This window comes from Dipodomys spectabilis, unplaced genomic scaffold, assembly GCF_019054845.1.
Source record: "Dipodomys spectabilis isolate Male_0828 unplaced genomic scaffold, ASM1905484v1 ptg000043l, whole genome shotgun sequence".
NCBI lineage: Eukaryota > Metazoa > Chordata > Mammalia > Rodentia > Heteromyidae > Dipodomys > Dipodomys spectabilis.
In genome coordinates, this window is record NW_024870720.1 from 6931108 (window position 1) to 7047417 (window position 116310).

General features: G+C 40.7%; 2 protein-coding genes across 5 annotated transcripts; one reads left to right on the forward strand and one right to left on the reverse strand.

The window, feature by feature from the left end:
• The first annotated feature begins 6712 nt into the window (after positions 1-6712).
• On the forward strand, positions 6713-68451 carry Fam114a1 (family with sequence similarity 114 member A1). Its single transcript, XM_042678179.1, has 14 exons — positions 6713-6781; positions 14713-15072; positions 24864-24951; positions 33955-34053; positions 34168-34280; positions 36350-36484; positions 40170-40322; positions 46717-46840; positions 52829-52920; positions 57900-58061; positions 58929-59068; positions 61636-61708; positions 64628-64681; positions 67542-68451. Exons 2-14 carry the CDS (start codon positions 14722-14724, stop codon positions 67662-67664), a joined length of 1707 nt encoding a protein of 568 aa, XP_042534113.1. The 5' UTR covers positions 6713-6781; positions 14713-14721; the 3' UTR covers positions 67665-68451.
• Tmem156 (transmembrane protein 156) lies at positions 26555-115058 on the reverse strand. Of its 4 annotated transcripts, none has more exons than XM_042678181.1 (7): positions 114907-115058; positions 103913-104179; positions 100644-100904; positions 98770-98889; positions 95811-95894; positions 83237-83339; positions 81608-82077 (listed from the first exon to the last, which is right to left on the reverse strand). In XM_042678181.1, coding segments are annotated over exons 1-7 (924 nt in total). In that variant the 5' UTR covers positions 114995-115058; the 3' UTR covers positions 81608-82076. The 4 variants fall into 4 exon arrangements, with proteins under 4 accessions (XP_042534116.1, XP_042534115.1, XP_042534114.1 ...); XM_042678180.1 differs by having other exon boundaries at positions 83237-83342; XM_042678182.1 differs by lacking the exons at positions 81608-82077; positions 83237-83339 and adding an exon at positions 26555-26607.
• Between the last annotated feature and the right edge of the window lie 1252 nt (positions 115059-116310).

The window sequence follows — 116310 nt, forward strand, 5'->3', positions numbered from 1 at the left end:
TGACTGAATGAGCTGCTTTTTAAAAAAGCAAGCTTAGATCCATTTTTTTTAAACCAACCTCCAAGGGAAGTTTAACCCCTGATCCACACTTAGCCACACCTGACTCCTCATATCCTCATTGGCATTTAATATTATCAGGTTTTTATTTTATTATTTTTATTATTATTTGTTGGTCATGGGGCCTGAACTCTGGGCCTGAGCGCTGTCCCTCAGCTCTTCAACTCAAGGCTAGCACTCTACCACTTGAGCTACAGCGCCACTTCTGGTTTTCTGGTGGTTTTATTGGTGATAAGAGTTTCATGGACTTTCCTGCCCAGACTGGCTTTGAACCTTGATCCTCAGATCTCAGCCTCCTGAGTAGCTAGGATTACAGGCGTGAGCCACCGGCACCCGGCTTGTTATTTTATTTTTTGTGCTGGTTTGGGGGGCTTGAATTGAAACAACTGAGATGTATGGAGCAGGCCCTGGAAAGAACATGAGCTGAATAATCATTCTGTAATTAATCTCATTGGCTGGCATGATCCTGTCTTCACAACTTGGCCAATGATGTTGGAACTATGAGTAAGACGTTTCAGGAGGAAGGGGAAGAACCGTATCTTCCTCTTCATCCTTACTCACTAAACGTAACAGGAAGCCTTCTCTGGCTTGGGGAGGTTCAGCCAGAAGAGATGAGTAAAAATGACACAGCTAGAAAACAGATTCAAGAGACATGCTGAAGAGAAATGAGCCAGCTGTGGCTGGGAGGAAACTTCAGACAATTCTCAACTAAAGTCTTATGAAAATTCACCCACTCACAAATAAACACTCATCCATATCTCTACTGATGTGGCCACTTGACATGTGTTTTGTTAGGGTGTGGCATAATAATGCTGGCATCTGGAAACAAGGACATTCCTCTTGTTGAGACTGTCACAATGCTGAAAGAAGTCTTTATGGGGAAGACAAACCCCACAAAAATCAGCTAATAGGGAAGTCATATTTTAAACTGAAGGAGAACAAAGAGACAGGCAGTACTGAGCTAAATTATCCACCTGGCCTAACTGTGGCATTGGACAAGTTAGTTAACCACACGGAGCTCTATCCACCCATTGACAGACGAGGCTTCATTTTACATCAGGAAAATACATCAGAAGAATACTTTCAGATCCTTCTAAAAAAACTCCGCCTCCTTGTACTTCTCTTTGTCCTTTTGGATGCATGAACTCTATGTTGAGAGTCTCTCATCACTCAGTCTTAATTCGCTTTGGGCTATCTGTCCTACCTCTGCATTGTTTTCCTCCTCTAATACAGTATTTTCAATCTGCATATCATCCTGCAATTTCTCCCATCTTCAACAAAAATAATCTTTCTCCCCTCCTCCCCACCCCTGCACCAGCCCATAGCCTCCTGCTCTTAGGTTCTTTTCACCAAAGCTCTTTGGGAAGATTGTTTCACGCGCTGCTTCTGATCGTTTTCCATCTTTTTCTCTTAAACCCACTTCAATCAGGTTTCCTTCCTTCCTTCCCCACTGCTCAAGAGAAACGGCTCTTCAAGGCAGATAACACTCCACAATGCCAATTTTCATCTCATTCCCATTTTTGGCAGCATTTTTACACAGATTTCATAATAATTTCTTACTTGATTTCCCCTTACATCCTTGCCTCTTGCCCTGAGTTTCCTGCAAACTCCTTGGCATTTGTTCCCAGTCTCCTTCTGGGTCTTCTTCATCTCCCACATCAAATATTCAAGACTCAGTCTTCACTTCTTCTCTTCTTTAACTCCACGCATTTACAACCTGGCCCATGACATCCAAACCCTCTGCTTACTCATGGGACCCCAGTTACCATCTCCAGCCAGACTTCCTTCAACTCCAGATTTCTGCATCCAGCTGCTAGCTAAACACCTGCTAATTCTCTGTTCTTGAAAACTAGCCACTTAGATCCTCAACTCAGACTCCATCCTTCCTCATCTCAACCCGTGCAGTTCAGGGCCCAAACCCTTGAAGTATCAAGAATTTCTTTCTCTTTTGTTCAAAGCTGACATCTAATCCATGAACAAATTGGGTTGGGTTTTCTTTGAAATAGATCCTTAAAAAACACACCTCTCATCCTCTCTGCCATATCCATATTGCTCAAAGACAACAGGATCTCACATGCACAACTGGTCTCCCTGCTCCACACTTCCTCCACCCACGGAACCCCAACTCAAAAAGATTCAAACACCAAATCACAGTACGCTACAACTCAAAAGCTGCGAGGATTCCCTTCTCTCTTATGAAAAGACCCCATCTCAAATTCTGTGACCCTCCTTGACTGCATCTTCTTCTCTCCCCATCCTCCCTCTCTGCCAGCCTCACCGGCTACCAGCCCTTTCTGTAAGTGTTCTAGCTCTACTCCCGCCTTCCTCTCCCTCAGATGGTCCCCGGATGACATTGTTGTTCAACTTTAACTTAAAGCCTGGATGTTGTACCTCAGCTTTTTTGCTCAAGGCTAGTACTCTATCAATTGAGCCACAGCGCCACTTCCAGAGTTTTGTGATGATTAATTAGAGATAAGAGTGTCAAGGAGTTTCCTGTCTGGCTTTGAACTGTGAGCCTCAGATCTCAGCATCCTGAGTAGGCAGGATTCTAGGTGTGAACTTTTGGTGCTGGGCTACTGCTCCTCTCTTGCATCTTCAAGTCTACATTGAAATGCAACTCTGTCATCAAAGCCTTCCACAACAAGAGTTTCACTTACTCTCCCAGTCTAGGCTCTAGCAATACCAAATCCTTCTTCGTTTTCAGCCTGATTTGGTATCAAGCTAGAATCGGCTTCGTTCCTCAATACTGTATTTCCAGCTCTTAAAGCATTACTTGGTACATAGTACATGCTTTTCAATGTGTGTTTCATGAACAACTGAATCACACTGAAGAATAACAGGACAAGGTCTAATAAAGGCAACCCAGTCCTCCCTGGCTAGCCTGGGATATGAGAAAATACAAAGATGCCATTGTAGCATTAACTGTAAACGTGTGAATACTTAACACATTAGACACACGTCAAGTAGGAAATGGATCAGTTGTGACCTACATGGAATTTTGAAGACATTGACATGAACACATAGAGCTACATATATGAACAAACATGATACTATGTACACATGAGCAATTCTCAAAAGCAAAACGTTTGAAAAGCAATTGAATGCTATCAATGAAATTTTAAACCACTGTGAAACAACTCTATACATTTACAGGTGAGGGTATATGAAGTGAACATTCAGAAATATAAGAGGAAAGAATATAGATACCCCTCAGGATAAAGATAAAAGGAACAGACATTTGTAACCTGTGGGGGGGGGGGCATGTGTGGGCACCCACATGCCATCCTGGAGCTTGAATTCAGGGCCTGGGTGTTGTCACTAAGCTTTTTACTTTTTGCTCAAGGCTAGTTCCAATACCAGTTGAGCTCCACTTCTGGCTTTTTTTTTTCCCTCCTAGTGATTAAATGAAGGGTCTCACAGACTTTTCTGCCCAGTATGGCTTCAAATTGCTATCATCAGATCTCAGCCTCCTGAGTAGCTAGGATTACAGGTATGAGTTAAAAAGTCCTATGCTGGGTACCAGTGGTACAGGCCTGTAATCCTCACTACTCGGGAAGTTGAGATCTGAAGATTGTGGTTCGAAGCCAGCCTGGGCAGGAAAGTCTATGAGACTCTTATCTCCAATTAATCACCAAAATAGGCTGGAAGTAGAGCTGTGACTCAAGTGGCAAAGTACTAGCTTTGAGAAAAAAGCTCAAGGACAGCACCCAGTCCCTGATTTCAAGCCCAGGGCCAGCACAAAGAAAAAAAGAACTAGATTCTAAATAAATATGGCAGAGCTAAAAATCTGCTAAATCTGAGAATTATCATTATATTCTATATCATTTTTACACATCACTTTTTCATGTTATCTTCTACTTTTCTGTCTACTTTACACAATTAAAACATATTTTTCTTTCTACTGTGGCTTGAACACAGGGCTCCATGCTCTCAGCTTGCTTGCTCACAGCCTACACTGGAACTGTGCCTCTAGTACAGTATTTTTGCTAGTTAATTGGCATCTCTCAGACTTCTCTATCTAAGATGGCTTTGAACTACAAGTGTCTGATCTCAACTTTCTGAGGAGCTAGGATTAGGCATGAACCACCAGATCTCCTCTTGATTTATATATATTTTTTAATTGTAAAAAAAAGTAACACAGCTGGGGGAGGGGAGGGAAATGAGTGTAAGTAGTTACATTTTAAGTAAAAGAGTATAAATTGGGGCTGGGAAGGTGGCTCAGTGGTAGAGTGTTGCCTTGCATGCATGAGGCCCTGGGTTCGATTCCTCAGCACCACATAAGCAAAAAAAGCTGGAAGTGGTGCTTTGGCTTAAGTGGTAGAGCGCTAGCCTTGAGCTGAAGAGCTCAGGGACAGCACCCAGGCCCAGAGTTCAGGCTCCATGACCGACAAAAAAAAAAGTATAAATTGGCAGGGTATGGTAGTACAAACCTGTCATGTAGGAAAATCATAAGTTAGAGGCCAGTTTGAGCTACATTTTAAGACCTTAACTCAAAAGGGGAGGGCAGGAGGCTTAATTTACAGAAAGGAAAAGAAGTGACCTTTGTTGCTAGGATCATTGGGTTGATCTTCTGTGCTGGGTCAAAGGAGAAAAGAGAACTTTCCCTTGGAGAGGACTGACGGGGCCTGATTGTGCTGTTGGCATCCACAGGGCAGGAAGGCAGGTGCAAAGGTGCTGGCTGGCTGCAGGCAGATGCCAAGGTTGCCTGTGCAGATGTCCAAGTCACCTGCACAGATGTGTCTGTCTGAGGAACACTGAAAGACACCTGTCCTGTCTGGAAAGTAGAACACAAAACAGGTACAGGAGCCAAGTGCTATTTAGGGTTCTGACTTCCGGCTGAATTCAAAAAGGTTGATAATTCAAAGCAATTTCCACCCACTGTCGTATTAAGAAAACTTACTAGTTTTTCAAAACAGTAAATAGTTCTTAACTCACTTTTAAAAAATTTCCTGTGGAAAAATATAAGGAAGAAACTGAAAACAAACTGTTTTGTTACTCATAGGTGAATTATGTACGGTATGATATAAACACACTATGAAATACAATACAGGCCTTAGAAGAATGCTTTTGATTACTGTGTATTAGTCATGGAAGATGGACTATGTGTAAAAAACTAGAAAAACATGTCAAGATCTTGTTGTTGGTTTTCTTTTGTTGTTTTTATTTGGTGCTTGTCCTGGGGCAACTCAGAGCTACACTTTCAACTTTTTGGTGATTAACTGAAGAGTCTCACAGACTTTCCTGCCCCAGCTGGCTTTGAACCGCCATCCTCATATCTCAGCCTCCTGAGTAGTTAGGATTACAGGCGTGAGCCAATGGCACTCAGCTAATATTTTGTCATTTTTATAAAAAGCAGACAAAAAGCCCACCTATGGAATCCAAACCACAATGGAATCCAAACGCTATTAAAATGAATGACTGAGGTTGTTGATTTGAATTTATTTTTTTAAAAAAGAAGTAGGAGAAAATGGGCCTTAAGTGCAACATTCAGAAAGAATCGCTGTTTCTAAATTAAGTTTTTCCTGACTTTTGCATAAAGCATAGGTGCACAAATATAGTTAGAAAAAAATAATTCATAATCCCAGCATTTGGGAGGCTGAAGCAGAAAGATCTCGAGTTGGAGGCCAACCTGAGTATATTATATATACTATATAGTATATATAGCATATATAGCATACACTATATATGCTATATATATCGTGTCTATATATATATATATATATATATATATAGTAAATTTGCCTGGAGCCCCAACTTACTATGTAGCCCATACGGTAAGGCATGGACAGCCTTCCACCCCTGTCAATGAACGCCCATTTGTAACAGCCGCCGCAGGCGCGCCTGTTCGGGAAGTTCCCGAGGACGCTTTGGCCAGTCCGGTGCCGGGGCGGGGTGGGGGAGCTGGGGTGCGCGGCTGGGGTGCGCGGCGGGGTCGGGGTGCGCCCGGCCTCCCGCCGGCGGGATCGCCGCGCGGAGGCGCGCACCGGCGATCGCTCGCCCCGAGCTCGTCCGCCGTAGCCCCGGGCAGTGCGTGGTGAGTCTCATTTCCGTGGTTCTGTTTTGTGGCTTGGTTTGGGGTTCTGTGTTTTAATCCCAGCCCGCGCCTTTCGACAGGGTTAGGGAATCTGTTGAGTTCAGACCCGGGAATCTCAAACTCAGCCGAGCCACCGCTTCTCCGTCAAACTGCAGGGCTCTCCCCGCGCTTTCTGAAGGAAGGGAAGGGGTGCGGCGAACCCCTCATCCCGCCATGCAACGGAGTGCTAGCGCGCTCGGGCTCTGCTCACCGTGTCAAGCCAAGTTTCCCAGGTGGAAGCGCCGCGCGTCCCGGGCCGGGCTGGGGGAGCGGGCGCGCCTACCCGGGACTCTGCCGGGAGCCCGCGGAGTCCGAGCGCGGGGCGGGGCGGGGCGGGGCGGGGCCGGGCGGCCCAGGACTCCTCCCACAGGATGCCCTCGGCTCCCTCCCCCGAGACCCCACAGGACACGCCCCCAGGGTCCGCCTCCGTCTAGGACCCGCTCCTAGGTCCCCATCTCAGCCACGCCCCCAGGACGCCTCCGTCCTGGACCACCTCGGGCCACGCCCCCGGGGCCCGCCCCCGGGACCCGGCCCCGGCCCCTTCCCGCCCGCCTCCACCTCCGCCTCCGCCTCCGGCCGCGTCCCCGCCGGCCCTGCCGACGTGGCGGGGCGGGACCGCGGGCGCTCGGCGCGCGCTCGGCTGCCACCGCGGTAAGAGCCCCGGCCCTTCCCGGTCCCCATCCCTTTCCCCGGGCGGGGTGTCCCGGAGACCCTGCCGTCGCGCCTCGCCCCCCTCGTCCCCCGGTGCTGCCCTCCGCGCCCGCGCGAAGCCGGAGCGGCGGGTCGCGCGGCCGAGGGCCCTGCGTGGGTGCGGGCGTGTGAGTGTGTGTGTGTGAGTGTGTGTCGCTCCGGGTCCACGCTCATGCACACACCCACACGCCCGCACGCCGGGTCTGCCCCCTCGGCCGGCGGGGCCTCCGCGGAGCCTGCCTGGCGCCCCGAGCTCTGCAGCACGTCCCTGCGCGGGTCTGAAAAGTTTCCCCGGAGCCGCAGGTCCCCGTCGGGCGCGGCTGCGGGGCACCGAGGGGGAGCCCCAGTAAGGCAAAGTCCTCCATCCCGGGGCGTGCCGGCCTCGGCCTTGACCCCCCCCCCCACGTCGATCCTTCCCCACCCTCCGTCTGCAGACCCTCGACCTGCTGGTCCTGCTGGCCCCACCGGCATCCAGAGCCGGGGTCCCCCTCCCCCCAAGCCCCGGCCCTCCCCAGAGGTCTCCCTGGAATCTGGTAAGTACTCCCAGCTGTCTGGAGTCCAGCTCTAGAGTGGGAAGACAGCAATGAGCCGGCTGTGGGAGGGTAACCTGTGCCCTGCGGATCCCATTTGGTTCCATCCAGAACTTCCAGAAGGGTGCAAGCAAGCCGTGGTTCCTTAAATCCATGGCTCCTGAACTTCATAAGACTTAGGCCAACCTTCCATAACTGAGAAGGAGGCCTCGGTCTGCTCTCTCTGCCTCCCCCGTGGTCCCTTCCCACCCCACCCATATTCCTAGACTTTCTTCTTCCTTTTTCCCTTTCATCAAACCTAAGATCCGAGAAGAATCTGATCCACTTCTTAGCTTGTAAGCCCTAAGCAAAGAATGAACTTTAGGGGTGGGATTTGAGGCACCTGGTGCAGGAGGAGTTTGAAGGTAGAAAGGGGCCTTTCTGAATTTCAGAGATTCATGCCATTTGCTTAGCCTTTTATGCACAAGACAAGGCATATCACCTATTACTATTTTAGCCAGTACCAGAGTTTGAACTCAGTATTTTGTGCTAGTACTCTGTCACTTGAGCCATTCTCCTAGCCTGGCTTTTTGCTATTTTGGAGATACAATCTTTCGGACTTCTCAGCCTGGGCTGGCTTGGAACTTGGATTGTCCTGATGTCAGCTTCCTGAATAGCTAGGATTATAGGTGTGAACCACTGGTGTTCAGCAAATAGTGTTTGTTTTAAATCACTGTCAAACACAATATATTTCAGTTCAGTAGATATTTATGAGTCAGAAATGAAAGTCAGAGCCCTGAAAGCGAGAATGACATAGAAACAAGAATTTTTAAAAGCAGTAGTAGAAATCCATACAAAGTCTTCCAAAAACCATAGCAAGAGGAACAATCCATTCTTTGGAAGTAGTGGGGAAGATTAGGGAACATTTCAAAGTAAAAGGTGACAGCCACGAGGTATCAATTTGCCAGGTAAACAGAGGGAGGTAGCCCAGACAGAACCTCATAAATAAAGGCAGGGAGCATGAAGGGCTATGAATTGTGTGAGCAATGATCAAGGTTGAGAGCCAGAGGTGTTGGGTGCCTTAAGAGCAGCAGGAGATAGGCAGACAGTTTGGCGCTGGATTCTGAGAGGCCACAGATGTCTTGTGAAGATGCTTACATCTAACACTTTTAAACAGGAGCCAATAGGTCTCAGAACAGTGCAGGGCAGACACATGAAGAGCCTGATTGTGTGCACTTGTCAGGCTGAGCAGGACCTGGAGCCTCAGCCAGGGTTTATTCCTGGTTGTTTACTGACCAGCACTTTTTTAAAACCAGGGAGGTGATCTCATACACAACTTATTACCATATTTCTATTTCTCCAAGGGAGGGCCTTTAAAAAATAATTCATCTGTCGTCAGTATGTTTTCATAGAATGAGAGACATTTTGACACCAAGAAAAGCACAGAGCTAAACATGCAAGAACAAAGGCAGAGCTTTATGTCAAGTAAAGTTAGATGTATGAAAAACTGGAAATCTTGTCCTTATTTTTCTCTGTCATGAGGGACTGGCCCAGTCCTGCAATCAGGCTTAGGGAACCAAGTATACTGATCCTTTTGTTCATCCTGACTTTATAGACGAGGGAAGGAAGGAAGACCAGTGAGAAGGAACAGATTGTTGGCCCAGGAAGCGCCATTGAGACCAGAACCAGAGAGAGGTTTTCCCTTCAGAATCCCAGCCTTCTTCCATGTAGCCTGTCCTAGCCACATGTCTCCATCCTCACTGCCTAGAACTTATTCTTGGGCACATGCTGCCACCCACAGAAGCTGGAGTAAGCCAAGCAGGTCAGACTTGTGCAGGAACATTTTTCTTTTCATTTTTTAATATGCTTTTTGCATACCTTCCTCCCCACTTCTACCCCCCACCCCCACCCCACCCCTGTGCTGGGAATGGAACTCAAGGCCGCCTGCCTGCTAAGCAAGCACTCCACGACTGAGCTGCACGCTGTCCCTGCATAGCTTTTTTAACTTTTGTTTTTGTGCCTCAAACAAATCATTCATTTCTGAAGACAGTGACCTGCACTTATTTTGAGGATCTGTGATGCTGCTACCCCACCATTTTGCAAAGTTCTAGAAGCATTTTAGGTGATGAATGAATTTGCTCATGAAAAACTTAACTTATTCCCAGTCCACAAAGGCTTCTTTATCCACCACGCTTCCTCTCTTTGGAGTTTTCTGAAGCAGTCTCCTTGTTCCTGTGGCTTGAGTCTCCATTAGAGACATGGACACGGCTGCATGATGATGTGCATTCCAAACCCCAAATCACAAAAGACATGACTGCTCATTTGACACTCAGGCAGAGATGTAGCCACCTCAGAAAATATCAGGTGGATCCCATCCGAAGTCCTACTGGACCCCAACAGCCCTAGCTCAGAGACAGCTATACATTTAGAACATGGTTTCTAGTGGTTTCAGACAAAAGTGCACAGCCATGAATGAGATCCCCCATCACAGAAGTAGCTGAAGCCAATAGGAGAGGTAGATTAGAGAAAATTTAGACTAGAATGCGGCAGAGGAGTAAACAGACTAGCAATGCACATAATTAGAAGTTACAGTGGCTGGACGCTAGTGGCTCACATCTGTAATCCTAGCTACTCAGGAGGCTGAAATCCAAGGATCAAAGTTCATAACCAGCGGTGGCAGGAAAGTCTGTGAGACTTATCTCCAATTAACCACCAGAGAACCAGAAGTGGTGCTGTGGCTCAAAGTGGAAGAGTGCTAGCCTTGAGTAAAAGTGCTCAAGGACAGCACCCAAGCCCTGAGTTCAAGCCCCATGACCAAACAAATTTTTAAAAACTTACAGCAGAACTGACTGCATGACTTTTATTTTCTAGTATATGTGAAAACAATCCAGTCATCCAGTCTTGCTGAAGTGTATATATCATCTATAGGTCTTTCTTTTCTTTTTCCTCCTTTTTTCCCTCCCTTCCTCTTTCTCTCCCTCTCTCCCCCCCCCACCCCCGCTCTCTCTCTCTTCTCTCTTTCTTTCCCAGTCCTGGAACTTGAACTGTGGGCCTGAGTGCTGTCCATGAGTTTTTTTTTAGCACTTTACTATCTGAGCCACATCTTCAGTTCCAGCTTTTTGCAGCTACTTGGTGATAGGAATCTCACAGACTTTTCTGCCTGGGCTGGCAGCCTCCTGAGTAGCTAAGATTACAGGCATGAGCCACTGGCACCTGGCTTTAGATATTTCTTAACTATCATTTAACATCTTACAGCTGAATTTTGTGGGGGGATTTTTGGTGTTTCTAAAGGGATGTTTAATACTGCTGGTTGAATGCAAAGCAGTCACGGAGAAGAGAAGTTTTATTGCAGCCATTTTTCTGTCCTTCTGTCCTTCCGGTGAACTGACAAAGCAATTTGGCCATCACAAGTAGGTGGGGGACGTAGGTTTCCTCTTTTATTAATCTCTGTTGTGAATCAAAGCTCTTTATGGAATGCAGCCACATATTCATGTGTCCATAAGCAACCAGGATTCATTATATAGCCTGTTCTAGGGAGTTTGAAGTGTTACCTCACTATCCTATAGACCTTTTTTGACCCCTAGAGAATCAGGACTCAAAGCTGAGAGAGCTTTGGAATGTTGCAGTCAGCTACAAACTCTAGAAAAACCCAACTGCAAAGTTCAACAGGCTGCTGGACTCAGTGTAATCTCATGCCCTGGACACAGGACAGAATGTACATTATTTCTCACCAATCTACATATCTTATGCACTTGCCATTTTAGAAGTGTAAAATGATTTTTAATACATCTTATGCTAATAAGCATCCTCTGCAGCCCCCAGCAGGGAAAATGGTAATTGAAACCTCAGCAGTGGTCACCCAGTTATAGATTTCAAATTTCTTACTAAAGACTCAAGGCACTTTAAGTGTTAACTGACCACCCTAGAGTGTAAATTAGGACTAATTAACATATGCATATGCCATATGGTAAATACCCCATGACATAGTATTTTATTTTACATATGACCAATACAACATGTTTATAATTAACATGTGCATCAAAATATTTATAATGGTTTTTCATTTGCCCATGAATGTTTATTGTAGCCAGATTGTTCTTATATTCCTGTTTATAGGAAATACTGCTACTTCTTAAAAATCCAGATTAATAATATGAATACTCAAATTACTCCACAAAGAAATATAAATATTAGATAAGTCTGTGACCAGCAATAGATTTAAAAATGGGAGTAGAAGTGATACAAAAGTATCATTTATCCATGAAACATTCTCATTACAGCTGTGACCCCAAGACAAGGATAAATTAGGACAGAAATCTGGGGCCAGGTATGGTAATCCATATTTGTAATCCAGCTACCCAGGAGGTGGAGTTAGGAAGATAGTGGTCTGAGGCAGATCCTGGGGCAAAACAAAATGGTCTCAGTTGGAATGGGAAGGAGGAATCTTCCCTGAGACTATATAATTAGAGCTGGAAAGTAAAGGATGAGGCAGAGAACAGTAATAGAGGGTGAACCCAAGGTTGGAAGGCCATTGGGAACGATAATGAGGACCTGATAGTGAGGCTAGAAGTCAGAGAATAAGTGTGGATTCTGAAGACTGAGCCTTTAGGATTTGGCTCCTGGCTGAATGTAAGAGAAGAGGCCAGTAGCACTGCAGACAGGGCTCTGCTATGGTTCAATATCAAAGTCAGATTGGGTTCAAACTTTGGATCTGCCGTTTACTAAAAGCATCAATTCTGAACCTCAGTTTCCTCATCTGTAAAATGGGGCCCAACATATCTAACTCACAGGAAGTAGTTTTTGCTATTGGTTTTGCTATTCTTGGTACTCAATAAGTGATATTATGTATTTTTCAGAGGGTGAAGGTTCATTCTTTGACAGCTCAGAGATTTTAATCCTGAGTCATTTGGAAATCTAGGTATACAGTTTGATTTTTGATATATCTACAGAATTGAATAGCCATTGTCAGAGATCTCATACCCATTAACAGTCACTCTCATTCCCCTTTTCTTCAGTTTTTTCTAAGAAACTAATAATCTACTTTTTGACTGTATGGAATAGAGGAAGGTATTTCAGAGCCACAATATAGAATGGCATGTGGACAGTAAAAAATGTGACCCTCCAAGGAAGAGCATAGCAATAGTGGCTCTTTGAGGGGACAAGAGGGCTAGTGTGAGCCATGTGAACATGCCGGACCCATCCGATGTGAACCATGTGAATATGCCTGACCCATCCTATGGCCAGTTTGTTAAATGGCTTCTCATGTACCGTGGTTTTAGCAGCAACCTGAGATTTGACCATCTAGTAAACACTGAGGCCAACAAAAATGTCCAGTTGAGGGCTGGGAAGGTGGCTCAATGGTAGAGTGCTTGCCTCACATGCATGAGGCCGTGGGTTCGATTCCTCAGCACCACATAAACAGAAAAAGCTGGAAGTGGCACTGTGGCTCAAGTGGTAGAGCACTAGCCTTGAACTGAAGAGCTGAGGGACAGCACCCAGGCTCAGAGGTCAAGCCCCATGACCAACAACAACAACAAAAATATTCACTTGAATGCCGGGTGCTGGTGGCTCACGCCTGTAATCCTAGCTACGCAGGAGGCTGAGATCTGAGGATCGCGGTTCAAAGCCAGCCCGGGCAGGAGAGACCGTGAGACTCCTATCTCCAATAAACCACCAGGAAACCGGAAGTGGCTCTGTAGCTCAAGTGGTAGAGCGCTTGCCTTGAGCTGAAGAGCTGAGGGACAGCGCCCAGGCCCAGAGTTCAAGCCCCACGGCCGACCAAAAAAATAAATAAATAAATATTCACTTGATTTTCCTAAGATTTGGCCTTTTATGTAATAAGAACACCATGTCTTCATTTTAGCCTAATAATATCATTACCTTGAATTAACCTTCTGAATCTTTGGTGTTCATAAAGGTATCCACTGGCCATGTGTGCCTGTGTTAATTTGAATTATTAAAAAATTTAATGTAATTAAAAATTTAGTTCTTCTCTTGCACCAGCCACCTTCCAGGTGCTCAAGTTAGTCACATTGGATGGGGTTAGTACAGAACACTTTTACTGTCACAGAAAGTTCTCTGGTATAAAACCATTCCATATGATATCACTAACGTGTAAGCTTCCAAAAGAATTTTCTTCTTGGTAGGTTATTTCGTAATGTCTACCTACCTCATTTGGCTTCATGGTTCACTTCTTTCTTTCCATTTCATCTTTGTATTTCCCGGACTAGATTGTTGTCACACCAGAACCCAGACCTTCACTAGCTGGTTCCCAATAAATCATTTGTGTGTATATAGTATCTCACTGTGAATCTCCGTTATATTACAAAGCTAAATATTTATAAATACATAAATAAGTATATAACTATATGGCTGTGTTTGTGCCAGTACTGGGGCTTGAGCTCTGGCTTTGAGCTCTTGGTTTGTTGTTGTTGTTTTTTTCAACTCATGGCTGATGCTCTACTACTTGAATCAGGCCTCCAGTTCTAGCTTTTTGTTTGTTAAATGAAAGTAAGTCTCATAGATTTGTCTGCCTGGGCTACCTTTGAACCATAATCCTCAGATCTCAGCCTCCTGAGGATTATAAGCATGAGCCACTTGGGCCTGGTGGAAGTTACCTTTTGATAAGCTCTTGAATATTTTCTATGTCTTTCTTATTATTGCTGCCAAAATAATGAATAAAGGTAGGTTAAGTAATTTTACAGACAAATAATGCTGTCAGTTCCCATATGTATATCTTTTTCAGGTCAGGGAAGAGCATCTTGAATGTCCGAAGATAGGGCTGTTAGTTTGTATTACTTTCCTATTGCCAATATATACAACACATTTAGTGGCTCATATCAGTTTTATTCTTTTATGGTCAGTCCCTTACCACTTTTCCTGGGCTAAGATTAAGGTGCTGGCAGGGCTGATTTCTTCTAGAATCTCAAAGGGAAGAATGATTTCCTTGCCTTGTTCTGCCTCTAGCCTGGATTCTTTGGCTCGTGGTCCTTTCCTTCATCTTCAGAGCTCATCACTCTCTGCTTCTGTTACCACCTTACCTTTTCCTTCTTGTAGTCAGATCTGCCCTCTGTTTCTCTCTGATGAGGGTGCTTGTGACTACCTTTCAGCCTCAGATGAACCAAGATCATACCCAAATTTCTAGATTTTTAGTCATCATGTCTGCGGAGTTTCTCTCTCTATGTAAGGGAACATTCATAGATTACAGAGATTAGGAGATGGGTATCTTTTGGGGCCATTATTTAGCTTAGTATAATGTTATAAAAATTATTTACAGATAGAAGAATGTTTAACCCTATCAGGTTTAATTGAATTATTTGGAACTTTGAACGATTGGTCAATAACACAGATTATAGCGTAAAGTGTTTATACTCATGTTGACAGATATTTAAAATGTCTGATGAAGCTGGTGACACCTTAGCTGCTGGAGACAGAACAGATACTACTGAGATACCCAAGAATCATCATGCTTCACCTGAAGATGCAGAAGTGTACTGTGATCCAGCTATAACTTCAAATGATCCAGCTCCATCTGGCCCCAGAGGAGATATGCAAGAGGATGTACCTAGTCAGAATGCAGAGACCACTGCTGACCCACACCCAGAACAATCCAAAGACCTTGGTGCCATTGAAAGCCCACTCAACAGAGAAGGGGCTGAGGACACACTGGCTCAGTGCATTGATTCTGTCAACCTGGAGGGAGAAGCTGGATCTGAAATACTTCTGAAAGAACAGGATGATCTGGTAAGAGTTGTCACTCAATTCATTTCAACATCAGTTCCTTCTGACACCTACTATCATAGACTGCTTTCTGTTGCTAGTAACACAGTTCCACAGACCAGGTAAGTTTTTAAAACAAGAGAGGTTTATTTGCTCATCCACTAACTCAAAATCCATATTCCACTGGTGAATAGATTGTATGTTCCCATTTCAGGCTTCTAATAAGTATAATATGTAGGATTGTCAATGAAGTTAACATAAATCAGTGTGCTCCTACCTTATCTGCTTTTATGAGTTGTTTGATAAGCTAGATGAAATCGGATGAATCCTGCTTTGAAAATACTGTGTAAATCTTCTCAATGTCACAGTATTAGAACCTTCTGGCAGCAGATACACCCCTCCTGTACTACCCTGGGAGCATCAAAAGAACTTTGGAAAGGTGAGCACTCCTCATAACGGAGCATCACAGAAGGATCTGGATGGAAGTACGAATCCTGGGGTCTGTGACTCTGTATTTGTGTGCATTGCATCAGGAGCTCAGATACAATCTAGCATGGGGAGAGATGGATGATCATGTTTGTTCCAAGAAGGGAAGAGAGCTGATAGGACTGGCAGCACGGGCCTGGAGAGGAGAGGATCTCTCCCATCTGTGTTGTATTTAAGCCTGCTGTGTAGATGTAAATTCACTCTCTTTTAAAGGAATACCAGCACAAGGTAGTCTCCTGCTCTCTCAGTTACTAATCTTAAATTAGTATGAGAAGAGGTTAACTTTGTGCCTATTGTTTTAGTATTATTCTTTTATTTGCCCTTTGACACTTATAAGAAGTCTTTTTGCGTTGATAACAACTATTCCTGTCAATCTAGCAGATAATACTAAAAAAAAAAATATCTGGAATCCAAAGCTGGTCACTGGGATGTTGTCCTTAAGTGATGTCTAATTCTAAAGGAAAACAGCCGAACTCCAAAGCCTGTTTTGATCCCAGGCTTTACTGAAGCCTGGTAAAATTCCATCACCCCTTTAAAAAGTATCTATAGGAAAAAACCTACTTAAAAATAGTCTTGTGAAGGGGCTGGGAAGGTGGCTCAGTGGTAGAGTGCTTGCCTTGCATGCATGAGGCCCTGGGTTCGATTCCTCAGCACCACGTAAGTGAAAAGAAAAAAGCCAGAAGTGACGCTGTGGCTCAAGTGGTAGAGCGCTAGCCTTGAGCTGAAGAGCTGAGGGACAGCGCCCAAGCCCAGAGTGCAGGCCCCACAACCGGACCCCCCCCAAAAAAAATAGTCTTGTGAGGAAGATTAGACTTAGAGGAAGTACACACCATTGACTTGCAGAGCACATGCACACAAATGACTTATCCTTCTTTAAATAATTTGTATGTGCATAGTTACTTTGAATTTGGGTCTCCTTAAAGTCCATACCATTAGATTCACCTTTGCCTCTCAGAGTAGGCTCTACCTTGGTTGATAGGACAAGGCCAGAGAACAGGATGAGGCCAGCAGCCCAACAGACCCTTGCTTTGTAATATTACACTGTTACGTACTAAAAGAAAGCATCTTTTTTTAAAGATCATTTCTGTAAAACTCAGATGTCACAGAGTTTTTCTGCAAGAACCCACTTGCAAACACTTATGAGAGAAGGTCCCAATTCTTGCTTGAATGTTGATGTTTGGAACAGACTAAGACTGTATAATAACATTATTTATAATAATATAATAACATTCTTTAAATCTGGGAATCTTAGTGGTATGCCTGAGGATGCCTACAGTCTAATTGTGGAAGCCAGTGTTGTATAAAAGTACTTCGAACATTTCCTACAACACAAGAAATGTCTTTGATAGAGCACTGCAATCAGTCTTAAGGAGTCAGGGAAGGAAGTCTTCAGCCTCAATTCAGATAGGTTTGCTTTGGGTACTGGATGGGAATAGTATATATACCCAGGGACTTTTATTGTGATTTAGCCTGTCAACCCTTAAAAGATCCAACTTAGATAAAGTTTCTTTAAATTCTTAACACCAAGAAATGTACCTAAAATTGAAAAAAGTTATACTTGCTATATAACATCAATGCATAAAGCCTATTATGGACAATGTAAAGAATTAAAATTTTACTATTATAAGTACTCTCATAAGCTCAAGATTGTAGACTGTCACCAAATACTTATCTTCCTAGAAAAGAAGGAGAATGTTTAAGAATTGCAAAATTACTATGAGAGGATAAAAAGGCCTAGAGTCTGAAGATACACCTTGGATCATATATCCATCTAAAAAGATCAGAAAAGTGGTGGTTTTTTGTACATTGGAACTTAAATCTAAACAAGCTGCGGTTTATTGCTTCCCATAGACTGTGAAACCAAGTCTCTCCACCCTGAGTGGAGAAGAGGCCCACACATAATGTCTTCCCATAGACTGTGAAACCAAGTCTCTCCACCCTGAGTGGAGAAGAGGCCCACACATAATGTCAAAAACACTGAAATCAACTATTTATCAACTGAAAACCACACTGCCAATCCATACACCAACACTAAGCCGTCACTTATCTTCATGAAGCTGAGTGAAGAAACCACCACCTGAAAGTAAATAAGAGTTTGAAGAAGTTGAAAATAAAGCAGAGAAGTTAGATCAAATAAATAAAGACATTGGAAGACACACGGAAGATTAAACCAAGCGGACTTATAAGAGTTCTTGGACTCTGTCAAAAGACAAAACGTATGACTGGCAGGAATAGATGAGGACAAAGAAATAAAAACTAAACAGCAAGAATCTTCAATAATAAAATGGTAGAAAAGCTTTCCAATCTCGAGAACGAATGTTACCCATGTGTCTGAGGCTAGCAGAATGCCAAATCAGCAAGATCAGAGAAGGAACATCCTTAAACTCACCATAGATTATAGTAAAAACACTCTCTCTACATATGTATGTGTATATATATATGTATATATATGTATATATATACATATATATATGTAAAAGAATACTGAAAGCTACAAAAGAAAGAAAAGTAATTTACGATGGCAATCATGTTAGAATAACGGCAGATTTCTCATGAAGGGAGGGCAAGGAAAAACATAGATTAGCAATAAATGCCAATATAGACTACTTTACCTAGTTAACCTATCAAAATTGGTTGTGGACTAGAATTATCCAAAGTGCTTGTTGAAAAATTCAGATTCCTAGGCTTTACTCTGAGAGATTATTATTTAAAACATCCTACTCCACTTCTGACTTTTTGGTGGTTAATTGAAGATAAAAGTCTCATAGACTTTTCTGCCCAGGCTAGCTTTGAACTGTGATTCTCAGATCTTAGCCTCCTGAGTAGCTAGGATTACAGGTGTACACTGGTACCTCTTCTTAAGAGGTGAAGAAAAAAGATGTACAGTAGAAACCAGATGAGTTTTAAAAAACACTTTGTTGTGATTTTTATTTGTTACTGTCTGACAAAATGTAGAAGGTAGGAAATAGAGAAAAAGAAATAGAAAAGCCAGGAGAGGGACAATTAGCTTACCCAAGCCCAGATGATTCGGCTCTATCTAAATACTTTGTTTTTTCTAAAACATACTTCAGCCAAATTATGTTTTGTGCATAACAACAACTACTTGACATTTAATTTCAACAGTTAGTGTTCAGTTTATTAGGACTACAAATTTAAACAATTACTTCTTCCTTCAGTTTTATATTCGACTCATAAATCTTCAATTTAGAAGTCTAGTAAAATTGAACAGTTACCATCCTGTGGTTTTAAATTGATCTTTGGTCCTTTTTACAAATTTAAACACGTTCAAACATCTTAAACTGCATTTAAATGTGTTATATATTCTATTTCCTTTTAAAGTATCTCATTTATCTCAGTATATAAAGTGTTGGTTAGTACTTAATAGTGGCTATAAAGCTGTTAAAATAAATTTATACTGTGGACTTAAAGACCTCTTAAATGTTATGATAGTATGCATAAGCTTAGGAAGATTTCAGCTTAAAGTCCTAAGTCTGAAAATTCAACTATTTAAAGTGGTTTTCAAAAGTTGTCTGTCTGTCAAATTCCATAAGTATCAGTATGATAGAAAAGACCCAATGTGCACAAAATATTAATAGCAAAGCTTTGATGCTTCAGACCTTACTATATTTAATTTTTAAATCTTCTCAGAGTTGAATGATATATACTTACCAAGGAAGAAGATCACTTGAAAATAACAGGCCATTTCCTGCCAGATATTTTGACAGATCTCCACTCAGAAAAACTCATCCTCCCTTATCATACAGAATAGCAGTGTCATGAGTTATGAGACTCGAAAAAGGTTTTGTCTCTGTGAGACCAAATCACCCATAGGTCAAATCACCTACCTTGAGGCAACACATTTATAGTACCTAATTCTCAACCACTCAAGGAACAGGACAGCCAGTTGATCTAAGCATTAAAGACCTTTGCATTTGATGGAATTTCTAGATGTGTAAACTATTTTGTATCAAATGGGACCTTTGAACCTGAAAGCCTAAAACACATAAGTTCTTTCATTTTGCTGGGAATGAGACCCGTGGTCTCATGCATGCTAAGCCATTACTTATTACTGTTCCTATCACTGAGCCAAACCATCAGCCTCAATAAACGTATATTTTAGTTAATGAAAAAGATCTTTAGATCGTATAATAGATACATAGATGCATTTACTATTTATAACTCTGAACTTGATGGATTTCTGCATTTTTCATCTTCTTTGGGCCATTCAACGGTTCTAGATGTTTAAAAGACTTCTAGTTGAGTTTTAGATATCCTTGACCAATCTATGTCTGATTCCCTGTTACAGACAGTGTGAGATCGATCCTTCTTCTAAGAGTGTATGGGGAGGAAGAAGAAAGTTGAGAGAGTTCCCATTTGATGACTTTTTCTTTCTCTGTGAGTTAGAACATAAAGCTTTCTGTTTTAGAAGATTTGAGTTCCATGGCAAGAGGAAGATGAGAGAAAAGATTTAAAATAATTATATTTGCTAATGGAAGATTTGACTTGATCCTTGTTACCTATTTTATAGTTCCATGTGTGACATTAAGACCATTTAAAGTGGAGATGATATTCGCAATGAGATACATTTTTAATTCTTGTTTAATATTTAGTTTTTGTATTAAGAACATTTAGTTAGTTGAATATTTTCCTTTTTAAAACTTTTAAAATTTTATTGTAAAGTGACATACAGAGGTGTTACAGTTACATAAGTCAGGCAATGAGTACATTTCCTTTTGAATAGTGTCATCGCTACCTCATTCTCTCCCAGTGTTTCCCTTCCCAGTTTCCCTTCCTCTCAAGTTGTATAGCTCATTTCCAACATAGTGTCTAGTGGGTTTCATTGCTGAATTGGTTCACCCTTTGTCCCACTGTGTCTGTGCCTCCATTTCTCTTCCCTAAGTAAGATAAACTTATATACAAGTCAAAAAGTAGAGAAATAAAAAACAGCAACAGAAAAGAATAAATCAAAGAAAAAAAGGAAAGGCAAAAACCCCACAAACAATATAATAAAAAAATAACCTCTTGCTTCCATTTCTTGGGGTTCTTTTTTATAAGCATCATTTTATATGCTCATCTGCAAATAGCTATTGAGCCTTTGTGATCCTCTCCTAAGAATATCCACCTTTGTTCTCACTGTGCAAATGTTTAGACTGCTGTTTAACTCATCATGTCCAATGTAATTATTTGTCTTTTATTATCTATTGGGTTTATTTGTAGATTTATAGGCATATTCTTTGGTTACAAATAGTCTTTTCCTTTTTGATGCTACTGGGGTTGAACTTGGGGGCACTGAACTTGTTAAGCAGGTGTTCTACCACTTGAGCCAAGCACCTGGCCCTACGTTTTGCTGATTATTTTGGAAATGAAGTCTTTTTTTTTTTTTATTATTTTAAGTAGTTGTACAAATGAATTGCCATTTAACAAAACAGCATATGAATACAATGCTTTTTGATCAATATCAGCCCTTTCAACATTCTCACACATTCCTCTCATATCCACTCCTCTCATTCTTCTTAATTTTGTGGAATATACATTGACTTCTTGACTGCATTCTCCCTCTCTTCACCTCTTCATGTGTCTACCCCTTGCCGGTTGATCCCACCTCACTCCCTTTCAAGTACCTGATTTCCTGGTGTTTATTTTGCTGAACTTTGACTTTGCCTTTCTAAGGAATTACACTATTTGAGATCTCCCTTGAATCTACTATATTTCAGTTAATACACTTGTATATACTTGTATACCACCCAGTGTATTTACTTACAAGTTTATAAGCTAAACACAGCTTATACATATAAGGGAAAACATGCAGAAGATGGAGTTTTGTGGACTTTTTTCCAGGCTCCAGCAGATCTTCCCTTCTGAGCCGCTAAGATTACAAGTGTGAGCCATGGGTGCCTGACTACCTATATTCATTGTAGCTGATGAAGAAGTCCCAGGTCAATGTCAAAAGATATTATTAATAAAGTAGTAGAGGTAGTCACTTATTACATAGCAAAAAATTCTAGATTCATTTAACATTTGTTTCCATTTGCTAGTCAGTTACCAGCTGTCAGAACATATTAAATATTGTAAATTTGAGTCAGAAGCTGTCACCCCTAAGGGTATTAGCTATTCCAAGTTATAGATAGTGTTTTGTCTTGTGGAAAGATGGTATTAATCCTCCTTACATTTGTCTTCATGATGGTATAAAATTACCAATAGATGCATTGCTGAATGAAGTAAATCAATGTAGACACCATAAATGAAAGCAGACAGTCAGAAGTCATGAATATTTCCATTCTTGTTAACGGGTTTCTCATTGCTTCTAGACAGAATGCAAGAACGACAGCCAACTTTCAAAGCTTTTCACTCCTTAGTCTTAAAAATGAAGTTTCTTGTTACTATTACTAGAAAAATTTTATGGAATATATGTTAAGTGCAAGAGACTGTGTTCACAGCTTTGTATCAATTACTTCTTTTAATCTTTATGGCAAATGTGAGGTTGCTGGTTCAAGTAGTTCATACACTTCCACATCTTATGTCTTGTAATGAGGAAACAAAGTCTTCAAAGAGCTTGACTAACTTGTTGCCCTAAATGGCAGAACCTGGACTCAAACTCCGGGGGGGATGGGAGGAATATAGTATACACACACACACACACACACACACACACACTTTTTTTCTGGGTTGGGGAGTATTGGGGGTTGAAGTTGGGGCTGTGGACTTGCTAGGCAGGCACCCTACCACGTGAGCTATGTCCTAGTCCTCTTTGCTTCAGCTTACTTTTTAGTTAAAGACTTGTGCTTTCGCCCAGACTGGCCTCAAATCACAATCCTCCCATCTCCCCTTCCTGCATAGCTGAGATAATAAGTACGAGCTGGCTCGAAGCAACTTAATTCTGCAATCTTTTCTATTAACCAGTTCTCTCCGCTAATGAATGTTTTTTTTGTGCTTATTTGGTTAATCAGTTGGGAATTTAGTTAGTGCAATTAACTCCAACCCAACATATAATAGTTCCTAAATTGCAGTTTATATTTTCTCACTTTATGGAAAGGATAAGGTAGACAGCTACTCACATTGGTTTAGTGCTTCAGCAGAGCCATGACTAATGATTGCTTCCTTGTCCTTTTCCCTAATGACAACAAAAACAACTGCTTGAATTTCAAGCATTGAATCCACCACATTCAGGGAACAGGAAAGGAGAGAGTTGGCACTAGCCATAACTGTAATTTATCATAAAAGCAAAAATCCTCCCCATTTGTTTCATTGGAGAAAAAAAGTTTCATACTGCCACTGCAAGGATGGAAAAGAGCAAGGGAGAGGGGAGCTAAGAATGGCTGGTGGACCACACTTGGATCAAAGTTGTTGAATCCACAGCTTGTGGGAACTTTTCACATTCTCCTTTACTTGTCCTGGGGCTTGAACTCGGGTCCTGCACACTGTCCCTGAGCTTCTTTTTGCACAAGGCTAGCACTCTACCACTTGAGCCACAGCACCACTTCCAGCTTTTTCTGTTTATGTGGTACTAATGAATCAAACTCAGGGCTTCATGCATGTTAGGCCAGCAATCTACCACTGAGCCACATTCCCAGCCCATTACTTCTTTCTTTCTTGAGTGAATGGAGTGGGTGAGAAAGCTGATACACTTTATGTAGTATTTTTTCTTGCCTTATTTGCTAGACGTGTTCTTAGATAGAAGGAGAAACTTGTGGTTCCACAAATTGAGTCAGGGCTCATTGGATATAAGAAACAGAAACTAGCCGGACATTATCATGGTTCATGCCTATAATCTTAGCTACTCAGGAGGCTGAGATCTGAGGATATGGTTGTGAGCCTCACAACCAATTTAATATTTTTTTAATTTTAAAAAATAGAAACAGAAACTAACACGCAGCTAACTGAAAAAAATGGATGGCGAATTTTAGTCATATATCCAACAAGTATTTATCAAGCACACATTATATTCTAAGTACTCTTTAAGCTCTTTCAGTGAACAATTTTTGTATATGTGTGCCAGGCCTGGAACTTGAACTCAGAGTTTAGGGGCTGTCCTCAGATTTTGTACTCAAGACTAGCATTTTGCCACTTGAGCCACAGCTCAACTTTCAGCTTTTTTGTTGGATAATTGGACATAAGTCTTACAGGCAGGCTTTGAACCATTATCCTCAGAGCTCAGCCTCCTGATTAGCTAGGATAATAGGCTTGAACCACTGAGCACCTGGTGCAGAATGTATGTATGTATGTATGTATGTATATATTCATTCGGGCTTGAACTCTGGGCCTGGGCATGTCTCTGAGTTCTTCAGCTCAAAGCGAGCGCTCTATCACTTGAGCCACAGTGCCACTTCCAGTTTTCTGGTGGTTTATTGGAGATAAGAGTCTCACAGACTTTCCTGCCTGGGCTGGCTTTGAACTGCAATCCTCAGATCACAGCCTTCTGAGTAGCTAGGATTACATGTATGAGCCACTGGTACCTAGCTCAGAATATTTTTTTAAGTATTAGGGATTCAAAAAAGAAAAAAAAAACAAAATAAAACCCCAAGCAAGACTAAAATCAAAGAGGAGTACAGTAGAGCATCAGGAGAAACTATACGAGATTCAGACAGCCTCTCTGAGCATCTCTCCTTCATTCTGGTCCATCTATTTTCTCTTAGTTCTTACCATAGTACGTAGAACAAGGTGAGCCCACAGAAGCCCAAGTTCTCATCTTCTCTTTAAGCTAACAGTGCAGGTTGAAACACAGACGCCCTTGGTCCCTATTTCAGAAGCCTAGGGAAAAGAATTCTAATTCCCCCCAGAATGCCAGGGGCAATCTTACCCCTGTGCATGAGACATGGAATTGCAGGGGCATTTGAGGGGGACAGACAAGCAAATGAGAAGAGTGTCTACCTTGCCCAGTTCTCTGTGGCTGTGAGGTCTTTTCCTGACTCTGTCCATCATCCATGACAGGGCTGCCTGCTGAGGCTCCACAGGCTTCAGCCTAACTCTGCCTTGAAGATCACAAGTGTTTTGAGCTTTGTAAGAATTGGCTGGTCAGGGCTGATTCTAGCATTTCTGAATCTCCTTTGTGCTTTCCACGTAGTTCTCACCTTGTTTCAAACCAAGTCCTTAGGAGCAGACACTGCTACTGATTTGATTCCATTTGGTTCCAAAGTATGTATTTTAGTGTTGGGTTAAGATATTCTTTTATGATTGATCTAAACCAGTGAGATATGGTTGTTAATGATTAAAAACAAAACAAAACCTACTTCTCTTTGTTTCAAACCCATGGGTGTTTTTCCACTCAGGGCTAAACTGAATTGCTGACCTGCCACTGATCTGTGGTTTTTTGGTTTGTTTTTTCTCTACAGGCTGTGGATTCCCCTCCACCGGGAAGAAGCTGGGCAGGCTGGGGCTCCTGGGGCAAATCTCTGCTCTCATCCGCATCTGCCACAGTAGGTAAGCACTGGAACGAAAGGCTTTATTGGAATAAAGTTCTGAAGCCTAACAGGGTGTGACATGTTGACTCATTCATCTGAGGCTCAAAGTTGCCTTCGACAGGTTGGTGCCACTAGGAGTGACCCCCACAAGAGGATGAGGCCAGTGTTTCTGCATAGCTGGCTCCTGTGCTTTGAAGGAGTCGTCTTTCAGAGGTCCTTGGGGGTGGGGTTAACAGAACTCAATTCCTTTCCATTACAGGACAGAGGTCTCCATTTCCTTGCTTACTGATCAGTGGTCACTCTCAATTACAGAACTGTTCTCAGATACTTCATCAAAGCCAACAGGAAAATCTTTCTCATACATCATGTTTCTCCTTTGGTTAGGGCCTAGTATTTTATCAAAGCTTACCTGATATGTTCAAGACCACAGAGGCTGAACTCTTCTTTTTTTCCTTTGTGGGGTAGGGAGCGGGGAGAGTGGTCCTGGGGCTTGAACTCAGTCCCCGAGCTTCTTTTGCTCAAGGCAAGCACTCAACCACTTGAGCTGCAGCACCACTTCTGGCTTTTTATGAGTAGTTTATTGGAGACATTGGAGTCTCAACCACTATCCTCAGATCTCAGTCTCCTAAATAGCTAGGATTACAGGCCACTGGTACCTGGCTGAGCTCTTTTTTGGCGGGGGGAGGGGGGGGGAGTAACTCAAATTCAATTGATTATGAACTTCAATTACATCTGAAATGTATGCCTTTGGGAGATCCTGTAACCCTGTCACAGCAGTGAAATCCTATTATGTACCTAGTACTACATACCCTTCCAAAAGGAAGGGGATCCTATAGGATGGATATATACACCTGAAGACAAAGATCTTATCTCCTCAATACTGCCTACCACACATCTCTATTCTCTTGGAAATCCTAGTCTGCTCTACCACCAGTTCTAGAAACTTCATCTTTTTTTTTTTTTTAATAGCTCTGCCAACATGCTAGAATTGTGAAAAAGGAGTAAAACTTGAATTTACTATTGTACTCAAAATGGCAAAGAATACTTGAGGAAGATCATAGGAACTTTGAAATATACTAATGCTAAGAATCCCTGTGATTTAACTTGGGAAAATCAGATCCTGAATTTATTCACCACTATGCATCATCAGTACCCCAAAGAGTACGGTAGAAACACAGCTGGATCCATTCTTAAATTGCAAAGGTATATTTAGTAGACTTCATGTGTTATGACTTTGCATGATAACAGTAGTCAAAATAATAGCAATATGCACTCTAAAGCTAGCTACCTATCTTTGTGGACCTGATATAGGAATGAAGCCATGTATTATAAGAAGAGATAGCCTTCATGGAATCCAAAGCTGGAAACAGACAAAATGTCTGGGAGTCTGACTCCCAGAAGGTAACAGGGAATCACTGCCTGAAATAGGGGTTGGAATGAGGTCAATCATCTGTGAAGAGAAATGTTAGAAAGTTACCAGTGCCATCCTTGATTGTCATCTATGTTGAGCTGCTACCTTGATGTTGGGAAAGCTAGGGACAACTTTCATTACATTCAGACAGCTCGTTGATCCCAGAGCTTTGCAGTATTAACAGTTTCTCATCACAGGGCAAAGAGACTTATTGGAAAACAGTACTCACAACAGTAGACAAGCTCTTGAGGGTTTATAAATTGCCTGTGGAAAGTAAAGAAAGAAAATAAGCACACATTCAATTGCAATTGATTTCCACTCAGAAACCTTATGTTGCCCCCAGGGTAATTCCAGTTGCAAGACAGGAGTGCACAACATACCGTCTTTTAACAAAACACAAAGCTGTCAATGGAGCACTAAAAATAGGAGCCAAAACTTCTTACAATTGTTAAAAAATAACAGCAATCACAATAGTTGGAGCTATTTAGAGTTCGCAGGAGAGTAATTGGAAAATGAGAACATCTGAAAGGTGGTCCTGCCTTGGAATGAGCAATGTTCCATGAGTTCTAAGCCTGGGACCTGGGTGTAAGGGCTACTAATTTGTCATCACCAGAGATGGTCACTACCTAGCGATACCATGCACTAACCCTCTGAGTGACTCAGATTGTTTCTTTGGAAAAGTTTGCATTGAGAAATTTTGAAATCTCCTTCAACTTCTAGAAATGATGATTCTATAGTCTATGGCTACATAGAAAAAGAAATAGATACTCATAACCGTTCTGCCAGATAGAAAAAAATGCAAAAGGTTGATTGGGCCTTCTGTGTTTCCTATTTTCTCTTTTCACCAAATATGTTGACCTCAAGGCAAGGGGAAAACGAGAAGTGACCTTTCTAGAACATATATTGTATTTCTCAGCCAGCAGTTGCCAGACTGGTCTTCACTCTTGTATTTAGCCCATCCTAAGATCTGATCTTCTACCATCTAGGCCTTTCCATGAGTTCATAAAATGCAATAAAAATCTGCATTATTCCAGATAGAAACCAGTGTGGGAAATGTCAAAAATACAGAAAAAATTTTAAAAAAACTTCATGACAATTTCAAAATGATGCTGTGTGCCAGCCATGTCCCCTCAAGCATCTTGCATGCTTCGCTTACACTTACATTTATTGCTAAGCTATGTGGTAGATGAATAATAAAATTAAAGTTGATCATGCTGAAACACATACAAGTGTTCCAAAGTCAAACCCTGGGAGTAAAACAGAGCAGTTTATTTCTAGATACAACCAAAGGTTTAAATGTTTATTTGAGATGGTTGTTTTGACAATTTTATGAATCTAAACATCTCATGCAAGAGGACTTGAGGTTGGAGATATGGAATATATCTTATTGTACATTCTTTCAAAATTACCATTCCTCCCCTTTCCCATCATCTCCTAAGCTAGACATTTTTTTTCTTTCTGCACATTTCAATGAAACTTCTACCAGGTCCTGTCAAAAATGATGACAGTGTTCATTACAAAGAATAGCTAACTTGTCAAAATAGCACTGCCGTGAAAACTGCTGTGTAAATCACTCCCAGTAGCTCATGGGTTCATTTTGGAAGGCAACATTGCTTAACAATGGGATGATTCTCAAGAATCATCAGTACAAAAGCTAATAGGACTGGTACTTGGAGTTTGGCCATAATGCTTTGCAATCTATACATAGGCCTAGGGTTAATGAATTTCTGCTGGGCTGTCAGCCAAGTATCATCAGTTCAGTAGCCTTTGCTGTTAACTGACTGTGAAGGTCATCCATCTTTATGGAAAGGAACAACTTTTACAACAGGAAGGTGCCTGGTTCCTTTTATTCACCACTTCATAGTTTGTTTTAGTTAATCTTGACAGCCTCAGCTACATATTTTCCTAAACAGCTGCCCTCTACAACGTGTGTGTGTGTGTGTGTGTGTGTGTGTGTGTGTGTGTGTGTGTGTGAATTAAGTACTAGGGCTTGGACTCTGGACCTGGGCACCGCCCCTTAGCTTTTTCATTTAAGACTGGTGTTACACCTCTTGAGTCACAGCTCCAATTGCAGCTTTTTAGTTGCAAACTGGATATAAGAGTCACATGAACTTTTCTGCTCAGGCTCACTTTGAACCAGAATCCTCAGGTCTCAGCCTCCTGAGTAACTAGGATTACAGGCTTGAGCCACTGGCACCCAGCTGCTCTCCACATTTTTTCTTTAATTTTTAAGTTTTATGTTGAGCAATTATACAAAGAGATTTCAACCCAACACATCAGATTATAAATAGAATGCATCTTGATCGATGTCAACCCTTACATTATTCTCCCCCAACTTTCCCAATACAACTTTTTATTTTACTTATTTATTTTTTTGGGTCCGGTCATGGGCCTGAACTCTGGGCCTGGGCGCTGTCCCTCAGCTCTTCAGCTCAAGGCTAGTGCTCTATCACTTGAGCCACAGCGCCACTTCTGGCTTTTTTTTTTTCTGCTTATGTGGTGCTGAGGAATCGAACCTAGGACCTCATGCATGCAAGGCAAGCGCTCTACCACTAAGCCACCTTCCCAGCCCAACCGGTACAACTTTATATAGTCAGTTGTGGGCTTGAACTCTGGGCCTAGGTGCTGTCCCTGAGCTCTTCAGCTCAAGGCTAGCGCTCTACCACTTGAGCCACAGTGCCACTTTTGGCTTATTCTGAGTAGTTTATTGGCAATAAGAGTCTCACAGAGTTTCTTGCCCTGGCTGGCTTCAAATGGCGATCCTCAGATCTCAACTCCTGAGTAGCTAGGATTACAGGTGTGAGCCACCAGCACCTAGCTTCTGTAGTTTTAAAGCACACTTGTCCCAGCCTCGTAGTTTTGCTGCTGGTCCTTTGCAAACATGAGTTATATGTTCAGACACTTGAGACAAAGGCCCTTCTCTAGTGGGGTTTACATGCTATTGGAGGGTAGTAAGTAATAAACAGTGCTCATCATGGCCAGGAAAGTCATATAGAGTGCCAGCAGATGGCAGGTCTATAAAAATAAGTTAAGTGCAACAGGATATGAGGAGTCAAAGGCTGAGGCAGGAGGATAGGGAGGTCAAAGCCAGCTTGGGCTACATAACAAGGCCTTGTCTAAAAAAAATACATTATAAAGGAGGTCCTACCTGTCCCATAAGGAGCTTGGAGTGTGGGATGATCCTTTAGAGTGACCTGTCATTAACACAGAGCAGAGCCTTTCTAGCACAGGATGTCTGTTTGACCAATCATGGTAGCTCAGCCTTGAGGGGACTAACTCCCTTTGGCCAGCCACCAGGCCCAGGGAGTCTTGGATTGAGAGGTGTCAGTAGGCAGCCCTTCTGGCACCAGGGGTACTTTGTACTGTGATCCCAGACAGTTCACAACACCCAAGCTGTCAGCATGCATGTATACTCCAGGTCCAGAGCACTACATGGAACTGTGTGTGTACTGTTTCTTCCTGAAATGAATCACAAGAAATAGAGTTCTTACTTTAGGGGAAAATGGGGGAGGGGAGGGGTTGAGAGGGGAGACAGGTCTCTCTCTCTCTCTCATTTGGTGGTAATGGCACTGAAGTTTGAACTCAGGACTTGCTCTTGCTGGACAGGCATCCTTCCACTTTAGCCACACCTCTATCCCTTGTTTATTTTAGTGTTGTTTTTCTACAAGTAGGGTCTTGCTTTTGCCTGGCATTATGCTTAGACCATGATCTTCCTATCTGTACCTCCTGCACTTGGCATTACAAGTTTATTCCCCCCATCCACCTTTATGAGAACAAGGTGCCACTATGTAGTCCAGGCTGGCCTTGAATTTATGGTCTCCTGCCTCAGCCTCCTATGTGCCAGGATTATACGTGTCTGCCACAATGCTCAGCTACTTTTAAGGTTTGTTTGTTTTTTTAAGTCCTGTGGTTTCATCTCAGAACCTCTTGTTCTTAGATGTCTAGCTTGCCTTAGAAGCCAATAGTGTTTTTTGAAGCCTTACTTTTTCCTTTTTTCTTATAAACTCTATTGTCAATTATGTCACTAGATGCTATCTACATAGAAAGAGGTCTATCTACTGTCTGCTGTGTTTGTTTCTGTAATTTTTGGATTTGCAAATGTTATGTGTTCATATCATCATCATCATCATCACTACTACTACTATTATTGTCTTGCCAGTTCTGGGGCTTGACCTCAGGGCCTGGACGCTGTATATGAGGGTTTCTTGCTCAAGGCTAGAGCTCTACCACTTGAGGCACAGCTCCACTTCCAGCTTTTTTTAATATATATATAATATTTTTTTATTGTGAAAATACTGTACAGAGGGGTTACAATTACATGGGCAAGATAGTGAGTACATTTCTTATCAAGCATTGTAGCCTCCTCTGTTTACCCTTCCCATCCCTTCCCAGCCTCCCCCCCCCCTCCCGCTCCCCCACACAATCCTCCCCCCCCCCACCAAAGTTGTAAAGTTCGTTTTTTTTTTTTTTTTTTGTCGGTCGTGGGGCTTGAACTCTGGGCCTGGGCGCTGTCCCTCAGCTCTTCAGCTCAAGGCGAGCGCTCTACCACTTGAGCTACAGCACCACTTCCGTAAAGTTCGTTTTTGACATGACAACTTGTACTTCTCATTGTTGCAACGGGTCCACCTGTATCCTTATTTAAACGACTTGTTTTTCCCCTTCCCCTCCACAAATTATACTGACATCAAATACAGTGAAAGCAGAGGTTATACTGTGGGGGAAGGACATACAAAGCAACAAAGAAATAATCTTATAAATGCTTTAGAAACAAATGCATGAAAGAAAAAAAAAACATTTAAGTACATAGCTTAGGGTTCATTTTCCTAACATCACCTTATCTGACCTTTTCTGCTTGACTCATATATATACTAGATATTGCAAATAAGGGAAACCATGGGACCTATGTTTCTTTGGGCCTGGCTTACTTCACTTAATATAATTTTTTCCAAGTCTTTCCATTTCCTAACAAATGAGGCAATGTCATTCTTTCTGATGGAGGCATAGAATTCCATTGTGTATATTTTGGTCCAGTCGTGGGTTCTGAACTCTGGGCCTGGGCGCTGTCCCTCAGCTCTTCATCTCAAGGCTAGCGTTCTACCACTTGAGCCACAGCGCCACTTCCGGTTTTTTTCTTTTTGCTTATATGGTGCTGAGGAATCGAACCCAGGGCCTCAGGCATGCAAGGCAAGCACTCTACCACTGAGCCACCTTCCCAGCCCCCACTTCCAGCTTTTTTTATGGTGGCTAATTGGAGATAAGAGTCTGATGGACTTTCTTGCCTGGGCTGGCTTCAAACCATGATCATCGAATCTCAGCCACTAGGATTACAAGCATGAGCAACCAAGGCACAGCTTGTTTTTACTTATTTTTGAGCACATGAAAAGATGCAAAACATCTTTTTCTCTAATTGTTGGAACACATTATCTGGGGAAAGGGACCCACCCAGATCAAAGGTGACAGTGACTGTATGTATTATTTCCTTCTCTGAGCACTAGATGTCAGACTAAGTAAAGTTTTAGAGTTACTCTTCAAAGTAGGGTGTGGCAGTGACTAAACCTTAGCTATGAAAGCTTACAGCTTATACATAAACGAAAGCTTAACTTTATATTTCTAGTAGAATATATTAAAAAGTGCGGAAAAGTGCATGCTAGCAATGAATCATCAACTCAGGGTTTTTGGTGCTGATCCTGAGTTTTTTTTCCCCTTAACAATGTGATCTTCCACTTGAGCCAAAGCTTCACTTTATAGTGGTTAATTGGAGATGAGTGTCAGGGACTTTCCTGCCCAGGCTGGCTTTGAACCATGATCCTCAGATCTCAGCTTCCTGAGTAGCTAGGATTACAGCATGAGCCACTGATGCCTGACTAAGAAGTCCTTTGACTAGCTAAAATACTATTAAAAGAATTATTAGTCAGAAAATAAAGTTGGAACTATCATCATGTCTGTTAAACAGATCCATTCTACACATAGGCACCTGCAAAGACTTTCCTTCCAGAAATGAAATGATGTTTTGAGAGGCAGATTGTGTGCACATACCCATGATCATTTATACTCTGAGATGGCAAGCAGCTGTTCTTTCCTGCAGAAAGAACCAGACAAGGCTGGAGAAGGTGGGAGGCAGTAACGAACATGAGGTTAATTAAGCCCTAAAATGGTATCGGTAAGGACCTGTCGTTACCTCTCTTCTGTGGCTTTCAGAAGAAGATTGAGCACCTGCTATCGCCTATCCTTCTAAAACTCATTTATGCCTTGATTCTGGCTCTGGGGAATCTAGAAGAGGATTGTAGGTTGAGATTCAGATGTAGTCTTCTTTTGTAAAATACATGTGTTTAAACAAATGTGAAGGGACCACATATCTAAGTGAATTAGATGATTACATTCTATGACACAAATGTGTTACTGAAACCTCAGTTAAGTTTTCACGGAAGCTAGAGACCCTTAATTGAAGTTTTGGATTTAGTGGTTCAAATCAAAACTTTGTTTTAGAAGTTTACTTTTTTGAAGTCACTCCATAATGAGCTTGAACAGTATCTGCATAGGAGGAGAGATATGCTTCTATTTGTGATTAAAGCTGTAAATGATATTTGTTAGTTTTCAAGGTTTTCTTGGTCATGTACGGTGACAGGTGTTTTCCACTGGATGTAATTGGTGAACATCAGTACTTTGCTTGTGTGAAATTTTCTCTAATAAAATACTGTTCTTTGAACTGGAATTCATCCCTGTTTTTCTCATTCAGGAGATGGATGCCAGATCAACTAATAATTTAAACAGTAGTTTCTAATTCCAGATGGTTCTCTTTACTCTAAAACACTACTGTGACTTAGATCCCCCAGCCCCAGCCCATCCTTTGAATTAACTTCAGCTTTGTGTTTTAACAATCTGAGGTCCCTAGAGAAATCGTTCCTTTTTCTCCCTTGAGACCATAAGGGTGGTTGAGCTGTGAGGGATGCAGCCCAGGCTGTTTAGCAGTCAAGCAGCCATGAAGGCCCAGGAACTCAGAAAGGCCTCAGCTCATCCTGGGGAGGCAGGGAGGAAGGATGCCTCCAGAACAAAATAGGAACAAGCCCATCTCCCCCTTTTGCAGGTACCAGTGTTTAAATCCTGGCCTATCTCTCTGTGTATGCTAGGTTAGAGCTCTACTACCTGAGCCATGCCTCCAGTCCTACTTTATGCTGATTGCCCAGACTGGGTTTGAATTACAATCCTCTGTATCTTAGCTCCCTTAGCATCTAGGATTACAGGTGGGACCCGCTGGCATTCAGCAAATCCATTTCTCTATGAAGTCAAGAGTTGGGTTTTGTTCAGTGCAGGTGGCAAAGTTATTTCTGTATTCACTAATAGAATTCCCACTGTGCCAGGTTCTCAGGAATCATACCCGTTTGGATGGAGGTACAACCTTCAGCCTGAATTGGAATGTTACTGTGTAACATCCCTTGTCAGAGCTTCCTGGTTTTTCCCACTGACCTTTCTGATTTGGGGATATCAGCTCAAGACCCTTTGAGATGATGAATTTCTGGTCTGGAATTCTCAGTCCTCCTACTTCAGCCTCTCAAGTGCTCGGATTACAGGCATGAAATACTATCCTCCACTGTATATTTTATTTCTCTACAGGTCATGGATTGACAGCAGTCAAGGAGAAAGCAGGAGCCACCCTACGGATTCACAGCGGCAATTCTGGATCTTCTGAAGGAGTACAACCTAACACTGAATGTGAGTGATGGCTGAGTGTGGGCTGCATGGGCTTTATTGCATTGTGTGCACAGTTAGAATGTTCCAAAGTCCAGGTTAGCAACATGACCTTTAACAGGATTGTTTTCTCCACAGCTACAGATGAGATCCCCGAGCAGGAGCCAACAGGGAGCGCCCCTACCTCCCCTTCATCAGGTTCAGGGTCTCGGGGCATGCTCTCAACCCTCACCAACGTGGTTCAGAACACGGTGAGTCCTGGCGACTTCCACTGTTTTCGTTTGTGTGAAGTTTCCATCTACCAGTGACCCAGCTACATCAGAGAAAAGGCAACTTTGCTCATGGCTCTGCCCTATGACTTTGCTGTGCTTTCAACTACAGTACAGGGGAACCCATGGATCCAGCATAACAGGGGTAAAATGAAATACAGCTTATGATTAAAAGCAAGCAGCTATCAGAAGATGCATTTCCAACCAAGTTTCTCCGAAGACTGCCTGTGGTTGGGGAAGGAAATCTTTGGCACAGCTTGCTTTCCTGGATAATCTTTCTTACTGCTCTTTTTTTTTCTTTTCTATTTTTTCTTTCTATTTTTTTTTATATTTTTTGAAAGGCTTGCAATATAGAACCCAAGCTGGTCTCATACTCACTACATAGCCCAGGGTAACATCAAACCTGGAATCCTCCTGTCTCAGCCTCTGGAGTGCTAGAAATAGAGACATATACCACCAGGCTCAGCTACTCAGGAGGCTGAGATCTGTGCATAGAAGTTCAGAGCTAGGCCAGGCAGGAAGGTCCATAAGACTCTTAACTCTAGTTAATCAACAAGCCAGAAGTGGCTGTGTGCCAGGCTTGAGTAGAAAAAGCCATAGAAGAGCACAAAGCCTTGATTGTAAGCTCCAATGTATACGTAAACAAAGTGTGAATTACTGACACACTATCATCCCCCAAAATACGTGCTTTTCAAAACTTATTCTTGTGGGCTGGGAAGGTGGCTTAGTGGTAGAGCGCTTGCCTTGCATGCATGAGGCCCTGGGTTCAATTCCTCAGCACCACAGAAGCAGAAAAAAAAAAGCTGGAAGTGGCACTGTGGCTCAACTGGTAAAGCGCTAACCTTGAACTGAAGAGCTGAGGGATAGCGCCCAAGCCCAGAGTTCAGGCCCACAACTGGACCCAAAAACAAAAACAAAAAAACTTATTCGTTGACTTGATTATTGGTCTGCTTCCAGATGAATATCAAAATGAAAATGAAGATGGCTAATAAAAATTAATTAATTCAGAAAAGTTACTATTTGATAATTATGAAGATTAGGAAAATACATATAGATATAAAAATAAATTAATTTTTTTCACATGAAATGGGGAAAGTATGGATATGACAGTTGTACAGTTGGTATGTGTACTGAAGAAGTGTGTGTGTGTGTGTGTGTGTGTGTGTGTGTGTGCATGCGCGCGCGCATGCATGTGAATGCACATGCCAGTCCTGGGGCTTGAACTCAGGGTCTGTACACACACCGTTCTTGACCTTCTTTTGCTCAAGGCTAGCACTCTACTTGAGCCATAGCTCCACTTCCAGCTTTTTTGTGGCTAATTGGAGATAAGAGTCTCAGACTTTCCTTCCCAGGCACCTCTCTCCTCAGATTTCAGCCTCCTTGAGTAGATAGGATTAAAGATAGTGAAAAAGTTTTTAAAAATGTGGTTTTATTCATATGAGTAATTTATGTAAATACTGATTGTTTTAATTTTGTTAAAAGGAAAATAATGGCTGACAAAGGTATTTTCGGGTGATAACTGATTAATAGTTTCCCAAACTGGAAGTTCATGAAAATCAAGCTGTCTTATCATTAATATGTTAATTATATATGTTTCAGAATGTATTCATAAGTCATCTGAAACAGCCTGAGGCTCTTATACTCCAGGGCCCACGATTAAATAACTCCTGAAAATGGCAAGAGTATTTGACATTTTAATAAACTGCTCCAAATAATTCTGCCACTTGGGTTTAAGACAAAATAGCAGTTCATTTTATGTCTTACATACATACATTTCTATTTATATGCTCAGAGCCAGTAAAATTAATCTCTAATGTGTTTTGGTGGTTTTTTCCTAAGCATTTTTTAAAATAATACTTCATGCCCTACGAATTATATAACATGATTTTTCAAGGAAAAGAAAATAGGATTAAATGGATGATAAATCTCCCAATGGGGAAAAGTGGTGGCTTTATATTGATTTTAATATTTGAAGATAATGCCAGTTACCTAGGATTTGCTGAGTGCTGCAGAATAGCAAATTGTGAAAAATAATCTGATCTCATTGGCAGGGCAAGAGCGTCCTCACTGGAGGTCTTGATGCTCTGGAGTTCATAGGCAAGAAAACCATGAACGTCCTTGCAGAAAGTGACCCTGGATTTAAGCGGACCAAGACGCTTATGGCGAGAACCGCTTCCTTGTCCCAGGTTTGCTTTTACAACTTTTTCTTTTCAGTTAACAAAGTAAATAAACTTTTATTTACCTTTTTGAGTAGATCATTAAAGCATGTACTCACGTTCAAATGGGATTTCTCAGAGAAGACTTTGTACTTGCACTTTTGAGTAATGTTGGAGCAATCAGATTTTGGGGACTCTTGGAGATGGACCATGTTGGATTATTAGCTTCCCATGAGCCTTTGGGGGACCATGAGTAGAATGTTATAATTTGAACATGAACTGTCTGCAAGCTCATAGGTAGACTGCTTAGTACTCAGGTGGTAGCACTTTTGGGGTGGTGGTGGAAACCTTAGGAAGTGGGCTTTAGGTCTGTGTTTGTCCCTAGCTCCTTTCTCTCTACTTCCTGTCTGCCAGGAGGTGAACAGCCTTCTCCTCCATGCACTGAGGCTTTGCCTCAGGCCTTGTGAACATGCAATGAAGACTCTGAAACTGACAGCAAAACAAATTCTTTTTTTTTTTAATGAAAAGTCAAATGGCACAAAAACAGATGAGAACAAAACCTAAGGTGCTGATACTCCCTTTATCCCAGTCACTTAGTGTCCCATGGGAGACAGTGACTTAACAGTTTCTTATGCATGCTGTTAGTTATCATCTAGTTATAGGTACAAATGGACACAGCTGTGTATAAACATATAGAACATATAGATACACCTGTCTGTGAGGATAGATCATGTAAGAGAGAGATACAACAGAGATAGTGTATATCTGATTCATAATTACATATGCTGCAATACATATAGATAGGTATATACATGCACACACATACTTTTTCAATTAAATGATAACATACTAATCATACTGTCTTATACTTTGTTTTATTCATTTAATAATGTCTTTAGGATCTTTCCATTTGTGCACACCTGAGCATCATAACTCATAGGGCTCACCAACTCTGGCCCACCATAACTCTATTGACTTGACCTCCTTCCAAATAGTGCTTTTCATTTATTCATTCATTCAGCAAATGCATTTGAATATCTGCCTTGTGTCAGACACTGTCTTTCAGAAGCCATAATGGATAAGAATTCCTGTCCTTGAAGAGGTTTTGTTCTAGAGAGGAAAGATGGACGATCAATCAACATTATCTAGAAGATGAGTGCTGTGGGGAGAAAGAACATGAGGCAGAAACTAAGGGATCTGCAATGTGGGAGGGAGAGTAGTAAGTAGCTTGGGAGGGAGTTCATGGAAATGATGACATTTGAGCAAATACTTGAAGGTAGTGATAGTGTTGACTATGCAGACACCTGTGTAAAGCACATTCCGGGCAGAGGCAGGAGAGTCTGGTACGGACATGGATCAGCAAAGATGCCACATGGTGAGAGATGAGAGCTAGGATGTGAATTATTGAAGATGAGGATAACTTTAATGGAACCCAGATCATGGGGGATATTTATAAGACGCTTGAGTTTTACTGTTAGTGGAACAGCATTTGGAAGAGGAGGAGTGATAGGAACCAACTTGTGGAGCAGAAAGATCACCGTAGTTACCATCATGAAAATAGACTGGAAGAAGGAAGGCCAGGGAGGCCATATTAGAGTATGAATCAGTTTGTCCTCCTAGAAGCTGTTGCTGTGAACTAAGCAAGAGATAAGGGTGGCTCAGAACAGAACCTTGTGGAGGCCCTGCAAGTACCTGGTTGCAACACAGTTTGAAAATAGATCCAGGCTTGCTTGCTGATGAAATGATTATGGGCTGTGACATGAAGGAGCATCAAGATGGCTCCAAGGTCTCTTCAGAGCAGCTAGAAGGATGGAGATGGCATCAACTGAGATAAGTCCACTATGGGAATTTCATCAGGCTTCTGTGTCTGTGACAAAACACCTGGTGTAAACAACTTACAAGGAGGGATTGTTTATTTTGGCTCATGGTTTCAGTTCATGGTCACCTGATACCATTGCTTTGGGACCCTATCACAACATCATGGTGGTGTAACAACCCTGCTCACCTCATAGCAGCCAAGAAGCAGAGAGAGAGAGGAAGCGGCCAGGATCTCAATATCTCCTCCAAGTCCTACCTTCTGAAGGTCCCCCTCTCCCCCCAGTAGCACTTCAGGCTGATGGCCATGGCTTTGACACCAGTGCTTTTAGTGCTCACTCAAATCCATTGCAGGAATCTATGACCATAAAATCAGATCTATTCATACATGTACTACCCAAGTTTCTTGTTTTCTATCCTAGCAGCACAGGGAACTTTTTTTTTTGAGAAACACGCGTACAGGATGGTTTTCAAATAACTGATTTAAATCTCCATAGCATCTTCCTGTCAGGAATTCTCCCACTCCAGAATCCCTCCCTGCTACTTCAGCCCATCTCCATTTTATCTCCAGAGGACAATGGAGCCAGCATCCTTTGGCAAGGAGATTATCCTCCAGGTAGCTCTGATTCCATGCTCCACTTTCAAATGAAGCCTAATTACACTTTTCATTCCATCTCTTCTTCTCTCTGTCCAAAAGTACACATTCAGAGAGGGAAGCTGGTGTGGGGAAAGGCAGCAGCCTCCATTATTTCCCCATCGTCACGCCTTGAGATTAGCGCAGTAGTTGAGTTTCATTACATATGTTCAGTTGTCCCGGTGACAGTTTTATTTAGTTGTTTTGAGAAAACCTAGAAATTGAGAGTCTGTGCTAATTTAGTCTTAAACATAGACAAGAGAGACAATTCTTTCCATAGCCCAGTGGGTTCTTGGCTAGCAATCTCAAGAACCCCAGAGAAGAATAAGGCTGATTGTTTTACTGGCACACGAAAAACACCAGCCTCTGTTCGTGGATGATCTTCGCCATGACCTTGTGGTATTGCCCAGGGTATTTAAAGTCTCACCACAGATATTAAAGGACCCTATAAACTTTATGCTCTAGTAAACTTAATGAGAAATCACATAAAGGATGCTTACAAGCCAAAAAAGCAAGTACAGAAAATTGAGAGTGACTGATTGACTTGCATTCCTTTTGTTGCCGTTTTATTTGAATAATGGGAGGGTGTAGCACAAGGGTAGAGGATTACTGGGCATAAAAGTTTTGCTCTATTTGCCCTACAAAAGCACCAGGAACATGTAATGGCCATGAGCAGGCGATGGTCACGAACATAAAGACATGAACATACAAAATTGAAAATGGAATATCATGTAAAAATTATCAATAGCATCCATCAAAACTTTGCGGAAATTTGGAGTTGGGGGTTAGAGGCCCGGTTCAGTTGATAGAGCCCCACCAATGAGCAAAAGCATTAGGCACCAAGTTCAAGTCCCATTCTGAGACCTAAAAGAAAAACACTTCCAGAAATCCCAAAGTAACCAAAATCTAACCCTTCCCAGACACGAAGTCAGTTATTTCCATTGTCCCCAAGTTTTACATAGGAAGCTGTGTGTGCACGTACGCCAGTCCTTAGGCTTGAATTCAGGGCCTGAACACTGCCTCTCAGCTTCTTTGGATCAAGGCTAGCACTCTACCACTTGAGCCATAGCTCTACTTCTGAACTTTTTGGTAGTTTTATTGGAGATAAGCATCTCAGGAACTTTCTGCCTGGGCTGGCTTTGAACCACAATCCCCAGATCTCAGCCTCCTGAGTAGGTAGAATTACAGGCATGAGTCACCAGAGCCCAGCATGGAAAGGGGCTTTTAAGCATACATCTGGTGTATAAATGTTGCATGTTTCTGCAGATGTTAAGGGAGGCCAAGGAGAAGGAAAAGCAGAGACTGGCACAGCAGCTCAGCGTGGAGAGGACCGCCCACTATGGGATGCTGTTTGATGAATATCAAGGTTTGTCACACCTGGAAGCCCTGGAAATTCTGTCCAATGAAAGCGAAAGCAAGGTACATATGCTCTAGTCACTTCAGTGACATGTTTAATGGTGTGTTTCCTTACACAGGAGAGGAAAACAAACAATAGAGTTCATTCCTAGAGTCTCATATGGTCAAATGGTCGAATGCTGTATGTACATCCTGATGACTCCTCCAGCTGTCCATAGTTCCCTTGATCCATGCAAAGCTATTACCCCAGCCCAAGGCCAGGAGTCAGCACAGTAAGAGTGGCCACTCTCTACTTCCACATGGTGTAATAGGCTGTTCTAAAATGGGGCTGTCACACTGCTGACTCTCTGCACGCCCACCCCCCCCCCCCTTGGTGATGTGTTCTGTCCCACAGCTTCATTGCTGCCTGCTAGAAACAGAGCAGCTGATGCTTCTTTTAACCATGGAGCTTTAGTATATTTTGTTATATGGATTATATTGCTATTATATATTGCTATATATTCAGCATCTTGTTGAAATACCTGGGTAGTAAAAAGCAGCATTGCCCTACTGAAAATTAGTTTTATTTGAGAAGGAAAGCCCAGCCTTGTTTGGTAGCCCTGCTCATTCACTGCCATTGACAGCACCTTCTAGCTGTGAACTCAGATGGTGGAAGGGGCCAGCTCTGTGTGTTTCTTGTTCATTTGTTTGTTTGTTTTTGGTGCTGGTCCTAGGGCTTGAACTCAGGGTAAGGGCACTGTCCTTGAGCTCTTTTATTCAATGCTAGCTCTCTACTACCTGAGCCATATCTCCACTTCTGGTGTTTTGGTGGTTCATTGAAGAGTCTCACAGACTTTCCTGCCTAGGCTGGCTTCAAACCAAGATCTTCAGATAACTACCTCTTGCATAGCTAGGGTTACAGGCACCCAGCTTTTGTGTGTTTCTTTTGCAAGGGCACTGATCTCAGTGATGAAGGCTCCCTGCTCAAGACCCATTGGTCTCCAAAAACTCTACTTCTAAAAACCACTTCCTTGGTGATTAAGCAACCCCAGAGAGTAAAAAATGAATAGCAGAAGCCAGATGATTTCGATGACATTTTCCTTAAAGGGTCTACAGGTGTGTGTGTGTGTGTGTGTGTGTGTGTGTGTGTGTGTGTGTGTGTGTGTGTGTGTGTGTGTGTGTGTGTGTGTGTGTGTGTGTGTGTGTGTGTGTGTGTGTGTGTGTGTGTGTGTGTGTGTGTGTGTGTGTTGTATTTAACAAGCATTTATATGGCACTTTTCTAGTCACCACTATAAGTACTGGAAACCTCAGCTCATTTACCTGTGTATAATTGTCATCCTGACTCCACTCTGGGCTGATTTTCCAATAGAGGGAACCCTCTGCACATGCTGCCAGAGGGGCCATGACCATCCTGGTGACACTCTCTAGGGAGAGCTAGGAAGGTGAACTTAGAAGTGAGCCACAGAACGCAAAACTAACTTTTGATTCTGCCTGAGCTTTATCTTCTTACATTTAGATTTTGGGGAGATTGAGCATTTTTGATGCCTACTTAGGTAGGAATAGTCACCTCTGATCATAACACACAGCTAGGTGCCAGACAGAACAGAGACCCCTTCCAAGCCCCAGAATATTAAGCAACATATTACTATCTGTGTAGGTCCTTTTTGTGTGTGGATAACAGTCCTGTGCTTTTTTACTCGACTAGCAGCCTACCACATGAACAACAGCTCTACTTCCAGCTTTTGGTGGTTAATTGGAAATAAGAGTTTCACAGAGCCAGGCACCAGTGGCTCACTCCTGTAATCCTAGCTACTCGTAGGAGACAGATTTCAAGCCCAGGCAGGAAAGTACATGAGACTCTTATCTCCAGTTAATCACAGAAAAAGCCAGAAGTGCCACTGTGGTGAAAGTGGTAGAGTGCTAGGCTTAAGCAAAAGGAAGTCAGAGACAGAGCCTAGGCCCAGAGTTCAAGGCCCAGGACTGGCACCAAAAAGAGTCTCATTGACTTTTTATTGCCCAGGCTGGCTTTGAACTACAATCCCCAGATTTCAGCCTCCTGAGTAGCTAAGATCACAGGCATGGATCACTGGTGCCAGGTTATATATCTGCCCTTTATTGTTAGCCATGACCTTCAGTGATTACCTTGTGGTCAAAACTTCAAGCACATCATTCTCCCCAAAACGATGCAAAATGAACATGTATTAATTTATTTCATTAATTAAATGAGAAAAACAGACTGAAGTTATCACCAGTTCAAAGGAAATGCCTGAGAAACTTAAGTTTCTATGAATTAAGGGAAGGCTGAGGTGAGTGTGTAGCTGGACCCAGACATGGTTTCTCCACAGCCCTCCCAGAATTTATTCTAGTGCCCGTGGAAGAGACTGAATTTGCATTGCCATTAGCTATCTACAGTTTACACAGCTGTGTGTATACTTTCTAATCTGTGCCCCCATAGATTTAGAAATCCATAATCCAGTAAAGGGCATCCTAAAAATGCATTTTTTCCACAGAAACACAAGTTTTTCATTGCAAATTTGGGGATGGAATCAGACTTGGTGTTATTTTATATTATTCTGTAGCAGTTTAAATTTGGACCCCTTGGGCCTCAATCTTCTTATCTAGGATATAGGAATAAAACTAAAGCCATTCTCATAGGATTATTGTAAGAATTCAAATGACTTCAAAGGAAACTAGTAATAGCATACCTACTACATATTAAGCACTCAATAAGTATTAGCTAATATACATAAAATATATTAAGAATACATTTTAGGTGTATTTATGCATTGGATACTTTTGTTACTATTAAAATACTACTGAGAACATATGTAAAACTACAAGATTCCTGATAATAGAAAGAGATTCCATTATCATCAAAAAAGTCTCCCCTAAACTGGCTAGGCTTATGTCCATAATCCCAGCCACTGAGAGGCAAAAATTAGGAGGATCAAGTTTCCAGGGCAGTTCAAACAAAAAGTTAAGTAGGCCCCATGTCAGCAAACAAAACCAGGTATGGTGAGTTCATAACTTCAGCTATGCAATAAGTAAGGTAGGTAGGATCATGGTTTAAAGTCAGCCACAGACAAAAGCATGAGTCCCTATCAGAAAAGCAACCTAAAGTAAAAAGAGATGGATGTGTGGCTCAAGTGGTAGAACTCTTATTTAGCAAAGTACAAGATCCCAAGTTCAAATGCCAGTACCACCAAATCAGAAAGATCTCAGTTATGAGACAGCTCTAAGCCCCTGAAAAGAGTCACCTAGGATGTACAATGCTGGAGAGCAATCTAGTCCTTGGAGAGTGTGTTAGCTAGCTTTCCAGTAGTGTAACAAATACCAATGAAAATCAAGTTATAAAGAGAAAAGGTTATTGTAGTCTGTGGTTTCACAGGTTCCAGTCCAGGATCCATTGATCCTGTTGCTTTAAGGCCGATAGCAAGGCAGCACCTCGTGGCAGGAGTACACATAGAACAAAACCACTCGCCCATATCTAGGAAATGAAAAAGGGAAAGAGGAAGAGGCCAGGGTCCCACAGTCCCCTGAAGACCTCCTGCTAGGCCTCGTCTCCTGATGGTTCCACAGCTCCCCGTATCCCCAAGCTGGGGACTAAGCCTTTAACACGTGGCCCTTTGGGGGACATTGCAGATACATACTAAAATAGAAGTATAGTTCCTCTGCACAATGCTTCCACAAGCTCTGATTTCTTTCCCTACTTTGGAGCTTTTTTTTATGGTATTCACAAAAAGGAATACAGAACAGTTAACCAAAAAAAAAAAAAAAAAAAAACCCTGATAGTGACAGTTACTAGATACTGCAACAAAAGCCCTAAAAATATATGAATAAAAACCAGAAGTTATTTTTCCCCTCCCGTGACAGTGCAGGGTAGGGGTGCCTGGCCAGCAGGCAGCTTTCCAGCTCTGCACTCCGGAGCCAGACTCTATCCATCTGTAGCTCAGCTAGATCTATCCTAAGTACTCAGGCCTCTGACAAGAATACAAATGGAGAACCAAACTAGGGCTGCCAAGTGCAGCAAATAAAAATGCAGGATGATTGTTGTAGAGATCTTCTGTAGTTGGGAGCCATGTTTGTGTATTTCAAACCACTACAAGGTTAGAGTTTACATATACAAATGATAAATACATGAGGTAATGGGTATGTATATTAATATGATTGAATCATCCCACAATGCAAACACCTATCAAAACATCACACTAGATAACTAGTTAAATTTAACCTTTGAGCTAAGCAACAGTGGCCCATGCTTGTAATCTTAGCTACTCAGGAAGCTGAGATCTGAGTATCATGGTTTGAAGCTAGCCCACACAGATCATTCTGAGAGACTTTTATATGACTTAAGTAAAAAGCCAGAAGTGGAAGTATGGTTAGAGTGGTTTGAGTTCCAGCCTTCAATGAAAAAGATAAGTAAGAGTGCAAGGCCTTGAGGTTAACCCCCAGTACTGATCTAAAATGATATATGTGTATGTGTTTCTGTGTCAGTGTCTGTGTGTATATACATGTGTGTACAGATATATCCACATATATGGATCCATATATATTTATGTATATATACACACATTTATATATGGATATATATATATGTATATATATATATATACATGGATATATGGCTGTCCTACACAGATGTACAGATTCAGTGTATATCTCCATACCCTCAGGGGATGAATTTGGAGGGAGACACATGGAGCTGCATTGTGTGCTCTGTATGCTCTGTATTGTATACTCCATAGGTCAGGGAAGAAGTGGTTGTGAGTCATCAAGCAATGCTCACTCGCTTCTGTCTGCTGAACTCTGTCACTAACGGGCTGTGTGTTGATATCTTCCTGCTGAGCTTCTGCCCAGAGCCTCAGGCAGGTGCATTGCATGAGTAATGTGCATTGCCTTTCAGGAGAACAGAGCCTGGTGTCCTGGACACCCTGTCTCCCTTTCAGTGTTACCCTGGTGAGCTAACCTACTATGAGCATAAATATGGGAGCAGATTGCAGAGGACTGGAGCTTCTGGCTAGCGCTCCCTCCATAGAACCTAGGCTGGCCTAGGCTACTTAGGGAGTTTGCAGAATGACAAAATATAGTCCTACCCATTTACGGACATATTTTATTTTTGCTATGATAGTCATGCCCTTTGACCATTGTAGAAATTCAGATTTCTCTTCAGAGGATGACAGCCCATCTGCCCTTGATTTTGAAGTGTTGACAGAGGGCAATTTCAAAAGAGGTTCTGAAAACCATGAGCAGAAGGGACATCACCTCCTCTGTAAAGCCCCTCCCCGTGTACCCTCTTGCAGTTCCCCAGGGATGGAGCAACTGCTCCTTTCTTGGGGCCTCCATGGTGCCCTTCACTCAGAACTATTATGCTGTGACTGATTGGCATAGGCCTCTCATCCTAGGGAGATCTTAGGGACTGATGGCAAACACAGAATAATAACTCACATCTAGCAAGTATACATGTGACTCTATATAACACTTAGGTATTTACTACCCATGTAAACATATATACATGCATATAATTAATTGAACATCCTTATGAACATTTTAAGTAAATTTTCTTTAAGTAAATTTTTTTGTGTGTATGCTGGTATTAGGGCTTGAACTCGGGGCCTGGTCTTTTTTCTGTCTTTTTTCTCAAGGCTGGTATTTTACCACTTGAATCACAGCTCCACTTCCAGTTTTTTGATGGTTAACTGGAGATAGGAGTCTCACAGACCTTCATACCTGGGCTGGCTTTGAACTATGATCTCAGATCTTAGCATTCTAATTAGCTACGATTACAAGCATGAGCCACTAAGACCTGGCTTAAATAAATTATTAAATTCAGTCCTTAGAACAACCTTATACCATAAATGCACTATTCAAGAAAGGAAACTGAGGCATAGAAATGCTAAATAACATTTCCATGTCTATAAGGGTCTTGTAGATTTTCCTTCCCAGGCTGGCTTTGAACTGAGATCCTCAGATCTCAGCATCCTGAGTAACTAGGATTATAGGCATGAGCCACCGATGCCTGGCCCAGAGTGAGTTTTTAAACATGATTGAAGAGCTGCCTCCACCCTTTATTTAGCATCTACTATGCACACTTTCTACACCTACTATACACAAAGGATCACAATAAAGTATGGATTTTGCTTTAGGACTGGGAAAATTGGCCTGGTGTAGTGGCACACACCTGTAATCTTAATATTCTGGAGCATAGGTTGGCCTAGGCTACTTAGGGAGTTCCAGGACAGTCTGAGCTATGTGGAAAGAACCTGTCTCAAAAACAAAACAAAACAAAAGGCCCAGGTTGCTTTTATAATCTGCCCGAAGCTGCAATTTATAGTAAAGTCAGCATTAAGCACAACAGTACCTCCCATACCACAGTGTCATCGGGGTCTGGATGTTGGGGAAAACTGGAGGCTGCTGTATGTAAACATTATTAATGAGAAGAAAAGACGGCAGTTTTGCTGACCTAGATCTTTTATTTCAGGTTCAGTCATTTTTAGCATCACTGGATGGAGAGAAACTGGAATTCCTAAAAAATGACCTAATTTCCATTAAAGATATCTTTGCAACAAAAGAATTAGAAAATGAAGAGAACCAAGAAGAGCAAGGTAAAGGAAAACAGCTAGCTAAATATTACTGGCATGCAACTGCTGTTCATCAACCCAGCCCTTCAGACATGGTGGCATTATTTAATCCAAGTGCTCCTCCTGCGTGCTTCCACAATACCCTGCGCGCCTGTGCTGTGCTTACAGGAGCTGTCTGAGGTGATTTATGACCCTCGCTCTCCCTGGGCAGGAACTCCTCTTCTTTCTCTGTCCTGCCCAGTCCCTGGCACATCACAGGCAGGCACAAATTCATACAGTTGAATGAGCAAAGCACAGTCTACTGGGTCCTAAATGACTGCAGCTTTGTGTACCATCGTCTCAATTTATCTGCATGTGGAAGTTGCCTCATGTGATTAATGGTGATGCTGGGTGAGTCCTACAATGGATTTCTTTGCAAAAGTGTCTCTTCCCTTATGGCAGCAGCGGAGCTTGAACTCAGAGTCTTGTAGTCTTGCTTAGCTTTTTTTGCTCAAGGTTGGTGCTCTACTACTTGAGCTATTCTTCCACTTCTGGCTTTGGGTGGTTAATTGGAGATAAGAGTCTCACAGACTTTTCCTGTCTAGTCTGGCTTTGAACGGCAATCCTCAGATTGCAGTTAGAATTCCAGGCACAAGCCATGAACTCCCATCTTTTTTTCGTGTGTGTGTGTGTGTGTGTGTGTGAGTGAATGAGTTTGGGTGTATTTATAAATGTGATATACTTCACCTAAAAAGTCTAGTTCTAAGACTAGGGCAGAGTGCTTACCAATTATGTATAATACCCTGGGTTCAATCCTCACCACCACCAATAAAAGAAAAAGGAAAGCATTGTTCTGACAAAGACTGTACCATTTTCCCACGGTGCACAAAAAATGCTTCATGTTGACACTCACTAGAGTGATGAAGTGCGCATGTCCTGATTATCTTCCCCAGAATGACTTGACCCACCTCCCCTAACAAGAGCAGAAACTATTTTAAGAAATGCAGGATTCCTTATGAGGGGAAAAGATGTGTGCAGCATGGATTGCTCTGGGTTGTTCATGTGGGAATGGAAGAAAGTTAATTTCACCTGGTACCACAGAGCAAGCATGGGGCTTGAACTCTGGGCCTGAGCACTGTCTCTGAGCTCTTTTTGCTCAAAGCAAGCACTCTACCCCACTTTGAGCCACAGTGCCACTTCTGGTTTTTTGGTGGTTAATTGGAATTAAGAGTCTCATGGACTTTACTGCCCCAGCTGGCTTCAAACCATGATCCTCAGATCTCAGCCTCCTGAGTAGTTAGGATTACAAGGATGAGCTGCCCAGCTGGAATAACTTCTTACTGAGGTCATAGCAAGCCCTATACCACAGGAGTTTGGGATAGGCTATGCTGAAAATCCTAGCAACTGCACACACAGGGCCATCTTCTCTTAGGAATTCAGGAAACACCCCTTGCTCCTCCCCCTCCCCAGGCCTCTGAGCACAGCCTCTCTTGCTGTAAGGCTGTGAACAAGTTATAGAATTTCTGAAACTCAGTATCTTCCTTTATATTATGAAAATAAAGATGTGCATCCCCAAAGGTGAAATTAGATAGCATTTTAAAAACATGTTACAGTGCCTCACACACTAAACTTCTCAGAAATGTTAGCTGTTTATTTTAGAGTATTATTGCTGTGCCAGGAAAATGGAAATCTGTGGTACTTATTTACTATTGGACATGCTATGGCCATCATGCAAGAATCATGCTAATGTGTGTTCACTCTCCAGTCACTGGAAATGTTTTGTGGCCAAGAATGTTACACACCTGTAATCAAAGCTCAAACACAAGTGTTCAAATGTTTGGGTCTTGATGCTCAAAGCAAAATTATTCTAAGCATTTATAAACACAGCTTCCCTTTTAGACCTAGTTATTGATCTTGTATGCCTTCCCCTTAATAAGATTTGTGCACTTTGCATTAAGATACAAGAATCAGTTATACTGAAGCATAGAAAGAAGTCAGAATAATGATTTTCAGTATAAGTATGTTTCTACAAAAGACAACAACCTTGTCTGTTATTTTTCATGAAGAAATTAAAATACTAATTGTCCAGAGGGCCTGAAGTTTTCATTAGGAACCCAAGATAAGATAATCAGCCTTCCCTTCTCAACCAAAACAATCAGGCATTCCTCTTAAGTTTCATGATGCTTGAGGTAAACCTGTTTCCTCTGAAGTGTCAATCAGAAAGGATAAAAAGAACTCCTAAATTCCCTGTGACCCTAAAGACCTACTACAGATGATGTATTAGAGCTCTGTAAGTTGAAATTTTAAAAAAAACTCAAATACACAACCAACTGGTGATGGCTCATACCTGTAGTTCTAGCTACTTATTAGAAGGCTGAGATCTGAGAATCATAGTTCAAAGCCAGCCTGGACAGAAAAAGTCCATGAGACTCTTGCTGCTAATTAACCAAGAAAAAGACCAGACTTAAGGAGCGGCTCAAGTGGTAGAATGCCAATCAAGTAAAACCTGTGTTCAAGTCTGATATAGCATACACACACACACACACACACACACACGTTGAAGTGCTCAACATCATGATTTAAGAATGATAGAGTTTCTCTTTAAGTGACAAACTCTATTATCTCCCATATGTCCTTTTTTTCTTAGAGTATTTCCAGATTGTCAAAACACTATTAATTTTAATTAATATGGTTTAATAAGTAAATGTCACTTAGACAATGAAATACTGGAAGAAAAGAACAGGGATCCTGTCATTAAATCAACCCAGTTTGAGGGAGAGTTAGGGCTCCAGGAAGATTGGTGAGTTGTCCCAAAGCTGCGGAAAAGAATCTCATCATTAGGATGAGCAGTAAAATCCAGGAGCAAGATTCTAGGAGAAACCAGAATTTCCATCATATGTTTTTTTCTTGTAGGTACATAGATTCCTAAAAGCCTCTAACAACTAAATAATTTATTTGGTAGTCTCAGAAAGTGTAATAAAGTCATTTTTAGATAAATTTATTATCAATTTCCTGTGCATTGACGAATGTTAGCAAATGGTAATTTTTTCATCCTGCTGTGGCTCTCTAATTTGGTTTACCTGACTGCAAGGAGATTTTTTAAGACATTTTCTACTTTTATTGCCTTGGGGAAGACCTCAGTCATATGTACAGAATCCTCGAGAGTTGCAGTAATGATTTCTGTTGCAACATTTTACTATCATCTATTTCCATCTACTCCCAGTTTTCTTTGCAATTTGTTTTGCCTAAATTATTTACTAGAAGTTATTCACTTATGTTTTATAGCATCAAACACACATTTTATTTGTTTGTGCCATCCTAGGGCTTAATCTCAGGAACTGAGGTGCTGTCCCTGAGGGCTCTTTTGGTTGTTGTGGGTTTTTTGTTTTGCTTTGTTTTTTGGTTTTTTGGGGGTTTTTTGCTGAAGACTAGAGCTCTACCACTTGAGCCACAGTTCCACTTCTAGATTTTTGGTGGTTAATTGCAGATAAAGAGTCTCACAGACTTTCCTATCCAGGCTAGCTTTGAACCGTGATTCTCAGCCTCAGCCTCCCGAATAGCTAAGATTACAAGTATGAGCCACCAGTACCCAACAAAACACACATTTTAAAGCCTAAACTTGTGTCTAAGTTAGTGCCAATTCCTAAATGTACTTAATCTTCCTGTTTCTATCCGTGTAATTTATTTACATAATATTTCCACATTTATAAAGCAGTGCAGTGTTTGTTGTAATATTTTGTCCTCATGCGATCTTTAAAGAGGAGATGGGTGGATTTTACTACCCTCAATTTACAGCGTAGGGTGTGGAATCAGATGGAGCCTGAGGTTGCAAGCCACATTAGCTGCCTGAGCCGCGGTGGGACCCGCACTTAGTCAGGGTTCCTTCTGGTCTGCAGCACTGTCTCATGTAGGACAAAAATGACCAGGCTGTTTCCTAATGAGGCCTTGTTGATGCTGTTCCTGTGTGCCTGTCCCTGTCCTCATCTTCCCACATGAGGATGAGCAACACCTCCCGCCTGCAGCCCTACCCTCTCTTCCTGTGTGTGGCTAAGGAAATCTCTTTCTCAGAGCCTGTATTCCAACATCACCTCCTTCAGGAAGGCTTCTGAACCCCCTCCTGAGAATTAGATTAGTTCCCTAAAAGCCCCTGAAATCGCAGCACTTATCTCTGTGGGTAAAAACGGAGCTCATTTTGGATTTGTCATAAGCCAACAAGTCATCTCTAACCCAAGGCACTCACCTCCCTTTCTTTCCTGCTGCCGCACTTGGTTCTTCTTAGTCCCCTAAACTTGCCGGCCACAGCCACACTCCCTCCTGGGCCTTACTCTCACTGTGCTACTTCTGGAAGACTCCTTCCCCTCACAGCTAACTCTTGGCCGTCCTTCTCCAGGTCATTACTAAACTTCACCTTCTTTAGCTTTCCTCCTATCTTGACCTGTTCAGGCTATTATAACAAACCAGCATACACCATGTGGCTTCTAAACAACAGTGGATTCGTTCTCACAGTTAAGGAGGATGTGAAATCTAAGACCAAGTGCTGGCAGATCCATTGTTTACCGAGTGCCTGCCTGCCTATGGTCATTAACAGCGCCCTCTAGCTGTGAACTCAAATAGTAGAAGAGGCCTGCAAGGGCACTAATCTCATTGTTGAGGGCTCCGTGCTTATGACTCAGTCACCTTCCCCCAAAAACCCATCTCCTGAAACAATCTTCTTGGTGAATAGGAAGAACACCGACATACAGACCTATTTAAAATTCCTAAGCCCCAGCTATACTGATTCTATCCCTTGACTTACACTTCTCCATAAAACTTACTATTTGATTACTTGACATGTATGCTTTACCTACCGTTTTTGCTTATTAACCTGTTTCCTTTATGAGAAAAGGTAAGTTACAGGTAATAAATAAACTGATCTCAGTCAAATGTTTTGAAGAAAGATATACAAAGCACCCTGGTTATCTTCATGAGCTGCCAATATTGTTATCAGACAACTGAAACTAACCTATCTTGTGCTGTATTTCTCACAAGGCTTAGCGATACTTCACTTCTTGCTCCCAACCAACATTTGCTTCTCAGGGCCATGTGAATGGCTTGATTAATTATTATTCCCCCCAGATAGGGTAATGAGCCCACTATGAAATCAGCTCTTCAGCAATACAGAAACTTTTAAAATGCAATTACCATTTAGATTACCATTCTAGATGTGAATGCAAGAAATAAGAATGTAGCTTTTAAAGATCTCTGTCGTTAATGATTTTTTTATTTTATAATACTTATTAATATGTATTATATAATTTAAGAAATTATTGATTCCATAAATATTCACTTTATCACCTACTAGGTTCCAGGCCCTCTGTAGGTGGTCTGAATTTAGAAATGAGCCACACAAATGCTGTCTCTGTCCTTAGGTAGCTTCTAGTCTGAAAAGAAGACAGCTCATTAAGGAGTATTGCCTGACCAGTCAGGTATCCTAGAAACCTTGGGAAGTTTCTCCAGAGAGATGATGTTGTTCAGTCAGATGGGATGCACCCCACTGAGACCAATTCTGTGTGCTCAGTATTGTGTCTCTACGGACACAGAAGGGTACCCTGGGACTCATCGGGGTGTGATGAATCACTACGAATCATAAACAGACTCTGGGTCATAAATAAAATGGTCCATGTATCAGCAGCCGGGCAGAGGTGTTTTGTTGTTTTTTTTTTTTTTTTCATTCAATCATTAAGCAAACATCTACTGGCCACTGATAGCTGTGAACAAGACAGACAAACTTCCTCCTGCCCTCTTGTTAACCCAGTCCAGCCTTAGACGATCTGCAACCAAGCCTCAGCTCTCACCCCTCACCCAGCTACTACATGCACACCTCTCTGTTTTACTGGCGTTGGCCAACTTCCCTCATCACTAGTAGCTAGAGGGCAGACTGCCACAGCCCCCTTCGTCTACCCACCTGCAGCCTAGAAAATTGGGGGCAGCTGCCATATTCTGAAGGATGGAAAATAAATCATGCTTCTTATTTCTGTTGTGTTCTATTTCTAGGCTTAGAAGAAAAGGGAGACGAATTTGCTAGCATGCTTACAGAGCTTCTCTTTGAATTACATGTTGCAGCCACGCCTGACAAGCTCAATAAGGTCAGCACCATCTGATTGTGACTCTTTGGTTTTAAAAAGGGCTGAGAGGTAGGACCTCCTACCATGTAAAACTCTAGAGATCCAGGTGAAACAGAAAACCCCAGACCCTGCATGGCACAGGGAAGAGAGTAATTAAGATTTGAGGAGGCAACATAATGACATGCCATGCTAGCGAATATTCAAGACAGTCATGAGACTTGCCCCTTGCAATTTTACTGGTAATTACATTGTGACCTTGAACGAGTCACTTATCTGTTCATGGCAAAATAAAATGTTCTGTCCGAGTAGCTGTTATCTTCGGCACAGGGAAGGAAGAGGGGTAAAGAGTCAGCAAGGGATTTTTTAAATCCTCTCACCAAGCCTTTTAAGGAAGTATACCAGAATTAAACAGAGAGAAAGAGACAGAAGAGAAAATAAGAGAGGAGAAGAGGGGAAAAGAGGAAGGGAAGGGGGAGGGAGAAAAGAATGAAGGGAGGAGAGAAATAGCAACAGTTAGGTGAACCATACCTCTCCCATCTGGGCTACTACAGCTATATCATGTCTGAGAACATTCCAGCATTAACAGTCTATTTCTCTAATAGTACCACAGCATGTTTTGTAAGCTAGTATAAGGTCTTTCTGTGGGATTTCTTTTTTTTAATATATATATATTTTGTGTTGCAAAGATACTGTACAGAGGGATTATAGTTTCATGAGTAAGGTAATGAGTACATTTCCTATCAAGCATTGTTACCCCCTCCTTTGTTTTTCCCCTACCATCCCTTCCATCCCCACCTCCCCACCTCCTCCCCGCCCCCAAGTTGTAAAGCTTCGTTTTCAACATAGTGTCTTGTACGTCTCATTGTTACAATGGGTCAACCTGTATCCTTATTTTCAGCATTTTGTTATTTCCCTTCCCCTCCCCAAATTAGAACAATGTATATACAAGATAGGGGACACCAGAATCAGATACAGTGAAAACAGGGGTTATACCTTGGGGGAAAAATATACAAAAGAAACAAAAAAATCACATAATACATTATAAGCACATTAAAAACAACAGCAAGAAAGATAAAACCTCATTTCGCTTAGCATCATCTTATATGGTCATATGTACGTAGCTTTTGACCTTTTCTTCTTGTCCTAGACATATACTAGTTATTGCAAATAAGGGAAACCATGGGACCTATGTTTCTTTGGGCCTGGCTTACTTCACTTAATATAATTTTTTCCAAGTCTTTCCATTTCCTAACAAATGGAGCAATGTCATTCTTTCTGATGGAAGCATAAAATACACACACACACACACACACACACACACACACACACATTTTCTTGATCCATTCATCTACTGAGGGGCATCTGGGTTGGTTCAATATGTTAACTATGGTGAATAATTCTGTGATAAACATAGTTGTGCTGGCACCTTTCGTATGGCCTTGTTTGTGATCATGGGATCACAATCCCACAATTGTGGGATTGCTGTGTCATAGGGGAGCTCTATGTGGAGTCTTTTGAGGAACCTCCATACTGCTTTCCAAAGTGGTTGAACAAGTTTATACTCTTGCTGTGAAATTTCTTTTTATTTTTAATTGTGAAAATATCATATAGAAGGGTTACAATTACATGGACAAGGAAATGAGGACATTTCTTATCAAGCATTGTTGCCTCCTCCTTTGTTTCCCGACCCTGCCCCTGTGCCGCGACCCCCCCCCCCCCCCACAAAGTTGTAAAGTTCATTTTTCAACATAACAACTTGTACATCTCATTGTTGCAATGGGTTCACCTGTATCCCTATTTAAACAATTTGTTTCTTCCCTTCCCTTCCACAAAGTATACCAACATCAAATACAGTGAAAACAGGGTTATACCATGTGGGAGGGACATACAAAGCAACAAAGAAATCATCTTATAAATATATTAGAAACAATTGCAAGAAAGAAAAACCATTTGAATCCTTATCTTGGGGTTCATTTCGCCAACATCAACTTATCTGACCTTTCTGCTTGTCTCAGATATATACTAGTTATTGCAAATAAGGGAAACCATGGGACCTATGTTTCTTTGGGCCTGGCTTACTTCACTTAATATAATTTTTTCCAAGTCTTTCCATTTCCTAACAAATGGGGCAATGTCATTCTTTCTGATGGAGACATAGAATTCCATTGTGTATATATACAACATTTTCTTTTCTTTTTTTGGGGAGGGGGGGTCTGGTCGTGGGGCCTGAACTCTGGGTCTGGGCACTGTCCCTCAGCTCTTCAGCTCAAGGCGAGTGTTCTACCACTTGAGTTACAGTGCCACTTCCAGCCTTTTTTTTTTTTCTGCTTATGTGGTGCTGAGGAATCAAACCCAGGGCCTCATGCATGCAAGGCAAGCACTCTACCACTGAGCCACCTTCTCAGCCCCCACATTTTCTTGATCCATTCATCTACTGAGGGAAAGCTGGGTTGGTTCCATATCTTAGCTATGGTAAATAATGCTGCAATAAACATAGTTGTGCTGGTAGCTTTAGTGTGGTCTTGTTTGTGAACATTTGGGTAAATGCCCAAAAGTGGGATTGCTAGGTCACAGGGGAGCTCGACGTGGAGTCTTTTGAGGAACCTCCATACTACTTTCCAAAGTGGTTGAACAAGTTTACACTCTCACCAACAATGCAGTAAGGTTCCCTTCTGTCCACATCCCCTCCAGCATCTGTTATTATTAGAGTTCTTGATTATAGCCATTCTAACTGGGGTGAGGTGGTATCTCAATGTTGTTTGCTGTGGGATTTCTTAAGAGGACACTGATCATTCCTTTATCTCAGCAGTGTGATATCCTGTTCTTTCTCCCCTCCTTCTTTTAGCCTTTCAATTTCTTAAGTGTTTTACACAGCGCTCACCAATGTGGGTGAGGACAGGGCAGAGTGAGCTTTGAGGTGGTGAGATGAGTGATTTCTTTCTCTTTCTAGGGGTCATTGATGCTGGTGGGTCAGTGACTTGAACACAGTGGGAAATTACCTAATCCATCTCTCTGCAGCACCTGCCAATGCTGGGAGGGCCCCGGGTGGCTGCATGGTTGCAGTGGTTTATTTACAATACTTAGGGCCAACCTTTATCCCTGAAGAAGACACACCAAGCACAGCTTTGTTTCCATGTGCCACTCAACATTCTGATATGTTCAACTTTAAATAGTGTTGGCATAAGCCAACAAGTATCTTTTACCTTAGCAAGGGACTTAAGCAACCTGATAAAAATCTGGGTAAGGCTGCCCTTTTAGATGCAGGAAACTATATCGAGGCGAGATTGTTTCTATATCTTTAACTAAGTCATGATTTGGAAACCATGGGTTGCTTACATTACGCTCTTGTGAGGCTAAACTAGTCCCAGAGCAGCCTCAGGCCTATTCCAGCCACTTCCCTCCCCGTGGAGCCTGGAAGACCTGCCATGAATCAGGAAGAGCAGAACCATCTTTCATCTCCCCAGCTTGATATGTTATTAGGTTTCTGAAACCTGATAAGTTTCGAGGAAATTGGCTTTAGCTATGGTCCTGGCTAAATTTCCAGCTCATAGAGGAAAAAGTACCTGTTCTTTTTTTTATATACTTGCCATGAAAAGTATACTGTAGATTTTTCAGTGTAACAGACATTTTTATTCTTATCTGCATATCATACTTTTTTAGAAGTACACACGGGTTGGGAAGGTGGCTCAGTGGTAGAATGCTTGCCTTGCATGCATGAGGCCCTGGGTTTGATTCCTCAGCACCACATAAGCAGAAAAAGCCAGAAGTGGCACTATGGCTCAAGTGGTAAGCACTAGTCTTGAGCTGAAGAGCTCAGGGACAGCCCAGGCCCAGACCCAGGCCCAGAGTTCAGGCCCCACAACCAACTGAAAAAAAAAAAGAGTACAAAGGTCCAGCTGGGTGTAGTGGTTCATGCCTGTAATCCTAGTTACTTAGAAGGTGGAAATAGGGAGGATCACAGTTTGTGGCCAACCTGGGGAAAAGTTTACAAGATCTTGTGAAACATAAAATGAAAAAGCTGTTATCCCAGCTGCCTAGGAAGCATAAATAAGAATATCACAATCCAAGCCAGGCACCGGTGGCTCACATCTATAATCCTAGCTAGAAGGCTAAGATCTGAAGATCACAATTCAAAGCCAGCACAGGTAGGAAAGTCAGTGAAACTCTTATCTCCAATTAACCACCTGAAAACCAGAAGTGGTGCTGTGGCTCAAGTGGTAGAGTGCTAGCCTTGAGATAAATAGCTTAGTGACAGTGCCTAGCCCCAGAGTTCAAGCCCCAGGACCGACCAAAAAAAAAAAAAATCACAATCCAACCAGCCTGGATAAAAAGTGAGATCTTATCTAAAAAATAACCATAGCAAAAAGTGCTAGAGCATAGCTCAAGTGGTAGAGTGCCTCCCTAGCAAGCTCAAAACCCTAAGTTCAAACCCCAGTACTGGAAAAAAAGTCTCAGGCCTGGCAAGACGTTCTGCATACTTTCTACTCTGTTCCCCTTTCTTGTTATATTATTTTATTATTTACAGAATGCCACTTTATTTCTGTAATCAAGTCTATGTAGACAGATTAAATGTTAACATGTATATGCTAAATATATATTCATATATTTAATACACTGTGTTACTCCTACACAAATGGAAAAAATTAAGTGTCTAGACCAATTTGGCTATTATTTTTTGTACAACATGATAAATTGAGATACTTTTTTCCAAGTTGACTGCACAAATAAAATTTTCGAGTATTCAAATTTTACATACATATGGTATTTATATAAAAAGACAAATAGTAGTATGCTATGCATCAATAGGAGAAACTAGTTTTTGGGTGTTTTTTTAAACAAACAATAGTTGATTATATTATGTTTAAGAAGGTTGAGGTATGGTCCTATCTCTTCTTAAACATAGAGTCGCCCCACGCTGGGAGGTTCTAAGCTGGGGGTTGGAATGACTTTGATTTTATGCTCCCACAATGACTGGATTGCTTCGTTGGGGGCCATTGCAGGCCATGAAGAAAGCTCATGACTGGGTAGAAGAGGATCAAACCATGGCCCCGGTGGATATGACCAAGGAATCAGAGGAGGAAACTGAGAGGGACGAAAAGGAAGAAAAAGCTGAAGACCCTCAAGAAGAGAAAAGAGAAGAAAAGAAAACCAAAACTATAGAGGTAAATTTATTCTGGATTGTCCACAGAAAGGATAGTAATCTTTTATTAATTTTATTGGCAGCCTAATTTTAGTGAGGAGGATTTCTTTTTTATTCTAAGCTGTCCTACATAAAAATGATTAGGAATCTAATAAACACTAAAATTTCTGTATGCTGAGACAATTTATAAATCAGAATAGATTATTGTAGCTTTTCTCCATAGCTTAACAAGTATAATTTAAAGGAAGAAAGATCTTTAAGAACACAATTGATTTACATTTAGGGTAAGTATCCATCTTATATGCAAATTTTTATTATAAAATGTCTTTATACTCCATTACTAACAATGTAATTGAAGGATTTTTTTTTTCAAAACTCATTTCTGTGCTTTTTATTCTATACTTTAATAAAATTTATATATGCATACTTTATGTCCTGCCCAAGTTCCAAAAAAATAGCTTGCAATATATGTACCTTATGTTGAACTTAAATTTTAAAGCAAGTAGCTAAGTTAGGTAATTAAGGAAAAAGATGTTGAAGGAGTCTCTCATTCCACCTCCTTTTCCACATACCTCAATTAGCACCTGCCTCTTGTGAGCCTATCATTGCTCTGAGTTCGGGAGACCCACCATGAATAAACAGGCACGTCACCTCCCTGGGGACCCAGAAAAAGTCTTAGACATGCCCATAATCTTGGTATAAACTTTTGTACATTATGCATTTTTACTAAGGATTCAATCGTTTAAGTGCTAAGGATGAAGTTCAGTGATAGAGTGTGTACTTAGTATCTGACAAGGGCCCAAGGTCAATCCCCAGCATAAGAAAGAATTATATCATTTTTTAATACCTGAACATCTGCTCAGTGAATAATTCTCTGGTATTGATTCAGGAAGTATACATGTTGTCCATTGAAAGTCTGGCCGAAGTAACTGCGCGCTGTATCGAGCAACTTCATAAAGTCGCAGAATTAATTCTTCATGGACAAGAAGAAGAGAAACCAGCCCAGGACCAAGCAAAAGTCCTGATAAAGTAAATGCCACTTTTCATTCTTCATTTTTCAATTATAGGGGTGTGTGTGTGTGTGTGTGTGTGTGCGTGCGCACCATATATCCTAAGCAACTAAATAGCCAGGAAGTTGTGGCAGCTCTGAACAGTGATGGTGGCTAATGTAAACCACTGCCCTGTGGGTTGTATTGTGTCTCTGTTATAATAGTTTATGCTCTTTCACAAAGACTTGCTATGATTATTAGCTTAGCAGAAATAAGTACATATGTATAGATATCCACCTGTACTAGCACATAATGATGGTTGACATGCAGTTGAAAAAATAATATACATGTGTAAGTTAACATAAGGTAAAGTTATTACAAAGTACCTTTTGGAACATTGGCAGGATTTAAAGTATACATGTTTATGCATATGACTGTGTACTATAGCATAGAAAATTAACACATGTCCCAAATGCCTTCTCATTATTAAAACACAAACCAAAGTAAGAGCCCCTTGAAAACATATAGGAACACACACACATACCTCAATATTTTTGTTCATTTTACCAGCTAGCTAAGCTTTGCTTATTACTTACTGTGTTTGATAGAACAAGAAGGACATTTTTAGTTGAAGGACCTCCACAAAGTTAATGACTTGGTGCTGGTAGCATTTTTCTCAGTGATAAAGATTTGTCTGCTAGTCTAAATATTTGTTTCAAAACATGTAGCAATAAAAGATATTTTAAGAAGTACATATTGTGGGTGGGTATGGGAGGGAAAGACTGGGAGAGAGCGAAGGAAGGGTTAACATTTTCCAAAAAGAAATGTACTCTTTACTTGACTTATGTAACTGTAACCCCTTTGTACATTACCTTTATAATAATAATAAATTTAAAAACATATTCCCACAAAATAGATTAATATAGAGAGAAAAAAGTACATAATCACCCCCCTGTAATACACCTAGAAAGATGTGTACTTGCTCAAAACATAGAACAAAGAAAGGACAAAACAAGAAAGTTTAAAATATTGAGGAGAATATCTGGTGATTATGTTATCTTTGAAAGAGAACTGAAGTTGATAGGACCCTGAGTGTAAAGAGAAGGACTTCTTTCTTAGCTCTTTTCTGATTGTCAGCCCTGATTGCCCCACCTTTCCCAAGCTGCCCAGGCCCCTGAGGGGTCTAGCGTAAGTGCCCCTCCACCATCTACTCAAAAATGTAGACAGGTGGCTCTAGGCTGTCTCCTTGCCTTATTTTTGATGCTTTCTGCAGACAAGGTCAGATGGACGGATGCCACAATGTAGCTCATCAGACCTGAAAACATAGGACTGAGTGTGTAACGCAGCAGTAGAGGACTTGCCTAGCATGTGTGAGTCTATAGATTTGATCCCTGCAATGCACACGTGTGGGTGTGTGCACACACGCACACACACAGGCAGACAAGAGGGAGATGGAGAGATGGAGGGGGAGCAAGAGATCCACAAGTCTAACTACACCACCTGAATAATCAGACAGACAGACAGACACATAGACACACACACACCATGAATATGCAGGCTAGATGGGGCTCATGTTCATCAAAAAACTTCTCTCTCCTGATTTCACTGGATCTTTAAGCATATAAGATTCTGAACTTAGAGTTATAGTTTTTTCAATAGCATTCTCACCACCATTCATAAAAGCCATATACACTAATTCTCAGAAAATCAGACAGGACACATATTGTCAGGTAATTCGATTTTTTAGCTTTTATCATCATCCACTATGTTAGGAAAACATTATTTCAACTGAACTTTTGTTTCTCTCTTACTTTGTCTTCTTAAGATAAAGTCCTACATGTGGAATGGGCAAAAACATTGAGATTCTTTGATATATCATAAAAACATATTCTATATGATCTTTATTTAGAGACCTATAGAAAACACATAATCAATAAAGGCACAGTGGATGTTCAGACATAGTGGTGCACAGCTGTCATCCAGCTGTTCAAGAGGCAGAAGTAGAAGGATCAAAATCCATAGTCAGCCCAAGCAGTTAGTAAAAAACTAAATTGAAAGCAAAAGGACTCGGGAAATGACTGAAGTGGTAGAGTGCTTGTCTAGCAAGTACAGGTCTTAGTTCAATCCTAGTTAGAGAGAGAGAACAAGAGAGAGAGACCTGAGTTTAAATCCCACCTCTACTCCTAGTCAGGTTACTTCATCTATATAAAAGGAGAGCAATAATACAACCCACAAGATTACTGGAGACTGAATATGACCAGGCAAACAAGTATCCTTAACATTGAGTATTCGTTATTATAAAGTGATCCAAAAGCCAGACACAGGTCACCTGGGAAGATTCTATTTTCTATAGATGTGGAGACCAGGCTTCGTATTTTCTGCATGCTGCTTGACCTCAAAAGAGGTCAAATGACTTAAATAGTTATCCTTTCATTAAACATGGAGAGAATTCTCTTCTTTGGAAGCTTGTTAAGAACCGTTTGCTTGTTTATTTCTGTAGACTAGCTTTGAACTTACATGCTTGTATGAAATACTTCATTGATATCAGTAATTACCATGCCAGTTACTTTACTGTATTGAAGCCTCCAAACTCTTAACTTATTTCAGATTGACTACTGCGATGTGCAATGAAGTAGCCTCGTTAACAAAGAAGTATACAAATGTCTTAACCACTACTGGGGTAAGATATCCTCATAGCCCTAATTTCCTTTAGAAGGTGAAAAAATATCAATATTTTAAAAGCAGGAAGTGCAGCACCTTTTGGAGTAGCTCCATAAACAGAGCCTGTGCCATGCTATGGGCTGAATTCAACCAAAAGCACCGCCTGTACTATTGGGCAACTTGGGGCTTGCTGTGCCCAGGTTCTATGCCCAAGTCTGCTGTCTCACAGATCTGAGATGTGGCATGGGAGATTAGACTTCTACCAGCCTTTTTTCTTGTTAAAGAAAAAATGTCAGCTGGACATTGGTGGCTCACACCTACAATCATAGCTAATCAGGAAACTGAGATGTGAGGATCATAGTTCAAAGCCAGCCTGGGTAGAAAAGTTTGTGCGACTTTTAATTAGCCACCAAATATCTGTAAGTGGAGAAAGCTTGAGTGAAAAAGCTAAGGGACAGCACCTACATTCTGAGTTCAAGCCCCAGTACTAGCAGATTTTATGTAGCAAGGCTCTACTGGGCGAATGTATATCTGAACTTCTTTTTGTGCATGCAAGTAGTGGGCTTGAACTCAGGGCCTTGAGGTCATACTTTTAGTTCCACTCAAGGCTGGTACTCTACCACTTGAGCCACACCTCCACTTCTGGATTTTTGCTGCTTAATTGGAAGTAAGAGTTTCATGAATTTGTCTGCCTAAGCTGTCTTCAAACCATGATCTTCAGGTCTTAGCCTCCAGAGTAGCTAAGATTACAGATGTGAGCCACTGGCATTTGGTATTTGTTCTTGAACTTAACATGTGTGTAATATATACCCCTATGTACAAATGCTTGTGTTCACAAAGTCAGGAGCACATATGTTATCATTTGGGAGAAAGAATAAGCTGGGATTATTATGACAGAATTTACTGGAATGTCATCTAACCACAACAATGCCCCATCTTGGGCTGTGATGAATCATTTGTATCAAGTCATTGTTTCTGCTTTCTAAAACAGCCATTACTCATAACTTGAAGTTAATGAGTGTATATTGTTCTCCAGACTCGGTTTAAATTGCTTTTACATCTCATTGATTCTGAAAACCAATGCCATTTTATTGCCCTCATTTTGATTATATTTTAGAGGTTATTGATAATCAAATAAAAAGGAAAGCAAATACCATAATGGATTTTGCGGTTACATTCAAAAATTCTTGGGGTATTTAAGGAGGATTTTTTTTCTCCCCAAGATTCCATTATGGTTTCTTCTGTGAGACATTACTTTATCCTCAGTAATGCCAATGAAAGTTGGCTGCTCTGGGAAGATCTATTTAATTTATATGCCTTTGTTTGCCACAAACTCTTTCAAGTACAGTACGGGAAATAAACATATTACAATTGTCTCCTCTCTCCAGGCCTTTTCATGATTTATTGTGTAAGAATAGGTTGTGCATGTTAGGATAGGAAGACTTGATTACAGACCAGTAGCACAAATGAGGAGAATGATACATTCTCTCTCACTTTGTAAGGACCTGTTTATACTCAATTTTGTGTACTGTGCTTTGTATATATTTCATTTTTCAAATTGTATCAACACGATCTGTCTCTAGGTTGTATTTAAGGGTACTTTAATTTTGTTACCATTTTGGAAAATTCTGTATGTCCAACCAATCATGTTTGCAGGTAAAAGAAGAAAGAAAAGAAGAGTTGGACCTAAGGTAGATAAATGAAGGACCTAACCTACCTGTAAAATTTGAGGGAGACCAAAAAAGAAATTAGGAAATAAAAACCCCTTAAGAAGCTAGATAAGGTATCATAATGCGGTATATTTTAAACTGAAAAATGCAAAGATATAACAAGCTATTTATCAAAGTTTTTTTCCTTTCTCACATTGTCTTTCTCCTTTTTTTTTAATTGTTATTGTAAAGGTGATATACAGAGGATTACAATTACATAAGTCAAATAAGAGTACATTTCTTATTTTGTTTTGTTTTGTTGGTCATGAGACTTGAACTCTGGGCCTGGGCACTGTCCCTGAGCTCTTCAGCTCAAGGTGAGCGCTCTACCACTTGAGCCACAGCACCATTTCTGGTTTTCTGATGGTTAATTGGAGATAAGAGTCTCACGGCTGGCTTTGAACCACAATCCTCAGATCTCTGCTTCCTGAGTAGCTAGGATTACAGGCTTGAGTCACCAGCACCCGGTGTACATTTCTTTTTTAACAATGTTGCCCCTTCCCTCACTCACAATTTTTTTCCTTCCATCCCCATCCACAAGTTATATAGTTCATTTTCAACATAGGGTCTAGTAACTATAACTGTTGCATTTGTTTACTCTTTGTCCTACCATTTCTATAACCCCCTTACCCTCCCAAAGACAGATAAACAACAAGACAAAAGAAAATGAAAACAAAAACAGCAAGAAAGAAAAAGAACCTCTTGTTTCTACTTTGTGGAGTTCATATCAATAAGATGTATGTGATCCTAAGAATATTCACCTTTAGTCTAATACTGTATGGATGCCTAGAGACCTGTATCATTTATCATGTCCCAGTGTATTTTATTTTATTCTTATTGAAAAGGTGAGGTACAGAGGGGTTACAGTTATATAAGTCAGGTATTGAGTACATTTCTTTTTGAACATTGTCACCCCCTCCCTCATAAAGCAGAATTTAATCCCATACTTGAACAACCAGGCTTAATCTCCCCCTATTCCTGCATCTGCTAAAAACTTTAGTTAAAATGAGCTTAATCTGAGCTTACAGTTATTACTCTGTGACCTTACACAAGTTTCTCAATCTTCCTAGTCTCCATTTTCTCATCTAGAAGTTAGAGTACAAAGCCTGCATTCTACTTCTCCCTTCCTCTCAAGGAGATCTTCATTGAAGCTGGTGTCTTACATTTTATGTGGCAAGCCTTAAGATACAAGTCCCTAATCTGCCAATTTCATGCATTTGATTCCACAGAGCAACAAGAAGGCTGAGGTCCTCAACCCCATGATCAATAGTGTATTGTTAGAGGTAAGTAGCCCCTGGGGAAAGGGGGCTTCTGAATCAAAGCAAATGTTACAGCTATATTTTTCCCTTCACTGCCTTTCTTTCCAGTGTTATTTCCATCCTAAATCTTAGCATCAACAGTCCTTTTAGAGTACATTTGTGTGGCCAAACCAGCTGTAAACTCTCTGATGAAGCAACAATACCTAATTTACAAGAATCCCTGATTATAAAAAGAAATGCAAAGCTTGCATGTTATTTCTGTCCCTGTTCTCTGGCAAAAGCTGATTCCTGCTGCCAGTCTTGACACTGGATTTGACAGTGATTATTGGCTGTGATGAGGGATTATTCCTTAAAGATGATTTTTATAAATCAGGGCATTTCCCTCTGTTCACAATAACCTTTGGTCTTAGCTAGGTCTAAGCTCCAGAGTAGCAAAAATGACAAGTGAGAGGCGGGAATGGGGGAATAGGAACCAGACATGGCCCAGCCTGTAAGTTTAGCTACTGAGGAAAAAGAGATGGGGAAATCATGGTCCAATCAGCCTGGGTAAAAGTTAGGGAGATTCTTATCTCAAAAACAAGCCTGACACAGTGGTTCATGCCTGTAATCCCAGTTACTTGGAATGTGAAGGCAGGAGAATCCTAGTGTCAGACCCTATCCAGAACATGAAGTAAAAAAGCAGAAAGATTGAGTATATGGTTCAAATGGTAGAACACTTGCCTAGCAAGCACAAGGCCCAGAGGTCAGTACCAAGTACCATGCCCCCCCCCCCCCACGCATGCATACATGCATACAGAGACACAAACATAGAATGCCTAGACTTTGGTCATTCATCACTCTCTGTGACTACAGACACCATTACCCACCTGCTCACAAGACCTTCATAACACCAACTGTACAGGTGTAAGGTTCCTGTAGCTCCTCTAAGAACAGTGAGAAGAGGCCCAGGGTTCTGTTTCTGGAGCGCAGGCACTGGATGTCTCTGTGGTTGGTGTGGGAAGTCATCAGTTAGGGGCCAAACAATAAGACAAGGGCATATCTGAAGCTGATGTCACAAGATGTTCACAAGCTGAAGTGGAGCCTGGCCAGGGTATATGCAGTGGTTTGCTTTCTGAAGTAGTTGTAAATAGCAGTCTCTAGAAATTATGAAACGAGCAGGGCTGCCTGATTTGCAATGATGTGTTTGCGGGACTATACCTTAGCACTAAGAAAACTACCAAGGTACAAAAATAACAGACGAAGCCGGGCACCGGTGGCTCACACCTGTAATCCTAGCTACTCAGGAAGTTGAGATCTGAGGATCAAGGTTCAAAGCCAGCCCAGGAAGGAAAGTCCGTGAAACTCTTATCTCCAATAAACCACCAGAAAACCAGAAGTGGTGCTGTAGTTCAAATGGTAGAGTGCTAGCCTTGAGCTGAAGAGCTGAGGGACAGCGCTCAGGCCCAGAGTTCAAGGCCCACAACCGACAAAAACAAAAACAAAAATAACAGACGAAAAGCACCATGGTTAGTGTTCAGGACACAGTCACTCAGTGGAATAGTCAGCTGTAGGGACAAGAACTTAGGGACAAGTCCAGAGGGACAGACACAGCTAAGAGGAAATACTGGCAGGCAGAGGTAGAATACCAAACAGGAAAATCCTTCCCCTGGCCTCCCATCCATTCACCAATTAGCCATCACAAATTAGGAGGTCAACCCCTGATTCATTCCTCCAGTAGAAGTTTTCATATGTTTTAGTTACCTGAAGTTTATTGTTTGTTTGTGATGCTGAAGATCGAACCAAGGGCCTCAACATACTAGGCACACTGTGTTGGACCACTGGGTTGGACTGAGTGGATAGAGCTACCACCAGCTCTATCCTAAACTTTCAGTGGCCTCTCTGCTTTTTAGTACTGTTCGGGAGTATACCACAGAGCCCAAGTTGTATTGCATATCCAAGCCCAGCAGAAGGTACCAGCACCCCATGCCATGACACAGGGTGCGATGGTTTGCCGTGTATGCTTCTGTACTAATCAGATCTACAACTAGCTTTGTGTAGACCACACTGCTTATTCAGCTATAGGTTAGAATATGACTATTTTTCTGCATGTTCTTGTGGGATTTTAGGGCAGCATGGTTAAGGTTGGAAAGGAATAGATAATACTTGGTATACTAGGTCATCTATGTTATATGTACATATACATGTGTGGATAAAAATACAAACTCATGCCCCTTAAAAGCCCATGGGAATGATTTGCCTCATTTGCCTTATGAGTGAATTCTTCTCTCTGGTAATACAGACAATGAAGAGCTACACATACTTCATTTAAAGAATGTGTTTATAGCTGGGCACTGGTGGGTCATGCCTATAATCATAGTTACTCAGGAGGCTGAGATCTGAGGATTCAGGTTTGAAGCCAGTCTAAGCAGGAAAGTCCATGAAACTCTTATCTCCAGTTAATGACCAAAAGCTGCAAAGTGTAGTGGTAAAGTGCCAGTCTTGAACAAAAAATAGCTCAGGGACAGTGCTTAGGCCCTGAGTTCAAGCCCCAGACTCAGCACAAAAAAAAATGTGTTTACGTCTATTGCCACTACAAGCATTATAGGAACTTCATGATGTTCCAGTTTGCCAATGTTTCCTCTCAGATGAAAGGGAACATTAGCCAGTTCAGAGATCTAGGCCCAAGTGTCATGCCTTTTATCTCAGCCAAGCAGAGATAGGAGGATTTCAGTCAGATGAGCACCAGGTTAAAAAAAAAAAAAGCAAAAGGGGCTAGGAGCATGGCACAAGTGGTAGATCACCTGCCAAGAAAGCATGAGGTCCTGAGTTCAAAAAAAAAAGGGGGGAGAACCATAAGTTGATGTATGAAAATAATCCTTCGACTCCATTTGTTTCCCTCTTGCAGGGCTGCAATAGCACCACATATGTCCAGGATGCCTTCCAGCTGCTGCTGCCCGTGCTGCAAGTTTCCCACATTCACACTAGTTGTTTGAAAAGCACAGCCATGACCTTGACAGGCTCTGTCTAGCTCAAGAGCATGGCCAGCCATCACTTTGCTCTGCGCCGCGTAAGGAGAGGCTATCAGCTGAGCCTGCCAGACACTCGATGGAGGACAGACAGCAATTTTGCACAGATTTGCAAGTTTCAAGAAAGTTAGTGTTTCCTTTCATGTATATGGTCGTTTTAAAAACAATTGTGTTTTCTTTATATTAATTTAATACAGCTTAAATCTCTGAAATTTACCCACAAATATTTGAATCTATTTCCCTAGTCAAACATGCTATATTTAAAAATTCATAGGCAGACCCAAGATTTTTCATGAATTTCTTAAATTTCTATCTTTGAATGTCACATACTATGAAGTATCTCTTTAATACTATTCTTATGTGGAACTTTGTTGTGTTGCATAAATGTTATGGGTCAAAAATAACACTACTTAAATTTTTACCTATTACAGTGACAGAAGAATATAATTATTCCTTTAAAAGTCATTCGTTCTTTCAACAAGCATTTATTGCACACCTAATATATGCTTACATTAAAGGAATGTAATCTCACTCTAGAGAGATACATATTCTGAAAGAGGTTTTTACAACAATTCTTAAAATTATTATTTAAAGTACTATTAAATTGCCTAAATCTTAAAACATTTGGAGAACAAGGCAATCGGTGCTATAAATGGTCTACCTTCAGTTACTTAGGTTTCTACCCCCCCTTGAATTTTTTTATCCCACACTTTGTATATAGGGTAAAAATATATATGAAAGGGGTATTTTTAAAAGTAAGTAGCGGGTCACTACTGTAATCCTAGCTATTCAGGAGACTGAGATCTGAGCATCACAATTCAGTTCCAGTCTGGGCAGGAAAGTCCATGAGAATCTTATCTCCAATTAAGCACCAAAAAGCCAAAATGGAGATGTGGTTCAAGTGATAGAGTCCCAGGCCTGGGCAAAAAAGCTTAAGGAGAGTGCTTAGGCACTGGGTTCAAGCCCCAGTACACACACACACACACACACACACACACACACACACACACACACACACACACACACACACACACACACACACACACACACACACACACACACACACACACACACACACACACACACACACACACACACACACACACAGAAAAGAATACAGTTTAAAGTACATTATGATACCATCTCAAAGCTTAGATATAGATATACATAGAGATTTAAATAGAAAATTTAAAGTGCTTCAACACAATAATATCACAGGTCTGCATTTTAGAACTCTGCTGATAAGATCTCATTCACTGGAGGAAAATGACAAGAAATACTGAGGTGAGAGTTGACTTAACTGATACATTGATCCAGGGAGATTGTACCAAAGACCTTGCAGCTTGGAGGGGCCTGGGTGACCTGCATGTGCGCTGAGTTCCATGTGTGTGCTGAAAGTGGGGAGTGTGGGTGATGCTATTTCAGAGCCTCATTGACATCCCTACTGAAGTGTCAGAAGACATCTGCCCAGTGGCTCTCTCCAGAGCGAAAGAAGCTTATAGCTTAGCAAGTGTGAGAAATCCTTTATTTCCTTGATAACCATCTGCATTTGTTCCCTACTGGTCAAGTAAGGATATTTTCATATCGTCCTACTTTTATTAGCAATTCATTTATCTTTGGTTTTTGTATTTCATTTGTTGATCTCCTGGAACAGCAAAATAGAACATTTGAAGAAACAATTTTATTTACAGCCTGGAAAAATAAAATTCTAAGAGAGATCTGTTGAAGATGTTTTCTTCTCCTTTTCTGATTGCCTGAATTGTTTTAATAAATCTAGAGGTGGTTAACTGATGAATATATTACATTTACTTCTTTATAAATTTTTACAGTGTTTGTGGGTAGAACAAAGAAAGTGATTTAGATTACAAGAGATTTTTTTAATATTTGTTTTGGTTTTAAGCACTAGGTGGATTTAGATATTACATGGAAATGTAAAAGAAAATTTTCTTTTTGTTTTTTTGGCAGCACTGAGGAGTAAATTCAGGGCCTCAAGTTTGTTAGGTATGCACTCTACCACTTCTGCTATGCTTTCAACCCTTTTGTATTTTTAAGTTATTTTTCAGGTAGGTATTGAGGTACTTTCATCCAAGGCCAACCTCAGACTATGATCCTCCTACCCACAGCCTCCCATGTAGCTGGTATACAGGGGAACACCACTACATCCAGCTTATGGCTTGATTGCTCTTGTTAACTTTTCATCTGGCCTGACTTTGAACTGAGAACTGCCTGATCTTCATTCACTGAATAGCTGTAATTATAGGCAAGAGCCATCTTGCCTGGCCTAAAACAAGTATTTACAAAGGAGCTAGAATCTTAGCATCCAGTTCTAACTGTACCCTTTTAGTGATATAATGCATAGAAGAAGAAAAAAACTTACAGTGTTGGGGATCCATCCCAAGAGTCTTGCATATGCTGGGTAAGTGCTCTACCCCTGAGCTACAGCTCCAGCCCCTCACATTTTAATTATAAGATAAAATAGCAATCCTTAAAATAATAATAGTTTAAAAAGAAGTGATTGATATTATTGCATTTATCTTTTATGATAGAATGTTAAAGGTTGCCCGTGAGAATAGACTGAGAGATGTTTCTCTGTTTGATGGTCTGTGAATTGCATTATTTAAGAATAACTCCTTAACAGATATTCACCCTCCAAGATTACTCTTTCAATATTAGATTTCCCCCTCACCTTGAAATCCTTGCTATTTCTTTACTTTGCTTTAAAAGCCAACAAAGTACAGCCTCTGGATCTGGGTAAATGTCAATCAATTGCTGAATGAATGACTGAGCAAGCTTGCTGTGGAGGTTTTTATTCCTTCAGTAATCCTTTACATAAACTGGGCTCATTGCACTCTATGCCATTACCCTGAACAAGCATGTCAGGTTTTCTCTTACCTCTAGTGCAAAGTAAGTTCTAGTCTACATAATAATGAATGTAGCTCTATGTCTATGCTTTATTAAATAAAGTGTCCAAAGTATATTTCAAAGTAAAAATGCCTTCAAGAGAAACTGGGGAGGGGGGTGTTGTATTGATACTTGCAGATCCAAAGAGCAAAACTGAATCCCACATCTTAAAGCTTACACCTACACTTAAATAATCCACACCACTGAGGACAGGATTCGTGGCTTTTTCTGGGTCTCACACTGGACTGTGCTTCAAGCTAAGAGTCCAGTGAGTAGTTGAGGCAGGGATGAGGGCCCTGGGTCACACCCAGGGAAGGAACTGCACACCTTAGCTGCAGAAGCTTAAAGAGATGGGGACACCCTAGTTATCACAGGTGAGGGAAAGTGTGAGGGATCAGGGAGCAGCCTGAATGGAGGAGTCAAGGGCATTTCCTATGTGCTTGGTAGCAGTCAGCTGCCCTAGAAAGCCCTAGAAAGCATGCTGGTCATGCTAAGCCTGTGTTAGAAATGAAAGCAGCAGATCTCATTGGCAGCCATCCCAGAGGTCCAGAATATAACAGCTAAGGGGAGCAATGGACAAAAATGTGAAATAGCCATTGCACTTCTTTCTTTAAATTAAAAAATTGTGTGTATAAGTGTTCATGCACACAAATACCCACTGAGCTTATGGGGCTGATCATAATGCATAACTTCAAATGGCATTTAATTTTATAAAAGTAATTCTGCTGGGCAAAGCTAGCCTTTTTGTAATGTAAAAAAATGTCTCTTTGATCTTCCTCTTAAGCGTGTCCTACATTCTAATGTCCACTTGGTTTCCTATATTCCCGTGTTATAAAGGCTTATCAGAAGAGATCATCCTGGAAATCCATCTTAAAGCTGCAATTTTGCTCTGGTTTTCATAGTTGATTAGAATTAGTAATGCCATAGGAGCAGATTCAGACCGGCCATTCTTCACATAAAAGAAAACAAATGATGTGGTTAGCCATGTGTTTTATTTTTCTAGATATCTCATCCCTTAGGCGGGTTTATGTTCATTTCTTGTATGTTCATCCATATTAGATGATCCATTGCAATGTCTGCTACTCAACAGTTTTATTCACTTTTCAATTTTCTATTTCACTGGAAATAATGAGTCCTTCTATCCTTTGAACACTTAACCTTTGGCAAGGATTGAATGATTCCAATCCAAACAGCAAGTAATGCGTGGAGAGCAACTCTGAAATTACAGTTGTCTGGAATCATCATAGACCAGGTAGAACTGGAAGCTGGTTGTGAAAGGTTCGAATTTTGTGTTGAATTTCAACTAAATTTACCTTTGTCTTGATCAGAGAGGATTTTTCTTTGTCTCCTTATTTTTCTTTTTGAACTGTCAGCCAACAGGATTATGTCAGCCTGGAGTTGCTGCCACTCACCTGACAAAGGAATTGTGACCTGCAAAAGAATACTGTATTTCTTAAATGCCTTCCCTGAGTAGAGCAATGTGGAGTGGCCCAAGGTACTTCTTCCTCCCCACGCTCGGCTTCACCACCAGGCTTGCTCCATTGCTATTTGGAAGAAAAAGGCAGCATCCGTGCCAAGGCCAGATGGGTGAACCCTGGCAAAAAGCAAAGCTAAGCTTCCACTTTTGGGACTCTGCCATCTTTATCCCTTTTCTCTCAGGATTTTTTTTGACAGTCATTAAGTATCCAGCTTCCAGGATCCGTTTTTTTTTTTTAAACAATGTGCCCCTTTCCCACTTCTCTTATATTTGTCTTACTACTCTAGTCTTCTGTTTACTGGCAAACTTATCTATCCAGTGACATGTGCCTGGCTCTGAACTGAGTGCTTTCTCTGCTTGGTGCTATTTAAGCTATGGTCACCCTCCCGGGTAGATTGGGTTATCATCTCTGCTGCTCATGAGCACAGACCCAGAGAATAGTACAAGTGGCCCAGAGTTAACAACTAGTAACCACAGAGACAGGATTGAAACCCAGATCAGTTTGCCCTGACTAACCAGCCTTTTGTACTCTTCTACAGAGTTCTCCAACAACCAAGAAACGTGTTATTTTTAGGTATCTGAACGCTTAGATTTATAGGCTTAGCTTCTCTTGAAGCTGTGAGCTAGATTGTAGCTGCAAGCTTGGGTTGTCAGCTTTGGTTGTTTCCATGCAACTGAGAACACACTGGGACTAAGGAGACCCAGAATGAAGCCACATGAGGTTATTTGGCCCCTCGGTGGTTCTTACCAAAGCCTGCTCTATCATTTCACAGACATTTACATCAAGCAGAATCCTGGTCTTCAACAGCACAGCATCCTGTCTCACAGGTGCCTTTGAGAGCTAGACATCTCCATTGCCTGCCCCGCCCTGGTCTCTAGTGCCAGGAAAACCCATTTGTCATTGCTGAAAATCCTGAGCCCTCTGTCCCTTTCTGGAACACCAGGTTTTAAAATACTTTATCTGCCTTGAAGATTCCAGACTTGTCTACAAAGCCCTTCAACTGCGTCTTTAATACCAAGTTGTGTGAGATAATGAAAAATGTTTTAAAGAAGGGTTAACGGAGCCGGGCGCTGGTGGCTCACGCTTGTAATCCTAGCTACTCAGGAGGCTGAGATCTGAGGATCGCGGTTCAAAGCCAGCCCAGGCAGGAGAGACCGTGAGACTCCTATCTCCAATAAACCACCAGAAAACCGGAAGTGGCGCTGTAGCTCAAGTGGTAGAGTGCTCGCCTTGAGCTGAAGAGCTGAGGGACAGCGCTCAGGCCCAGAGTTCAAGCCCCACAACCGACCAAAAAAAAAAAAAAAAAGAAGGGTTAACGGATACCTCCCTACTCCTGAGCTTTACTAGTTCCATGCTACACTCAGTAAAGGATGGTGATGATGATGATGATGATAATGATGATGATGATGATGTGATGATGATGACAGTGATGGTGGCGTATGCTTCCATATCTAGTCCAAGTACTTTACCTCTTTATTTCATTTAATCCTCCCTATCAGTCTTATAGCATAACTACTGTTATTTTGCCCATTCTACAGATGAAAAAAAGTGTGGCTTAAAGAAATGAAATAATGTGCCCGTGATGGCCTAACCAATAATTACAAGAGCTGGGATTTCTACCTAGGCAGTCTATAAATTACTAGATAGAGCCCATAGACAAGTGAATCTCTTGTCATAAATAGAAAATAAGTTTGTTTTTCTTTGGAATGAGAGAAATCTTCCAGCTAATAATCCAAGGCCTCCTCTCTCTCAATTCTGTTGCCTCTAGCAGACACAGATTGCTTCACAAATCTCCCTGTCAGGGAGCTTACCCAGGTTTTTTCTACCACTAACTTTGATCCCAGGAGATAGTGGGCAGCCTGCATGTCCACTCTCCCTGTTATAAACCTTACATGTTGATTGATTGATTTCTCATTGAAAACTTGGCTGCCTTCTGCCTTGAAGTCTACTGTCTGAGGGACAATACTGCTGGTAGGAAGTGATAACAGACAAGAAACAAAAACAAGCAACTGTGAGACAGAGACTGGACATTTCTCTGCCAGAAAAAGACTAATTGGTCCGACAGCATCTTAGTTAGAAATGTGCTTCTTTCAGCCACACTCACAACTCCCTCGCTGACTCTTTCAGGTCTTCATTCATTGTTTTCTCACGAGGGCATATCTGTACTAATACCCTTTCTAGTTTACCATTTGTCTTCTCTGTCTTGCAGTGTTTGTCTTATCTCTGCCTTACACTAGGATGCAGTTTCCATCCATGGGCATTTCTCAGTGTTTTGTTACCAGGCCCCTAGTACCCAAAATAATGCTTGGAACACAAGTATTCAGTACTTGTCAAGTGAACAAATATGTCAAAGTTTAAATATGTCAAAATGTGTAAATGCTGAATGAGAGAGCAATCATTTTGTAGAGTCATTAACAATGCAAAAAGAAGTGTCTAGTTGAGCTATATTATGAAACATGAATGTTGTGGTTTGGGTATTGAATGTCCTTCAAAGACTGTACATTGAGGGTTTTTGCAGCAGTGTTCAGAGGTGACTGGATCATGAGAACTCTAAGTTCATCCATGAATCAATTAATTAATGAAGTCATAGCTGAGTAGGCTTTTAAGAGATAGGGACTAGTTGGAGGAAATTAGATAGCTTGAGGTGTGCATTTAAGGGGTACATCTTATCCCTGGCCTCTCCTGTCTGGCTTTCTCTAACTTCCTGACTGCCATGAGGAAGCTTCCTTTTGCCAAATCCTTTTACTGTAATGTTTCTGCCTTGACACAGGCCTGAAAACAATAGACCCAGCTGAGCATGGACTCTATCCTCTCTAACTGTGAGCAAAAGTAAACCTTTCCTCCTTTAAGTTGATTTTGTCGGGTATTTTGTCACAGTGATGACAAGCTGACTACCACAGTTAACTATGGAAATAATGGTGCCCATTTAAACAATATTTGGTGTCGCATAAATGACTATGAATTGGGAGCTTAGAAATGTATAAACTTTTTCCCATGGAATTTAGAGTTTTTACCTCAAAGAATTCATGCTAAAAGAAAGCTTTCAGGACTCTTCATAGTAAGAAGACGATAAATGAAAAATCTGAGCCACAAAAACAAGGGAATTGTGGTAACCATACTGTGGAATGTTATGTAGTAGTCAAACAAAGAGGAATGAAATAGCTCCAAGGTGTATTGCTAAAGGAACAAGGAAGACAGGAAAATTCTCTAAAAGAGGATTCACATGCTCAAAGAAATACTATCCATAGCCCAAACTGTTAATACAAAAACAATGGTTCACACCTGTAAGCCTAGCTATTCAGAAGGCCAAGAAGACCACAATTCAAAGCCAACCCAGGCAAGACAGTCCATGAGATTCTTATCTCCAGATAATCACTAAAAGCCAAAAGTGGAGCTGTGACTCAACTGGTAGAGCACTAGCCTTGAGAATAAAAGCTTAGGGTCAGCAGCCCTCAGGCCCTGAATTCAAGCCCCAGGACTAGCATAAAACAAAAGACAAACGGATTGACAAGAAGTAGAAAGGCGTATAATAGGAAGGAAGGAATGTGAGAATGTGACAGTAATCAAAAGAAACTCCAGTAGTATTTATAATATTAAGTTTTTAATTAAAAATTCATTAGTGGATAAATATGTAACTAAATTTTAAAATATTAATATAAGAAACAACAGAAATTGCAATGGAAGTGGAGGTCAGAGGACAGAACCTTGCCAGAGATTAAAACTATAAAATGCCTGGATCATCTTCAAGAGCAGCCAAAAGTGCCTGTGTAAGTAATCAGCATGATTTTAATTTCTTGTAAATTTCTAACACAGTATTGATTGACTGCACAAATTGCTCCTCACTTTTCTCAGCAAAACCTCCTAGTGTTCCTTTCTCTTTTTCTCTCTCTCTTTTTTTTGAGATAAGTCCTACCTTCAATTTTGGCCTCTAGAGTGTTGGGATTACAAATGTGTATTCCTATACTTAGATGTGTACTACCATACTTAATACTGAGTATTGAAAATGAATAATTTGTAAAGATTGTGATTATGTAAATAGAAAAAATTTATTATTTCTGCCTCACTGGATACAAAAAGCCTCCAACTTCCAATATTCGCTCTAATCCTCCTACTCACCCTGAACAGCTCTGGGATACAGAATTACTACAGAAGCAATCTCAGAAACTTCTGAAGAGAAATGCCATGTAAATAAATGAGTCTGTGGTTTGGAGTTATTAGTTTGATGCCCAGATGCATATCATATTTGCAAGAGGTAGTTTGCAATCTGCTCATCTTGACAAATACAACATAAGGGAATTTAACTCTGCATCTGCAATTTCTGTCTCTCCCTCCCTGAATTTATGATGTAGTGGTAGATACAAATAAAATGTCAGGTTGAACAAGGGGGGAGCGTGTCTCTGCTCTGCTCTTCCAGCTCCATTTCACTCTGAAGGGGAATAATAAATGCCAAGTAGAGGACAGTCTCAGCAGAGAACAAATCTGAGTCCTGATGATGTCCTGGAATCACAAGATGGGTTTGTCCTGTCATTTCTTTGGCCGAGCCCACAGCACATGACACCTGAGGTGAGTGTTAAAACCTTCTGATCATTTTATGCCTTTTAAAGTATTTCCTTGATGATTGGAGGGAGAGGGAGGGAAGAACTATGTTTCCATTTTCCTGTCAAGGTAAAAGTATCCATTAGTGGCAATTTCCACCCTGCCCAGGTTATTGGCCTGCTGATTGTGTGACTGATTACCAACAAGTCTTTGCAGCCCTGAGACTTTACAGAACCATTTAGATAAGAATGGATGTTGAAAGTCAAGGCCTGCATCTCACATAAAGACAGAGGTCAGCTGGGCACTAGAGGCTCGAGCCTGTAACCCTAGCTACTCAGGAGGCTGAGATCTGAGGATCACCGTTCAAAGCCAGGGTAGGAAAGCCTGCAAGACACTTATGTCCAATTAACACCAGAAAATTGGAAGTGGTGTTGTGGCTCAAAGTGGTAGAGTGCTAGCCTTGAGCAGAAGGGCTCAGAGACAGTGCCCAAGCCCTGAGACCAAGACCACTAACAACAACAACAACAAAAGAGAGATGTGTGTGTATGTGTACCCGTGTATGTGCACATGTATACACCAGTACTGGGCTTGAAGTCAAGACCTGGATGTTGTCCCTTAGCATTTTTACTGAAGGCTAGCACTCTACCACTTGAGCCACAGCTCCACTCCCACCTTTTTGGTAATTAATTGGAGATAAGAGCCTCGTGGTCTTTTATGCCCAGGTAGGCTTTGAACTAAGATCCTCCTGTGTAGCTAGGAGTATAATAGCCACCAATGCATTTTGAAAACAATGACCATGGCAAAAAAATAAGAAGAACAAGAAGAAGGAGGACTTCCACTTTCTCCAGGGAAGTCATGCACAAAACAATATGTGTCTCTCTGAGCAGTGCCCAGGCTGCCCCTCCGCAGCTCAGCTCCAGCTGGGCTTCCTGCAAAGGCAGCAGTTGGTCAGTCGCTGCATCAAATGGTCTGAAATTAGCAGGCTTCAAGAATGAAAGGCTCATTGATTTTTAAAACAGGAATAAGGGCTTCCATATATTGCATCTAAATGCTGACTTTCTACTTCTTAAAAGTAGCCACATTTTATTTTCATGCCAGAGGCAAAGCTGAAACATATTGTAAGATAAAGTAAGCGAACAGCTATTGATTTTCATGAAATTATGTCATCTTTTTAATTGTATCTCCATCCATCCAGTCAGTTCATAAGCATTTATTGCTACTGTCATGCACACATACATATACACACAATTATCATACAGAACTATCAGTCTGAACAAATCAATCCATTTGAAAGGCTGGACATTGGTGGCTCATGACTGTGATCCTAGCTACACAGGAGGGTGTGATTTGAGGTTTCGAGTTCAAAGCCAGTCCAGACAGAAACATCTATGAGATTCCTATCTCCAATGAGGCACCAAAAGCTAGAAGCAGAGCTGTGGCTCGAATGGTAGATTGTTAACCTTGAAAAAAGTTAAGAGACAGCATCCAGACCTGAGTTCAAGCTCCAGTACAGGCAAGCACATGCGCGCGCACACACACACACACACACACACACACACACACACACTATTTAGGTATAAACTCAGCAGAATAAATGGAATTCTGTAAGTCTCCAGACACAATATTCTTCCTGCCAGGACTCAAGAACTGAGGTTTAGAGAAAACCAAAAGAATATGGGATGTGTATTGGCTCTATCGTTGATAAGCTCTCTTTCTCATACCTATAAACATTTCCCAAGTCCTTTAGTTTGTTTAGGGGGCACTGGCACTCTCTAAAAAGGGGACAGGGGTTATGGAGTAGCTTTAAGAAAAGCCTGGAAGAAGCTGGCACTGGAGTCCTGTCTGTGGGTTATGGGGGGGGGGGGGGGTGCTACTTACAATGCAATCTGGCTTCCCTGAATTCTAATAACCTTTGGGTAATAAATCAGTCTTTCAGCTGTGCAGTAGCATTTCAGGCCTGCCTGCTTAATCTTTAATTGGTTAAGCAGTTACAAGCTCAAATTATACCATTGTAAAAAAAAAAATCTTGCAATAGATCACAATACTGTCAATTTTCCTCTGCAGAACTCTGACATTCTCAAGCGTAACACCTCTCTGTCATACATTAATTATCTCTATGTCCTTGAAAACAGAGAGCCCCATAGTTATTATTCACCAAGAGAATATCTCCTGAATGTCAGGAGCTCATGTATGTGCACCTGATTTGTGGGAGGGAAGACACATAGATCTTGAATATGTGCCCCCCCCCTTTTTCTGTAAACTTTGTGTATTTTTCTCTTATCTTGGAAACTCTTCCAGGAAGTCTTAATTTCTGTCTTCTACACACTCTGATTTGCCAATAATACTCCATTCCTTTAGTAAACACTCACTGGGTATTTCTGTGTGCAGTTTGGTACTAGGAGTTCAACTATGGATCAAACTAGTCCCTTAAAAACTAGTCTATTCCTTGCCAGACTGCTTTGTCACTGTCTGAGTTACTTGTTTCTTTGTCATAGTGTACCTGGCAAAGGATAAGTCTTATATTCAATGAAAGAGCTTCACTTTGTCTATATGTTATTAATCGAAAGGGAGTCCACACATGGTTTTAATGAACTTTAATTCATTGAACTTTTTCACTGAAGGAGACTGCTAATAAACCAGAGCTGGATGTTTTAATTAGGGAGGAGTTTCTATACTTCTCAGCTCTTTATGTTGGTGGTGCTTTTTTTTCTGGTTATTTCTGAGATATTCCTGCTTGAGTATGGACCCAGTCAGAACTGCCTGTGTTAGGCCTGGCAGTAGGTACAATAACAGAACCAATGTATCCAGCTTCCTATTGAAAAAGGATCTCTTGAACTTTTGTGCCCAGGCTGGCCTAGAACCATGCTTCCTCTAAATCTCAGCCTACCAAATAAGTAGGAATACAAGGTGAGCCCCCAGTGCCCAGCTCATTGAAATCATTTTGACTGAGACCTTCATTGTTTGTAGATGAAAGGGTCTTTTTATTTTTCTTCAGAGATTTTTTTTTCTTTTAGTGTAGCCAAATCTGGCCAAATAACCAAAATGAATACAACTAGTGGTGGTCTTTTCCTCCAGCCTCAGCCTCCAAAGTGGTAAATATTTACAGGAAGTAAACTGGCACAGAAGTGTCTTAATTGGTAACTCACAAAACTATGTTCTTCCAGTAAATACCAATGCTATTTCCATGGTCCTCTTTGATAACTTTTCCTGAGAAGAAAGAACTCATTTGCATGATTGTTCTAATAACTGTGAAAAGGACCACAGGTAGAAAAAAATATGTACCTGGAAAGGCTGGTTGAAATTCTCAGAGATCGGAGAAACTATATCCAAGGGCTTGCAGCAGAGTATAGCCTTCTGCAGAACCTTCTCCTGATTCCCCCTACCAGAAATTACTTTACTGCCTGTGAATTCTCTCAGGAAGTCACTACAGATGACACTTTTCTACTATGTTGCATCTACCATTTTCACAAGTAGCATGTGAGTTCTGTCTCCTGTACTAGCCTCTAACCTTTTTGCTGGGTGTTCCAACGGCCATTAAAGCCTTTCACTTTAATAAATAAGGGAAGTTAGCTCCTGGAAAACTGCCACGATCTAAGTGAACTTGAAACTTAATTTATGCCTTCTGTAAGCCAAGTTCCCACTGATTTCCAAGTCATTTGTCAGAACATAATAAGTGATGTGTGAGGAGATAATAATTTGGCTTTTCAGAAGTTGTATAATAGTCATACCTCATGAAGTGTGGCCCACCTAAGCTCCTCCTGAAAAATCCCAGACCTGAGCTGACTCACCAGCTAATTAGGCTGAAGAGCCAAGAAAAAGACATGTAGAATTCTTTTTGCCAAATCTTCCATTCCCAAACTTTTCAATTAAAATTTCAGTGTATGATCTAGAATAAAAGGGAGCCAGGGGGGTGCACTGGTAAGTCTTCTGTGTACTAGAACATTCATTCCTGTTAAGATTACTTACTTAAGACATAAAAATCACGTATCTTTTCTTTCTGCCCTTCTAAATTCATGGTTAAGGCCTCTACCACACAAGAATAGCAAGAGAAAAGCATACTAACTTATTTAAATACATTTTAATGTCTACAAAACGCTTCCTAAGGAATGAAGATCCAAAGGGGGTGTTAGACTGAGTGGTTTTTGTTGATTTTTATACTGGTCTTGGGGCTTGAACTCAGGGCCTCATGCTCTTGCTTAGCTTTTTTTTTTCTCAAGGTCAGTGTTCTGCATTTTGAGCCACAGCTCCACTTATGGCTTTTTGGTGGTTAATTGGAGATAACAATCTCACAGACTTTTCTGCCTGGGCCGGCTTTGAACCTCTCAGATCTCAGCCTCATGAATACCTATGATTACAGGAGGGAGCCACCAGCACCCAATGGCTGAGTGTTTGTTGTTGTTTTATAGTACGTTTGATGAAAAATGGAAACTCATGGGAAAATATGATAGTGCAAGCCAAATTGTTCAACTTCTCTGTTCACTTGTGTGTTTGGGCATAAAGATTCTTTCTCTTGCGTACTGGAAAGGCACCTCTCACACGGATGGGGTCTTACCATCTGTGGCAAAGAAAGGCCAGAACAGGTGTTATTACTTGCTTCAGGGAAGAACGGTGGTGGGGAGAGATGACAGGGGCCTTCTTGCTTCTGTCATTTTCTCAAACACATTCACCTTAAAATATTCCATCTGTCAAGTTGCCATATTTTGGGGTGGCATATCCTGAACTCCATCACTTAGTATGAATTCAAAACAGCTGTTAAATTCTAGAAATCTACTCAGATAAGCAATTTTAGTCATACATAAAGATGTCAGAAAATAAATTTGCCAATGGAAGCAAACATCTGCATAGGAAAAGTTATCCAATCAGTTTGTGGAATGTGGCCCAATAAGAGGGAAAGAAGATTTTCATCCTTGACCATTTTTTTGCTTCCTTAAAATTAAAAAAAAAATAAAGTTAAAACCTTGGGCAGGGCACTAGTGGCTCATGACTATAATCCTAGCTACTCAAGAGGCTGAGATCTGAGGATCCTGGTTCAAAGACAGTCTGCCAGGAAAGACCATGAGACTCTTATCTCTAATCACAAAAAACCCCACCAGAATTAGAGTTATAGCTCAATAGCACAATGTTAGCCTTGAACACAAACACTCAGGGACCATGCCTACACTCTGAGGGCCAGCACACTCACATACACACAAAATTAAAACCGTGAGTCCACTCTTAGCTTTACAATGATAGAATAAAAGTGGAATTAGTATTATCTTGCTTTTCCCATGGGTTTTCTCAGCTGTTCTCCATGACTCATCCCAGCCCTTGAAACACTCATTTTCTTCATCTCCTGGGTCAAATGCACGTTCTCCAGCTGCTTCTCATCAGCTAGTTGCCATCCTTGCTGCTGCCCTATTGTGCATCTTCACATGGTCCTCAGTTACCAGCCCCCTCACTCCCAAAATAAAACTGTATGCGTGCTCTTCATAAGGTTTAGTCCAGATTGCCCAGCGATAGTCTGAAGATTTAAAAAAAGCAAACATGATTTGAACAAAAGGCTTGTTAACAATGACCTAAAATAGAATTGGTAAACGATTTTTTTAATGGTTTACTAAAACTGTGTCTTAAATGAAAGCCTAAGTGTTCATGCAAGTTTCTTTCATTTATAACATTCCTCCATGCTAGCAGAGAGAGAATTGAGAGAATTCTTTCACTCAACAGAGTTTTTTTAATTGAGCAGCCAGTGAATGCGAGGCGTCCTTGTCCTCCGCATGCAGAGGGTCTGTCCTAGTCCCCTGGGAATGTCTGTCACATCATCTGACACTCTTCATGGGAACTGGAAGTTTCCTATCCTGATCTCTCTCCTCACTGCCTACTCTGTTTGGCCAACTCCTAGAAGTCTTGACACACAGGAGGTGCTCAAGAGGCATTTGATGAATCAAGTAGAGCTCAATGTCAGCAAATGGGAGCAATCTAGTGTGAGCACCAGCTTGAGAAAGAATCAAACCTAACGCCCAGTGATACTTCTTGGTCGCAGTCACCTGACTACAGTACATCCTACCAAGAGATGTCCAAACTAGCTACAGACCCTGACTACACTAAGACGCAAGCACCAAATAAGCTCTGCCTCTCTCAGCCTGAACACAAATGGAGCCTTGATGTGTAATTTCCTGTTGACATATGGACCACCTATGCTCCGTCCTTCAGTTGCCTCTAGGTCAGCCCGCCACTTCCTTCCACCTGCTTGGTGCACTGTGAGACCAACCCACATGAACTATCTCAAACAGGCTCAGCATATCTGGTCTGGTTTCAGCAATTGGGTGGGGAAGTGCTCCTGCGTTAACAAATACCCACTTTCTCTGTTCCCATGCTATGACTGAATTATGGATCACCTCCAGAACAAACAGTGCCAAGGGAGGAGCTGACATTTCAGGGGCATTTTAACAGACTAAGGGATTTGTCTAATAGGCTGAGAGATTAGTTTATTGATCCTTCCTGGATCTTGGAGAAAAAGGCAACTTTAGCTCATGTCAACTAAGTCAGATGAGCTGACAGTAACATCATCACTTCCTATAAACCAGACAGAAATGCCATTTGGGATCAACTATACCTCCCCAAATCTATTCACAGTCATAGTGAGCACGCCAAACAGTCAATGAAACCAAGTCTTCACTCACCATGTGTGCAGATCTTCCTGATCCACCGAGGAAGTAGCTTCTAGTTCCGGGATGGGAGGAAGTATTTCCTTGACCCCAGCCAAGCTTAGCCCCTGTGTGGACTCTGCTATTAAAAAGAAGAACTGGGTCAGCCTCTATGTAGTCCAAGCAAAATAGGAAGGAACAAGGCATGAGAGGTGAGAAGGTACAGTGAGAGGGCCATGTCTACCTCTAAAAAAGACTTTTGGCCATTTGCATCACTTACTACAGTTCCTTCCTGCAATTCTCACACCTTGAACCCACTTCCCCCACCCCGTTTCTGTTCCCTCCTTCTTTCCCTCACCTACCTGTCACTCTATCTCCTCTACAAAAGACTTGAAGCCTAGTTAAAGAAAAGCATTGCAGGGGTAAAAAGTTTTTTAAGCTCAATGTCAAGTAGCAAGAAAAGATCTTAGTCTGGACTTGTACTGCAGACATTTCCTTCTAGTATGTTCTCAATTTCAGGGACAGTTTTATAAAGTTACACAAATTAGGGGAATTATAATTTGTCTTCCTGCTCTATGACTTTGTGACACTATAATAAATTCCTTCTTCTTGTAGTATTTTCAGCTGACCTTCAGGTCAGCTGTCAAGATCAGCTGTTCTATATCTTAGTATACTTTTCCTTTTCCTAGGACCTGGAGTTTCACTTTTTAAAGCTTTTTTTGTGCTGGTCCTGAGGATTGAACTCAGGGCCTGAGCATTGTCCTTGAGCTTCTTTTTGCTCAAGGATAGTACTCTACCACTTGAGTCACAGTGCCACTTCCAGATTTTTCTGTTTATGTGGTACTGAGGAATTGAACCCAGAGCTTCATGCATTCTAGGCAAGCACTTTACCACTTAGCTACATTCCCAGCCCTTTTTTTAAGCTTGTATATTGAAGAATTTTCTTCACCTGTCCTTATTAAGTTTATTCTTAGGTATTTATCTCCTTATATTGGGTTTAAGTATAGTATTTCTTCTATCTGTTGTTTATATAAATCCTTATGTTTTTATATTAATTTGTATGCTACCCCTTGTGAAATTTTTATTTTTTATACTTTTTTTGGAAATTATCTTAGATTTTTCAAGTACAAAATTATATTATCTGCAAAATAAAAGTGATCCTTTTAGTCTTCTGAATTTTAAAACTTCTGATTTCTGTCTTGTATCTAATTGTGTTGGATCATATTTCTAATAAGTCCAAGCAGAGTAGAATAGTAGACATCCCTGATCATTTCTGACTAGGCATGTTTTCAGTGTTACCCTATTAGGCAGGTTTCTATGTATTTTGTTTGTGTGAGACAAACATAGTTTATCATGCTAAGGAAATAGCTATTGACCTTATTCTTCTTACAATTTTTAATCAAGAATGGCCATCATTTTTTTCAAGTGACACTTCATCATCTATAGAGATAATGAAAACATTTTCCTGTTCAAACTAGAAATATGTGAGTGACATTAACAGATTTTTCTCATGTCAAACCATTCTATGTCTGCAACAAGACTCAGTCATTATGGTGTGTTTTGTGTGTGTGTATGTGTGTGTGTGTGTGTGTGTGTGTGTGTGTGTGTGTGTGTGTGTGAAAAATCTTAAAACTATTTTATGGGGGCTTTTGTTGTGATTTTGCTTAATGTATTTTCATGGATTATACATAAGTAAGACTGCTCAATGGTCTCATGTTAGACTTATTTTGTTGGGCTTGAATATTATTACTAACATTTATTTCAATAACAGAATTAAGAAACATCCCTTTTCCCTTTGGTCTGTGGTATGGTTTAGATATGGTTTTTTTTTACAACTAGTTCATGTGTTGAAGTCTTGGACCCCATTGTGGTGATATTAAGAAGTGATAGAACCTTCAAGAAGTGAGGCCAAGTGGAGGTACTGCTCCCAGGAGGGATTAAGTAGTTCCTAGGGGACCCTGGGGAGTTCTCTGACTAGGGTTGTTATGAAAGAGAAAACGTGACTCCTTTGGTTCTCTCTTCCTATCTCTTGTGTTGTGATCTTTCCTCTTCACACTCACTCCTACCACTCTAGTATCATCTGCCAAAAGGCAAGCAGAAGCCCAAGTGATGTCTTGATTGTCCAGAAGTGTAAGCTAAATAAATCTCCTTTGAAAAATAAAAGTACCTAGTTTGAGGCATTTGATTACAGTAACAGGAAACAGAAAAATCTCGTCTATCATAGCTCAAATCCACAGGGAACATGTATTTATTTGAGGATGATAAACTTCTCCTGTAAAATGCTCTTCCTGTTACTTTTTGAGGTATAATTGACAAACTTTCTGGTTTTTCAATTACAGTTTGTTTAGACTTTTAAAAAAATTTTCCCCTGGTGTCAAGTTTTATATATTTTCCCCAGAAACATTACCTATTTTAACTAAAGACAACAAAAATAAGATAAAAGCTACTTTATAAATGGATGATTTTTCTTTTTTTTAACTTCCCTTGCTAGGTACTCAATTAGGTGTTGTGCACATTAAAACAAGTACTCTACCACTGAGTGACGCCTCTAATCATAATAGATGCCATTTTCAGTCATTCCAGCAGAGATTGAGAGTCTTTCCATATTTGTGAATCCTAAAACCACTAATAAAGTTCGAATATTTTCTTACAGAGTACTTAATCTCCTACAATCTTCCTTTCTGAATTATTTTTCTAATACTCTCTGGCTGATTAGAAAAAGATGGAAAACAGTTGAGCCTCAGTATTTACCTGGGCGCCATGGCTCCCAGCTCCTTGCTCATCTCCTCACAGACCCACTGCACCTGAGTCTTAGCATCCTTTATTTTTTTATCTTATTGCCAGTAAGTACCAACTACATCTATGGTTATCAGACTCATCCCACACTGCACTTCCTAGAAATCTCTGATTTCTATCTTTAAAACTTGTGCATCTCAGTGGATCGTTGTGGTAGACAGAATTTTAAGATGGTATTCCAAATTCCTACCACCTGGTATACATTCTCTTTATAGTCTCCTCCCTTGGGTGCAGATATAACTTTAAATAGAATGGAGTTTTACTCAGAAATGAAGAGATCTCACAGGTGCAAATCAGCTTTCTCTCTCTCCTCAGATCAGCTGATTTTGAATTACTGAAGACTACCTTGAGTAGGCCTGATTTAATAAGGTAAAAGCCATTGAAAAAGAGACCGAGTTCTCCTGCTGGCTTAAGAAAGCATACTGAAGCCTGTGTCCATGGCTGTCGACTGTAATTCTAGCTACTCAAGATGCTGAGAGCTGAGGACCACAGTTCCTACCCTATGGAGGGGTGACTGCAGGTGGCCTCCAATAGACAGCCAGTAAGAAGCCAGGCCCACCCTCCACAGTAAGTGAGAAGTGAATTCTGCCAATCATCTGAATGAACTTCTAAACAGAGCCTCCTAAAGAGAATCCACATCTCGGTTTCAGCCGTGATGGTCCCTGAGCTAAGCCACGCCCAGCGAAGGTATACCTAGTCATCCCAGGCTCTGACTTCTGACCATCAAAACCTGAGGTAGTGCTGGGAATGTGGCTTAGTGGTAAAGTGTTTGCCTAGCATGCTTGAAGCCCTGGGTTCGATTCCTCAGTACCACAGAGAAAAAGCTGGAAGTGGTGCTGTGGCTCAAGTGGTAGAGTGCTAGTCTTGAGTAAAAGAAGCTCTAGGACAGTGCCCAGGGACTGGCAAAAACCAAAAACAAAAACAAAACTGAGACATTAAATATATGTGTTTAGTCAGAAAGTTTGTGGTAATTGGTTACACAGAAGAAAGTATTGCAGTCATCAACAGATCATTGGCCTGAAAATCACCAGAGGTGGTGCTTTACAAACAAATGCTTGAGCTCTGTTGCAGATCTGTTGAGTTTGAATCTCCCTTCATAGAAACCTGGGATCCTGAATGTTATAGATTTCTAAGTTGACTTGAATGCACATTAAAACTTCCGAATGAATTTACTTTGCAAATAATTTCTTATACTAACAACTTGGTGAAATGCTTTGGCAAAGCATCTCATAACTTCTAGAATTCCAGATTTGGAAACTTTTTTAGGACATCTCTAGGCTTTTTTATTGTGAAGTTATTTTATTTTTCATTTATTTATTTTCTTTAAGGAGCTGTACAAAGGGGTTTCAATGCAACATAGCAACTTATGAGTTCAAATGCATCATGATCCGTGTCCCCCTTTCCAGCCTTCTCCCCCATCATCCCCAACCCCACAAATCCCATCCAGTTACATTTTCACATGTGTGCATGGAACATTGTGACTATCCTCACCTACCAGTCCTCTCTCCATTTTTCTGCCCCCACTCTTCCTGAAGCCCCACCCTATCTCAGACAAAACATGGTTCAGCTCCATGGTTTTGTTAATCTGTCAGTTAATGGTTCAAAGGAGTTACACTATTGGAATCCATCTCTGAATGCCATATTTTAGTCAGAAGCTATTCTTTTTAAAGGACATAGTATCAAAAGAGCCAATTCATAAAACTAATTGCCAATGAAAATTAGCAAATTTCTTTAGGTTGGAAAGCCTAACTGCTTATCATTTGTTTATTCATTCACTTTGCTGATCTTATCTTCTGTTTTTCCTAGGAGCTAATGTCATATAACTTATAAGCTAATGGCAAAACTTCAAAAGAATCGATTTTAAAAAACCCCAAAAGGTAGGATAGCTGTCATTTTAATACCTTCTTCAGAATAGCTGAAGCAGATGGATTTATTTTTTTGTTCTCATGCTACACTGGAAATAGTTTCTTTTACTGACAGTTTAGGCAACAGAAGCAGTGAGAAACATTTGAAAACTTCACAAATGTCTATCTATGAATCTGTAAAATCTCTGACCAAAACATGTTGACTTTTTCCCCTAGAGCCTCTAAAGAACTCAAAAAATGAAGAAAAAAAAACTTCTGTGTGAATTTTGCCCTGACTGCATATAACAGTTCGAGTTCCAGCAGTAGAAACAGTGATTACATGAAACTCCATGCCTGTGTTGTTGAATAAAAACCCTTATCACTCTGTCCATAACAATGGTAGGTTGCCTTTCAATGCTGCTACTATTTCTTCCTTTCAAGAAAGATTTCTTTCACTTTTCATAGTTGCTTTTCTATCTATGATTTGTGGTATCTGAACACAATTCAGCTTTCCAAAGTAATTTTATATTTTTTCAGTCATGGGGCTTGAACTCAGGGCCTGAGTGCTGTCCCTTTTTTGCTCAAGGCTAGTGCTTTCCCACTTCCAATTTTCTGGTGGTTAATTGCAAATAAGACATGGACTTTCCTGCCCGTGCTAGCTTCAAACCTCAATCCTCAGATCTCAGCCTCTTGAGTAGCTAGGATTACAGATGTGAGCCACAGGGCATTTCTCACTATGAGGGTATATCTATCTAAGCCTTCTGCATTCTAGCCAGACTCTCTTCTCCAACTAAGGGAATTTGTCCACCAGTTTTTGGGGAAGGGGGACAATACTAGGATTTGAGCTTGCATGGCTTGCTTGCTCAGCTGGCCCTCTATCACTTGAGCCAGCAAGGGTGAGGCCCTAAGTTCAAATTCTAGAACCAGCAAAAAGAGAAAGTACTTTGAAAAGTAGAAAGGACTACCAAGTGCAAAGCAGAATGTGTGTGCCAGCGTCTGTCTACACGGTCCAGGGTTCTGCTCCAACTCTACTAGGATCATGGATGCTCAGCAGGGGAGGATTGAAGAAGGGCAAAAGCCCTCTTTCCTTCTCTCATACTCTGAGATATTCAGCTATCATGGTTCCTTGAAGAGACAGGGGCCATAAACACAAACTGTTACCTACCACCTACTTGGTTTCCTCAAAAGCTCTTCCAAATGGAAGGAATTGTGCTTAAGCTTTACTGGTTACCTTAATCAAGACAGGTATTGGAGTTTTTCCACTCATTTGGGGATTCTCATTCAATTCTAATCTGGTTTCATAAAAATCTTTCTGTCTTAATGATCTCTTATTGCCGTGAAAATGTGGAACTTCAGCATCACTGGATATCATCTGACCTTTGTATCCCATAAAAACATCAGCACTCTCCTGTAGGCTCAAAACAGCTTGGAGCCCTTTGAGACTAACAGAACCAATTATGGAAGCTTAAAATAGACTTCTATTATTTAAGGGGCTAACTTCCTACTACTTCAATACCGTGTCTGTTATTAACAGTGATCCTGAAACTACTCCACTGCAGTGAGAAAGTCAAATGAGGATGGAAAATACATGACTGCAGCATAATCTAAAGTTAGAAATGACAGAAAGAGCCTTGTTGAATTGACAGCTGCCAATACTCTGGGCCATTGATTCGATTCCCGTTACTTCACACTGCGGACGTCTATAATGCTCCAAAAGATAAAACCAATGGAGTGCTTCACTGTTTTTTTTTTTTTTTTTTTTTTTTTGTGGAGAGGGGGAGGGCTGTTTGGAGACATTATTAAAGGCTACAATGTGAGGAGCTGAGTGAAGTGGCTCATGCTTGTAATCCTAGCTTTTCCAGAGATGGAGATCGGAAGGATTGAGGTTCCAGGCCGGCCTGAGCAGAAAAGGTATCAAGACCTTTTTTTCAACTCATACCTGGGCACAATAGCATATACCTTTCGTCCTAAACTATGTGGGAGACTGAGATTGGGTGGATCTTTGCGCAGGTCAACCTGGGCGGAGAAGTCCATGAGACTTGAACTCAATTGAGGAAAGATGGATGCCATGGCATACACCTGTCATCCCAGAACCTAGCAGAAGCCTAAAATAGGTGAGTGGTGGTCAAGGTGCATGCTCAGGCATGAGATGAGACCTTACCTTAAAAATAACCTGTGAAAAATAAGGCTGGAGACCTGGCTCAGCAGTACAGCCCTTCCCTATCAAGCATGAGGCCCAGGGTTCAAACCCTGGTTCTGCAAAGAAAATTTTACAACTACTGACCAGGAAAGAGGAGAAGAACTTGATAGGTCTTTGTACATAGAAATAGGCATCCTTTCAGCATAGTTGAAGGAAAGTTGTATATATTTCGCAAACTTATTGGTTAACTACTGTGTACTCTCATAACTATGCTGTGTCAATCTAGGTTTGCAGGCACCAATTTCATCAAAGGATGTCTCTGACTTGAAGGAGCAAACTGGCTCTTGTGAAAACTATCAATCAAACACTAACACAAAAATAAAAAGGGCCACAGTGACAATTGCTACAAGGAGACTCATGGTATTGACTAGAATCCTAGACCTATTTCCCTGAGGATGCCTTGAGCCCAGATCTAGAGGGAAGGATGAAAACAGACAAAGCCTGGGAGAGGGGGAGGTGAGTGGGAGGCAAGGGTAGCAAGATCGTGAGGCAGGGACCATCTAAGCAAAGCTGGAGGAGATGTTTGAATGCATGTGTATCATCAGTGCTTCCAAACCTGGTATAAATGACTGCTGCATAAAGGCAGTCAATGAATGGACAGAATAAATCATCCTATCATCAGGTGGATCCTTCACACATAGGAATTTCCTCCTGCGGAGTCACCCTCTGCATTTTGATCTGTTCTGTAATCAAGCAGAGGGCTATAACCTTTCTGTTTTATGAACCCAACTCTGGATTTTAAGAGTCATAAATATTATAGTTAAGCAAGTAGAAATTAAATTTTCATGTTATCTTGTTGGGTTGCAAAACATCTGGCACCAGTAATTTATCTTCTCTTCTGCAGGAAATTGAAACTTGCTTAGTCTTTATTATACTGACCATAAACATGTTGCAAATTATAATTTTATAGAGCCATTAGTTTTATTTGAGGGGTAATAAAGTTTGGGTCATCCACTTACTTTTGACATTTACTGATTCTCTTACCCAATAAAATTCCATTTTTTCCTTGCCCTAAGTTCCTTTCGAATTCACCAACACAGCAAAAAAAAAAAAAAAAAACATTCCAGCCAATGCTGACATGTTTCTTTGTAGATTATTCACATCACCGCACAAGCTGCTATTACTTTATATAGAGAAAGCGTTGTATCAGTTTCCATTGTGAAATATAAAAAGCAAGAAGAGTTTTGATCCATGGCCTTACCTAGCAGCTGCCCCATTTACCATCATGCTAACACATGCTTTTGGTTTGGACATAACTGAATTTGAATTCCCACTACCAGTAACCCATTCTGTCAGTTACTTATTGTAACATTCTACTTTCCTTATGTTCCCTGAGAACCTTCCCACACTAATTAAACTAGCAAACTTAAACTCCTTCAGCTTCCATTTTCTCATCAGAAGAAAAGTAAGGCCTTGTGAAATACCATGTGTGGATGGATGGATTGTGCATGGGAGAGGGGCCTGGTGAAATACTTGCTGTCCTTCTGAAGCAGCCGGGGACAGCATCTCCTTAACTGTGTGGGTAATCCTATGACACGAAGGCCTGTGCTATACCGCAGGCCCGATGTTGGTGTAATGGCTGGCCTGTAGTCAGACTTCAATACAATTTGGTTGAAGAATTCAGTTGTAAAGATTTATCTATTTGGGATTTGGGGAGGATGGTTATGAAATGACCCCCAGCTGTAAGAGGCAGCTCTAATCCCAGAAACTTCTGTTAGAAATATTTATGGCCTGCCTGCTCTCTGGGCGTATGAACATCTCAAGACATCTCAAGTACAAGGAAAGCCAGAGCAGGCGATAATTCCTCTCTCTTCTTTCTGCCACTCAGAATTCCATTCTGTAGTCTATACTCAGTTGCCAGATGCTTCTCCTTGGGGCTTGCAATTCTGAGAAGAGAACAAAGCTCCCTCTTTTTTTTGGGGGGGTAGTGATTTGAGGAAGGGGCACAGTTGCTCAAAGAGAGCCACCAATGGTGGCAACAGCAAGGTTGTTCTCGTTAGACTATTTCTGAGATTGACACTTGGGTTGTAGTTTTTTACTTTTTGGCCCCTTAAATTCCTGTCTATTCTTTAAGCTTGGATTGCCTGGCCTGCCTATTGTTCTGTGGAATATCTACTGATTTTCCAGTACTTCACTTGTCTGTATTCAGTTAAGTGGGTTTTTAGGATCTGAAGCCAATGATTTAGATCTTAGTTCACAGCTCTTCGAAGTGCTTTCTTTTTCCCCAGGGCTAGTATTGAACCCAGGGTCTTTTCCATGCTAATTAAGCAGGTGAACAACTAAACTACATCCCAGCTCTTAGAGATACATTTTAAGATCAATTTTATACAATTTTCTAAATGCCTTCTTCAAGATGGTCAGTGTTTTTCGTTATTCTTTGACATCCTTAGCAATTGTATGAAATTGAATTCTAGATTCTTCAGCTAAATAGAATTTTTTTGCCAGTCCTGGGGCTTTTTGCCAGTCCTGGGGCTTGAACTCAGGGCCTAGTCCCTGTCCCTGAGCCTCTCTGTCTTCAAGGCTAGTGCTCTATCACTTGAGCCACAGTGCCACTTCCAGCTTTTTCTGAGTAATTTTTTGGAGATAAGGGTCTCACATACTTTCCTGCCCAGGCTGGCTTCAAACCAAGATCCTCCAATCTCAGCCTCCTGAGTAGCTAGGATTACAGGCATAAGCCAACAGTGTCCAGCTTATTAATATAATTATTATTATTACTATTATAGCTTGTACTAGCATTTGAACACAGGACCTTATGATTGTATAGCTTGGGCTCTACTACTTGAGCCATATTTCCAACCCAGATTTTTTTTTTGCTTGATGTTTTGGAGATGAAGTCTCAAAGACTAAACCTTAATTCCCTGGACCTGAGCCTCCTAAGTAACTAAAATTTCAGGCATGAGCTTACTGGCACCTGCCCCAAAGTTGAATTATGTTCTAACGATTCCTGGTCTCTGCATTTGTTTCCATCTTTCCCAATCCCTAAGATTGCTTACTTGCTCACCAGCTCTTTTTTTCCTCTCCAACTTTTATTGTGCATGAGCTACATACCAACTGTTATGCTGGGGACATGAATATGAAGATGAATAAGACAAGGTCACTGCTAGGTACAGATGACCATTGAATGAATGAGATGCTAAGTAGATTCGTACCAAGCTGCCATGTTTCTCAGTCAAGCCGAGCATATGGGAGGCATAGAGTCATTATGTGAATGATTTGTGTCAGTACAGTGGTGACTCCTTTATTCTGTAATGTTCCCAATTTCCCCAGGTGAGCCAGGCCTTGTGAGGTACTGCTGGGCTGTACTGGGAATCTCTCCGATTGCTCTCTCATACAATAAACACATTTGTGGAGGTGTGACCTGTCTACACCTGTGTGTGTGTGTGTGTGTGTGTGTGTGTGTGTGTGTGTGTGTGTGTGTGTGTGTGTGTGTGAATGAGTGACAATACTGACTTTGTAGTCCCCAGACAACTGGAAGGACATTGGGAAATGAATAGCTAGAGTTGACCCAAGACTGTTAAAAGTGGCACCGAAGTGACAAAGACATAGTGGCTTCTTTGAACTACATTTTTCCCCTCATGTTACTGCCTTCCCTCTGAAGCACACGGGCACACTTTCCCTTCCATGCTCACTGCTGCCTACAATCCATCATTGCAAAGAGCAGCCTTAGAAATGGCACCCAGATACAGTTTCTTTTCTCCTTCTCACTCAGAAAGAGCAGCTGGCATGGGGTGGGGAGGGAGATTGCATTCAGGTTAAAGGAGTAGAAATAAGAAGCCATCGTCTTCCTTCCCTCTTGAAGATGCTGAGCCTCCTAAGGATACTTGGTTTTAAAATAGACTAAGGCCCCTTGGCTTGCACTGAACATTAATATTATATACTCAGCCATAAAGCCAGAGGATTTTTAGTGAGAGTTAACAAAGGAAAACATGGCTGAGGCAGGCTTTGTTGGGTGAGTGAAAGTCCTAAGCTCATAAACACACTTTGTGAAGGTAGTACTGTGGTGTGCTAGGACTTAAAATTTATGATTCCCATGCCAGGTGCTGGTGGCTCACGCCTGTAATCCCAGCTACTCAGGAGGCTGAGATCTGAGGATGATGGTTCAAACCCAGCCCAGGCAGGAAAATCCTTAAGACCCTTATCTCCAATTAACCAACAGAAAACTGGAAGTGGTGCTGTGGCTCAAGTGATAGAGCGCTAGCCTTGAGCTAAATAGTTCAGGGACAGCGCCCAGGCCCAGAGTTCAAGTCCCATGACCAACACACCCCCCAAAAAAAATTGTGATTCCCCTGATTATATGAGTTGACAAGAGAACTGTTGAATTTTTCTCAGGCAAGACTTCAGTATTCAATATTATGACTGGAAACTAGAAATGCCCAGAATTTCTAGGGCAATCCAACAGTCCAGGAGAATTGAACAAAGCTGTTCCTTGTATCTTGACACAGGTATAAGATAAGAGAGCACCCAGGAGAAATGCTATTTCCTCCTTTTGGTCTGTAATCCTAACTACTCCGGAGGCTGAGATCTGAGGATCGACGTTCAAAGCCAGCCTGGGCAGGAATGTCCATGAAACTCATATCTCCAGTCAACCAACAGAAAGCCAGAAGTAGAGCTGTAGCTCAAACTGGTAGAGCACTAGCCTTGAGCACACACATACACACACACACACACACACACACACACACACACACATACACACACAAATAAGTTTTCCACTTAAAACAACTCAGTACCTTTTATTAACCAACCACCATGTTCACTAACCACTCAGAGTTCCCATCATCTTAGCTCACAGGTAACAGGAGTTTCTTAGCAGCCCTGGCTTAGTCATTTGACTAACACTGAGTAAAAAGTCTATTTTTTTAATGGAACTCTTCAGGTGCATCCTACTTTTCCCCAAGTTAAGGGTCTGATTCCCTGCTAATTTCAGTAGCTAACCAACAGTAAAATGCCAGGCAGGTCTCCAGGTGGCTATGGCTGTAGTTTGGGGACAGGGTATTGTCTGGTTTCATCTCTGAAAAGTGTTTCCACACCAGACCTGCAGCTTCCTTTTGGATCTTCTCATGGAGTATGGAGGGACTTGCCCCCGGCTGGAGACAGTGTGAGTAATACCACAGTAATTCTGTGCTTTCCAGAATCCAAGATAGTCTTTCTCTTTGAAGATGAGGATTTTGTCCATGTGAAAAAGAAATCCACCCTATCTTTCTTTTTAATGCAATTTGACAGCATGAATTCAAATGGAGGCTTCCCAATTAGAAAGAGATGAACCCCCGCCTCTGTACCAACAGCTCCCTTAGCTGCTGTAATTAGGGGCCCATGATTCCATTTCTGCTTCTCTAGAGAGGACAGGGGGCTTTTTAATTGGGGCTATTAGAAGTTCTCTTTCCACAGTGACACCCTCTGCAAAGCAAAGACTCCGGCAGAAGCCATGCCCACTCTGCAATTACTTCCTGCAGTTCTGAGGAATAATGGTATCTTGTCTCATTTCAAAACAAATCTGAGACTTTTATTCCTCATTGCTTTCTCTCCTCTGCCTACTCACCCGAGTTTCTTCTTACCAATTAAGCCAACTTTCCTTTATTTAAGGAGGTCGTTTTGATTGCAACTGTCCTCGGATAATAAGACATATTAAGCTGGATTTCATTTGCCCGGGTCCTTTATAGCAGATACAGGGCTGATGTAAATGAGCTGAGATCTTGAGCTGACTCTCTACTGAAATGATACAGCATTGGAATTTCCTGAGCATGCTCCCTGTGCAGACAGCAGAACTCACCTGGAATAACCCACGCAGTCAACGCCCTTCGTTTCTCAGAATTACCTCCTCCAAAGAGACCAGCCATAGACTTGCAATTATCACCTATTCCAAGAAAAGAAATGAAACGTTCAGATGAGAAACAAGCTTATTCTTACCACATAATTCCTGGGTGGACACAAGGGTCACAAGGAGAAAGAGCCATTCACAGCAAGATGTGGAGTAAGGAGTTGTCAAGAAGGTTTCCCTATTCCATTTTGTCCCATCTTCTAAAATCTGTGGTTTCTCCGCTACCATAGATACCATTCTTTCTCATGCTCTGTGAAATGTACCTTGCTCAAGGCTGCTCCTGGCATAAAAGTTTTAGAGAGTCCATCTCACTCAATGGCTGGTCTCTACAGCACAGGCCTTATCCCAGCAACAGGAGAAAACAATAGCTGGGCAAAGTAACATGTGCATATCATCCAAAGTGGCATGGGAAGCACAGGAAGAAGACTCTAAGCGAAGGCTGGCCCAGGCATACAGAAAGACCCTACCTCAAAAGTAACCAAGGCCAGAAGGGAAGCATGGAAGCATAGCTCAAGTGATAGAGTACCTGCCTTACAGGCTACGAGGTCAACCCCAATACACCCAAAGGTAAATACAGCTGAGAGTATCAGAGACAAGACTTGATAGAAAACTGTTCTCAAAACTATCTGCAACAAGTTCTTAGCCAAAAGAATGAAGGGTTCTTCTTATTCAAGCCTAGAAACAAGCTCTTGTTCTGCTACTGAAACAATCTGGTAATAAACTTAATAAGAACTTTGGAAATAAACAATCACCATACTGCTATTACTCTTTACTGAGAGCTAACTCTGCATTAGACACTATGTTTAACCTCTTCAATCACCTCTTTTTCCTTTTTATTTTTGGCTGCTTGGATTTGAACTCGGAGCCTCACATTTTCTAGGTAGGCACTCTACCATTTGTGCCAAGCCCCAACCCCTTTTGCTTTAATTACTTAAGAATGTTTTTAGTTATCTTTATGTAGTTGTACAAAGGGGTTTTAATTCAACATATCAATTGTTTTTTAATTTTTGTCATTATAAAGCTGATGTACAGAGAGGTTACAGTTACGTAAGTCAGGTAATGAGTACATTTCTTTTTGGATGATGTCATCCCTTCCTCAATTAGGTTTAGGGTGATTTTTTTGTTTTTTTGTTGTGCGTTGTTGTGGTTTTGGTTTGGGTTTTTTGTTTGTTTGTTTGTTTGTTTGTTTGTCAGTCATGTGGCCTGAACTCTGGGTCTGGGCGCTGTCCCTCAGCTCTTCAGCTCAAGGCTAGCACTCTACCACTTGCGCCATAGCTCCACTTCTGGCTTTTTCTGCTTATGTGGTGCTGAGGAATCGAACCCAGAGCCTCATGCATGCAAGGCAAGCACTCTACCACTGAGCCACCTTCCCAGCCCTGTTTTTGTTTTTGTTTTGTTTTGTTTGTTGGTCATGGGGCTTGGACTCAGGCCCTGGAGGCTGTCCCTGAGCTCTTTTGCTCAGGGATAGTGCTCTACCACTTTTAGCTACAGCTCCACTTCTGGTTTTTTGTGGTTAATTGTAGATAAGAGTCTCATGACCTTTTCTGCCCAGTCTGGCTTTAAACGTCGATCCTCAAATCTCAGCTGCCTTGATAGCTAAGATTACAGGTGTGAGCTACTCGTGCCTGGCATCACTTAGTTTTTAAATAAGCAGTTATACCTGGGCTACACTGGACCTTGATCCTCCTATTTATACTTTGTGAGTGGTTAGGATGACAAGCATGAGGCACTGTGTCCAACTTTATTGGTTGAGACTGAGTCTTTCCCAGAATGCCTCAGACCACCATCTTCTCAATCTCTGTCTCCTAAGTAGCTAGGAATACAGGCATGAGCCACCATACCCAATTACAGAAGCTCTTTGTTTCAATCCTTAACTGAAGAAGAAGCGCATATTTAGCTATGTTAACTTGCTCAAAGTCTATAGCTAATTAAGGTAGTACTGAGACTCTCACATCTGTCTTTAAAGCTATTCTTAAGGTGATGCATTTTAAGAGATCAACTACTCATATTATAAACTGTCCATCAGGCCTTACATTCAGCTAGTGTATGCTGACATACACATCAGTATCATCATGCCATTCTCTGACAATCCACTCTGGTGGGTGCCTATGGCAAACTACTGAGAGAGAGAGAGAGAGAGAGAGATCTGTAGATAGATAGATAGATCTATAGGTATATGGGGGGGGGGGGAGAGATCATTTAAGACCAGGTCTAAATATGTAGTCCAAGCTAGCTCAAACACAATATCTTCCTGTCTCAGCCTCTTGTGTACTATGATTATAGACATGTAACATCACACCTGGCTTTGTTACATATTTTTAACATTGTTCTTATTGTCCTGACTTCCAGTTATATCTGCTAAATCTTCTCTTTCCAGGATCTACTGACACTCATTCTTGTGTGTGTCTGTGTCTGTGTCTGTGTCTGTGTGTATTGTTAGGGATTGATCCCAGAGCATTGCACCTACTAGGCCAAGTGCTTTAGCAATTAGAGGGGAGGGTACTAGCACCTTTCTCTTTCTTTCACACGCACACATACATTAAAATTCCACTCATACTTATCATCTGGGGCCACTCTGCTCAAGATTGTTAACTGAAGCTGTCACCACTTCCTAGCCTTCCACCTCTCTTCCCTGACCTCCTTGAAGCCCCATTCAACTTCTTATTCACCCAGTCTTCCTTATCCTCCCATTCACTTCTCTGGATAAGAAAGATACGTCACTGCTGGTGCTGGGTCTTCTGGATTATCTAAATTTTCCCTCTATTCCTTGGAGTATCTAAAAATCACCATGTACCCATAGTAGGTATACAGCAAATGATACATTGAACTGAAAAGAAAATTTAGTCCACAGAGAAGTTCTTTGACTTACAATAGAACCTCCTACACAAAGGATTTCTTTCTCAGTACTCACTCTGCCACTTCCGGCCTGTTCTGTGACCTTCAAGTACTTTGTAGGTAATGAAGAGGATCAAAAGTATGAAAACTAATAGAACTAAAATGTACCAAGTGATCTTCATGGCGCAAGTGACATCTGTGAAGAAAACAACGTATGATAAAAATACAATAAAAGGTAAAGCAGATAGGGGGCAACATGGGGGTACATTCCCTTCCTGGGGAAGCTGAGGGTGTAGCCTTACTCATGACGAGTTACTTGCTGCCTTGAGTTCCTTCCTGATGTATTCAATGAGGGTTTTAAATAAGGAAGCTTGACCAGGTGGCTTTCAGGGATTTATTTAGTTCCAAAATTCTAGCATTCCTCTCTCGTACAAGCGATGCTGACATGAGTTTCCCTGTCGGTGCCCTCACTAGATCAAGACTACACACAGAAGTCTCAGAACCAATCGGTGGAAGTGATGGCAAGCACGATGAAGAAGACTGAGGCCTATGAGGGGCCAGGACAGGTGAGTAATCTGACCCTCTTCTCACCAGGTAAGAGATGTTCAGTTGTTTACAGGCCTATGGTCAGGTCACATTGAACATAACAGTTTCCCTGGTCTAAATTCAACCAAGATATGGTTGAAAGAGGGAGCAGTTTACTCAGAAAGAGGGAGCCATCCAGCAAATAATAAAGTATGATTTCCCTTGGCTGTATGAAAGACACACTGGCTAGCAGACCCAGGAATCAAAGATTCAATATGGATGACCACAGCTAGTTCAGGACACAGTCATGTACAGACTTTGTAAGCCCCTCTGTGTGCCTTCTTTCTTGCTCTGAACCAGGGAGAATCAAGTCCTTTGTCAAGATCTTTTCAGATCCTCTTCCATGCCCCCCCCGCCCCGATATTCACATCCTATTATACCCCTCACTGTAGTAACTGTAGGGCTCTAGGCAAACTAATCACAGGAGAAATTTCTCTAAAGTCACAGTTTACCTAAAAAGGGCATAAAATGACATTTGTGTTTGCATTAAATGCCTTATTTCTAAAAGAAGTACTTCTAAAAGAATTAAGCTTTAGAGAAGCATTCTAAAGCAATATACAAGCTTCCTATGGTTGACATGTCGAAAAACACAGCAACTTGCTTTTTCATAGCACCTATAGCTCTGGAATGTGTGTGTGTGTGGGGGGGGGTTTATGTGTGCATCTTCCTCTCCTAGATATTTAAGTTGGTCTAGCTCTGTCCCCAGTGCCTGGCACATGATGTGACATTCAGAAGGCATTCATTAAATAAAGGCATCACAAAATGCTAAGAGTAGACCTTATGGATGAATGCACACGACTTTGCACAAAGGATTGAGTGAAGTCATTCAGAGTAGTGTGAATAGGAAGCTAATCAGCCTTAAGCAGAAGTAAGACATATGTAAAACTTATTTGTCTGCTTTTCCTAGAATCATCTAGAGACCTTAAGTGCCTAATCTTGATGGTGTTATATATCAAAACGCTCCCTTTATCTAGGTCTGGTTCTCAGTTCTGAGAGAATGTGTTAAGTCAACTCAAAACCAAATATAATAACACATGGCAAAGAACATGAACCTCTACCCCTTGATATCCATGTGTGATGACTTTACATCAAATACAGCTAATACACAGGCCTGAAGTCATTCCTGGGATCAGAGGACCTTCATAATTCATCTCAAATCATGGCCCATAGAGAATACCTCTTGCCAGATGAAGACTGAACCCCATAAACAGCTCATTTTTAAAAAGAAAAAAACACATAAAAAGACTAAGATGCCTTCAAGTCTTACTATTTTATCACTAAAATTCTTCAACTTGGGTAAATGTGATAGGCCTTCTTTATGTATCTCTGATTTCTTCTTTTTTATTATAACTTTATTGGACTTACTTTTTACATCCATTTCTAGATGCAAATAAATGTGAATACAATTGTCAGCGTATTCCACAGTTCTACAAGTATGGTTTAAGGACTCTTCCTGGGCTGGCTCCTTCTCCATAATTGTTGCGGTTTTAGTGTGAGTTTTTAGATTGCAGCTTGTGTTATATTCTTCCAAGTTGTCAACAATAGGCGTTAGGGTGACATTAAAATATTCACAAGGTGCATAAAAGTCATTGTCTTTTACTGCCATTGATCCTTTCGTGATAAGACCTAGGAAAAGATTAAAAAATTGACTTGCAAAATAGTAACTACACAAGAAAACATAATTCAACATGAATTCTACTTCTTTCTATATGAGAATATAGAGACAAGAGATGCCCACATTGAAAATAATTGTAAAAATGATTTCATACTTCAAGATTACAAAAAAGCCAGGCAAAGATAGGGCTGAAATAGGAGTGTAACCTGTAAAGAAAAACATAGACTCACAGGATGAATCATATTTTCCAAAAGCATTCACAATACTTTCCAGCCCATATGACTGTTGCAAGCACTGCAAACTGGAAGCTTTGTCTCATAGTTCTAGAGGCTGGAAATGTAAGGCCACGTTGAGGGCAGGGTTGGTTTCTTCAGAGTGTGAGGAAAAATCTCTCAGCCTCTCATGAAAAAAAATATTGCCAGATTGCTGGCAATCACTGGTGTGTGTTGCTTTGTAGACTCCAACCTTGTTTTTTGTTTTTGTTTTGTTTTTGTTTTTGTCGGTCATGGGGCTTGAACTCTGTGCCTGGGCGCTGTCCCTCAGCTCTTCAGCTCAAGGCTAGCACCCTACCACTTGAGCCACAGCACCACTTTCAGCTTTTTTCTGCTTATGTGGTGCTGGAGAATCGAACCCAGGGCCTCATGCATTCAAGGAAAGCACTCTACCACTGAGCCACCTTCCCAGCCCTCCAGCCTTGTTTTTTGCCTTCCTCTTCACTTGGTGTATGCCCTGGGATGTCTCTGTACTGGGATGCCTTCTCTTGTAAGCTGGAAATTATGGCTCGTGCCTATAAAATTACCTACTCAGGAATATGAGATTTTAGGACTATGGTTTAAAGTCAGCATGGACAGAAAAGTTCATGAGACTTTACCTCCAATTTAGTAAAAGCAAAAAACAATGCAAGACACAATGTTGAAAATTACAAGTTCCAGGGTGGCGGAGTGAGGAGTTGGGGAGGTGGGAAGGGAAGGGATGGTTGGGGAAAAACAAAGGAGGGGGTAACAATACTCAATAGGAAATGTACTCATTACCTTATTCATGTAACTGTAATCCCTCTGTACAGTATCTTTTCAATAAAAAATATATATTTTAAAAAAGAAGTTGGAGGTGTAGCTCAAGTGGTAGAGTATCAATCTTGAGTGGAAAAAAGCTAATGGATAGTGCCCAGGCCCTGAGTTCAAGCCCAAGTACAGGAAATAAATAAATAATCAGACATATTGGTTGAGGGCCATCCTAAACAAAATTGTATGTAGAATGACTATTTCTAATATCATTATTTTTAAATATTGGTGGCTAAGACTTTAATATCTAAAATTTAGAAGGACACGATTCAACATAAAGCATATTATTCTAAAACTTTGCTACACCCATAAGTAGGTGCCATTTCATTCCTTCCCCTTTGACCCTGAGAGGGGTTAAGACTTACAATCCATCAAATGCACAGCTAATAGCACTGTGAAACTAAGCCAGACACAAAAAAAGAAGTGATTTCCACTTTGTTCTTTGGAACACTAACACAGTAGTAGCCTTGAGTCACTATGAAACTGTCTGACAATCAAAGTCATCTTGCTGTTGAAAAATCCCAAATGAGCACAAGTGCAATGATGACATCATAAATGACAGCAGAGTAAAAGGGCTACCTGTGGCATGGGAGGGAATAATTGTAAGCTAGACTCCTGATGAAAAGTTAATATATAAAATATAAACACTGTTGATGGGAATGTAAAATAAAATTTTTGATAACATAAGTTATCAATAAAAATAGAGCTACCATATGCTCCCATGCAATACCATTTCCTGGTATATATCCAAAAGAATTGAAATCAGATCTCAAAGAGAGAGCTCTGCTCCCATATTCGTTGCAACGTTATCCACCATAGCAAACATAGGGAAACATCCTAAGTGCCCATTGATAGATAAATAGATAAGGAAATTTGCCAGGTACATGCACACAAACACCACACATGTGTACACTTGCATGCACACTCACACAATGTTATTTAGCCTTGACAAAGAAAGAAATTCTGTCACTGTAGCAACATGAATGAACTCAGGGGACAGTATGCAAAATGAAATAAGTCAGACACAGAGCAAATACTGCATGATTCTCCTTATCTGCAGCATCTAAAGAAGCCAAAGTAGAGCTGGGAATGTGGCTTAGTGTAGAGTGCTTGCCTAGCATGTAAGAAGCCCTGGGTTTGATTCCTCAGGAACACATAAACAGAAAAAGCTGGAAGTGGCGCTGTGGTTCAAGTGGTAGAGTATTAGCCTTGAGCAAAAGAAGCTCAGGGACAGTGCCCAGGCCCCAGGACTGGAATGAATAAATAAATAAATAAACAAATAAATAAAGTGGCCAAACTATTAGAAACAGGTTGTAGAATAGGGGTTGCTAAATGTGGGGGGGGGGGTAAAGGAAAAATGGGGAGCTGCTAAGGGTTATACAGTTTCAGCTATGGGAGTGATCAAGTTTTAGGGCTCTGCTGTCTATACTGCAAGGCATCCATTGTTAACAATATGGTACTCTACACTTTGAATTTTGTTGAGACTAGACATCATGATAAGTGTTCTTAGCAAAATAACAAAACTAAGAGAACACTTATAGAAAAACTTCTGAGATTTCATGAAGAGAGAGATGCCCACTTATTGCAGGCTACTCTGCTTCCCTCTGTTTCAATCTCTGCCACTGTCTAACACCAAAAAGATCAAACACTCCAGGCCAGAAATGTCCAACTATGTCCATATGCCCATTCTGGATTTCCTTCCAAGGAGAAAGAGGCAGGCAGGCAGGCAGGCAATGTACATTACAATAGTATTTTGAAAATAGATCTTTTGTTATCGATAAATCAACCTAAACTAAAAACAGTCCTGTGATACCATTCATCCAAAGTCACACTACTGAGTGTGTCAGTGGCACTGGATTTTTAACAGAATAAGTTAATTCACACTTGGGAAGTTTTATTCTCCCCACCACCACCCCCCCCCCCCCGGCTACCCCCCTTCCGATTCAGTTTGGGTTTACCTTTTGACAATTGTTCCTTAGAAACGAAATCCTTGTTTCCTTTGGATTCACAAACCAAATACAGGGAGCACGTTGTAAATTTACTTGTGATGTTTTGGCAAGCCTTAGTGACATTTGGGAAATTGGAATATTTTGGAAAGATTCCCATAAGAGTCTGGTTTTCCCTTATTGGTAGCAGGAAAGTCACAGAAGAAAAATTTAAAGACAGTGAATATGTGAAATTAGAGAGTACACATACTTCCAGACAGGATAGCTCCAGTGTTCTTCCTGTTAAAAAAAAAAAAGAAGAAGAAGAAAGAACTAAAAAGTACTTTCTTTACTGTGGAATTTTTGAGGCTTGGGCATTTAAACATACAATAAGATTTCTTTCTTTCTTAGTAATATTTTTAGCTTATTCCTGACAAGATTTTGTTTTTACATGAGTTAGTATCTTAGCATCTACTTCATTTATTTCTTTTTAAAACTCATCAACATTTCCTTAATTTTCAGAGGAAGTTATCTATTAGAGGAATACTTGGAGATCCTAGCATTTTTACCAGTCTCTGTTTTGGAAGTTTTTCAACAGCCAACCCTTGGGTTTTCTGAATCCATCTGTTCCAAAATAAACATATCAATTGCATAGAGTTATTTCTCTGTAGTTTCCCAAATTATTTCTCTGTGATTCCTAACCCCACTGTAACAAATTGCCACAGCCTGAGTAGCTTGAAATAAGAAAAACTCATTCTCACCCACTTCTGGAAAATAGTTCAACACAGGTTACATTTGACTGAAATCAAGACATCTGCAAGACGATGATCCAGCTGCAAGCTGCAGGAAAGAAGCAATTCCTTGGCCCTCCCCCAGTTTCCCATGGTTGCCAGCATCCTTTGGCTTCTGGCCTAGCACTTCAAGGCCTGGCCATTGTTTCTGGGTCACCTTGACTTTTCTGTAACTTTCTTTTACTCTTCTGCCTATACTAATTCTCCCTTTTCCTCTTCCTTATAAGAATATTTGTGATTGGAATGAGTGCTCACAAACGTTTGTTTTTACAAAAACCAATAGGGATGCTGTGTCTCAGGTAGTCGAGTGCTAACCTTGAGCACAAAGAGGCTCAGAGAGAGTACCCGGGCCCTGAGTTCAAGCCCCATAACCGACAAAAAAAAAGTGAAATTTAATCAGGTTATTGCTCTATTTTAGATTTGGAATGTCTCCCAAAGGCCCACAGTCCCCCAAATGACCCCCTCAGGCAGCAGGTTGGCAATGTTGGGATGTGATGGAAAGGTAAGGTTTAATGAGAGATCTTAGGTCATTGTAGGTGTGTCCTCAGAGGGTGGAATGGAACTTCTTTCTTCCTTTTTTGATCCCAACTGTGAGGTGAGCTGCCTTTTCTGCCAGGCACTCTGTCCTGATTATCTGTATCAACACAGACCCAAATAGATACAAACCTCCAAAATGCTGAGCAAAACTAACTCTTCTCTTGATAAACTGATTAAACTCAGGTATTTGTTACAGTAGTGGAAAGATGACTGCAGATAAGCATATGTATATAACAAAAGAACACTGAGTTCAGAAACCACAGAGACTCTGATGCTGTTTCTGTCTCAAGCCAAGGCACTGAGACAATTTTCTTCATCTGCATGAAATGAAAGGAATAACTCTGGGTTTCATGGTTAATAACTCTGCTATCAACCACATGGATTTATAAGAGTATCGAGGGGTATTTTACCTATGAAATGCTTTTGATATTTGTGTGCATAAATGTGTGCATATTATTTAAAATGTAAACCTATATTCCAAGGTAAAAATTAAATATTTATTTTTTAGCTAGAAGAGACTCTTCTGTAACTTAATACAAATAAGCGAAGCTCACTATGAAAAAAATGAGAGGCAAAGGGTAAGCCAATTCAACAGTTATAGTTACTAAACATTATATTGGAAATGAACTTTACAAAACTGGGAGAAAATTAGGAAGTGACATGGTTCAAAAAGAAACGTACTCATCTCTGATTTATGTAACTGTAACCCTTCTGTATATCACCTTTATGATAAAATTTAAATTAAAACAATGAGAGTCCTCACAAAGCCATAATGATCAGAAAGGAACAGGAAATAGATCTTCAGTCATTTGTTAGCAGGAGGAAATGTCAAAGGGCCAATTCCACGTTTATGTGGCTTATTTACCATCTCTCGTAGCCATAGGGGACAAAATGTTTGACAACTGCTAATAAAAACAAGAAACACAATAAAAGAGTATTTCATTACTTCATCTTAGTGCACACTTAAAGTCAAACTAGTGATTGATATTAAGCTATTTTTAATTGGTGGAATTTGTATTTTAATAGCTATCCCCTAAGTGTTTACTTACTGGTAATTTTTATTATTATTTAATAAACTCAGTTTCTAGCCCTCTATATTTGAAATTGCTTGTGGAATAATTTGCATATAATTTGCAGCTATAAAGAAATTTCAAAATCGAGTAGTTATAAGGTCTTTGAGAGGAAATGGAATTTTACTCAAGTATACAATTTTAGTCTTTCTAACATAGTTATAGTCAAAGTCATAACCAAATTACAACTGTTATGAAAATATTGCCTTCAGTAATAATGCCGAAGGAAGGAGAAAGAAAAGCATCATCTGAAAGAACTCTGTAATTTTTTTTGCTTTTATAATATTACTAAACCCCATGAAAAACTTATTTCTTTCCATCTTTCCATTTTCCTTACTAGCCTTTTCTAGCTTATGAAAATTTCAGTTTCTTCAATTTATATTGCTACAATGTGACCTAGAGAGGTATGGAAGACAATTTAACTGTCAGTATTGCACTCTCCTTCTTCAATAGGTGACCAACTGGGTTTTCTGGAATTGATAGTATGTCCTTTATATTTAACTATCGGTACCTTTTATTATGGTTTTCAACCTTGGTTTTAAATAATTCTATCAGAAAAGAAATAAATGCAGAATGTATCCTTTCCAGGAAAGGATAATAATAATTCTTCTCAAGCCACTTTGGTCATTGGGTGGGCTATATGTCCTCATCTCCATAAAACAAGATTTATGAATTTAACTACTACCATTAATATTACTGGGAGTCTGACATCTGAGTTCTCACCCTGGGAGATAGAAGGCAGACATCCCAGAATTACTTCAGGACTGGAGCTATGACCTCTTAGAGGAAGGACCCAAGACATTAAAGAGAGTTAGGAAACTACATGAAAATAGAGGACAAAATCAATTACTTTTTCTTATTATTACTTATTATTTTATTTTGCCAAGCTTGGGGCTTAAACTCAAGGCCTGGGCACTGTCCCTGGGCTTCTTTGTGCTCAAGGCTAGCAAAAAAGTGGTGCTAGCCACGGAGCCACAGCACCACTTCCAGCTTTTTCTGAGTAGTTTATTGGAGGTCAGAGTCTCACAGACTTTCCTGCTCAGGCTGCCTTTGAACCACAATCCTCAGATTTCAGCCGGTGTAGCTAGGATTACAAGTGTGAGCCACCAGGTACCAGCTTATTTTTCTTTTTAAAGAAAAGCAAATAAGACAAAATACCAACTATCTTATTTATATAGCCTTCCCCCCCACCCCCCCAGAGCTGAGGATCAAACTCAGGACCTTGCACTCACTAGGCAAACACTCCTCCACTGAACTAAGTCCCCAACCCCATAACTATCTTATTTTATTTCTGAACTTCTATTATAAAAATATATGCATTCATAAGATGTATTATGTTACTTAAAGATGAATGAAAATAAACAAATGCCTGTGTACTTATTGCCCAGATTAGCACATTTTAGAACTATCCACATCTAGGTATGAATAAATGGTGTGTTTTTATTGTGCTCGTTCTAGGATTTGAACACAGGGCCCAGGTACTGTCCCTTGGCTTTTTTTTGCTCAAGGCTAGTAACTTTTCCACATAAGCCACAGCTATACTTCCAGCTTTTTGGTGGCTAATTAAAAATAAGAGTCTCGCTGCTTCTTCTGCCTGGGCTGACTTGGAAATGCAATCCTCAGAACTCAGCTAGGATTGCAGGCATGAGCCACTGGCATCCAGTTTCTTTTTGCCTTTTTTATGTTTTATGTTTTAGACATGTTGATACATACAGCTGTAGTTAATTGTTTGTGGTATTCTTATGGAATACCATATATTCACACCATAGTTATTATTCATTTTGACAGTGAATAATTGGGTTGTTTCCATGGTGTAGCTGTTATGAATAATGCTGCTATGAACTGTAATTTTTATATGTTGCTGATAGGAATGTAAAATAGTACAACTTACTTTAGGGAACAGATTTTCATTTCTTATAAGTTAAATAGCATACTTTCTGTAGAACCCCAAAATTCCACTCCAAGGAATACACTACACAAGAGAAATAGAAACATACATCCATACACAATGAGATGCCTGAAGATGAATTTTTAATGGTAGTTTTAAAGATTTATAAGCGCCAAGAACTGGAAACGATCCAAATTTTCAACATCTAATGATTATACAAACAACTTCGAACATATCTATGCAATGGGTATCACTCGGCCAAAAAGAAAGGAAGCAGACGGAACAGCATGATGAATTCTGAAGGCATTAGGCCAAGTCAAAGAAGCCAGCCACAAGTGACTATGTACCACATGTCTCCATGGGTATACAACTGCTAACATGCAGTGTGTTGGCCTAGAGAGAAAGCTCTTCTGTAAAGGAGCAACAGGGGAATTTTACAAGTGATGGAAAGTTTTATATTTTAATTTTAGTGGAAATGACACTGGTGCATACACTTGTGAAAAATTATCAACCTATACCCTTCAAATGGAAGCATGTCGAGAAATGTCTGTTCAAATCTTTTGCCTACTTTTCCCCTTTGGATTATTTGTGCTCTTGTTATTGAATCTTAAAAAAGTATATTCTATGTTTTAGATCTTAACTTCTTTTTTCACTAGGTGTCTGGCTTACAAATGTTTTCTCCTGTTTTTGTTTTTAACCTTATTGATTGCTCACTGTAAAGAAGACTTTTAGATGAGGCAATTCCATTTGGGTTTGGTTTTGCTTTTGCTTTTTGCCCGTACCAGGGTTTGAACTCGGTCCCTTGTGCTTGCTCAGATGGCTTGTTCAGCTGGCACCCTACAATTTCAGAGATGGCTCCAACTTGGCTTTTTGCTAGATATTTTGGAGATAGAGTCTCTTGGACTTTTCTGCTTATGTTGCTTCAACCCACAACCACCTGGATCTGACTGACGCCTAGCTTTCGCTTTGGGGATCTATACAAAAATCATTACCTAGATTAATCAAGGAATTTTTCTTCTATGTTTTCTTCTAAAACTTTTAAGTTTCTAATCCATTTATAATCCATTTTCAGTTTATTTTTTATCTGTACTTTTTATTCATGGGGAGAGGAGTCTGTTTTGCAAAAGATAGTGCTCTATCACTTGAGTCACAGCTCTACTTCCAGTTTTTGGATAGATGTAAGAGTCTCACAGGCTTTGCTGCCTGGGCTGATTTCAAACTGTGGTCCTCAGATCTCAGCCTCCTGAGTAGCTAGGATTAAAGGGACCCCACTTAATTCTGTGTGTTTTTCTCTTACCTGTTAACATTATGTTTTTATAATAGAAACATTTTTTAGATAGATTCTCATGAATTTTTTGGCTGGGGGGGCCTAGAACTGTGATCCTTGTGATCTCAGCCTCCTAAGTAGCTGTGGTTACAAATGTGAGCCACTGGCTATTATTAATGTTTTAGAGAAAGTTTTTTTGTGTGTATGTGCCAGTTCTGGGGCTTGAACTCAGTTCTTAGGCACTGTCCCTGAGCTTTTTTGGCTCAAGGCTAGCACTCATCACTTGAGCTACAGCTACACTTCCAACTTTTTAGTAGTTAATGTGGAGATAACAGTTTCACAAACTTTCCTGCCCAGGCTAGCTTCACACTGAATTCTCGGATCTTAGCCTCCTGAGTAGCTAAGATTATAGGAGTAAGCCACCGCACCTGGGTTCTCTTTGAAATGTTTAAGGAAGGAAAATGAATTATTATATATAAAAATATTTGGCATAGTACTTTGTGCCTAGTTCCTATAATTTGTAAATTTTTCGTAATTATGTGCCAGACCACCTATAATCCTAGAACTTGGGAAGTTGGAGTGATAACATCACTTGAGCCCAGTTGGAGTGATAACATCACTTGAGCCCAAAAGTTTGAGAACAGCTTGGGCAATATAGTGAGAACCCATCTCAAAAGAAAAAAAATTAAGCAGGGTATGGTGGTATACTGATGTAATCTCAGCCACTAGGAAGATGGAGAAGACAGGAAGATCTCTAGTTCAAGTTAAACCCAGGCAAAGTAGTGTAATCCTGTCTCTAAACTACAATTTAAACAAGAAGCCCTCCTATTTGAACCTGACAAGCACAAGGTCCCAGGTTCAATCCCTAGTACCATCAAAAAAGAAAAAAGAAAAACGAAGTAATAACGCTAGGGCCCTCTCCTCACTAGAGATAACACATTATAATTTTATTAGCTAGTCAATACGAAAGCAACATGTCCATTTTGAGAACAGGGAGATTGATTGCCATTACCCTTGATGTACCACTGCTCTTTATAATAGACATATAAATACTATGATCAGCTGTTACCGTACTTCAGGGTTTATCCTGTAATTTGCAAGTCAATTTCCTTTATCCCTGTTGTCTCCAATTTTACTGTTCCTTATACTACAACTTCTCTCACCAAAAGTTCAGGAATAGGAAGTGAAAGCTGGTAATCTTTGTTTATGAGGTTGACTCTTCAAAGTAGGTGAAGAAAATTAGACCGAGGGGCTGGGCTCTGCCCTCTTCCTGTCCTGCATTGCTGCAAGTTCCTTGTGAATCCCTTGTCAACACTACTGTGCCTGGTTTCAGGAATTATTGAACTATTGATTTGAAAACATACTATTTGAAAATCAGTAATAATCATGGCTTCTCTACTAAAGTGCTCCTGTCAGGAAGTAAGGAGGAATCACTTGAGTTCTGCAAGTTGTTATTTTTCTTGGCAGGTGGGAATAGAAGGATCATGTATTCAAGGCAACTCTGAAAGCAACATTTATATTCCCATACCCTCCTTTTCACAGCCCTAATTTCGTATCTGCAGTGCTACATTTAATTGCTTGTCAATCAGTCCACGGCCTGACTCAAAGCACTGGAAGGAAGACTTGACTTTCATTTTTGTACTCCAGGGTTCCTGGCACAGTAAAAGTTCTTGACAAGTGAAAGAATAAATAAGTAAATGGTCATCAGGATTTATATAAGATTAAACTTAGTCTCTTAAGTACTTAAGTCCAACAGAAGTAGACTGGGAAGGGGTTTTTGTCTTGTTTGTGTGTTTTGTGTGTGTGTGCTAGTACCGGGGTGTGAATTCAAAGCCTCTCTTCCTCTGCAGGCACTCTACTGATTTAGACACACCTCCAATTCCAGTTTTTTGGGGGGTGTTTTTTTCCTGGTTAACTAGAGATCTCATGAATTTTTCTGTTTGGGCTGGCTTCAAACCAGGGTCCTTAGATCTCAGCCTCCTAACTATCTAAGATTACAGGTGTGAACTACCAAGTACCCAGCTATGGATTGGTGAATCCTCTAATTGCAATAAATTGCTTCTTTAAGTGCAAGAAGCTCTGAATATATATATCTCAGTTGCCATCTGTATCTCCATGTTCTGCATGCAGTATCAGTGTATCAAACTATGACATTAACTGTTGTAACTCAGGTGCCTTTTGAATGACCAAGAAGGTTAAAAGCATTGCTTTCCAGTGCATACTAATGCCAGCCAAAAGATTCCAAAACCATTTCAAAAGTTTCTTTTCTTAAAGTTAGACTGAGTAACCTTACAGTGTAACATCATGATAGTTCAATATTCCTACTAATGATTATTCTGCAGCTCAGAGATATTCCAGATGAAAAATGATCAAACATGATGTTATGTTTTTTAACTTAGGACATCAGAAGATTTATTATTTCACAATCAAATATATTAAGCCTTGCGACTACATCGTTCCTCATTAAGATTCCCTTTGAATCCATTTGACACGTTAAAAATAGGAAACCAGTACATAACTTATGAGTAAAAATCATTTTATGATGTTTAATCTCAGAAATCAAAGTGAATAGAACAACAAAAAAATAAAAAAGGAAAAAAGAATTCAAGTAACTGACAGGATAAGACTAGATCAGAAAATCCCAAAGTTAATTTTCCTTCTTTTAGAATATTTATGTTGTTCTCTAAGTAATTTTTCCAGAGACTTTATTCTATGAAATAGACTACTTCACAACTTATTTCCTAGACTAACTAGTATTGTGATTCAAAGCTAATTTGTATCCTGGAATAGTGGCTCAAGTCTGCAATCCTAGCTACTTGAGAGGTAGAGATTGAAGGATTGAAGTTCAAATCCAGCCCAGACTGAAAAAAAAAAGAGTTTTTAAAGCTTCTTCTCATGGATGGATATGGTGGCCTAGACTCTCATGTGAGCAATGCAGAAGAGCACAAGTAACAGAATCACAACCCAGACTGTGATCCACTTCAAAATAACCAACACAACCAGGAGCAGGTGGCTTATGCATGTCATCCTAGCCACTCAGGTGGCTGAGATCTTAGAATCAAGATGCAAAGCCAGCCAATGCAGAAAAGTCTGTGAGATTCTTAGTTCCATCTAACCACCAAAAAATACAGAGAGAGTGGGAAGAGACAAAGAGTGATCCAGAAGTAGAACTATGGCTCAAATAGTAGAGCACAGCAAAAAAGCTCAAGGACAGTGGCCAGGTCCAGAGTTGAAGACCCAGGACTGGCACAAAAATAAAGTACTATAAAATAACACAAAAAAAGGGCTGGCAAAATGGCTTAAGTGGTAGAGCACATACGTGCCTAGCAATTGCAGGGCTCTCTGAGTTGAAACCCCAAAGGGGAACAAAAAAAGCTCAATTTATAAAAGCAATCCTTACATTCAAATTTTCTTAGTTAAATCAATATAGACTCTATCAATACATTTCTGGTAACACATAAACCATTATTATTATACTATTGAATATGTGAAAGATTCACCTAATATTTATGGTTGCTCTGTGTAAAATTCTTTCTACCACTAACTCAAGAAAAGACAATAGTTTTCAAACATTTTTGTTTGTTGACCCACAATAGGGATCATTTGAATCAAAATTCCCAAAGAAATCTATCACCCCAAGAAGTAAGGAAGAATGATGTAGGCTATATTGTGTGTGTATTTGTATGTGTATGTGCATATGCATGCCAGTACTGGGACTTGAACTCATATTATTGCCCTTGCTCAACTTTTTTGCGCAAAGATGGCACTTTATCATTTGAGCCATACCACTACTATCTGTGTTACTCTTGAACCAGGAAAAGAGAAAGGATTCTTTTCAGCCTGGGAAGGCAGCAAAAGTAGAATTGTGAGTTTGTGTAATCAGTTATGAAATTAAGAGAACAAACATCATAAATGCTAGCTGATCATCGTCAAGATGAAGAACTGGCATATTACTACTAAGCCAAGGTGGATTTTATTTAAAAAGCCAAAAAAAAAAAAAAAAAAAACCCAAACCAACCTCTTTTTTTCTACCACAAATACAAGAGCCATCTCTCCCTATGAATTTCTATGAGCTTTCTGGCTTCTTTATATTAAGGCCCTGTGTCACACTGTGAGAAACAACACCAGAACAAACAATGTGTCTGCCCCCCCCAAAAAAAAAACACTTGAACAATTTTGTGGAGTTACCAATTTCCATGAAACCCTAAGCAATAGTTAACAAGTCATTCATTAATCTTCTCTGAGCCAATTACCTGGTTTTTAGTCAATTTAACCTAAAATTTAGGAAGTGATACATATAAACAGAAAGAAAAGTCTGCTTTAGATGATTTCTAAATTGGCTTTCAGTCCATGAAAGCTTACAAATACACTTTGTTTACTTCATTCTCTTTATAACACATTTTCACCCAGTGAAATCAAGCATTAAACATGTATGTTAGGGTTGCTTGATCTGAGCAGCACAATAACAACAAACAAAAAAGAAATGTAAAAATGCAGTCATTTGCAAAATTGCAGTCACTGTGTTTTTGGGCAAAGATATTTTTGTCTGACTTTTTAACAGCACCTAATATGCATCACTAAATGATCACTGCAATGTGTTATCAAATATAATTAGCAAAAAATACTTTTATCTGGCTACTTCCCATCACATATAGGCAACAATAAATATTCATTACAGCAATTCATCAAATGGAAATTTTCCCCTAATTTTAATAAATCCATGGGGTTTCTATGATAGAACACAAGCGTTTTCCTTTTCCTTTACTTCTTATTAAACACTAAAGGGTGCAGTGCCATCCAAACACTCACATTAATGAGTTTTTATATCTTTTACTATTTTTATATCTTTTACTACGATATAAAAATAGTTTAAATTTACCTTTATTTCTTTTCCTAACCTAAGTTTCAATAATCATACAATTATCTGAGTGTTCAGAGATTCAGTTCCATTTTTCACTAGTCATATACACATGTCATTTGTGCACACAACTTCTTTGCTTTAGATTTTTAAAATATCTAAGCACTTCTTTTTTCAAAAATAGTATAGTCACAACATTGTTTTGATAGAGGGAAATTGATTCGAAACTCAACATAGAATTTAGTACAGAAAATGTTACTTCCTTTATTAATTAACTCCAGAACATAAAAACAAACTTAAAACTTTAGGGGAGGAAGCTGTTTCAAAGAATGAAATAATGTAATGATCTTATTACAAACTCAATGCTGGAAATCTAGACTACACATTTTAAATACTCCTTTCCATTTTGGTGCATGCTACAACAAAGTAGGATGAATAAGATAGCAGAGCTGTGTAACAGACATCTAACTGCCATCCATTTTCCTTTGCTTAATTCTCAAAGGCAGAACTTCAGCTGAGACAGCATGTACCCAGGAAGACCTTTTCTGTCACTGTAAGCTGGCAACCGTTAAAAATTAGGAAGGAAGAGCTAGATTGCATAGATTTTTATACTTACCTTGTGGTGTCTTGAAATATTCTGGCAAAATTAAAATGAATGTGATCGCTACTGCCACAAATAACTTAAGGAGCACTGTTTGGGGCATGTCTGTTCACAGGGTACAAGTGTGTTTCATTCAGTACATTGATGCCATCTTGCTTCCTGCTTCAACTTTCACCTCCACAGGACACTAAGTTACTGCAACTCACCCACACTCACTTCCTTTTGGGTAAGACAAAAAAAAAAGTCTGAAGAGAGGCTTCTTCGTTTTGAGTCATTTTCCAGTAAGCAGAGTATCCTACACAAGATAAGTAACTGATCTCAAGGAACAAAGTTGAAGCTGATTTCCCCTGTACTTACCACTGTTTGGGGAGAAAGATGAGCCCACACAGTTACCCCAAGTCAGATGATGAAAGTCAGTAATGGCCAGGGTTACAGACATCATTCATTCATTCATTTCTTAAGTGACTTTTGCCAGATGCTTATGCCTAGAAGTAAATGTACACATGTAAGAATAAGCTAAAAGCTCTGTGTTAATAGAATGGAATTCATTAATGATATGCCCATAAACACTGGGATTATTGTTATAGACCCTACATTTTCTGTTTCCATTGTAAAAAAATTAATTACATTAGTCCCGATGACAGAAAATACTTAGTTTTGGTATATAAATGAAGGATAGGAAAAAAATCTATTGGAGCAAAGCATAAATTCAATATGAGCAGAGCATATGTTCAAACAAATATTTTTACTTAGAAAATCCAGAAAGCCAGCATTTTCATTGTTTTTGATTTTTTATTTAAATAAAATGGTACCAAATATTTCCAATATCTCCAAATATTCTACAACCTATCAATTGCCACTATTCCTTTTTTTTTTTTTTTTTTTTCTATTTGGCCACCCAGTCGTGGGCTTTATGGAACAGTAGGTAAACAGCAGAGGGTATGAATATTCAGTATGATGGATGAATTAACTGACCTTTCTGATTGATACAGCAATTAATGGGCAGGTGGAAATATTCTTGCCTGAATGTAAGAATAGTCACAATGGGAGTTGGAATCCAAGCATATAACTCATCTTAAGAACAGCATCAAGGACTGTTCTAAGAATGAGAGTAACTAGGCTGAAGGTGTAGCTCAAGTGGTAGAACTTTGTCCTGCCTAAGCAGGACAGTACCGCTGAAGAAGGAGGAGGAGGAGTAAGAGATAGAGGAGGGAGGGGAAAAGAAAGGGAAGAGAAAGGGAAAAGAGGGAAGGAGGGGGAAGGGGAAGAGGGAAGAGGAGAAGAGAGGAGGAAAGCAAGGAAAGAGAGGGGAGAGAAGAGAAAAGGGAAGAGAAGAGACCCACCAGTTATAGCTTGTGTTTTACACCCAATTAAACTCTACTGAAGGTCCTGTTCATTCATTCTTCCCTATCTTATAGG

Bases quoted from the DNA above. Each gene is read 5' to 3' on its own strand.
- Fam114a1 (XM_042678179.1), top strand. From the start codon at position 14,722: ATGTCTGATGAAGCTGGTGACACCTTAGCTGCTGGAGACAGAACAGAT. The intron at 36,485-40,169 runs GTTTGCTTTTAC...ATGTTTCTGCAG, and splicing joins GAACCGCTTCCTTGTCCCAG to ATGTTAAGGGAGGCCAAGGA. The intron at 58,062-58,928 runs GTAAATTTATTC...GTATTGATTCAG, and splicing joins AGAAAACCAAAACTATAGAG to GAAGTATACATGTTGTCCAT.
- Tmem156 (XM_042678180.1), bottom strand. From the start codon at position 114,994: ATGCCCCAAACAGTGCTCCTTAAGTTATTTGTGGCAGTAGCGATCACA. The intron at 104,180-114,906 runs GTAAGTATAAAA...TTTTTTTAACAG, and splicing joins ATATTTCAAGACACCACAAG to GAAGAACACTGGAGCTATCC. The intron at 83,343-95,810 runs GTGAGTTCTGCT...TCTTTTTAATAG, and splicing joins GACTGCGTGGGTTATTCCAG to CAGAGTCCACACAGGGGCTA.